We start from the raw sequence: 144,179 nt of genomic DNA, 5'->3' as shown, positions 1-144,179 counted from the left end.
AATAAAACAGTTTGAGGCCTATCTTCAGTTTCAATGTGCTTTTATTAAGTGTAATATTGTATGGTGATCGCATCTACATCTGCACCAGCTGGGTGGTCAAGTGTGATCAGGTCATCTGGGAGAAGCTGGTTTTGTGGTGTTTCTCACTCCTTTCTACTGGTGGCTATAATGTGCAGAATGGCACATGCAGCCACTATCTCTGATGCCCGTTCTGGTGACTCTTAAGGGCCGAACACAGTTGAAACGTGCCTTTAGGAGGCCAAAGGTCGTCTCGATCTTCACTCTGGTTTTACTGAGGGCCACAATGAAGCGGTGCTGTGGCCCTGTCTGAGGGTCATGATAGGGGGTTATTGTGTAGGTTTTTCTATCTCAGTTCAAATTAACAGTGTTTGTACTGTACCAAATTTAACTTGCTGTCCTCAAAGCGCTGACACAACACAGTCAAGCACTGGAGCCAGGACATTTGGCATCCAAACTTGTGACATACGTTCATGACATGACCACAAGTCGTCTGCAGATGAAATGTTTAGTAGATCATTGTTATATCTGTTAATGTTACTATTAATTTAAAGATTCATCTCACAGAAAATATCCATCTCATATGTAAGCCTACTTGAACATTAACGCTGTGATAGGACTTCCTATTAACATAATCTGCCTCATGTTCTCCTAGAGCAGTGGAGATTGCAACATGTGAGCAGTCTATTGCTCCAGTAAGTTACTGGCAGTAACTCTAGGGAATCCTATCATAAGATTAACATAATAATAATAAAAAAGATTTAAAATTATTCTTAACATGTAGCCTACTGTATTGTATAGTACATTTTAGAAATTTGCTTTTTGAAAAAAAAAAAAAACATGTGTTCATGTGATGTTGTCCTATCAATATATCTTACCGGCACTTTTAAAAAAGCCCTCTTTTATGGACATGGTCGATAAATGTCCGGGGAACACTATGAAACTATTAATGCACTCCTGCAGAGCGAGGACCACCTTGCGAATGGTTCGACAAACCGTGTTTTCCCCTAGCTGTGCGTCACCCATCGTGCAATTATGTATAAAAAAACGCAACGCGGAACCATTTGCGGTACAGTAAGTGCATGAATTCGACGTGTTAAATTCTTTATGTGCGGCTCAAGAAGTTCGCAAAGATAAGATATTCCTTCCGCGGAAAATCTGTATCTTTCATACAAGTAACTATCAGGAAAGGCAAGGGGATTTTGTCTGGCTAAAAACTCTTTCTCTACGAAGTGCTGGTCAAACAATTTGCGCTGAGATGTCCACCGGATTTGGAAGAAAAGGAGAAGTCATTGCAACAGACACTGGGAATAAGTTACGTCACCTATGTTTCTTTGCTCTCAGCTGATTGGTCAAACTTCAGTCTGAGATCTTGAATCCAGAACATAACCTGCCCCGGAGCAGGTTAGCCGTGCAGCGTAAGATACCATGGCAACGAACACCGATTAGAGCCAAGCTACTTTCATAGTAGGCCCTACCTAAAACCCAGGGTTGGCAGAAACTGAACTGAAACATAGCTGGCTAGCCACCTAAACCGGCTTCATGGTACAGGCCCCTGGTGTGTTGTGTGGGTTTGGATGGTGTTGTCTGGATCCAGGCTCCGCCCATAGCCACAGGAATGTATTTTGAGCAGGGGTGCTGAGGTGGGGGGTGCATAAAGGCTGATATATACTTCTGCATCGGACCTACGCCGTAGGCTACGCGTCGGTTTTCAGCTATACTTCTGGGTTGTTGTCCGCGTTGTGCAATTACACATGCAGACCGCTAGTAGGCAGTGTCCACAGGCATGTTGATGGTGTAACCCACAGTATCAAGGCAAAATTTGCCAAAGAAGAAGCAGCTTGTTGTGTATGTTGTTGAAGAAGCAGCGGCAAATAGACAGCGACTTTTGTTGCAGCTGGAGTTGTTACATATCGAAGAACAGATCATTTATAATTCACAAGATTTTTATTTTATTTTTTTACCTGAGGGAGGGGTTCAAGCAGACCAATTACAGTGTTTGCGGTCCACATAGAATTGACACGTTGTTAAATTTTTGGACAGGTGCAGGTCAGGCTACGCCATATGCTACACAACATGGCTACGGCGTGAGTTCGACAGAGCAAGAGAAGCAGCGCAGACAAGAGTGATACGCAATGGTTAACAGGACGATGGCAGAAGCAAAAGCAAAAGATACTTTTTTTTAATAAAAGTGGAATTTCTTTGTTTAATAGAAGTGAATTTGTCTGTGTTTTATAGTAATAACTAAGCATTATAGTTTTAAAGTGGGGGGACAATCCAAAGACCTTTAATTTATTTGTTACAACCAAGCAGCAACCTTCCGGTCTCTCTCTTGAAACCCAACACGGAAGTAACTTAAACTGCAATTCATCAACTGGCCGCTAGTAGAGACAGGCTCCAATAGAGAGTCAATTACATACACGGGTTTCTTGTATACAAACAATACCGGATGCGCGCGCATCCAGGAGGCAGAAAACCGCTAGCTGTTATGCCGAGTTCTGTAAAAGAACATTGTAATTAACGTAGATTTCGCATTGTTTGTAATTTCTTGTTCACTCAATAATAAACTGCAATTTCAGAGTTGGATCTGTTTGTTTGTGTTTCATATTAATATAACATTATGTAAAACGTCCAACTGTTTACGAATCAAAATCCGGACATACTGTGATGTATGTATGAATTATCATGTTAGACTAAGTTAGTAATGTAATTAGGGTGACCACCATCAAACAAACCAAATGTGGGACGATTATAAGTTTGTGTGGGACAATGTGGGACACCAACACCAAAACATAACCTGAAACTGTTATATAATGTTTATCTAGTTTACTAAAAACATTTGTATTCTGCCTTTCAGCTGATAAAAATTATTTGTTCTTTAGTTCCTTTCCTTCCAGAAAACACCATTACATCACTATGTAACATAACATGTCTTTATTTTACATGTCATTTAAATTCAACATCACTAAGTCCAAAGGCAGCAGGCATCATGCGCATATATATATATATATATATATATATATATATATATATATATATATATATAATTTTTTTTTTTTTTAAACAGTTCTGACCAACTCCAACTAAAACCCAACAAAATAAACAATGAACAAAATATAAAACATGAAATTAGATCATTGACAGTCTTATATATTAAGAATATATTACATTTTTTAGAAAGGATGTGAATTAAAACAACCACAGTAGGCAACAAGTTGATAAATTCTGTTAAATTTAAATTTACCAAATTATCAGGAAACACATGGAACGAATACACCGCTCCACATTTTGATTGACAGCCGTCACAACCTACTAGTGACCGTGTTTACTCCTTTCCTTTTAACCATTGGATAGGATTTAAAAAACGGCTGCTGTATTTGTACTTCTGACGAAGCGCTGTTAAATATAGGTGAAAAACTACGCCGCAAAAAGAATAAATAAAACTTACTCTCAGCAATGGTGAGATCTTGCCGGATCCCTACGCAATACATGACGATCTTTGGATTGTGGATGACAAGAAGTGGCCAGCAATTGTATGGCCTTATATATAGCCATAATTATCTTATTCAAGCAAGTGTGTATACAAGAGAAATGATTAAAGCGTACAAATCCCTTGATGCCTACAACTACGTGCTATGTGGTCATGTGCAGCTCGTCAAATTATGAATAGAAAGAATATAACATACAACTTCCTCCTTCTGTCCCACTCTTCCATTTGCCTACATTTGGAATTACTTGCAACATGTATAATTTAAATGAGCAGATAAAACACAACAGATAGACCTGCATGTAAATAAATTACGCAACAACTCCTTGGTATTTTGACTTAGAGACAACACCACCACTATGCTACTGGCCTAAACCCTTTACTCCAGTACGAAGACCGCGGGTCTTTCTGCCTCCTGGATGCGTGCGCAAGCAGTGATGACGTCGCCGAGAAATCCATGTATAGTTCAGATGCAAAAGCCTCTAAGTGCATCTGAAATTTTCTTCTAGAATGATATTTTTTTTATCAAGCTTGTATATTTATATTCAGTAATTTCACTTAAATGGCAATGAAAATTAACTATTAATTGTCATTTAAGTGAAATTACTTAACTTAAATATACAAGCTTTTTAAAAATTACCCGCCTTTTTGGCCATATTCAATTATACGGGAGTGACGCGCGGTGACACGCTGACACGATATGGTGCACAACGCACGTCCTGATTTTGCCAAGTGGGAGTTGACCTGAGACCAATACCTTTATCATGACCCTGGGACAACAACTGCCTCAGCCAATCAACGTTTATGATGTCATCACCGTGTGCCCCCCGTCGAGTCCGCCAAATTTAAAACAAAAACAAAAAAAACACACACACACACACACTCGATCACCTCTTCCAAATTAGCGCACAATTTACAAGGTAAGACCAACGTCTTTTTACATTCTATTAATTAACATGTGCCTTCTACCACGGCTGATGATGTTAAAATTCATATTTGTTTTTAGATTATGATTTTTCCACCATCGAAGTATACGTTAATTATTAGCTTGGATTGGCGAGTTAAGTAATTGGCAGTTGCCAGCCAAAATTGATCAGCATCGCTTGACTCAAAAAAGAAGAAGATGAAAATACTGTTTAGATGTATATTTATTATAGTGTGCATAGCTACTACACCTTATGCGAGCTCATTTTCTGCTGGTGCGACAGTTTGTTAGCGCTCGCACTGGTGCCCCAGAATAGTACGTTATCATTTGCGCGTCGCACTGACCATTTAGTGCGCGATTCGCTGCGAGATCCAGGGAGAAACGTTTGAATTAGCTTATTTATTCTGTTACATGATGTTACATATATGTTGACCAAGTCATCACTGATTTATTCTGTTACATGATGTCCTCAGACCATCATATGAATATGTTGACCTCAAGTCATCACTGATTTATTATGTTACATGATGTCCTCAGACCATCATATGAATATGTTGACCTCAAGTCATCACTGATTTATTGTTACATGATGTTGTCCTCAGACCATCATATTAATATGTTGACCTCAAGTCATCACTGATTTATTGTTACATGATGTTGTCCTCAGACCATCATATTAATATGTTGACCTCAAGTCATCACTGATTTATTATGTAACATGATGTTGTCCTCAGACCATCATATGAATATGTTGACCTCAAGTCATCACTGATTTATTATGTTACATGATGTTGTCCTCAGACCATCATATGAATATGTTGACCTCAAGTCATCACTGATTTATTATTGTTACATGATGTTGTCCTCAGAACATCATATGAATATGTTGACCTCAAGTAATCACTGATTTATTATGTTACATGATGTTGTCCTCAGACCATCATATGAATATGTTGACCTCAAGTCATCACTGATTTATTATGTTACATGATGTTGTCCTCAGACCATCATATTAATATGTTGACCTCAAGTCATCACTGATTTATTGTTACATGATGTTGTCCTCAGACCATCATATGAATATGTTGACCTCAAGTCATCACTGATTTATTATGTTACATGATGTTGTCCTCAGACCATCATATGAATATGTTGACCTCAAGTCATCACTGATTTATTGTTACATGATGTTGTCCTCAGACCATCATATTAATATGTTGACCTCAAGTCATCACTGATTTATTCTGTTACATGATGTTGTCCTCAGACCATCATATTAATATGTTGACCTCAAGTCATCACTGATTTATTCTGTTACATGATGTTGTCCTCAGACCATTACCTTGGAGGTACAGAAAATGTTGGTTTCAGCTTTTCCAGTGCCAGCTGAAGCATGGCCTGCTTTTCATTTCCCAAGATGATATAGGCAATGGGTATGCCATGACCATGACTGTCCCTGACAACTAATGTAAATAAAGGAAAGCCATACTGGTTGACGCCATGTGTTGCATCCATAAAAACAATATCTCTTCCATATTCTTGAAGACTGTCTCTCATTGATGGTGTTTGTAAAACTATGACAAGATCTGTTTGTGGACTGTAAGGCTGATAAAAAATAACAGAGTCTCTGAAAGCGCCCTCAAGAAGTTGTGTTGTACTATTGGCATCATCTTTGTGTTGCTGATTTTTTCGCATCATACATGTCCGAATATTTTCAATGTCTTTTGGGGTAACAAAATATGCTCGGTTGTTGAGATCAGTATGCCCTTGTTCCTTTGACCATTCATGTGATTTTAAAAGAATTGTATCTGGCTTAACACCTAGAGATATTAAATCTTGAATATTCTTGACTAACTCTTGATTAATTTTTTCTGAGTGTCCCTCAGAAGAACTTGTTGGGTCATGTCCTGAATGAATGCTGTAAGTCCTTTCAACTATAACAAGTTTGTTGAGCCAGTCTGTCCTCTTTTTAAAGGAAACATAGGCCTTACATCCTTTGGCCCTTCGACTTTGGGGTGTGCATGTTCCAGAACGTTTGCATGTGAACAAGAAATATCCATTTTTCTGATTTTGCAGACTTGCAGAATTCACACTCCTGAATTTGGCATCTTTGGATGTGTTTATGGTAGTGAGCCTTTCTTGAATAAATTCACAAGCATCCAAATCTTTTTCTAAAACATGGACTGTTATATCTGTCTCTTTTTTGTTTCCTTTAAATCTCTCCTCTTTGTATACAGATGTCTTTATAAATTCCTCCATATTTGATATACAAACCCTAAAAAGAAAAGACAAAAATTAGGCTAAAAACATCAATGTAAAGACCTATCATGTAACAGAATAAATCAGTGATGACTTGAGGTCAACATATTAATATGATGGTCTGAGGACAACATCATGTAACAGAATAAATCAGTGATGACTTGAGGTCAACATATTCATATGATGGTCTGAGGACAACATCATGTAACATAAATCAGTGATGACTTGAGGTCAACATATTAATATGATGGTCTGAGGACAACATCATGTAACAATAAATCAGTGATGACTTGAGGTCAACATATTAATATGATGGTCTGAGGACAACATCATGTAACAATAAATCAGTGATGACTTGAGGTCAACATATTCATATGATGGTCTGAGGACAACATCATGTAACAGAATAGATCAGTGATGACTTGAGGTCAACATATTCATATGATGGTCTGAGGACAACATCATGTAACAGAATAGATCAGTGATGACTTGAGGTCAACATATTCATATGATGGTCTGAGGACAACATCATGTAACAGAATAAATCAGTGATGACTTGAGGTCAACATATTAATATGATGGTCTGAGGACAACATCATGTAACAATAAATCAGTGATGACTTGAGGTCAACATATTAATATGATGGTCTGAGGACAACATCATGTAACAGAATAGATCAGTGATGACTTGAGGTCAACATATTCATATGATGGTCTGAGGACAACATCATGTAACAATAAATCAGTGATGACTTGAGGTCAACATATTCATATGATGGTCTGAGGACAACATCATGTAAGAATAGATCAGTGATGACTTGAGGTCAACATATTCATATGATGGTCTGAGGACAACATCATGTAACATAATACATCAGTGATGACTTGAGGTCAACATATTCATATGATGGTCTGAGGACAACATAATGTAACAGAATACATCAGTGATGACTTGAGGTCAACATATTCATATGATGGTCTGAGGACAACATCATGTAACATAATGCATCAGTGATGACTTGAGGTCAACATATTCATACGATGGTCTGAGGACAACATCATGTAACATAATAAATCAGTGAGGACTTGAGGTCAACATATTCATATGATGGTCTGAGGACAACATCATGTAACAATAAATCAGTGATGACTTGAGGTCAACATATTAATATGATGGTCTGAGGACAACATCATGTAACATAATAAATCAGTGATGACTTGAGGTCAACATATATGTAACATCATGTAACAGAATAAATAAGCTAATTCAAACGTTTCTCCCTGGATCTCGCAGCGAATCGCGCACTAAATGGTCAGTGCGACGCGCAAATGATAACGTACTATTCTGGGGCACCAGTGCGAGCGCTAACAAACTGTCGCACCAGCAGAAAATGAGCTCGCATAAGGTGTAGTAGCTATGCACACTATAATAAATATACATCTAAACAGTATTTTCATCTTCTTCTTTGTTGAGTCAAGCGATGCTGATCAATTTTGGCTGGCAACTGCCAATTACTTAACTCGCCAATCCAAGCTAACTAATTATACTTCGATGGTGGAAAAATCATAATCTAAAAACAAATATGAATTTTAACATCATCAGCCGTGGTAGAAGGCACATGTTAATTAATAGAATGTAAAAAGACGTTGGTCTTACCTTGTAAATTGTGCGCTAATTTGGAAGAGGTGATCGAGTGTGTGTGTGTTTTTTTTTTTTTGTTGTTTTTTTTTAATTTGGCGGACTCGACGGGGCGGGGCACACGGTGATGACATCATAAACGTTGATTGGCTGAGGCAGTTGTTGTCCCAGGGTCATGATAAAGGTATTGGTCTCAGGTCAACTCCCACTTGGCAAAATCAGGACGTGCATACAGCCACGGTCGGCTCCGCCCACTTTGGGCTTCAAAAATGCTCTTCAGAAACCCTATGGGTGACATCACGGACACTACGTCCATATTTTTTTTTAACCGTCTATGGTTATGGATAACCTTGTATCGCATTCTCGTTCATTTTGTTAACAAAAGTTAGATGTGTAACAAGCAAGTTCGTCATTATACAATTTTTTTCATTAAAGGAACACTCCACCATTTTTTGAAATAGGGCTTATTCACCGTCTTTCCTACATTTAGATAGGTGTAATCAAAGCACAATCTCCATACACAACTACAGACTGCAGGGTGACAGCACATAAAATCAACTCATAAAATCAACTCATGTACCTATCAGCCACAATAAATATATTTCCAATCAAGAAATATATAATTGTTTTACCTTACTGCAGACCTGCATGTACAGCTCCAAATGTGGCTTTTCTCTCCTGGTTGACGCTGATGAAGTCCTGCATGAGGGAATCAATGTCCAAACTGTCTAATATATCTCTATGAACATGCATCAGAGCAAGGTGGGTCAGTCTTTTTTGCATCATGTTTGTGTGAAACCATATCATCAGAGGGTGGAAAAATATCCTGTCGCAAAAGCAACTGAGATGGGGAGACTTAGGGCCCTATTTTAACGATCTAAGCGCATGGTCTGAAGCGCACGGCGCAAGACTTAGGGCTTGTCTGAATCCACTTTTGCTAGCTTAACGACGGGGAAAAATGGTCGGCACATGGTCTAAAAGGGTTGTCCCTATTCTCTTAATGAGTAACGGGTGTGTTTTGGCCATAACGTGCAATAAACCAATCAGAGTCTACTCTCCCGTTCCCTTTAAAAGCCAGTTGCGCTCGCACCATGGTGGATTCGCTATTTACATGGCGGAATTAGCAAGTGGAAAGACTGATCGCTTCTCTAGCAAGGAAACGGGTTAATGCGCAGACCAGCAGCCCATGGGTGCACAAATGGGCACAAATGCATTTAAAATCAAAAATGGTTAAACAATGTGGCGCAGGACGTGAAAATGATAACTGCTTCGGGCTGAAACTAGCAAAAAACACTTGCATCGCGGCTACCGCCGCATTGTGCCTGGTGCATGATATGGCTCTTAGGCAGAGATTGATGAGGTTTTCAACTTCTTTTAAAAGAGCCCTTGTTTGTGGATGTGGTTTGTGATTAGACATGGTTTTTGCGATGTCATTTACTGTCTTGGGTGAATCACTGCAGATAATTTTCATAATTTCCAGCTGAATTTCCAGTCACGCTTTGTCAAAGTGCAAGGGAAGGTGAAGGGAATATCCTCTATTTGTTCCTTGTTGGCTGCCTAAACAAGCACCATTTTCGCTGAGATCTGCTTTTTTCATCCCATCTTGATCAAGTCTCCTCTTTACATGTGACCAAGTCCACAGCTTCATAGACCTCTCGTCTCCGTGAGTGTAGCGCAACTGTTGCGCAACATTTTGTAGCATGTTATCCACCATGTTATAGACAATCTCTGCTTCAGGATCGCTTGAAAATCATATGCCGGTGTGCTGAAGCAGTTTGGATAAACAGTAGAGTGGCGGTGCATCCCAATTCAACTATTCCATCCTAAATAATATTCGAAAATAGATTTAGTACGTCCCAAATCAAAGTATGATGAAATGCGTATTCCAAAGATATCCGGATGGTCTACTTTTTCCTGACCAGAATCCAAAGTGCAAATCGATGCACACTCTAACGGCTAATATTGCCCACAACCCATTGCGAATTGGATGAGGATTTGATTTGAGCTACAAACATGAATAAAAAGTGTTAATTCTCATCCTTCCCTAAGGTCATTTTGACCTGAAACTCAAAATTGAATGTTCATCTGAGTGATTTAAGACCTTAGGACTTTAGTCGCACTTGAACCACGAATATATAAAAAAATTTTTTTTTAAAAACTGGATTCGAGGAGTTTATGTGCTTGTAATAAAAAATATATACAAATCCTTCCCTCGTGGATCAATTTGACCCCCATATAATGAATGGAGTGCGAGGAATGCTTCAGTATACATAGAAAAACCTAATAGGATCCAGCGGAACAGCTCATTTGCTCCATATAGAGCTATAAGGCCATCTAGTGGCAAGAGTCATGAAATATCATGATATATACATATATATTATATTTATATATATATATATATATATATATATATATATATATATATATATATATTATGTTTTTTGTTCCACAAGAGGTAAGCAGAGACACCCAAATTGACCCAATGTGAGATATTTTGAGCTGAGTTGAGCTGGTTAGGCATGTTTTGGAGAGTTATTTTTGAATTTAAGTTATTTACTGATAAAATATAGCAATTTAAAGGTAAAAAAAAAAAAAAAAAAAAAAACCTTTCATTAGAAAAAATATTATGAAAATGAAATGATGTAAGCTTCCTGCACAAACTAAAGTATAATTTTAGGGCTAATTGGGTCATTTTGACGCGTGAGGGAAGGATGATTAAAACAATACAAGCATGACGGATGTGCGAGTCCGACGGATAAGTAGAGAGACAACAAACATTTATTTGTTCTAACTTATTATATTATCTAACTTGACAAAAATATATTTAGTCAATGTTATCCACAGTATATTTAATCTGCAACAGCACTTAAAGTAATTAACTTTTAAATAGCCTACATTATTATATTTATATTGCAAACACATGGGGAGAGTTCTCCGTGTGAAAGAACCATGACTGGCAGATCAATGTGCTAGCTACTACATTTCTCTCTGCAACGATAGGAAATTAAATTAAATTGAATATGGAGGATTTTACCTGTGACAAGATGATTGACAGACCAGTTAAACAGTAACAGGATGCATGTAACTAAGCGACAGAGCTGTCCATTAAAGATGACAAAGTAGACTAGTATAAATGTCCCTTCTGCTACACACTCAAAAGTGAGAAGACCTCTGGTCTACTGACTGACTCGCTCATAAATACAGTCCCTTGCTGCCACCTACTGACGAAACAATGTTACCTGCACTGAAATCTTTGAAAAATCCCCACCACTGACACAACTTATATTTTTAATTTCTAATAAACTAGCTTCCACCATTTAAATACAATTCATTTAAAAGAAGAATAGAAGCTCTCTCTTATATAACTTTGCCTGGACTGAAAATGTGTGTTTTTTTAAAAATTATTATTACAAAAAAATATTTTTTATTATAGATCTGTTATTTTATTTAAGCATATTTAATACATTTTTAATAGCCCATGTAGTTATGCTTACCATGATCAAGTAGCCTACATATATTGTATAAGCTGTATATTGCAGACCAATTTTTCAGTCTTGCTGCACCAGTTTGTGCTGGTAATGAACAAAATTTGAAAGGCAAATGCATGGAAAATCCAGACAATATACGTGTTGTTTTCAGTTCTCTGTATCTCCCTTTCGTTCCCTTTCGAGAGGTCTCTCGTATTGCGTAAGGCTAGCTTACGCTATGGGAAAACTCCTTTTCTCAAGAATATTGAAGACAAATCTTTAAAACACAGTGCAGCTGCACAGCATACACAGATGAACGGCGAGTACGGTCAATTGGCTGTGCTGCGGCAACTGCACAAACCTATGGAGAGGCGGCTCAGACGCGCGAACCAATGAGGGCACTTTGCGCCCTCGCACGTCAGAGCCCGCCAGAATGGGCATGTCCAGAGGCTATAAAGCGCCCATCCCGAGCCAAATATCTAGATTTTTACTCCTTCAGCGAATCTCCACGTCGCTGACTTCTGGAATAAAGCCTTCTACGCCGCCGTCGAAAAGCATTCAGCTGAACAAGCACCTGCTTCGCAGACTGAGGACATTGGTTCATCACCGCCTTCAGCCCGCTGTTTTGCTGTGCCATCCGGCGCGCCATATCCTTTAACGCAATATAAATATAGTGTGTTCGCCACTGCGTCACACTCTAAAAGATACATTTCTGAGGCGTTGTTTCAAATGCCTCGCACTACGTGCGCCTCGTGCAGAAGCCCTCTCGTCGGTGGAGACCGCCACATCCTGTGTGCTTCCTGCCTGGGCCGCGACCACGCGGAAGTGGCACTCGCCAAGGGCGGCTGCCCTGAGTGCGACGTTATGGATCTCTCCACCCTGCGGGCTCGACTGGCCGTCTTCACTGAGGACGACCCCTGCTCTCTCTCTCCCTTTGCTTGAGCCGCGCAAAAAGAAGCGCCGCTCTCAAAGGATGCCAGAGCGAACGGAGACAAGCGAACACACGCCGGCTCAGTCCTCACGTGTCTCGCTCTCTCCTGAGGAAACCTCTCACCGGTCCTGTTCACGCAGGCGGACCAGAGCCCCTCTCGACAAGCGGCAGGTCTCGTCTCTTTCGGGGCTTGGGACGAGGAAGAAGATAAGGATGACAGCCTTTCACTCGCTGCATCTGACATTGACAAGTGGGTGGGCTCCGTTTCCGGCCCCACGCCGTCAACACAAATCAGCACGAAAACTTCTTCCTTTGACACGGAGATTATGCGCGTGCTGACCAGGGCCGTTGAAGACCTCGGGCTTGACTGGTCTTCGCCTGAGGAGCCCACACGCAGCAGACTGGACGAGTGGTTCCTGCAGGGGCCCTCCCTCAGCAGAGACCCGCCCCGTTCTTCCCCTAAGTACACGACGAGCTGACTAAGTCGTGGAATGCACTGCACTCAGCTCGCTTAAAGCCTTCCTTCCCCCTGACGCTCTCCTAGGACGCGAAGGAGAAAGGCTACGAGGCGATCCCTCCCCTCGAAGAGGCGGTGGCCGCTCACCTCTGCCCACCCACCACTGCCACGCTTTTCAGCCATGGTCGAGACAACAGTGAGAAAGGACGTTGCACACGTTCTTCGCACAGAAGTGTTGAAACTGTTAGAAAAGGGAGCGGTTGAGCCAGTTCCCTTTTCTCAAAGCGAGTCGGGCTTTTACAGCCGTTACTTCCTCATCCCAAAGAAGGATGGCGGTCTCAGACCCATCCTAGACCTCAGACGCTTGAACAGAGCGCTGATGATGCATCTGTTCAGGATGCTGACAACCAAGTAGATCCTCGCGCAAATTCGCCTGAAAAATCGTCTGGATTTCCAGGCTACAAATGATGAGTAAATGTACTCAGACTTACACTAGTATGAGAGGGAAGCTTCCTTTCGTAAACTTCGGAGAGACTGCCCTCAAGTGAAACCTTTCTCTCGATGTTTTGTATATTCCTGCTGACATTGTGTCTCATTACACTCTCTAGACCAGCACAAGAATGCAGAGATTCCAGTTACATCATCATTCATGAGCAGCAGAGAAAACGTCTAGGTTACTGACGTAACCTTTTTCTCAGTGAAAAACCAGACGAATTTTTCTCAGTGAATCTGAAAGATGCTTATTTTCACATCCAAATATCGCCCCATCACATGCCATTCCTGAGATTCGCCTTCGAGGGGCAGGCTTACCAGTACACGGTACTTCCTTTCGGCCTATCGCTGGCACCTTGTACATTTATGAAGTGTATGGAGGCAGCACTTACCCCCCTGAGACAGCGGGCAGTGCGAGTGTTGAACTACCTCGACGATTGGCTGGTTATAGCTCAATCGGAGGCGCAATTGACAACTCACAGATCCTGGCTCCTCAGCCATCTAGAATGCCTGGGGCTCAGGATCAACACTTCCAAGAGCAAACTGTCTCCCAGCCAGAATATTTCTTTCCTAGGTACAGTGATAAACTCTATACAAATGAAAGCGCGCACTCACTATTCAACGCCTAGCGGCATCTTTTAGAGCAGGCGCTCTCGCTCCTCTCAAAAGATTTCAGAGGATGTTAGGTCTCATGGCCTCAGCATCATCAGTACTCCAGATAGGATTACTGCACATGCATCCTCTTCAGCGCTGGCTAAAACCCCACGTACCAGCTCACGCGTGGCGATCTGGCCACTTACTAATCAGAGCGAGTCACGGCTGTATAAAAGCCCTGATTCCCTGGAAAGCGATCGACTGGCTTCAGTCCGGCGTGAGTATGGGAGTGGTTTCGAGGAGAAAAGTTACCTCGACAGACGCCTCCAACTTAGGTTGGGGAGCCCTTCACGAGGGCAGGCCTGTCTCTGGCCTTTGGTCAAGCCCAGAGAAGCGCCTACATATAAACTGTCTAGAGATGAGAGCGGTCGCTCTATCACTCAAGGCTTTTCTCCCATATCTAAAAGGCCACCATGTCCTGGTCCGAACGGACAACATGGCAGTGGTGGCTTACATAAATCGCCAGGGCGGTCTCAGGTCGAACAACCTGCACACAATGGCCAAGAGTCTCAACATATGGGCTCAGCACAACCTGCGCTCACTAAGAGCTAAGGCTAAACCCCCCGCAACCCCCCCCCCTCCCCCTCTGTGCCTATCTGGGACCTCTCCACGGTCCTGGAAGCGCTGAAGGGCGCCCCGTTCGAGCCGCTTCGGTCTGCAGACCTGAAGCACCTCTCGCTCAAAACCTCTCTTTTACTGGCGCTTGCTTCAGTTAAGAAAGTGGGCGACTTGCACGCGCTTTCAGTGAGCACGTCCTGCCTTGAGTTTGGGCCCAACGACTCCAAAGCCGTCCTCAGGCCAAGGCATGGTTATGTCCCTAAAGTGCTTTCAACCCCGTTCAGAGCACAGGTTATTTCACTAGCTGCTCTCCCCTCACCAGAGGATGAAAGGGACGCAAGCTTACTCTGTCCCGTCAGGGCTCTCAGAGTTTACCTGGAGCGTTCTGCCTCATTCAGACAGTCAGCTTTTCGTATGCTTTGGCAGCCGCACCAAAGGGCTCGCTGTCTCAAAGCAAAGATTATCGCGCTGGATAGTTGATGCTATCGCGCTGGCTTATGAGTCTAAGGGCCTTCATTGCCCCTTAGGCGTCAGAGCTCATTCCACGAGAGGCATGGCCTCGTCATGGGCTTGGTCGAGTGGAATACCCATTGAAGATATCTGTGCGGGGGCCGGCTGGGCCTCGCCATCCACATTTATCAGGTTTTATAACTTGGAAGTTCCCGATTTGCATACTCGAGTTCTTGCAGTATAAAATGTATAAGCACTAAACCCCTTAAACCTGGGCCCGATACATATCTGATCTGGTTTTTACTGAACTTACGTTCTCATATATTATATATATATATATATATATATATATATATATATATATATATATACATTATAGAGTTCGGCCCTCCTTAGGCCCATTCCCTTTTTTCCCTATTAAGCCCGTCACTGACCGGCTTGGGTTCACACTTTACTCTTATAAGCCTCAGGCTTTGCTTTGGGCTGCAGTTAGAGCGAAGTTAAGCACGCGTCGCACAGCGTTTTGAAAGGGGTTCCCATAGCGTAAGTTAGCCTTACGCAATACGAGAGACCTCTCGAAAGGGAATGTCTCAGTTACTAACGTAACCTTGGTTCCCTGAGATAAGGGAACGAGTATTGCGTAACCCGCTGTGCTTGTGCTTTATCTGGAGATTGCTTCAGTCGTTTTAAACCTAGATATTTGGCTCGGGATGGGCGCTTTATAGCCTCTGGCCACACCCATTCTGGCGGGCTCTGAGCCGCCTCGCCATAGGTTCGTGCAGTTGCCGCAGCACAGCCAATGACCGTACTCGCCATTCATCTGTGTATGCTGTGCAGCTGCACTGCATTTTAAAGATTTGGCTTCAATATTCTCGAGAAAAGGAGTTTTCCCATAGCGTAAGCTAGCCTTACGCAATACTCGTTCCCTCATCTCAGGGAACCGAGGTTACGTCAGTAACCTAGACGTTTTCTCTGCTGCTCATGAATGATGATGTAACTGGAATCTCTGCATTCTTGTGCTGGTCTAGAGAGTGTAATGAGACACAATGTCAGCAGGAATATACAAAACATCGAGAGAAAGGTTTCACTTGAGGGCAGTCTCTCCGAAGTTTACGAAAGGAAGCTTCCCTCTCATACTAGTGTAAGTCTGAGTACATTTACTCATCATTTGTAGCCTGGAAATCCAGACCTAAATCTAAAAGATTAATGGTCTGGCGTCGGTCAATGAAAATCGGCCAGCTCGAGGGCTGCACCAAGCATGCATTTGAAAATCTCACTGCACGCAACTGGATAACACTACGACCAATCACAACAATAAACCCCATATGCTACCAGCAGAGCTAACTGGTAGATTAGACTCTTCCGGTCGACAAAACAGCAAAAACACCCTTCTTGCAAAGGAACGATTCGAGCGGCGTCTTCTGTTCCTGTTTTAGATAAAAAGCCAAGTCTAACTCGTTCATTGTAGCGGCCAAAGCCGTTTCAAACAACTGGTATTCATCCATAGGCATCTTGCAATGTTTACTGATGACTTAGGAGTCACATCGCTGTCGTCATCTGTTTAGCTCGCCTCTGGCCCGCCTATATCAGATAACCCGCTGTGATTGGTGCAGCTCAGATAGAGGGGCATATTTAATGAGCTCCATTGCTCGACACCAGAGTAACTCGCTGAGCAAATTCAACTTGTGCTCTTGCGAGAACTCTGGATTACCAGGGTACATCATTTGATTTATTGCTGCTAAGAGGTATCAGAAATCAAACAAATGTCCAAACAATTTTTCCAGAGACTCTTAGTTTATTTACAATACAAAACCAATTGAAACATTGGAACATTAAAAACTTAACATTTAAAAAAAATAATTTGTAGTTAATATCTCACAATTCTGGAAAGAAACATAATTTTGAAATTTAAACTCGATATTCTGATATCCCACAATTCGGACTTTTTTTCTCCTCAGAATTGTGATATAATTCTAATTTGCAAGTTATAAAGTCAGAATTATGAAATATAAACTCACAATTCCAAGAAAAGAGAAAATTGTTACAGGTTTAAATATTATTTCATGCTGTAACTGTAGGGCTAATACACTATGCCCCCTATGAACTGCATGAACAGAATATTATGTAGGCCTACATCTATTGTTTACATAATTCAAGCTTTAATAGAAGGGTAATCACAGGTTTCATCAGTTCAGTCTGTCCGTTTAATGGCTTGCAATGGCTTGCAAGAAAAAAAAAATGTATTGTTGTGCCTTTGGATGTCAAAATCAGAAAAAAAAGGTAGTCTATAAAAATGAAGACCATCTTTTTTTTCTGATTTTGACATCCAAAGGCACAACAATACATTTTTTTTTTTCTCTTATTCCATGGATTTCTCTCATTTTCTTCCACTTGTTACCACCTTTTTCTGACACTGTGCTGTCTGCTCCCAAATGGTCTATAAGGCAGCCTGAGTTATTTTTCTCCTGTGAATTATGAAATAGGCAATAGACACAATAATAACAATTACAGTTGAAAGAGTAACAAATATGGAAATTATCATCGTCCGGTCCGGTCCTTGGTTTGCTTGATTAGATTTGTTTTCTTTTCCTTCTGTTGATTATGGAACCAAAGTTCAGAGAGAGAAAAAAATTACTGCACAGATATAAAGACAACATATCTGTCTGTAATTTATATAAAGCAGCATTCGGACTGGAACATCACCAGTTAACTTTTTTAATTAAAAACTATATGGTTTGGGTTTACAGACAGGTCTTAGATTAAGCCAAGATTAGGCCTTTGTTCAGTTAGGGCATTTAAGTGGCTTTTATAAATGTACCTTAGAAAAAACATTACTGGTGTGAATCTTGAGACAAAACAATGGCTTTGATATATTTTAAGATATGTAAGTGCAAGTTGCTTTCAATTAAAACAGCTCAAACATGCATTTTAGTCTGAGTCTAGACTTAAAGGTGCTCTAATCGATGTCACACGTTTTTTAGGCCGAAAATGTTTTTGTCACATACAGCAAACATCTCCTCACTATCTGCTAGCTGCCTGTCCCCTGAACACACTGTAAAAAAACGCGGTCTCTGTAGACACCACAGGCTCCACAAATGGCAAGAAAAACTAACTGGGCCAGCCTGGACCACGAAACATAAACAGTGTTCCAGCCAATAACCGACAAGAATGATTTGGGGGTGGGGGGGTTAGTGCACGTGCACATGAAGGGGGGTGTGGGGAGTGGAGGAGAGAGAAGCATGAAGAGGGAAGTTAGCTAGAGGAGAGATGTCCTAGACAACGACAACGACTAACATTAGAATTATATTCTCTTGAATTTTTATATGGCCGACACACGACCAAAGAGACGACGTTCCGATGAACAAATAGCACAGGAGAGGGAAAAGGAGAAGGAACAAGCGAAGTCCCGAATTTACATCGGAAAAGCCTGTTTCAGGAAGCACGGAAGGGGGGGGGAGGGTCCAGTTAGCCTCCATTTTGTTTGACAATACTTTGAACGTCAACAAGAAGTGACGTCACCTAACATCGCTTAGAGCACCTTTAACCCTTGTCTGTGAAATCGGGAGTATTAATCAAGCAGTTTCACTCACCCTTGATGATCAGCTGTACAGTCTTCTGTTCATCTGAGGGTGTGATGAAGCAGGTGTATTCTCCTGCATCAGTGTGAGTGAGATCTATGAGTTTGATGGAGAAGTTTCCTCTCTCATACTCCCATGGAAAAGTTTCAACTCTAGTCTTGTACCGATGGTTCTGTTCTGCCACATAATCTTCACCCTTGACTATATCATACACAATCTCACTGTCATTGTGTCTCCAGTGTACATCAGTGTCTTGAAATTTAAGATCATGTTTAGTGGAAGAACACGGCAGGAGAACAGAACCGCCAATAACACCCTCTCTATGTACCGTTTCCTGCAGAGACACTGAAATGACAGACACATTAACTGTAAACACAGTCTGACATTTATACATGTAGCATGAATTTGTCATTCAAATTCAAAGTTTAGATGCTCACCTTTGTTAATCAACACTGCAAACACACAGATGAAGCGGCAACTGAAGAGGAACAGAAAAAACAAGTTCCTTTTATCTCTTTACTCTCAACCAACATCATGACATTGTCAACAAGCTTGTTTGTGATGATCAGAGTAGAACTGATCACGCCGGATAGAAAAGATCTCTAACTTGCTGTGATGTAAACACTCTCGCAAGACTCACGTAGGCGAAGTGTCTGTTTACCTAGGGTGACCATATTGTAGTCTTCAGAAAAGAGGACGGGGTGGGGGGGGACAGACATCCTCCTGTTCTCTTGTATACTTTCCTTATGTGAGCTTCTAGGTCACTAGCACCTTTATTTAACACTGGCATGTACGTGTCATGCATTCTGCTTCACAAGGATCCCGACCGAGACGAAAACACAGGAATTTCCTCTGTAAATCGTCTGTGAATTTACATTTGGGCTTTTTTTTTTACGCTGTTCATGAGCCATGTGCCACTGTTGACAAGCAAGCCGTGGCGCTGAGGGTAACGATTAAGATGCAGTTTGACCAATGTTTGCGTTACGTACATGACCGACTGACCAATGGTGGCGTGCGAGAAGGCGGGACCTAAAGCAATGCTAAAACGCACATCAACCCGATCACTTGTTTAGCGTTCATGTAAACACTACACTCAGATTCATCAATCAGAATGAATTCAGTTCGATTGAAACAAAAGGTGTGCATGTAAACATGCCGACTATAGAAAGCAAAAGCCGGATCCCGGACATTTTGGGCGATCTAGAAATCCCGGCCGGACGCATTTTTTTTAGGTCCAAAAGAGGACATGGTCGCCCAGCTGCACAAACTAAAAGCATGATGGGAAGTGATTTGCTGCTGATAAAACTTAACACACATCGGCTTAGAGTAATATTGAGGTTTGTTTGTCAAACATGTTAGTCTTTTAACTCTAATTTGCCTGCTCGTCTCCATTCAAGGTAAAGTGTTTGGAATTTCAAATGAGCCGAATGCTAAAGTTTGAGACTTTCTAATGCCTTTCTAAGACAAACATTGTTGTATTTCACATTCAGTGTGGACAAATTGCTTGTCACAGAAATTACACTCTTATTTAAAAGTAACAAAATCCTGCATGCACATCACTAAATCATGACATAATTATTACATAATGATATATTATTATTTTTGTATGTAGAAAGTTAAAGTGCGATCATTGGGGTAACATGCCCCCCATAATTATTATAATTTGTGGAGTTATTATTTATGAACATCTTCATTAGTACCAGAATGAATAGTCTCTCTCTAAAATTAAAAATAGTTATAAATAAACATTAAATGGGATTAAGATTAACTGGATTTAATTTGCAAATTGTCACTAAATTGATAATTTTGATACTAAATTGATAATTTATTGATAGTTATAAATTAACAACTGTTTTCATTTATTTCCCTTAATAATATACTGGATGTTGCATAATAATTACCCTGTAGATGCTAAACTCTAAATATGATTTGGCAGTAACTTAGGTGTTCTTGTTCCGAAGGGGGAATCTTCACCCAACTTACTCTGGTAAAAAAAAAAGTTTATATCTTGAATGCACTGTAAAACAAGGCCGATCAGATAAACGTAACGGCATGCACCAAAACACAATAAGGAAATGCAACATGCTAATGCTAAAGGCACGCAATGTTACCGCGGCAGATCTAAAGTGAAATGTGTGGGAGGTAACGTTACAACTCGTTTTGTGAAAACAGAATTTCATTAAAGATCATAAACATACCTGATGATCAAGGTGCACCGATAAAACTCATATATGCTATACATTATATTTCTGAAATACTACTTTGTCAGAAAACAAAAAGTATCGGGCCTCTGAACCCTTTCCTGGTTTCCGGGTTCTCTGTGTCGGAAGTTGTCATAGAAATATGCGGCGTAAATCTATAGTGTTGGAAATATTTTTATAATATATGACTGCAGCAAATATTATTTGTATCTATTTTTTTTTTTTACTCCAACAGCAAAAAAATTATTAAAAAAATCGCGATTAAGTTTTCGCTACGTACAAAAAGAGGAAAAAAAATATAGAGAGATGTATAGGCAGATTTTCAAATGCACCATCACTCTCTCAGCCGCTGTATTCGAAACCAGTGCTAGCGAGTGCTAGTTAGCAGGTTCCTGTTAGTCCCTGCTGGTAGATGCTGGAACTACACCACTCGATTGCAAAAAGCATGTTTTGCCATAGACACCCTTTCAGAAGTAGGCTATACGTGTTTTCTGATTAAATAAAAGTATTTTAGAGCTCCTTGTTTGAAACACCCTCACAGGAGTTTTAACTATGTTTTTGTAATTTCATGCCAAGTTAAAATGTAACGCGAACTATAATTTTATAAAAAAAAGCAACAAAAAAATGAGCAACTTGCTTTAATTTTCTTTTTGCCAACTTTATTTAATTGCGAAAAACATTTCTTTTTAAAGATGTAGACCAATTATTATTTATTTTTTTAAGTTAATAGTTTTTTCCCTTTATTTGGATAACTTCGTCTAGGGAAGCATGTAGTTTAAAGTAAAAGATAAAAGGGTCACACAAACACACAGCTGCTGGATCTCCAAGCAAGTTTTTTTTTGCAAGCACCAATGTCACGATTACATCAAACATAGGCCTATGTTCAATATTGCTGAGGAAACTTCCCTGCATTGTCGGTGTTACATTTTCAGTTTCAAATATTATAGTTTCTGTGAGCGGGACATTCATAAATATTCTTGAGTTTTCTTTTGAGTTGGGTTCACTCAACATTGCATCAGCTGTCGCTATGGGGAAACTCCATTTTCCGATAAATACTGAAGAATTAACAAATCATGCCAGTATGAGTAGCCTACACTGGCCAATGATGTTCAAGCGTGCAAAATAGAGGCGGGCTCAACTGCTATAAGGCGAACATCATTTCCTCAGAATCTTTCTCCTTCAAGACATCTGCTGTCTTCACTAAAGGCTTCACCACTCAACTCTTCAGGTCAGCGTTCAGTTCAATGCCCCGCCAGGCAACCCTCTAGATCAGTGCTTAATTTGTAAATAAATAATTGCCGGATCGAAAAAAAAAAAAAAAAAGGCATTGTGACCTACCCTGGTCCTACCAGACTCTTGTACATTTCATTTGTACAGAGAGTCTGGCCACTCCCCATTGACAAGCGTTAACTTCCTTGAAGGCGGGGAGGAACTGAAAATGGAGACGTGAACGTCGGACACCTTCTTAGTGACCGCTCACGTGGTGTTTGCATACTTTACCACAGCAGAAGTGAAATAAATGCAATATTTGCCAAGTACACAAGTAGACATTTTCATCCAATACTTATACTTTATGTATCGCTTCATATAAGAACAAGAATAAAAATTTTAATAAAAAGAGGTCTACGTTTTTTAATCAGTTTTATTTTGATAAACATGACACAATATAACATTGCGACTACATGAAAATGTTTACTGTTATTATATAAACTGATTTGTGAGCATTAGTGGAAGACACAACAATCACACGGGCTCAACCCTGCAATCACGTGAAACACACAATCACGTGTGTTTCGTGTTTATTCTCACATCTATTGTTGTCATGCAGTGAATCCGGCCAATTGTGAAACAGTTGTGTCGTCATCTTGAGAAGCTGCGCTGGCAGAGTCCTCTCGAATGGCTCTCGCAGTATTTTGATGGCATACGTCACAGTCACATGGCGTCTCCGCTGTATCAAGTCAGACAAAATTTCTAACCGGCATACACTGCTTCAAGTGAGCCATCGATCGGTCTGCGCAGAGCTGTATGAAGTCGAACAAGCCTTAAAACTATTGGATCTGCCCAGAGCCACTCTGGATCTGCCATAAACAATTGCTAATGTTTGGCGTTTAACGTTTGGTCGTGACGTATGACCTCAACATCATCGTTCTCAGCCACTCCCTCTGTTCGCTGATTGGACAGGTAAAAATTGGGCGGAAAAAACCTGTGAATATACCGCAAACCCAGATGACATACTGAAGGAAAATGAAAATTGAGCGGAAGTACGTAGGAGGGCGGAGCCAGGCTAATTGTGACCGACACTGACCATAAGTTTTCCCGGAACATAAAATGATATCATAAACTGATGGCACGAGCCTCATTCACAGGTTTCTGCACTGCCCTAACTACAACCTAGAGTGTTAATGCAAGCAGCCATATCACCCTGTAGCCCAAGACTGGTTGCCCACTGAAGCTAAACAGGGTTGAGCCTGGTTAGTACCTGGATGGGAGACCTCCTGAGAAAACCAGGCCACTGCTGGAAGAGGTGTTAGTGAGGCCAGCAGGGGGCGCTCACCCTGTGGTCTGTGTGGGTCCTAATGCCCCAGTATAGTGATGGGGAGACTATATTGTCAAAGAGCACTGTCATTAAACCGAGGTCCTGACTCTCTGTGGTCATTAAAAATCCCAAGATGTCCTTCAAAAAAGAGTAGGGGTGATAACTCCGGCATCCTGGCCAAATTTGCCCATTGGCCTCTGTCCAACATGGCCTCCTAATCATCCCCATATACTGATTGGCTTCATCACTGTCTCCTCTCCACCAATAAGTTGGTACATTTCCATGAACCTGGGCTTGCTCTGTATAAAACAATTTATATATGATTTTATGTTTGTTAATATTAAAAATGCACATAATTTACCAAATCAGGTTCATTAATTAATTCCCTATTACAAATCAATTGACTGGCAGCAGAATTTAGTAGAGAAATGAATGTTGCTACTCTTTTTATAGTTCTTATTCGATCTACGTCATCAATGTTCGCGGCGGCCATGTTGTTGACATAGAACCCACGGCACTGTCAGTCTGTCAATTGACAAGCGAGGCAGGGTCGGTATTATCCATGGTATTATCGCTGTATTTTTTTTTTTTTTTAAACAGCGCGATGGTGTGTTGTGTAATACATGGCTGTTCTAACAACAGCAAGAAGAAGTTAGTTTTTATGCGATACCGACTGTCAGAAAACGTGAAGGGAAGGAGACAGAGGAGTTGAGCCAGCGCAGGAGAGACTTGTGGCTTGATTTAATATTGACTCATTTGGATAAATATTAGGTAGGCTACACAAGATAGGCATTAATTTTTCTCAAGAAAAAAAAAACAACTCACCTAATGCTGTAAACATACAGAGAGAGATTATAATGCGTTTTTTTTATTATAATAACTTTAATGATATAAGTAAAAATATAAATATGTAATATAGTACACATATTTAGCAAAATACTCTCTATAGCTATTTTTTTCTAGCCAACTAACGTGATATAGCCTATATATTATGGTCATCAAATGGCTTTCCTGAGGTAAATGTTATGTGACATAATTGTTCTCCAGCTGTTTTATTGACCCCTTTGTTTGTTTGATTGATTGGTCGATATTATGTATGAGGAATATACATTTAGGTAAGTTGTACTGTATCTTTCAACATTGTTCATTCGTGTTTATTTACTAGCTAACGTTAGAGATGATCGGTTCACGTGCCGCTATCTGTCGCGTCACATTTACAAGCACCAAAACGGTATTTATTGTTTGAATTTCGTAATAAAAGTGACAGAACCTGAGAGCTGAGATTTTTTATATCATAAGTAACTGCTCTGTCTAGTCTGTCGGTCTCCGTGTCCTCTTTGCTTCGCGATTTTTCTGTGCGTGAGAGCGAGTGAAAAGTGTCAATTGCGTGTGCTTCACGGTGAATGCGTGAGAGTTGGCAGCTCTGAATAAATATCCGGATAAGTTATGGCTGGCAATAAGGACGAATCTTTACTTAAGGCTATTGGGTCTATTTGATATGGGTCCACACCAATCAAGCTTATCTTCTCTTGATACCGACGAGATGAAGCTGCTCCCCTCAACTCAAATCTGCGTGCGGCTAGGGGCAGGACAGATGTCATGTCAACAATATGGCCGCGGTTAGCTACTTCCGGTGTTTGCGAATAAGGCCTATTAGTAGCAGTGTTTGGCTGTTTCTCAATATGCGTTCTTAGGCCCGATCAGAAAGAACGCACTTTCTGGAGTGAGAGGCGCCTTTTTTAAATTGTATTCTATGGACCACTTGCACTGAGCTTCGTGACACACCTCCGTTTGGAAATAGTACGTCTCACTTATTTCCGGTTATGTTTACTTTCAATGTACTGTGAGAGTTGAACAAACGCCACCTAAAATGAGTGTCCGCAATAACATTTAAAAATGTGAACATTTTTAAGGTATATTCTGATGTTCACTGTGTGCGTAATTTTCCAAACTTATCAGAACATGAGGTTTCAATCCAACCAATCAATTCTGAGCAGAAAAGCGGCCGAAGTCATTTGCGTTTTTTTTCATTGTCCAATCGAATGAATGGAGAGGCGGGCCTTCCTGTTGTGGTGACGGAAGTTTACAGTTGCTTGGATCGTCCGGAGACTACAATGATGGAGAAGAAACTTGTGGTGGCTGTCACGGGTTACTGGAGCTGTATGACTTCACGAACCGCGACTACCACAATGTTATCAAAAGCATAACAAAGTTAACAAATATGACCAAAGATGACCAGCAAACCAAAGATCCTAGAAACATAAAAAAAGAAAAAAAAGAGCACTGCTCTTTTCTAAATTAAAGAAAGTCAACCAAAAAAAGCAAGTGCGGTGCACCTCACATTTTCAAACCTGAAAAAACGCGTTCTGTGTGATCGATATACATATATACAATTATATGGAAATAATCTATATATTATAAATAATAATAATATGAAATAAATGTATAGGTTATGACACTTGTTTGTGATGTTATGTTGTATTTATTGTGCATTAGCCGCTACTTATAATATGCTTGGATTGTCAAGATCACAGCGCGTCTCAATTCTCACAAGGATGCGTTCTGTGTCCTCGTGTCCTTCCGAGTTCCTTCTTTCAAGGTCGCCTGGCAAGACCGGTCTCAATCAGAACACAAGTACATTCTTTGCCTTCTCGGAAAACAGCAGAAACAGAAACAGCCTTCATAACTCCTGCATCCTGGTGCAGAGTGTTGCCATGGTAACACCACGCCTTAAGTAAATGTAAAACATTAAACACTGACATCATGTGACACGCCTTTGCAAACTAAATGAGATTAATAGCTTAAGAATAGCTGTGGTTGAGTCTCTTATTAGTCTGAATAACCAAGCTCTCCATAAAACAAACAAACAAACAAACAAAAACAAGCCCCACAATTTAACAAAATGACACATATAATAAAAAATATATATACATAGGCTATACTTCATATACTTCATAATTAATGGTATCTGTCTTTGTCAGTCAAAATGTTTGTGATTATCGGCACCTCGTTGTTACCAATTGTTCAGTCATTATAAATAACATGATATATTTTAAATAACTCCATTCGTCTGTCTGCCTGTCCATCTATAATACTGATGATCCTTTGTGATAAAAAAGCATTGTAATAGTTTAGAAAGGGCCCAATTATCCTCCTGATGATATATTGTTTCTTTACGTTGTGTTTGCTTTTGTTAAATATTTTTTTATTTATAGGCCTACATGATTTTATGTTTGCTAATATTAAAACTGCACATCATTTACCAAATCTGATTCATTAATTCCCTAAAACACATCAGTCGATTGGCAGCAGAATTTGCTAAATAAATGGTCGTTGCTCTTTTCAGTGTTTATAACTCCAGCATCCTGGTGCAAGGGTTCCCACAGTAACACACCTTAGTAAATATAAAACATTAAACAAATTGAATGGCAAATTTATGAATAGGCTGTGGTTGTTTTTTTGTTTTTACCCTTTTGTTTCTCTTTCTCTGCAGATTGAGGACGTCACTGGAAGATCTGCATCCCTGAAGTACTTGATAAACCAGACTGTGTATTAAGACACACTGACAGCAGGAATGTGTGTGAGATCAGAAAATAACACAGTTTAAATCTGTGTCTCTATATTACTGTGGCGAGATGCATGGAGTAATACCTGCTAATCTACAGTATGTGGAGAGTTTTAGACACTTGTGAAAAATTATGTAAAGTGAACAACAATGCCATAATATATTTCTCTTTTAAAATCAAATCTATATTGATCACATTAAAACAGCTTTGTCATAGTTTTAATTTTGTGTGTATGTTTATGTATAAAAACTAACATGTACAGTACTGTATTTACATGAACTGGGTATGACAGAAGCCAAGAACCTTATTTAATAAATACATCTGTAACAGGTTGATCTTCAGTGTTCACTAGGATATTTGAAGTGTTAAATGTCTTAATAAAATGTCTTGAAAGTGTTTAGTGCCTTAAATGTCCCTTTAGTATGATGATTATTCTAGCCTGTAATTTTTTCAATAATGAGCATTCTGAACACTTCCCTAAACTTTACCACCTTGCATATCAAACACAGTATTTTTGTCTCCTTAAGAAAGATCTGTTTATTTGAGAAACAAAGCTGAGTATGAAAATAAGACTTGTTTTGAATATAATTTAATATAAGTCATCAGCAAACAATAACTGAAATCAAGCTCTCTATATATCAAGGTTAACAAGGAGAGGAAACAAGAAACAGGTGAGATGCATTAATCAAACAATGAATAGTAACACATGCAAACAAAGAAAACAGAAAAGGAAAAGTTAAATCTATTATGTTTTCTTTATGTGTTATTTCATAACTATGTTCAAATTAGAAATGCATTCCATTTACCAAGTCTGACTCATTACTATGACATTATGTCTTCATTTAGTTTGTCTTGTTCAGTTCATTTGCCCTCATTGTGTATCTTGATTAGTTAACCATTCGCACCTGTTTCTGTTCTCCCTGATTACCTTCTCCCTCATTAGTTCCCTTATAAAGTTGTTCTGTTCACTGTCTGTGATTGTATGTGTTACTCTGTGAGAACTCTTTGTCTTCCTGGAATAAATAACACTTATTTGGACACTTATTCATTTTTTTTCTTTGTATATAGAGATGAAACATGTTGCTCAAGGTTGAGATCTGCTATACAAGTTGTTATAGACACTCCACAGAATGAGTAAATGGTGTCTTCAACTGCACGACTGTCAGACCTTTTTATTATTTACAAATTGTAAAATCAGTTGTAAAACTTTGGTTCCTCCCAGACAGCAACATAGTGTCGGCCCAGATCCGGCCCCCATCTGGAACACGTGGATTCCACACAGCTCTGGATTCTGGGCTGGATCAACATCTTTGTTGGTCCCGAAACAACATTCCAGTCAAACCAGAACCCCACACCTCACACAAACCATAAACTAGCCCTCAAATCAGTGGACAATTATTGGTTGATAAACATTAACCCAAGCCTAAACCTAACCCTAAAATGTGATTGGTTGATAAGGATGTTTTTCCACGACCAACAAGGATGTTGATTCAGAAAACTTCCTCCTTGGTGAAATTACGTTCACCTCTATGTACATATTCTTCTGGGAAAGTTGTAAATGTGCTCCTAGCCACCTTGAATATCAAATGTACTGTATTTTTTGTCATGTTTTCAAGAAGATTCAAGGTGACTTCAACTAAGAATCCAAACTGTTTAAGCTGTTATGACTTTTCTGAGAATATATTATTTATACAAAGTCATTCTTCTTTGTTTTCAGCATACATATAACAGAATACAGTGCAGGTTATGCTCAGAACTAAAGATATAGAAATACAGTGTAAGGAGGAGTAGTTTAGTGTTTTTCTCACTGTTGTGTGGCGCCCTCTACTGGATAAACACCTGAACTAAATCTTTGAAATACTGTATACAGTGATTTGGATACTTAAGCCACGCTTTAAAATGTCATTATAGAACAAAATATTAAAGCAGATGACATTTATTTTAACAACATATAGCACAAGTACACTGTGTTAATGTAGATTTACTTAAGTGCACTTGTCAAGTGCACAGCATCATTCAGTCTAACTTATACAAATGCATAAAGCACACTGCAAATACAAAGATCCCTAAACAGCCCAAACAAGACAGAACTTTCCTGCTAAGTTTATGCTGTGGTCACTTTCCATTTGACTACTTTAATGTAAAAGCTAGCATTAGCACTAGAGGTGGAATCAGATTTTATTGTTGGGATAGTCGACCTCTTCTTTCTTCCCTCGTTCTCGGTTGCTCTGACTCTGCCGGATCTTTCGTGTGGACTCGATCCCTGAGCTCTCAAACAGCCGTGCCATGAAGGCCAGGCCCTCTGTTCAAAAGTTCGAAAGGATCTCAAAGTGGTTGTTGTGTAGCTGTCAAGGGAGGGACAGAAATCACTCAGATTTCATCAAAAAGATCTCCATTTTTGTTTGTCTTACTGGTTTGGAATGACATTAGTGTGAGTAAATGATGATAGAATTAGTATTTTTGGGTGAACTAACCTTTTCAACTTTTAAACATATGTTTTATATGAAATATAATGTTTAAATATATGTAACCTGTACGGTTGGTAGCATTTTTTACTTGAGTCTTGGCATCAGAGCTGACCAGCCCTATATACTGTACGCACATACTCAAGGGCCCTGCAAATTACTCAAGGCCCCGCCTCCCCCTCGTGTCAAAGCCTGTCTAAAGTTTACAACATATGGCAGAACTCCTGCTGGTTACAAAAAGAGAGAAAAACAGCACTATGAGAGTGAATTGCGGGAACAGCATTCAGGTAGACTAGTTCTCTCCTCTCCAAGTTTGATGTCAGCAAAGAACAGTAAAGTTAAGTTGATGTGCATCTCTCTCTAGTCTTGTCTGTCTAACCCAGCTGGGCAGTGCATCTTTTGATCTGTCTGTGTTTTGTTTGCTAACGCCGGCCACTTCCAGGGCTGTGTTCTGTGACTTTGTGCCTGACTAATCGCTCGTGCACGCAATGAAACGCGCAATTTCCGTCAAAACATCTGTGGGGACCAGTACAATATGGGCGTGATGGCACTCCTCATTAGAGGCGCACATACTTTTAAAACAAGACAATGAGTATTAAGTCTCCAAGTCAGTTTACTTTGCAATAAAGCAAGATGGAAAGCAATGCATTGACCATTGATTTATATATTGCATTTAAAATGTTGATTGGCTGGACATCCCTCAGTAAATAACAACCATCAAATATCAAGTATTGCTTTTATCATTTAAAACACAGTGACGTGCTATGGCAAGCCATTCTAGCTTTCATTTATTCACAGGATGCATTTTTGATATCAATTGGCCTAATTAAATTTGTACTATTTAAAATGTAAATTCTTGATATTAAGAATGTACTTTTTCTAGTAACAATATATCAGGAATTACATTTTCATTAGTAGTTAAAGGGGGGAGGATTGTAGTGGGAGCACTGGGGTGTCAGCCTGTCAGGTGTGACTGTGTGGCAATGGCAAATGGTTTACATTGCTCATGGGTCAGGTAGGAGGGCCCCTTAACAGAATTTTGCTTAGGGCCAGCCCAGGCCCAGGGAAGTCAGGATCAGCTCTGCTTGGCATTCAAAATGGCCAAAATTTAGAGTCAGAGTTCAAAGTGAAAGTCAGAGTTCAGTCTGACTACCTATAAGTGCTGTGGCTTCAGGCACGGCGCCAGGATTTTTTCTCTACTGGTGCTAGTGGGGAGCTGGACCGATACGTGGGGGTGCTAAGAAAGCAATTGATTTTCATTACTTAAGTTACTCTATAATATAGAGGTTCTCGTTTTTTCAATAAAAGCAGCTATGATACACAGCACTTTAACTGGATTTGGCCAAAGAATAGGCAACAAAATAACTAAGCCTAAAATTAAAAACGTTAAATAAAAAAATAAAAAACGTTATCCAATCACTGCTTAACTGCTTAAAAAATATTGACTAATATAGCCTACTGTTATATTAACTGTGCGTATACATAATATAGATTTTAATAGCTTGATGCTCTTTAAATATTTTGTTACATTATTAAAAGTTTCGGTGCATAGGACAGACCTATCCGCGATCGCTCTCCATGGTTCTGACCAAAGAAGAGCGCTTTGGAATCTCCATTATACGCATTATACGCATCATACCTGGGCTGCATTTTCCGATAACATTGTCTCTTAGCGCGCTACGAAGACTCTTAAAGTATAGCTTAACTAAAGGTATACTACCACTAAAGGTATATCATTGCTAGGCGTCTTCAGGGCTATCATCCACTCGCGAGGCAGAGGCGCTGAAAGGCAGAGGCGCTGGCGCCCTCCTAGCAACGGCGCTGTTTTTGGTAAAACATGATTTTGACCACTTTATTAAGTTTTGTTTTATAGAAAACTCTTTTTAAAAGATTTTCGTTTTGTATAAATTGTATCTTAATTTTGATCAATGTTTTATCAATCAATTGCCCGTATTTAATGAATAAAAATAAAATATATAGCAGACAATGTAATAAGGCGCCGGCACAATCACATGCATTGCACGTGAACTGGAGGGCGCCGAAACTCAGCTTGTGCCTCACAGATTTGAGAAATATAGGCTATATATTACAGAAAGTTTGAAATGTCTACTTTTAAACGAAAATATTCAAACCCAAATAAATAGGCTACTCTCTGATTATGTAATCCAAATGAAATGTGCATTTCTCTCTGGCATTCATGGCGAGTCCGCATCGTCAACTTCATCTTTGCAGCGACACAGAAAGTACCTGTTTATTAATAAACAATTAAATGTCTCCTTGCTAATTTAGACACATTCATAATCATTACTTTAACCGGTTCTTTGTGGCAAGTTTTATGCGTGCGGCTTATTATCCTGTAGGCTAGCCTATTTAATTAAATTAATATAAAGCAGCGATTTGTCCACGAATGGCTTAAATGAACAACTACTAGTCGACTAGAAAAAAAAATTAGTCGGAGGTAGCCCTTATTCCACATATTTTCGAACCAACAGGCCATTTTGTGTTGGGGGAGCGACCGTGAGAGGAGCGGAATTTTCAGAAATGCGCTCTCCGCTCACGAGCTCTGATCGGAACAAACCCGAACCTCACTGTCTGCTGAACTTGCGCAGAAACATCAAAATAGACATAGCCAGCTTTTTAAAATTGTTGTTAAAACTAAACATTTAGACTATTTTAGTACAAATTATGAGCTTATTGACGATTTTTTATAATTCTTGACAAAATTAGGAAGCGGGTCGGGTAACCTACAATATTTTATTTTTATTTTTTTTGTGGTCCGAGTTGCGGGCGGGTTAGTTGAAAACGTCGGTCGGGTGCGGGTTGTTTATACATTGACCCGCGCATCACTGGTGTCTAATGATTCGGATCACAACGTCAAAAATAGAAATAATAATATACAACGCCACAGCAAGAAAAACAAACACCCTGTACCTGTTAAAAATGAACTGGGCAAAAAACAGCTATCTGTTATGCCGAGTCCTGTAAAAGAACATTGTAATTAACGTAATTTCGCATTGTTTGTAATTTCTTGTTGTTGACTCAATAATAAACTGCAATTTCAGAGTTGGATCTGTTTGTTTGTGTTTCATATTAATATTAGGGGAGACCGGGGACAGTTGCAACACTTTTTGCATTTCTCTCAGTTACTCGGAGACTATTTGGACTAGACCAACCAAATTTGTATATATTAAACTTGCATCTGTCTGCTAATTACCCATACCATTTAAAGATGATTATATATGACATATCGTTCACAGTATTTATTTGAATGGAAGAAGTCAGATGTTGCAACTGACCCCGACCCAGGGGACAGTTGCAACACAACCCAGGGACGGTTGCAACATGTTAAAAATACCTTAAATTTCTTAACTTTAGCTTTTTGTCTCAATGAGCATAGAATTCTGAAAATATTAACTGTTTTAGGCCTACTATAATATTATAGTATTATTTATTTAAATAATATTATTGTAGACTATAATTTATTTATTTAGTCATATTTATCAAATAACAGTTATTGAGTTTTGTTTGTTTATGTGTAGAACATAGGCCTACACAGATTCAGTGTGCAGGAATTACAGATGCTATTCAATCTCTCCATATTTCAGTGTCAGACAGGAATAATTGAACAATTTGCAATGCAACAAAGTTTTATTAAACATGCAATTTATAACTTGTTGCAACCGTCCCCAACCCTATCAGCCATGACAGAACATCATGTGCCTGCTAGACACACTGACTTTGACACATGCTAACCATGTCACTTAGAAGTCAACAAAACAATAATTCAAACTAAGTAGGTTTTGATTAATTCATACAAAATTTCAGGACAGTATGACAAAAATATATCTCATGAAAAAATTTACTTTCATACCTCCAAAACAAGTTTTGTTCAATAAATGCAGCAGCAGATGTTGAATATGTCTACTGTCTTTTTGGTGGGGGGAGGGTCTAACTGTGCATGTTCAGTATGAGTGTCATTACTCTAGCTTGTTTCTGATTGGAGAAAAATGACATGTTGCAACCATCCCCTGTTACAACTGTCCCCGGTCTCCCCTACATTATGTAAAACGTCCAACTGTTTACGAATCAAAATCCGGACATACTGTGATGCATGTATGAATTATCATGTTAGACTAAGTTAGTAATGTAATAGCCTCTATAGAGCCCGAATTTGCTTTTATATAAGTTAACCTTGTTTACGTTACTTTACGACCTGCAACATATCATGACTGCACACATATAACGTTACTTTACTGTAAATCAAAGATTTGACGATGGATTATGTGGGAAGCCTTAGTACCTCTGACCGTGGCGATTATATTAAAAAAACTTACTCTCAGCAATGGTGAGATCTTGCCGGATCCCTATACAATAATACCTGACGATCTTTGGATTGTGGATGACAAGAAGTGGCCAGCAATTGTATGGCCTGATATATATAATTATCTAATTCAGACACCAAGTGTGTATACAAGAGAAATGCTATGTGGTCATGTGGTCATGCGCAGCTCGTCAAATACTTTGATGCTGCACCGGATTTTTGCGTGTTGAGGTCAGATGTACGTACTCCAGTACGAACTAAGAGCGCGGGTCTTTTGCCCCCTGGTTGCGTGGGCTTAACTGGGGCTACACAGATTTTTGACGGGGCTTTAGCGCCCCCTAGCCCCGGTGTAGCGCCGTGCTTGTGTGGCTTTGTCATGTGAAGGACAACAAACACGAGGATTTTGCAGCTTCTTTTCTATGAGTTTTTACTAAGCATTTCACATTCTTTGTACATTTTTAATATATTCACAGTGTATGTTGTGCATAATTATGTTGGACATTTCAGAGTTGTTTTGCCTGTAGCTGAAGTTGGTACAGTTGTTCAAGTAGAAGTTTATTGCATCTCCTAAAAGATAATAGACATTAAATCTGTGCATTCAATCTTTTGCTCTTCTAAGCAGAAGTGTAAGCAGTGTGGTTTAGCACAAATAAAGTGTAAAGCTAAGCTCAGTACGTAAACCATCAGTTCCTCTGAGTTGGTCACTTGACAGTAAATGACTCATATGGTGTCATGTTGTTCTTGACAGGTGGTTTACCCTTGAGCAGAGTTCACATTTGCTTTAGACATATCGGCATTTTTGAACCTCAAACGGAAAAAGAAATGCAGAGCAGTCAGTGAGTCTGGATTTAACAGTTTGATAGAATAATTGTTGTTGTTTCTTCATATAGACAATAAATATTCTTAAATTAAAAATGTTACAGGTTAAACCACCTGGCTTTGCGATTCACTGCTGCAAGAGCTCTCCAAGATATGACCATTTATTTTGTAATAATGAACGGCTGACCATGGTAATTCCGCTTGTTACACGGCCACTTATCACATAAATAAATATATGGACATTAGAAATTAGTTATGTGTGATAAAAGCAAACATATAGGCCTATAAAATAATAAAGAGCAAAAATTGCCTTTGAGTTCTCTCTCGCTTTCAGAAAGCATTTAACTCCAATCAAAATAATCACATTTATGGTGATTAAAATTACAAATCAAAAACTTTTCAGGATAAAAATATCCATTAAAATTCCATGGGAAACAATATTAAAACATTTAAATGATTGCTTTTGAAATCAGATGTTTTCCACCTTTTTTCTGTGAAAAAGTTCATGGTGGAGTGGCGTATCATGATTGACCTGCAGAGGGCAGCAGAGCTAGCAATGATACACTAAAACAAGACTTCTCCAGACTGTCCCTGCGTCTGAATATGACATATCTCTAATAGGAGATCCGGCAAGATGGCAGCATGAAAAGTTGAGCTCTCTCTGCCAAAGTTTTAATAGTAAAGCAATTAATGCGTTCAGCAAGGTTTTGTACCAATCTAAGATATATTTGACCCGATACGTGTCTAAGTTTGCACAAAGAAGAGCCAGTGAATCTGGAAAAGCAGATTCAAGAACCACATTTTCCCACTACACCAGACATGGCAATTGCTGCAAAGAATATTGCACCTGAAAGAACCATGTACCAGATCATCAAGAACTTCAGAGAGAGAGTTTCAACTGCAGTGCAGAGCTGCTCAATATCAGCAGCGGTGTGTGTGAGATCTGCACACACAGTGAGGCCAAGACTTTAGGACAACAGGCCTGTTCTCAAGAAGGACAGCAAAGACACACTTCTCTCCAAGAAAATCATCAAGGACAGATTGAAATTCTGCAGGAAGTTCAAGGATTGGACAGCAGAAGTTATTTTCTATGATGAAGTCCCCTTTAGACCCCTTCAGTCGATTGTCTGGAGAAGAAAAAGTGAACGCTTCCATGAGTTTTGTGTCATGCCAACAGTGACGTGTCCTAAATGAATCCATGCTTTTTTCTTCTTTTTATCCGAGGGAGAGGGCTCTCTCTCAGAAACTTCTCCCTACGATCCAGGAGCAATTTGGTGATGATTCATGCATTTTCCAGCATGATGGAGCACAATGTCACAAGGTAAGAGTGATAATGAAGTGGCTCGGAGATTATTACATTGAAATTTTGGATCCGTGGCCAGGAAACTCTTAATCCCATAGAGAACCTGTGGTCAATCCTTAAAAAGCGAGTGGACAAGCAGAAGCCCACAGATTGATCAACTCTGAGCACTAATAAGGCCTGAATGGATCTTCATTAGTCAGGATTTGTCCCAGAAGCTGATATCCAGCATGCCAGAGTGAATTACAGAGGTTATGAAGAAGAAGGGTCAACACTGTAAATAGCTTTCAAAACTTCCAATATACCCTCGAAACATGAAAAAATGATCTACAAATACTGAAGCAGCAAACTTTGCAAAACACAAAATGTATGTCACTGACAATACTTTCTGAATCTATGGCTGTAGACCTCAAGTCAGACTTAAATCTGATCTTTATACAAACACTCAATGAAGATCAGAGGTGAATATCTAACAACAGATTTGACAGATGCAGTTTATCTTCTGGACATTCAAACCAATATAAACTTTTGTATGTGTGAAACTTTCATGCATTCAAACACTTGTCAAGTTCTCTGACAATAATAGATATACAGTAGACAAAGCAGAGATACTGCAATTCTGCTGTTTCCATTAGAGTTTAAGACGACTGTGAGAACTGAGACACATAAATGTATGAAGGTCCTGGCACTCGGTTTAAGGTTAAACCTCCACTCTAGACAAAGGTGAGAGACTCTGTTTGTCATTGGTTTTCAAGTGACCAGTGGAACATATTTCTGGTTTTGCTTTAACACTTAACAGTTGAGTTTACCACACTGTGTAGCCTGTGTAGTTACACTGTGTGGATTTATATTGATATGCATGAAAACATCCTAAAAAAACAGCTATTAATAAGATCAACAGCATCATCAGGGTTTATTCATGTCACAGGGTCGGATGATAAGACCTGCTTTCACTACAAGATCGCATGTAACAGTAATGAATGTAATGCTAAACTAAATGCCTATGCTAAATGTAACAGTAAAAAAAATGAAATATAAAAGAATAAATAGTCATGAATGTGTCACTGTACTTTTATCCCTGATGACTATAGAAGAGTATTTAAAGTTCTTGTCACTTGACATTAAATTGTTTTTTTACTTTTTTGATAATATTTATTTCACAAAACCTTAGGTAATCAGATCATTGGTCTAGCAGGTTTGCAGACATCTCACCCATAGAACATGAATAATAATAGAGGTGTGACTCATGCCAGGCTTTAAAAAAAATTAACCCACTTTAGACTTTTTTTCCTGCTAATTTATTGGTAGGTGCAAACACATGCAAATCCTGAATGAAAAAGATAAAAGAATTACACATCGATATGACAGATAACATATATCGATAACAGATGGACTGTTTACAAATCGCATTTTCAATAGTTTTTGTAGCCAAGATTAATGTGCCCATACAATATATTACACCATAAAATAATCTATTCTTGACTTAAGCACATGATATTTTAAGAACATTTTATATAGTCAAAGACATATGCTGTTTGCTTGCTGAATATTTTACACTTTGGTGAACTGAAGTCTAGTCCAGGGAGACTCAGAGTGGGGCCTTCATCTCAGTAGGTATAAGCTTGGTTACTTGAAGACCCCGCTGGATGCAGCCTGTGGAAGTGAAATGGGGGGGTTGGGGTCGGGGGGAAGTGGGATGGATGGATGGATGGATGAGTTGGAAGGAGAGGGGTGGGTGGGGTTGAGAAACTGAGACAAACGGTGCGGTGAAGGTGGGTTCAGTGTAAATATACAGACGGGGAACGAGCTGATTAGTTGAGGCATGGCCTTGCTCCCGAACCTCAGTTAAGGCGAGACACTACAGGTGAATAGGGTAAAATTTTTAACTTACAGATATCACCATCAAACTTTACCAGTTGATTACTCACATGAATAGGAGAAAAAAATGCATTGCAAGTTTTCTGTAATTTTATTGTTAAATATGCTAATGAGGCTATATCTAATTAAATATGCGCTAATTTGCATATATTTTGAAGTGACGAATCTGACCATTGAAAAAAACAAGGTTCAAAATTATTTTTGCATTTTGTTGATATATTCAATGTAAAGACATGTTCAGAGGGGATTATGAATATCCCCTTTTGTTACCCTGTAAATCAGAAAATACTGGCAATAGCCTTAAAAAATTGATTTCCGCCCTATTTTTAGGCATAAAATGTCATATAAATCAGGCCAAGAATGATATATCAACAAATCCCTCTGAACAAATCTTCACAATATAGTTAGGAATACAACTGTAAAGTTTGGTGTATGTAGGTGCTACAGAAGTGGAAAATCGTCACTAGGAGTGCAAGAAAAAACTCATTTTGAGAAAACGGCCTTTAAAGATTTTTATGGCAAAATTCCACTAATTTCTATTGAAAGCCATGAATTACAGACAAAATATGCTTTAGGTCCAAGTAAAATCCATGTATCACACTGTTTAACATCCAAAACTCATTATTGCTTCATCCATCACTGATCATAACATCCAAAACAACACATCAACAGTCCATCACACAGGTGGAATGGAAAAACTAAATACCGGTATATCACAGTCCCTCAGGCAGATCATATGTAGCTGTCAGTGGAGCTGCATACCCTCTAGAACTTCCCAGCGAGCAAAAAGTCGTCCAGAAGACGTCTAAAAGACATCATTCTTAGACATCCAGAAGACGTCCTCACAGGAGCCAGAATGAAAGTTTTTTTTACGTCTTTTCTGGACATTGTATAGACGTCAATTAAAGACGTGCTACAGACGTCATTCTTAGACATCCAGAAGACGTCCTCACAGGAGCCAGAATGAAAGTTTTTTTTACGTCTTTTCTGGACATTGTATAGACGTCAATTAAAGACGTGCTAAAGACGTCATTCTTAGACATCCAGAAGACGTCCTCACAGGAGCCAGAATGAAAGTTTTTTTTTTACGTCTTTTCTGGACATTGTATAGACGTCAATTACAGACGTGCTACAGACGTCATTCTTAGACATCCAGAAGACGTCCTCACAGGAGCCAGAATGAAAGGTTTTTTACGTCTTTTCTGGACATTGTATAGACGTCAATTACAGACGTGCTACAGAAGTCATTCTTAGACATCCAGAAGACGTCCTCACAGGAGCCAGAATGAAAGGTTTTTTTACGTCTCTTCTGGACATTGTATAGACGTCAATTAAAGACGTGCTACAGACGTCATTCTTAGACATCCAGAAGACGTCCTCACAGGAGCCAGAATGAAAGGTTTTTTTACGTCTCTTCTGGACATTGTATAGACGTCAATTAAAGACGTGCTACAGACGTCATTCTTAGACATCCAGAAGACGTCCTCACAGGAGCCAGAATGAAAGTTTTTTTTACGTCTTTTCTGGACATTGTATAGACGTCAATTAAAGACGTGCTAAAGACGTCATTCTTAGACATCCAGAAGACGTCCTCAAAGACGTCATTCTTAGACATCCAGAAGACGTCCTCACAGGAGCCAGAATGAAAGTTTTTTTTACGTCTTTTCTGGACATTGTATAGATGTCAAGTAAAGACGTGCTACAGACGTAATTGTTAGACATCTAAAGGCAGCAAGAATAAAAGTTGTATTAGACGTGTTTTCTGTAGTAGAAATGTCAAAGACTGTTAAAGACCCATACTGACATGGAAATCCCATATGTGCATTTTGCAAGGATCCAACTTTAAAAAATATTTACTTACAAATATTTACAAAACAGTGGCAGTGAGTGAGCTAGTTCTCACTGAGAAAACCCCAGTTACTCATTGTTAATGGTTGTCGTGTCATGAAACTGCAGACACACAGACCATAGACCTAAATAAGATTTTAAAGAATATTGATAATATTGAATATTCAATTGAATAACTGTGTAGTGTATATAATTGCATTTGTATATCTTAACAATATAACTGTAATAAACTGCTTACCATTTTCCTGTAAACCAAACTAATCACTCCAAGAAATCAACTATTTAAATCTCAAAATATATTTTTATTACTATTTTGTTCTGCTGGACCAAAACTTAACAGCCGGAAGAATAAAGTATACATTAACACAATCAAACTTAAAAACCAGAACAGTTAAGTTGTAAATTAACACATTTTCCCTTTAAATAATCTATAAAATGTTGTTAAAACAATATAGGCTATAACATAACAATTAACAAAATATGGCTGCTATAAGGTTCACAAGCTTCATTTATAGCAGCAAGCAGTTTCAGATGATCGGCTGCAGACTTTATTTGGGCCTCTGTTGCAGCTGGGTCCCATTTCATGACAGCAGCTACAATCAAAGCAAAAAAATCAACATGTAAAATAAATAAATACAAATGCCACTGTTGTGGTTTAGCTTATAGCAGAGATACATAGTTGAAAATTTGAGTACTCGAATCAATTAAATGAAATAAATCACAAATCAAGTAAAATTACATCAAGCCTGATATAAGGCATTCCACACACACACACACACACACACACACACACACACACACACACACATAGGGGCCATTTACAACTTCATGCGATTTTGGTGATCGGATAGCTATACGATCTTGAAAAGACCAGGTGTAAATGCCCTCCGAAACACATTCGTGACGCATTTGAATCTGATTGCTCAAACCACTTCAGGAGGAGGTCTGGGCCGCATTCCAGAAGATACTGGACAAGTGTAAATGCATCTGGTTGTTCAAACCACATATCATATGTAAATTTTACTCCTCCCAAAAACGCTCTAAAATAAAGGTGTGAGAGCGTGTTATAGGCTATATGTCATGTTATAGCCAGTTATGACGACGCTACTGCCGCATCGCCGCTGACCATCTAACGTTATTCATCAAGCCAACCTGCAAACTAGCGGAAATCAAAGTGAAAGTAAGCCCCCGATGCTTAACACAGTTATCATCTTTAAAAGTAAAGAAACGAAATGATATTACCAAGGCTGTTGCGCTCTCTCCTATTGCGGTCTTTGATTTAGAAATTTTAAAGGAGAACTCCGGTCAATTTTAACATTGAGGCCACAGTAGTCGATTGTCGAGTTCACGCGCGTGATCATAGGTACTAAACCAATGCCCGTGAACTCGACAATCGATTACTGTGGACTTCGACCGAAAACAGGATGTAAATACAGGTATGAGCGCTGGCTGAATTAACATCATTTTTATTCATATCTTTCACATCTACTGCAGTCAGATTCACCCGCGTTCACCCCGAAGGAATCACTCACATTAGCTGTGCACTTGTAATGACACATCAAGGATGTTAAGAGGCTAAAAGCAGGTTTAAAGGTCCCGTTCTTCGTGATCCCATGTTTCAAACTTTAGTTAGTGTGTAATGTTGTTGTTAGAGTATAAATAATATCTGTAAAATTATAAAGCTCAAAGTTCAATGACAAGCGAGATATTTTATTTAACAGAAGTTGACTACAACGAACGGCTCGATTGGACTACACCCCTCTACTTCCTTCTTTAATGACATCACTAGAACCGTGTTTTTACCGTGGAACACAGGCGTTTTGATGGCGAAATGTCAACAGACGGTTGATGTTTATCTATAATCGGATACCGCAAAAGTTTAATTCGAAGTTGTTAGTTTGCTCTGTCCATTTCACCACGGACTGTTTTTCTAACCTGGGATAATATCAAGCACAGGCTTCTCTCAGCGTTTCATACTGACGAAGAGGACAATTTCAACTATATTCCAGCAAGCGGTAAGTAGTGATTTACTATGGAAGTAGCGATCAACTTCACATCGTTTCACTTAGTAGGATGAAAATAATCTTACTTAAACTGTGATTAATATACAGAAAGCGATCAAAGAACAATCCCTTTCCAATCGCCCAAGCTGTCAATCACACAGCGCGAGTTTATCTGGACACTTGACAAAACTCGTTATGAAATCAATGACGCTGTTACACTGCACAACGAAGCGCTTACTGTATTTATATACCTCATGTTTGCATTGGTGAAATCATTAGTGAGAGTGCAGAAAGTGATAAGATCTTTTTTCACGCGATCAACAGACTGTCATCTGCTCAATATGCTCATCACTGCAACCTTTTATGTGATGGGAATAGATCTAAATACTTAAAAAACTTCTCACGATTCGTTAATCCCGATAGCTGTAATAGTAAAAACGTATAATAGCTGTAATAGTAAAAGTTTTCCAGATAGTTCCACATGTAATGCCAGATATTTCATATGCAAACATTTCAGCCAATCACAGCAGAGGGCGTTTACACTGAAGTCTCACAGCAGACACGCCCCTTCAAACAGAGCGTTCAAACCAGGGAATGAAATCAGGCTAGGAAATATGCCTTTTATTTCTAAATTATAACAATTTTTGATCTAAAAAACATACTAACATTATAAGGGCACCCCAGGAAACATGATAAAATAATAAAAATAATCCATGGAATGGGACCTTTAAAACTTGCCCCATTGAAGTCAACAGGGTGCAAATTTTAAAAAGAGGATAACATGGTGTAGGCAACACCGATTTTTGTCGTTGTTCTCTGTATTGACAGCACTCCAAATGTACAAAAAAATGAGCTCAATGTTAAAATTGACCGGAGTTCTCCTTTAACGGATGATCAATAAAATGCAGCTCATATCTGTTGCTTTCGGTGACGTGAACGCCATTAAATTTGCATAGTGAGGGAATCGAAGATCGGATTTATATCCGTTTTGCAAAAGGTGTAAGGTGTAAATGGAATTGTTGTGATAAAACAGATAGCTATCCGATCTGAGAAAACGCATCAAGTGGCCAGGTTTAAACAGCCCCATATACACACACACACACACACACACACACACACATATTAGGGGTGTAAGTTAACGGTTCACAAAATTCATGGTTCGGTTAAATACGATACACTTGTGTCACGGTAAGGTACGTTTTTGAGACAGGAAAAATAAAGAAATGCCAGAGAAATTTCTTTGATTTAATATTTGTAACTTTTTTTTTTTTTTATTAAACCTAACATCATAAAGTATGATTTTTTTTTTACTTTGAGGAATGATGAAGCTATAATTGACTCTTAGAAGCATGTAAAACAGCTCCTTGAAAAAAATGAAATGTAATATTGTAGTTATAAACAAAGGTTTATTTTAGTTCAGATTAACATTTGAGGGCAGAAATTTTATTTATGTCAAAATAAAACCAACGTAATGTAACTTGAAAGCATTATAGCCTACTATTCCTGCCATACTTCCATGGTTACAGTTAGTGTTACTACAGTAAATCCATGGTGAATGTTGCTGATCTGTGGACACTGGATTGTTCATTCATGGCACAATGTTTCCACATCAGCGCTGTTTGATCCATTAATAACAGAGAAATATGAATGCTTCTCACTAGATCTCGCAGCGATGTTATTACTTCAGTGGGGATCTCTTAGCGCCGTGTAGTAACAGTGTCGCTTGATCAAGATCGGCTCGCGCTGCACTGGTCCAAACTGATAAACGGCCCGTGAAGCACATAATAACAGCACCTGCTTTCTGGTCAGTTAGCCTACAGTACCTGCTTTTTTTGTGGAAACCAAATCTTTTGATTTTGAGAGAGCCATGTGTTAAAAGTCAGATGGCACTTAAGCTACTTTATGATTTGCCCTATGTCTGAACAAAAGAAATAAAAGTTAACTATCTATACCATATTGAATTGCATAGCATCATATTTTTGCAATGCGTTGAATCGAAATCGAATCGCACCGGATCGTAATAATAGTGAATCGTATTGCATTGCATCGGTAGCTGGCAGCTGCTTATATGTATCATTAATGTATTGTATCGTTGGCTATGCATCAAGATGCGTATCGTATCGGCCTCAGTTATGGAGATGCACATCCCTATTACCTACATAGGAAAAGTAACTACATTTACATACTGTGAATCGTTTTTTTATTTATCGAGAATCGTTTTTGCATCGAAAATCGCAATTGTATCGAATTATGACATTTTCTTAATCTTACACCCCTAATATAAACACATACATATAGTACTTTGGAGACCAATTGTGTTGAAATAACATTGAGACAAAGGAGGTAGAGGACGAATACTCACTTATCTTGGTAGCTGTTCTGATGAATGACGGATCCTGACCACAGAAAGATAAAAGAGAGAGGTAAAAGGGGGGAATTAATTAGCATGGGTCACATTTCATTCGTTTTGTCTGGTATCTAAAACTTATGTCTGATAGAAAAATGTGCATCACCAAAAGAAGGAACATGTAAGATTAACACAGTGGATCTGTCCAAACGGTAATCGTTTTAATAACGTTGTCATCTGTACAAAGAAAAAACTCTTCCGTTTTTAGTACATTGTTGTTGTGTAAAAGTTCCTTAAGTTTGTGTGTTCTTGACGTCTTTTCTTTTAACCCTGCAGGTAGTTACATTAACGCATCTATTAATAGAAGTTTTACCTATGGAACTTCGGTATGATTAAATTTGTGTAATATAGCAAACCCAAACAAATGTTAAATGGAACTCTTCCACCATATCTAGCTTTAACCTGTATTTACATCCTGTTTTCGGTTGAAGTCCACAGTAGTCGATTGCCGAGTTCACGCGCGTGATCATAGGTAACTAAACCTATGCGCGTGAACTCGACAATCGACTACTGTGGACTTCAACCGAAAACAGGATGTAAATACAGGTATTTGCGCTGGCTTAAATAACATCATTTTTATTCATATCTTTCACATCTACTGCAGTCAGATTCACCGTGTTCACTCTGAAGGAATCACTCACATGACCTGTGCACTTGTAATGACACATCAAGGATGTTAAGAGGCTAAAAGCAGGTTTAAATATTGCCCCATTGAAGTCAACAGGGTGCAAATTTTAAAAAGAGGATAACACGGTGTAGGCAACACAGATTTTTGTCGTTGTTCTCTGTACTGACAGCACTCCAAATGTACAAAAAAATGAGCTCAATGTTAAAATTGACCGGAGTTCTCTTTAACCTACCAGTCTATTGACTGTCTAGTACAGCTTACTAATACTCTAATGAGAGTTAGTTGACATGTAGTTGAAAAGTTACTTATAGTTAGTAGAATGTCTAAAGTGGACTATCGAAATAAAGTGTAACCAGATACTGCAGTGGATACTTACTAGTGATGGACTTGTTTTTATCTGTTGGTGCCTATTCTGCTCCGTAAGTCCAATGCTTGATCTAAAAATAAAAATTTTGTTAAAAAGAGTGTTAATAGGATTATTGATCGGGTAACATAGGACCATTTTTTAATGTTCCATAAGTGTTATATAAATCTGGAGAACCCTTACTAAAAATTAACAATGTTTTGCGACACTAACCAAATGGTAATAAATTATTGTAATACGTAAAATAGGAAAGAGGCCGCACTATGCATAAACTTTTATTTGCAAAAACACGTTTTGGCGCGTGCCTTCATCAGTTTGCACGCGCCGAAATGCATTTTTGCAAATAAAAGGTTATGCATAGTGTGGCCCTCTTTCCTATTTTACGTATTACAATTATCCAGGCCAGCACTCTAAAAGTTTATTAATATATGCAGTGAAGCCTGCTCCTATACTCACTTAATAAATTATTGTAATCAATCCACCATAAAAACATGGTTTCTACACTATAATAAAAAAACATGGTTAATTTAGCAAATGTCCTTAAAAGAACAGCTCATCCAAAAAAAAAAAAATCTCATTATGTAGCTTACTCACCCTCATGTTGAAATTGTATGAGTTTCTTATGTAGAACCATAATTAAGATATCTTGGAAAATGCCTTTTATTTTTGTCATACAATGAATACAGTTGTTTTATTCCCAAAATTCCTGTGTTTCACAAAAGTAAGTTATACAGGTTTGAAAATACTTTCATTTTGAAAGACATTTATTTTTGGGTCAGCTAGGCCTGTAAACTCAAGAAGATAAAGCTTGTCTGGAGGGTTTGAACCAGTGCATTTGAGCAGAGTTTACATGTTCTGCCTCTATTTCACGTGTATTTTATGACAATACTCACCGCATCTGAACATCGTGTGGCTGGATAATATTTATTCCCAAAATGCCTGGATCATGAAGGAAACACACACATACACATCAATATTATTATTTGTTTTACTTACTAACGGAGACATTTGCAAAAGCTTGCAAAATTGACTCAACAGCTCCAAAACATATTACGACTGTTAATTTAACTGATCGGTTAGCCATCCCGCGATCAACAATAGATTCAAAAGCCTAGTTTGCAGATTCTTAGAGTAAGACTGTGACAGTTCCTTTCTGTCTAAAGACAGAATCATAGACAAGTTACACATGCTAGCAGCACATAACATTAATTCATTGGAATACCGTATGCACTAATAATATTGATCTACTGTAATCGCGTTTAGATTCTCAATTTAATACACTATATCTTGACGTAGCAGAATTTGTATAAAATAAAGTTATTTACCTTCCGTAGATTGCAATATGTCCGTTGTTAAAATTCTTTGTCCATATTCCTGGTTTGTTCTTCATTTACATCCAGCAACTCGCTCAAAATAAACATTTAGCAGTCCGATGTAAAATAATCCATGTTTTAAACGATGTAAAACCCACAGAATAGGCTAATATTGAAGATCCCGCGCAGCAGCAAAGCAAACACCGACTCGCTCAACTGACGTTTATTCAAACTTGACTCGTAAAGGCGCGCATAGTTGTCATTGGCTAGATTGCTGGATGACAGTCAGAATAAACAGAGAATAACCAATCATGCTCAAAACAGCGAGGAGAGACAGCCAATAGTGTGGCAACATTGTAATTACTGGAAAATATGAATATATATATATATATATATATATATATATATATATATATATATATATATATATATATATATATATATATATATAATGTGCTGCTTATTTGGTTGTAGGATTTGTAGGCTGGCTGTTATATTTAATCAATTGGTTAAATTGTTTTTTTCATTGCAGTGCATGATTAAAAATTAAACATTAAAAATTAAAGATTAAAAATACTGTAAGAACTTACAGTAACTGACCATATACAATATTTATTTACCACTGTTCTGATAAAGCGCAATTTAATAGAGCAAACAGTATATTAAACAGAGCAAACACTGCATATTCATATACAATTCTGTATGTAGATCTATATGAAAATCTAATGAATTGGTATCATGGTGGTGACAGTTACATTCATGTGACCAATAATGACCCTTTTACACTTTCACAAATTCTTGACCTTTCCTTTAGAAACACTCTTATGCCTAATAATGTCAACATCCTTTATCACCCTGTGAGGCACTGGTACACAACCTGTTGGTTTAGAGTTAATCCTCTGTCCAACGCAACACTTTGGTAACATTGGCAGAATTATATACAAGTTACAACATAATACCCCGGGTTTCACACTTCACAGGCAAGACTTAAGCCTGTAGTCCCAAACTAAAATGCATGTTTGAGCTGTATTACCTGAAAGCAACTTGCACTGACATATCTTATGGCAGTGCCATTGTTTTGTCTCAAGATGCACGCCAGTAATGTTTTTTTTTTTTTTTTTTGTTCTAAAGCACATTTTTAGAAGCTATAATGAAATACCCAAATTGAACTAAGGACAAATCCTGGCTTTATCTAAACCCTGTCTGTGAAACCGGGTCTGGGTTAGAAATTAAGGATTAAGGTTAACCCTAACCCTAACCTTAAGACTTGTCTACAGACGTTTATTTAACAGCATGGTGTTAACTGCAGTGGTTAGGCCTTTAGCATTAATAAAGGACAAAAATCTTCTCACTGTGACAGTCTGTTTAGTAAAGATTGTTTGTATGGATTGTCCCTAAACTAGAGCTATTGATGCACTCAAGACATACCTGTATCATAAAGATCGTATTTACAAATTGAACATACATGAACGCCGCCACAATGATGAAAATATGAGTAGGAAGCTTGGGATTTTCTTTAAGCCCGATCTTGAAGAGTTATGAGTGTGTCAGTGAGAAACATGTAATACCACAATACTTTGGTATTTAGCAGTTACATTGCCAGGCTTTTCTATTTACAATGAAGTAAGCTAATGCCTGCACAAAATATGACAGTATTATAGTATAACAATATAACATGTAATGATAAATTTTACAGTGGCTTCATAAATTAATTTAAAACATAAAAAAAAACAAATAGTAAAACCTCATGAATACAAACTTCCCAGGAGGACTTAAAAGCATCATGTGTGCATCATGAACCCTGTTGGTGTCTGACCAGCAAGATCAATTTAACAGTTAATAGTCCGTAAATTTACAGTCAGTTAATTAATTTACAGATATTGTTTGTCATTTTGTTCTGAACTAGTTCTGGCTGTCAGTCATTGACTGTTTCTGGATGTCAACGGACGTCCAGATTATAGTCAGCATGAACGTCTTTTCTGAACTAGTTCTGGCTGTCAGTGGACGTTTAGATTATGGCCGGATTGGACATCTTTATTCACGTCATTTATGGACTGTTTCTGGATGTCAACGGACGTCCAGATTATAGTCAGCATGAACGTCTTTTCTGGACTAGTTCTGGCTGTCTGTGGACGTTTAGATTATGGCCGGATTGGACATCTTTATTCACGTCATTTATGGACTGTTTCTGGATGTCAAAGGACGTCCAGATTATAGTCAGCATGAACGTCTTTTCTGGACTAGTTCTGGCTGTCTGTGGACGTTTAGATTATGGCCGGATTGGACATCTTTATTCACGTCATCTATGGACTGTTTCTGGATGTCAAAGGACGTCCAGATTATAGTCAGCATGAACGTCTTTTCTGGACTAGTTCTGGCTGTCTGTGGACGTTTAGATTATGGCCGGATTGGACATCTTTATACACGTCATTTATGGACTGTTTCTGGATGTCAACGGACGTCCAGATTATAGTCAGCATGAACGTCTTTTCTGAACTATTTCTGGCTGTCTGTGGACGTTTAGATTATGGCCGGATTGGACATCTTTATACACGTCATTTATGGACTGTTTCTGGATGTCAACGGACGTCCAGATTATAGTCAGCATGAACGTCTTTTCTGAACTATTTCTGGCTGTCTGTGGACGTTTAGATTATGGCCGGATTGGACATCTTTATACACGTCATTTATGGACTGTTTCTGGATGTCAACGGACGTCCAGATTATAGTCAGCATGAACGTCTTTTCTGAACTATTTCTGGCTGTCTGTGGACGTTTAGATTATGGCCGGATTGGACATCTTTATTCACGTCATTTATGGACTGTTTCTGGATGTCAACGGACGTCCAGATTATAGTCAGCATGAACGTCTTTTCTGAACTATTTCTGGCTGTCTGTGGACGTTTAGATTATGGCCGGATTGGACATCTTTATACACGTCATTTATGGACTGTTTCTGGATGTCAACGGACGTCCAGATTATAGTCAGTATGAACGTCTTCTCTGAACTATTTCTGGCTGTCTGTGGACGTTTAGATTATGGCCGGATTGGACATCTTTATTCACGTCATTTATGGACTGTTTCTGGATGTCAACGGACGTCCAGATTATAGTCAGCATGAACGTCTTTTCTGAACTAGTTCTGGCTGTCTGTGGACGTTTAGATTATGGCCGGATTGGACATCTTTATTCACGTCATTTATGGACTGTTTCTGGATGTCAACGGACGTCCAGATTATAGTCAGCATGAACGTCTTTTCTGAACTAGTTCTGGCTGTCTGTGGACGTTTAGATTATGGCCGGATTGGACATCTTTATTCACGTCATTTATGAACTGTTTCTGGATGTCAACGGACGTCCAGATTATAGTCAGCATGAACGTCTTTTCTGAACTAGTTCTGGCTGTCAGTGGACGTTTAGATTATGGCCGGATTGGACATCTTTATTCACGTCATTTATGGACTGTTTCTGGATGTCAACGGACGTCCAGATTATAGTCAGTATGAACGTCTTTTCTGAACTATTTCTGGCTGTCAGTGGACGTTTAGATTATGGCCGGATTGGACATCTTTATTCACGTCATTTATGGACTGTTTCTGGATGTCAACGGACGTCCAGATTATAGTCAGCATGAACGTCTTCTCTGAACTATTTCTGGCTGTCAGTGGACGTTTAGATTATGGCCGGATTGGACATAATTTCTCAGTGTCATTAATAGACTAATTCTGGCTGTCAATGGACGTTCAGTTCATGGCCTGGACGGGCGGACTTGATTTCAACCTGTTTTGTACGTCCACAGACGTCGCTTGCTCAGTGGGTTCCAGCTTCTTTTCTGGTGCTAACTTTGGGAAGTTTTATTCTTTTGGCTATTTGTCCAAGGTTTAAATCACTTAGTGATGATGATACTTTTTCCCAGTGAAGGAGGAAGTGCATCTCTGTCTGACCCAGTTGGTGGTCACCAGGGATGTAGTGGAGGCTAAACGCACGTAAACGCCGTTTACGCACCTCCCAAAATTCGGAAATAGCGTTTGCCCACCTCCAAAGTGCGTTTATCCACCTCTACATTGCGTTTATCCACCTCTAAATTGCACGTTATTTGAGCGGACTTTGCTTTTCCAGTGCGTGATCGCCGATCAGTACATGATTCGAGCATTTGGGCCGTTAACGACAGAGCAGAACGTGCAGCGCAAACACGGAGCAGAACATTGAGCAGAGAGCGCAGCGCGCCGACACACACACACACACGCGCGCGCGGAACAAAGAGAACGGCGCACACACGTAGCAGAAAACACACGCTCGTGAAGTTACTAAACAAGCTGCGCGAGAATGAAACTTGATCGCAGCCGCAACAGGAAATCATTAAAACGATGCAAAAATTTTTTTTATTCATTACAGGCAGCTGGTTTAATGTAGGGAGCATGTCGAAACCCAACTGAACAAGATATTCAGAGGGAATCAAGCCTGCACCAGGTTAAAGGGATAGTTCACCCAAAAATGAAAATTCTGTCATCATTTACTCTCCCTCAAGTTGTTCCAAACCTGTATGAATTTCTTTCTTCTGCTGAACACAAAAGAAGATATTTTGAAGAAAGTCGGTAACCAAACAACTGATGGACTCCATTGACTTCCATAGTAGGAAAAAAAAAAATACTATGGATGTCAATGGGGACCAGCAACTGTTTAATTACCAACCTTCTTTAAAATATCTTCTTTTGTGTTTAGCAGAAGAAAGGAAATCATACAGGTTTGGAACAACTTGAGGAAGAGTCAATGATGACAGAATTTTCATTTTTGGGTGAACTATCCCTTTAAAGACTTTTCCCTCTACAGGGAAACACTGATCCACATTTTTCTGAAAGACCAAACAACTAATCAATTAATTGAGGAAATATTCAACAGATTAATCGACTATGAAAATAATCCCAAGTCCCTAATCATTATGTACAAGTGCATTGCATTGGAAGCCCTGGATATAAGCCTCCCTCTCGATCTCTCTTAAATATTTTTGTTTTCTCTGTTTTTTCATTTAGTAAACTTTATAGATTTCAACCATATTATTCCTTTTTGAGTCTCTTTAACAATAACTTAGATTAATGTATGAATTGAAAAAGTGATTGTGTGACCTATGATGAGGAAACAACCAGTGATACCCTTGGTAGTACCATCAAATGATAGCCTATAGCGATGTCATCAGGACACACATACACCGGTAGGCAGTGGCCCACCTTACCGGGTGACCACGTCGTGGTCCACCAGAATTTATAGTTTACCCACCTCTTTTTTTACCACTACACCACTGGTGGTCACTGAGCCTGTATTTAGTCAGGATCTGTCTCTTCTTCTCTGACAGTGTGAAGATACTCTGTCAAATAACAATTTAGTCTACTTTGTTTGCTTTCTCCTATGTTCTAAATATTGATATTTTGAATGATTCATAATTAGTTTTGTCCTGTTGAGTTGTTTTGAACCAGTGCTGAAGGGAGCCTGTTTGGTTAGCTTCACCATCAGCTGACTGAGGGGACTGTTTTCAGGATTTGGCTCGTGGGTTTTGAGTGCTTTGAAATGTAATGTGTCTTTTTGACTTACATTTAGATGTGTTCAAAATGTTACAGCTTGTTCGTAACGCATCGACACCGACACACTATGTCAGGGTTCTCATTGCGCGGCTCGCGAGCCTCGTGCGGCCCGCCAATAAGCTTTAATTTGTGGCTCGCATGGCTGTAAAAAAATACGGCGATATCATGCAGCCAGTCACTACAGATATTTCTTAAAAACCTTAAAAATAAGTAGGGCTATAACATAAGCCATTACAAACTCAAAGTGTCAGCTATATAACAAATAATTTCGATCGGATTAAAAGAGGTGGTTTATCGAGAGAACATGTAGCCTAACGTTAAATACTTGATCGATTGAGAACCGAAACTGAAAGGACGACGTATGGCTCTCTTACTGACTTTGTCCTATCAGTGCGGCTCTCATGAAAAAAATTGTGAAGACCCATGCACTATGTGATGGCATTTCATAATCTTTTGTCTTTGTTGGTAATCCCTTGTGTCTTCTAGCTAATGACAACTGTTTTCGGCTTCTCTGAGAGAATTTTACACGCATATCTTTCGACATTTTGAACTACCGCGGAAACATCAGAGCGCGTCACGTGATGATTCTGGACGAATCACGTTGTCAGAAATTGGCATCAGCCAATGAGATTGCGCATTTCGAGTTAAATCGCCTGTTTTACTTGCATGATTGGTTGCTGATAGACGGGAAATGACCATATTTGGATCCGACAGCATTGTACAGAAAAGAGAGAGCTTTCCAACGGTGTATTTTATGTTGGGGTAGAGACAGCGATCGCGGAGCAGCGGGATGATTTAGAACGCCAACTTTTGATGAATTTAGGCGAAATCTGCACACTCAAACAGACAAAGTGTAGTAAAATAAAGACCTAAATGTGTATTTTGGGCTTTTTTTCAGCACAAGTCTGAAAGAATACATGTTATTGAAGACAAATAACCCAAAATCTCAAAATTGACCAGTGAAAAAAAAACGATGTTTTTGCCTGCCGTGTCTCGCCTTAACTTGTTAACTATATTTAAATTAAAATCAGTATTTAAAACTTAAAGACGTTTAGCAATAAATATATATTAAATAACTTACGTTACAGCTGGTTTGGGTCTTGAAGCTGATATATAACTTGAGTCTGCAGATCAGTGTGAGTGTGTTTGTTCAACTTTTCTGATTTTCCAGCAGCAAAAACTAAGAATGAAACAGTAAATTCAGATTCAATATTTACTAACGGTTATATTATTATTTCTTTAGATTAGATTAGATTCAACTTTATTGTCATTGCTTATGTTACAGTACAAGGCAACAAAATACAGTTAGCGTCTAACCAGCAGTGCATTTAGCAGTATTTACAGTTGATAATAAATATGAATGGGTAATACATATTAATAATTTGAACAACAGAAGCTAACTTTGACATTATTAACATATGTACAAAAATATATGATTTAGAGAACAGCATTATTGTTTTTTTTTTTTTTTTTTTGCACTACTGTGTATTTAACCCTCAGACGGTCCTCAGTCATTTCTGACCGAAAAATTTTCTGTTTTGAATTTTAAAAAATCACAGCTTCATCAGAATGTTATGAAACTTGGTGACTTTTATGGTATTAGGTATGTGAATACAATTGAGATCATGATCCGAGCATGCTAAGTGGTCGTATAAAAAATAGTCACACTATTGGTCTTCGGTCAAAAATGACCCCCATAGGAAATGAATGGGAAATTGACTAAAACAATATATATTTTTTAAATATTATTTGACATAAAGTGTTATAATTGAATGAATTGCATTTTTTTGGTACAAATTCTGAATAAAAAAAAAAAGGTATAAAATCTGCTTCTTAGCAACACAAGCTTCTCTTTCTAACACAATGTTTAGGTTTGACTGTAATCATAATGCAAAAACTAACACTTTAAATCACAATTTCTAAAAATAAATATATCTAAAACTTGATAAGAAATAGTTTTTGAGATTGTTTAAATATATATTCAAATCCACAAAAAAAAAAAAAAAAAAAAAAAAAAGTAAATGTGTCCATAAACATCTGGGGAATTCACATCATCTTTTTAATAGACCATAAATATAGCATAAATATTAATAAATTCAATAAAATGCTCTCAAAATACAAAATTAAAAAGAAAAAATATTATAGAACAAAAATAAATTGCACTGGTTTTACTGGGATGGAGGAAGTTTCATTTTTAGGTGTCCGGTCACTTCTGACCGGGAAGGCCCAGGGTGTGACTCTGAAACGAAGACCTTCTGAGGGTTAACTGTGTACTGATACTGTGTATCATTTTTAAAACAATAAGAGTAATATCTCACCGATCAGCACAATGAGCAGAAGCCCGTTCATCAGAGCAGATATGATGGTAATAATGTGCCATTGTGTCTGATTCTGATCAATAAACTCCAGCGCTGTATGATTGTGACACTCAATTGTAGGATTATAACACTCAGTTAGTTGAGTTGATTCTGTAAAGAAAGTGTCCAGTCTCTTACAGTAAACAACTTTTGTGCAATGTGCAATGGCTAAAGATTTAAAGCACTGAGAATTATGATAATATAATTTTTTTATAATATAAAATTTATAATATAAAGTTTTTCATATCTAAAAATGTATAATGGCAAGCATGAATGTAAGCAGTGATCATTAGTCAGTCTTGATCACTGAAAAAGTAATGAACTCACCGGTGAAGTGCAGTCTGGTGCTCTTGCTGAGTTTTGGAGGCATGCCTGTTTTCATACAGTAATAAACTCCTAATTCATCAGCAGTCACATTATTAATAACCAGACGATGTTTAAATATCACAGAAAGTTTCTTTCTGAATGTTGTATTATGGTAAAAAGGTGATTTTGGAGTTGAGAATGATAGTAGAATAACTGTTGGAGGATCTGGTGTTTTCAGTAAAATCCAATAAACCTCATTTTCATCAAGATCACAGTTTATGGTCACATTTGATCCCAAATCAGTGAGTTGATCTGAGACTGCAGCTCGACAACAGATTAATACATCTATACGATAAAAAAAAAAAAAAAAAAAAAAAAAGAAACAGATTATCCACATAAAACCCTGACGCATAACTTATTTTTTTTTATTTCATTTGAAAAATTTACAAAGCCTGTATATATAGCCATATCATATAATAAACTCACAGAGCTGAAGCTGAATGATCTTCATGTTGTTCTTGATGAAAACACCTCAATATGATTCTGTTTCCCTCCACACAACATTTAAGATGAATCTACTGCAGCTCTGAAGAAAAGACAGGAAGACAAAAAACCTTCCACATCAAGCAGAGGAAGTCTAAGTCAACTCACTCTGACCACACTTTTTTCAACATCTAACGCCCTTATTGCCATCACCACTTTATTAATAAACTTAAAGGGATAGTTCACCCAAAACTGAAAGTTCTGTCATCATTTACTCACCCTAAAGTTGTTCTAAACCTGTATAAATGTCTTTCTTCTGTTGAACACAAAAGAAGACATTTTAAAGAATGTTGTAATCAAACAGTTGATGGACCCCATTTACTTCCATAGTAGAAAAACAACAACAACAACAACAACAACAACGATATAAGTCAATGGGGTCCATCAACTGTTTGGTTAATGACATTCTTCACAATATCACAATAATACAGGAGAAAGAAACTTGGAACAACTTGAGGGTGAGTAAATGATGACACAATTTTCATTGGGTGAACTATACCTTTAAGCATGTTTTTATATTTGATCACGTTACAGTTTTTCTCAGTTGCTTTGGTAAATTTCTCAGAACACAATTGAAATTCTCAAAATTATTGTCCAACCTCCACATCATAGTCACTTATGCACAGCATAAAAGCAATTTAACATTATTTTTAACAAATTGCCAATGATTTGGAACATGCCTTCAAATGATGTACAATAATTTCTCATACAGTGCTGCGTACAGTTGTAATGTCAGGCTCCCGTCATTTGGGTTGGTCTTGTTCTTAGTTTGGTGACAGGATCCTGACACTCATGTGGTGTGTTGTGTGGGTTTGGATAGTGTTGTCTGGATCCAGGCTCCGCCCATAGCCATGGGAACGTATTTTGAGCAGGGGTGCTGAGGTGGGGGGTGCATAAAGGCTGAGATGTACTTCTGCATCGGACCTACGCCGTAGCCTACGCGTCGGTTTTCATCTATACTTCTGGGTTGTTGTCCACGTCGATGTGCAATTACACATGCTGACCACTAGTAGGCAGTGTCCACGGGCATGTTGATGGTGTAACCCACAGTATCAAGGCAGCTGCAACGCATTCTCATCCTAGGGCGTCATATACTGACGCTTTTGACATTTCGTCTACATCGAACGCACATGGCACCCTTTAGCGTCAATATGACACGCACAGAGCTTTGTTCGGTTATGGGTAGGTTTAGGTCTGGGGTAGGGTTAGGGTTAGACTGCTAGGAGGCGCCTTCTGGCCCATATCTATCTGCGTCTCATATTGATGCTAAAGGGTTCCATGTGCGTTTGATGTAGACAAAATGTCAAAAGCATCAGTATAGAGCTGGTAAGTCCCGCCCCTTCCGCTAATCCCCCTGGACCTCTAGGTTGAAAAATCGTCAATGCAAGTGAATGGGGGAAAATAATTATTTTCTGGTCCCGTTTGAATTTTGCCATGAATGTGAACATATGTTGTCTGTGAATTTTTTTATATAACTTTTCGTGTAAAGAATGCTACAATTTAGCGTGTAGAAGTTTGATACGGGTAGACTTTGTGTGTGAGCACTTTGTGGACTACAACTCCTCGCTGCTTTCGACGCGTTTGAAACATCACCACCACTAGCACACGGACACTAGCTCACGGATCCCGCTAAACATGGCTGTGTCTTTGGTGCACTTCACCTCCTTTCAGGGAGAGGACAAAATCGTTGAGGTTGGCGAAAACCACGGGTAAGTCAACTTTATGGGGTGACGTCACATAGGCGACATGTAGTCTTTCTCGTTAAGTCTTTTCCACAACTGCTAGCCGAAGAATCATACCATATACTGTCAAACTCGTAACATGAAAAGTTATGTAAAAAATTCACAGACAACATATGTTCAATTCATGGCACAATTCAAACGGGATCAGAAAATAATTATTTTCTCCCATTTAGTCAGGGGGCCAAAACTGATATTAAAACTTTGTCGGACACTTTTTGGTACAAGTATACAACCTATCCAGTATTAATATTTATCCCCTCAACATGTGTTCTAGCCAGGTTGTCAGCTTAGAAAATGTTTTTTTGTCCATTTTAACACTATATTCTTAAAAGTAGTAAAAGCGGATTTTTTTCCCCAAAGTGCTTCCATTTTCTTCCATGTTACCTATTGTAATTTTGGGCAAATGTGCAATATAATCCAACTTATGTGCAAGCATGATCATTAAAAAATAATAATCAATAAATACCACAAGAGTATCACACCACAATTTAAGAATAATATTGAATCAACATTAAACATTTGTTTTGTTCCAAGAAAGATCTAACATTAAAGATCAAAATAAGTGCTACAGGTCCAAAGCATCATTGACAAATATATTTTATTGTAAAATATGCTGTGTTATTGGTAACACCGGTGTTGTCAAAAGGTTATTAATTAAACAATCACATAAACACAGGTAATCAGAGCACAATCTCCAAACACAACTGCAGGCTGCAGGTTGACAGCACATAAAATCAACTCATGGACCTATCAGCCACAATAAATATACCTATTTCCAATCAAGAAATATATAATTGTCTTACCTTACTGCAGACCTGCATGTACAGCTCCAAATGTGGCATTTCTCTCCTCGTTGATGCTGATGAAGTCCTGCATGAGGGCAATCAGGGAATCAGTGTCCAAACTGTCTAATATATCTCTATGAACATGCATCAGAGCAAGGTGGGTCAGTCTTTTTTGCGTCATGTTTGTGTGAAACCATGTCATCAGAGGGTGGAAAAATATCCTGTCCGAAAAAGCAACTGAGATGGGGAGACTTAGGACCCTATTTTAACGCTCTAAGCCAGGGGTGGGCAAACTTTTTGGCTCAAGGGCCACACTTTTAAAATTTGACAGAGGGCCGGCCCAGTAGCAGATTATGAAACATGATCTCATGAAAGTGTGTATCTATACCACAAATTTTATTTCTCGTGCCATTTATACACCAAAAATGTTTTTGCGTGCATATGCTATACGCACTGTAAACCCCTTGGTTAGGATTAGGGGTGCGGAGTGCGTGCCTATTACACGCCATAAAGTGCGTATCATATGCACGCGAAAACTGCGTATCATAAGCACTACAAATACAATTCGTGGTATTCGCACTTTCACGAGATTGGGCTGAGCAAACACATTTACGTTGTGGCAACGTCTGCGCGAAATTCAACAACTGAGAGACGACATTCTGACAATACATTTTTTATGCTAGATATCCCCCATTTAGCATGTTATGTTTTGAGGTTAATTTTTAATTAGTCATATGTTAGATAATTATAGCCTATACTTTTTAAATATTGTTTATCCTTATTATTATTTAATGGGCCTAACAGTAAATTATAAACAAAACACCTGCAAGTGTACACTTAGAGTAAAAATGACAGAAGGGTTCATTCAAATTTATTAAAACTGCATACGGCAATCAATTTGCTCTTCCAAAAGTCATACATTTGTGAACCCCCCCCCCCCCCCCCCCCCCCGAAATAAACGAATATACAAATTTATTTTAAGAATAATACAATAAAACATAAAAAGCAAAGGCAGATCAGAACATTTAATGAACAAAACCGGGTTCTGTAATGTTAAATGGCAGACAGGGGAGCGTAGTCGAAAGCCGGGGCGATAAAGGTCGGTAAACGGAATCGGGCAGGATACATCCACAAATCCAGAGGAGCAAAGAAACTAAATAGCAGACAAATCAAAGGAAAAACTAAACAGGTGTGCAAGCGGTTACCAAACATTTTTTTTTTCTCTGTGAGTTTCCAAAAAAGTAAAAAACATTAATGTGCAACAAGTCTATGCGCTTAAAGGAGAACTCCGGTCAATTTTAACATTGAGCTCATTTTTTTGTACATTTGTAGTGCTGTCAATACAGAGAACAACGACAAAAATCGGTGTTGCCTAAAAATTTCTACAAATCCTTCCCTCGTGGATCAATTTGACCCCCATATAATGAATGGAGTGTGAGGAATGCTTCAGTATACATAGAAAAACCTAACAGGACCCAGCGGAACAGCTCATTTGCTCCATATAGAGCTATAAGGCCATCTAGTGGCAAGAGTCATGAAATATCATGATATACAGTACTGTGCAAAAGTCTTAGGCATGTTAATACTAAAAAGAGTCAGATTTGTTTAGAACAAATTGTTATAGGTTTAAATATTATGTCATGCTGTAACTGTAGGGCTAATACACTATGTCCCCTATTAACTGCATGAACTGAATATTATGTACATCTATTGTTTACATAATTCAAGCTTTAATAGAAGGGTAATCACAGGTTTCATCAGTTCAGTCTGTCCGTTTAATGGCTTGCAAGCGTCTGCATTTAGCTTCAAAGAGCATCTTCAATGACGGTATTCTATAAAAATGAAGACCATCTTTTTTTTTCTGATTCTGACATCCAAAGGCACAACAATATAAATTTTTCTCTTATTCCATGGATTTCTCTCGGTTTCCTCCACTTGTTACCACCTTTTTCTGACACATTTTTCTGACACTGTGATGTCTGCTCCCAAATGGTCTACGATTCCTGGACAAATCACGGGACACATTATCCGTGTATTTTCCGGAATCTCTGTGTGAAAGGGGCTCATGACATTGTCAACAGGCTTGTTTGTGATGATCACAGTAGAACTGATCACGCCGGTTAGAAAAGCTCTCTGACTTGCTGTGATGTAAACACTCTCGCAAGACTCACGTAGGTGAAGATTCTGTTTACCAGCTGCCCAAACTAAATGCATGATTGGAAGTGATTTGCTGAGCCGAATGCTAAAGTTTGAGACTTTCTAATGCCTTTCTAAGAAAAAATTGTTGTATTTCACATTCAGTGTGGACAAATTGCTTGTCACAGAAATTACACTCCTATCTTATAGTAACAAAATCCAGCATGCACATCACTAAATGTTGACATAATTATTACATTGTAATTGTTATTATTATTTTTTATGTAGAAAGTTAAAGTGAGATCATTGGGGTAACATGTCCCCCATAATTATTATTTGTGGAGTTATTATTTATGAACATCTTCATTAATATCAGAATGAATAGTCTCTCTCTAAAATTAAAAATATTTATAAATAAACATTAAATGGGATTCAGATTAATTTGCAAGTTGTCACTAAATTGATCATTTTGATACTAAATTGATCATTTATTGATCGTTATAAATTAACAACTGTTTTCATTTATTTCCCTTAATAATATACTGGATGTTGCATATTACCCTGTAGATGCTAAACTCTAAATATGTTTTAGCAGTAGGTGTTCTTGTTCTGATGGGGGAATCTTTACCCAACTTACTCTGGTAAAGTAAGTTGAATCGCTTTTTTGAGGGCCTAATCATGCTCGAAAACTCATGAAACTGGGTGGGGCCCAGAAAACCCACACACATTAGGTGGGGCCCAGAACATGCAAACCCAATTTCAGCCTTTTGGTGATATATGCATCATCAGATTAGCCTAGAAATCTAGACGCACCCTAGCGGCAGCAAAATGTATTTCGCAGCCTAGAGTACAGTCTAGCAACTCTCAATACACCTTCTAGCAGCAAAAACCCAGATTGGGTCAGGCCAATCACGTCGTGTATAGAGCAGGCGGGGCGGGCTTAACATATGACGACAGAGAGTTGCGACGGCTGCCACTTGAAAACAAAGAATGGCGGCTGCAGCTGTCGAACAACGGTCTTTCGAATCGGCTTTGGCCGCGACTTTGGAGGACTTGGAGTTAAGTTTTTCTTTGAGAAAAGAGCGAAGAACGGCACTTAAGTCATTCTTAAAAAAAGGAAGATGTGTTCGTCGTTTTGCCAGCCAGATATGGCAAAAGTTGAATCTATCAACTAAGCTCCGCTGTTGGGAAAACGCTCTGGTTGGTTGAAGCGCTGTCCTATTGCGTGCAGAGTGAATTTGAAAGACAGCCGTTTATCCCGCCCCTCGGAGTGAGCCGTGTCTGTGGTGAGTTTCCAGACCTAACATCTTGATGTAGGTCTGGCTTGCCAGGCTATCATCAGATAAGTTCTATATTAAAGTTGCTTGCAGTTCCGATGTTACTAGGCAACCACAAACAGCCTGCAATAACTCAGGCATACAATGTCCAATCTGCCCCAAACTTCACATGTTTGATAAGAGTCCTGTCCTGAACACATGACCATGCTCATATTCAGTTATAGTAATAGCACCACCTGCTGGTAGCAGGAAGTGTGGCAAATACAAATGACTTTAACAAAGTCCTTCTATATTTACATATTGCCCACTCACGAAACTTTGCATACGCGTCAGAAATGTTATGTTTTGCTATGAAACAGGAAGTTGTTGTAACTCGGACATAACTCGGTCCGATCTGCCCCAAACTTCACATTTTATTTAAGTATTGGCCTGAAGACAACAGGAAATGACACATTTTACACTGTGATTAACTTCTTATAGAGATTTAACCAGATCAACATCATATATGGTCAGTCTAATCTTAAGGCCTTAGCGGTGGTAAATTGGGAAGATCTTGAGTTCCCTTACGAGAACGTTCTCTCGTACTGCGTTGAAAACGCTGTGGGAAAACTCCTTTTCTCGAGAATATTGAAGCCTTTATTTTAAAACGCATTGCTGCAGCACATGCGAGAGCTAGAAGCTCGCGTGAGCGTGCTGATTGGCTTGTGCAAAGCAACTGCACGAACTAATGGCGGATCAGCAGAGGAGCGCGGACCAATCGGGGCGCTTGGCACTCTGCCAGAGTCAAGCGCGCGAAACCGCACGTGACAGAAGAGTATAAATACACAGAGAATCCGCCATTTGACAGATTTTATCTCCTTCAGCTTTCGACTCACCTCGTCGCTGATTCTCTCCAGAGTGAAGCCGCTCGTCGTCGAACAGCCTTCCAGCGGAACTGCTTCGCATCCCGGCGTCTGCCAAGCTGAGCGTTTCCCTGTGGCATCCGACGAGTATCCTTTTTCTAACTCAAAAAGAGCATTCTAAGAGAGCAAATCGCTGTTTTCACAGCGCGCGGCGTTGTTTCAAATGCCGCTCACTGTGTGTGACTCATGCGGGCTCTCCCTGCACGCCTCTGACACACACTCTCGGTGTGTTGCCTGCCTCGGCCCTGAGCACGCCGAGGCAGCGCTCACTAAAGGCGGCTGCCTCCACTGTGACGGAATGCCTGTTGCCACGCTCCGTGCCAGATCTTCCGCCGCCTCGCTGAGTGTTCCCGCCCACCTTCCATCTTCGGCGCCCCGTGAGCCCCGTAGGAAGAAGCGGCGCGACCAGAGGCCTCCTGAACGCGCTCATCTGGACGAATGCACGCCGGGTCTCTCCCCGCACGCTTCGCCCGCGCCTTCATCTCCAGTCCTGTTCTCCCAGAGCGACCAACGCCCCTCTTCTGAATCGGCAGGTCTCGTCTCTTTCGGTCTGTCAGCAGAAGAACTGGACGACGCTGTTTCTATGGCGGCATCTGAAAGTGAGGAATGGTCGGGCTCCGCGGACCCCGCCCCCCTCTCTCAGCTGGATCCCACTGACACTCGAGCGAGCATTGACGCCGAACTCTTCCGTGTCATGTCTCGCGCTGTCGAAGAACTGGGACTCGACTGGCTTTCCCCAGCTGAGCCTACCAAAAGCCGCCTCGACGAATGGTACCTGCCGGGGCGCCAACAGGCCCCTCGTCAACGTGCTGCCCCCTTTATGCCCGAGGCCCATGATGAGCTCACTAAAAGCTGGCGTGCGCCCTTTTCAGCGCGAACGCGCTCTTCAGCTTCCTCAACGCTCTCCTCTGTCGACGGCGCTGAAGAGAAGGAGTATGTTTCTCTCCCTCCATTAGAGGAAGCGGTCGCTGCACACTTATGCCCCCCCACTGCTGGGAGTTGGAGGGCTAAAACCGTGCACCCCTCTAAGCCGTGCAGGACCACTTCGGCTCTCGCCAGCCGCGCTTATGCTGCCGCCGGTCAAGCCGCCTCTGCACTCCACGCTATGGCGACCCTGCAGGTGTTTCAAGCTAAGCTCCTCCGCACTATGGACGAGTCTGGCCCGGACCCAGACACCTTCAAAGACCTCAGGAGTGCTACAGATTTGGCGCTGAGGGCCACAAAGACCACCGCGCAAGCACTGGGCCGCAATATGTCTAGCCTGGTTGTCTTAGAGCGCCACCTGTGGCTTACTTTAACGGAGATCAGGGACGCTGACAAAACTGCCTTCCTCGACTCTCCAGTCTCTCCATCCGGTCTCTTCGGCCCTTCTGTAAATGGCTTCGCTGATCGCTTCACGGAGGCTCAGAAAGCTTCAAGTGCTATGAGGCACTTCCTGCCCAAACGCTCTAGCTCGGTCCAACGGCGCCCCAAGAGCACGCCGCGACCGGAAAAGCCCGCGTCTCAGGTTCTCCAGCCCCGCCCCGCGGCTGACACCACTCGACGCCTGAAGCCTGCAAAACGATTCCCGTTTCCCAGGCGCCAGGGCCCTCGACCGAAGCTGACGCTCGACCATGAGCCCAAGAAGCCGTCCTAACCGGCAGAAAAAGGGGTCTATGTCCCGCCGCGGCCGGACCAGCCCCGAAGATCGCTCGAGTGCTTCTCACAGCCCCCTCTTCAGTTCAGGCGGCTGGAGCAGCTGTATATGCAGACAATGGGCCCGTCACGTGTTACGCACCCCTGCACCCAAACGCTGTTTTTAACGGCGACCCACATAGAGCACAAAACGAGCAAAATTTCTCCCCTGACTTCATATCAGTTCGAGCCCCCGTCTCTGGGCGTTCCAGATATGATGATGCCTCTGGCTCTTCGGGCTCTAGCCTGGCAGGCTATCCCAGGAGTTTCAGAATGGGTGATAAACATCATAAAGCACGGCTACTCGCTTCAGTTTGCACGCAGACCCCCGCGCTTTCGCGCTGTGGTTCAAACCTCGGTCAGCAGCACACTGTGTCATGTCCTCCGCACCGAAGTACTAAGTCTGCTAGCAAAAGGGGCTATCGAGAGGGTTCCCCCTTCTCTAAGCGAGTCAGGCTTTTACAGCCGTTACTTTCTCGTTCCGAAGAAAGACTGCGGCCTGAGGCCCATTTTAGATCTCAGACATCTGAACAAGGCTCTCATGTCAAGGCCGTTCAGGATGCTCACGACCAGACATATACTGGCGCAAATTCGCCCAGGCGACTGGTTTTTCTCAGTAGATCTGAAAGACGCTTACTTTCACATTCAAGTGAATCCCCACCACAGGCCATTCTTGAGATTCGCCTTCGAGGGGCAGACATACCAGTACACGGTTCTACCGTTTGGACTGGCTCTGGCACCTCGTACATTCACGAAGTGCATGGATGCAGCTCTCTCCCCCCTGAGACAGCGGGGAATGCGCATTCTAAACTACCTCGACGACTGGCTCATTCTGACTCAGTCAGAGGCGGAGTCACATACTCACAAAGCCTGGCTCCTCAGCCATCTAGAATGTCTAGGGCTCAGGGTGAACTTTTCAAAGAGTATTCTGTCACCCAGCCAACGTATCATGTTCCTGGGGACAGTATTCGACTCCGTTCTTATGAGAGCATGGCCCTCCCCGGCCCGTGCTCTATCGATTCAGCGGCTCGCCGCATCGTTCACGGAGGGCTCTCATGCACCCCTCAGAACGTTTCAGAGGATCCTTGGCCTTATGGCCTCAGCATCATCAGTACTCCAACTAGGCCTACTGCGCATGCGTCCTCTTCAGCTATGGCTTGCACCTCGGGTGCCACCCCACGCCTGGCACTCAGGCCGATGGATTATCAAGGTGGATCAGCGCTGTGTTCAAGCCCTGGCCCCTTGGACGAACGCCAGCTGGTTTCAGCAGGGCGTGAGTATGGGGGTGGTCTCCAAGAGGAAGGTGATTTCAACAGACGCTTCCAACTTAGGTTGGGGAGCCCTGTACGAGGGCAGGCCTGCCTCCGGCCTCTGGTCGAGCTCGGAGAAACGCCTACACATCAACTGCCTCGAAATGAGGGCAGTTTTTCTGGCCCTGAAAACCTTCCTCCCATACCTGGCTGGACACCACGTATTGGTCCGGACGGACAACATGTCAGTGGTATCTTACATAAATCGCCAGGGCGGCCTCAGGTCCCGCAACCTGCTTGCCATAGCCACACAGCTACTGTTATGGGCTCACACCAATCTGCGCTCGCTCAGGGCAGCTCACGTGCCGGGCACGTTGAACACAGGAGCAGACATGCTCTCTCGGGGCAGGGTTCCCCCAGAGGAATGGTCTCTCCACCCTCAGACGATTCTCCTACTTTGGGAGGTCTTCGGGAAGGCAGAAGTAGATCTCTTCGCCTCAGAAGACAATCGTCACTGCCCAATCTTCTTTTCAAAGAGCAGGGATGCGTTGGCCCACGACTGGCCCAGCCTTCCCCTCTATGCTTTTCCTCCGGTCTCGATGCTCCCTCAGGTCATCGAACGGATCAGAGACACGAAATGCGCAGTGCTCCTGATAGCTCCTCTATGGCGAACCCAGTCTTGGTTCCCGGAGCTGATACGGCTGTCTGTGACAGACCCTTGGCCAATCCCAGTGAGGCGCGACCTCCTGGCTCAGGCCAGCAGGACTATATGGCATCCCCGTCCCGATTTGTGGGCCCTACACGCTTGGCCACTCAACGGGTACCCCAGGACCTCCCAGAGGGCGTCCTGAACACGATCAGGGAAGCTAGAGCTCCGTCTACCAGACGCCTCTACCACCATAAATGGTCAGTGTTTTCCAGCTGGTGTTTAGCTCGAAACCTCGACCCTCACACTTGTGAAATTCCAAGAGTGCTATCCTTTCTCCAGGAGATGCTGGATGCGGGTCGCTCCCCCTCCACTCTCAAGGTATACGTAGCAGCCATTGCTGCACAGCATGTATTGGAAGCCGGAGCCTCCTTAGGAAAATGCGACCTTATAGTTCGCTTCCTTAAGGGCGCCAGAAGGCTTAACCCGCCTCGGCCGCCATCTGTCCCAGCATGGGACCTTTCTTTGGTTCTGCGGGCTCTTAAGGGACCTCCCTTTGAACCACTTCGGTCAGCCGACCTAAAACCTCTCTCCCTGAAAACCGCCCTGCTGTTGGCACTGGCGTCAGTCAAGAGAGTAAGTGACTTACAGGCGCTTTCTACTAGCGCTTCCTGTCTGGAATTCGGCCCCAATGACTCTAAGGTCATCCTTAGGCCAAGACATGGATATATTCCTAAGGTGCTCTCAACTCCGTTCAGAGCCCAGGTTATTTCTCTGTCAGCTCTTCCCACCTCAGAAGAGTTCAGTGATGTTCTCACACTCTGCCCTGTCAGAGCTTTGAGGATTTATTTAGAGCGTTCAGCCTCTTTCAGACAGTCTGAACAGCTTTTTGTTTGCTTCGGGGGCCGAACCAAAGGTCTTCCTGTCACGAATCTCACGCTGTCCAGGTGGATAGTGGATGCCATTGCTCTGGGCCTACACCTCACTGGGCCTTACATGTCCCATAGGTGTTAGAGCTCACTCCACGAGAGGCGTCGCCTCTTCGTGGGCCTGGTCAAGTGGTGTTCCTATCGAAGACATTTGTGCGGCGGCCGGATGGTCCGTCCCGTCCACATTTGTGAGATTTTACAACCTGGAAGTTCCTGCTCTGCAGGCACGAGTTCTCTCTATCTAAGCTCTGGCTCTGCGGACCCAGGCTAGTTTTGACATTCCTTCTGTCACATTTGTGCGATGACCGGCTAGTCTGTTTTGTCCACATTTGTGAAACGTTACAACCCAAAAGTCCCTGCTCCGCAGGTACGAATTCTCTCTAGCTAGGCCCTGGCTCTATGGATCCAGACTAGTTATGAAAATGCCTATGTAGGATGTTATGCGGCGGCCGGCTGGTCTGTTCCGTCCGCATCTTAAACCTCTATGGTACCTGCCTTATGGGCATGAGTAGTCTCTATCTAACGTATGCGGCGGCCGGCTGGTCCGTTCCGTCCGCATCTTAAACCTCTATGGTACCTGCCTTATTAGGCATGAGTAGTCTCTATCTAACGCTGGCTCTGTGGACCCAGACTAGTTTTTGACTCAGACACTGGTTGTCATCTCGAGTTGTGGGATTCTTAAGACTGGCCCTTGGCCCAGCTTTATCTGTTTGGATATCTAAGGGCCCGAAGATTCGGTCTCTTTATCCTAGGCTATTCTGTACTTCCTGGAGCTCTCGGTGAGTCAGATTGGCCAAAGACGACAAGCACAGCGTTTTAAATAGTGTTCCCACAGCGTTTTCAACGCAGTACGAGAGAACGTTCTCGTAAGGGAACGTACTTGGTTACTTACGTAACCTCGGTTCCCTTAGAGATAAGGGAACGAGTACTGCGTTGCCTTGCCGTGCTATTGTCTCTTATGGCAGGTGTCTTTTCGCTTCAGTCGATTTAAACCTGTCAAATGGCGGATTCTCTGTGTATTTATACTCTTCTGTCAAGTGCGGTTTTTAAAATAAAGGCTTCAATATTCTCGAGAAAAGGAGTTTTCCCACAGCGTTTTCAACGCAGTACTCGTTCCCTTATCTCTAAGGGAACCGAGGTTACGTAAGTAACCAAGTACGTTTTCACTGAAGGGTGTATCCGTGGCGACCTGACAAATTCTGATGTTTCACCATGAAAGAGGAAGCTGTTGTGTAACTCAGGCTTAGGGTGTCCGATCTGCCCCAAACTTCACATGTTTGATAAGAGTCCTGTCCTGAATCCATCTACATGACAGTATTCAGTTATAGTAATAGCGCCACCTGCTGGTTGCAGGAAGTGTGGCAAATACAAATGACTTTGACATAGACCTCCTATATTTACATACTGCCCACCGTGCTCTGTTTTCCTAAAGCCGCCGGGTGGCGGTTCAATGCCCCAGCATTCAGTTCAATGCCCCGCCAGGCAACCCTCTAGATCAGTGCTTAATTTGTAAATAAATAATTGCCGTATTGAAAAAAAAAATTAAAAGGTATTGTGACCGACACTGACCAACACTTTAGTTTTCCTGGAACATAAAAAGACATCATAAATTGACGGCACGAGCCTCATTCACAGGTTTCTGCACTGTCCTAACTACAGCCTACCTAGAGTGTTATTGCCAGCAGTCATATCACCCTGTAGCGCAGTGGTTCTCAATTCCAGTCCTCGTGACCCACTGCTCTGCACATTTTGTATGTCTCTCTTATCTGACACACTCATTTCAGTTCATGGAGTCTCTCCTAATGAGCTGATGATCTGGTTCAGGTGTGTTAAATAAGGGGGACATACAAAATGTGCAGAGCAGTGGGTCACGAGGACTGGAATTGAGAACCACTGCTGTAGCCCAAGACTGGTTGCCCACTGAAGCTAAGCAGGGCTGAGCCTGGTTAGTACCTGGATGGGAGACCTCCTGAGAAAACCAAGTTGCTGCTAGAAGAGGTGTTAGTGAGGCCAGCAGGGGGTGCTCACCCTGTTGTCTGTGTGGGTCCAAGATGGGGTGTGGTGGGCGTTCTGGCGCAATATGGCTGCCGTCACATCATCCAGGTGGTGCTGCACATTGGTGGTGATTGAGGAGATTCCCTGTAAAAGCGCTTTGAGTGCAGAGAAAAGCGCTATATAAATGAATTATTGTTATTATTATTATTCTGCCACTCTACGTTGAGACCAAAAATCATTCAGTCGATCAGTGATATTCTCTCACGGACCACGTCGTTTCCTTTTCCACTGCACCGAGTCCTTTAGACATTCTGTTTACTATAAATAATATTGCACCTACATGTCAACTAACTCTCATATGAAATAATTTTGCAACAAAAATTATTATTATTTTTTTTTCACGAGACTGGCCAGCAAATGAGGCTCATTCTTTTATTATTAATTAGCAAAAATAAACACACCACTGAAATAAGTGGGTAAATGGGAATTAGTCTGAAAACCTGAATCCTTAAATGTTTGTGATTATCGGCACCTCATTGTTACCAATTGTTCAGTCATTATAAATAACATGATATATTTTAAATAACTCCATTCGTCTGTCTGCCTGTCCATCCATCCATCCATAATACTGATTATCCTTTGTGATGAAAAAAGCATTGTAATAGTTTAGAAAGGGCCCAATCATCCTCCTGATGATATGTTTCTTTATGTTGTGTTTGCTTTTGTTAAATATTTTTATTTATTTATAGGCCTACATGATTTTATGTTTGCTAATATTAAAACTGCACATCATTTCAAGTCTGATTCATTAATTCCCTAAAACACATCAGTCGATAGGCAGCAGAATTTGCTAAATAAATGGTTGTTGCTCTTTTCAGTGTTTATAACTCCAGCATTGTGGTGTAAGGGTTTCCACAGTAACACCACACCTTAGTGAATGTAAAACATTAAACAAATTGAATGGCAAATTTATGAAAATGCTGTGGTTGTTTTTTTGTTTTTATCCTTTTGTTTCTCTTTCTCTGCAGGTCAGATCGAGGACGTCACTGGAAGATCTGCATCCCTGAAGTACTTGATAAACCAGACTGTGTAATGAGACACACTGACAGCAGGAATGTGTGTGAGATCAGAAAATAACACAGTTTAAATCTGTGTCTCTATAAGAACTGTGGCGAAATGCATGGAGAAATACCTGCTAAACTACAGTGTGTGGAGAGTTTTAGACACTTGTGAAAAATGATGTAAAGTGAACAACAATGCCATAATATATTTCTCTTTTAAAATCAAATCTATATTGATCACATTAAAACAGCTTTGTCATAGTTTTAATTTTGTGTGTATGTTTATGTATAAATACTAGCATGTACAGCACTGTATATTTACATGAACTGGGTATGACAGAAGCCAAGAACATTATTTAATAAATACATCTGTAACAGATTGATCTTCAATGTTCACTGGGATATTTAAATGTCTTAATAAAATGTCTTGAAAGTGTTTAGTGACTTAAATGTCCCTTTAGTATGATGATTATTCCAGCCTGTCATTTTTTCAATAATGAGCATTCTGAAGACTTCCCTAAACTTTACCACCTTGCATATCAAACACAGTATTTTTTTCTCCTTAAGAAAGATCTGTTTATTTGAGAAACAAAGCTGAGTATGAAAATAAGACTTGTTTTGAATATAATTTAATATAAGTCATCAGCAAAGAATAACTGAAAACAAGCTCTCTATATATCAAGGTTTACATGGAGAGGAAACAAGAAACAGGTGAGATGCATTAATCAAACGATGAATAGTAACACATGCAAACAAAGAAAACAGAAAAGGAAACAATGATACAAAGAAAAAACAAATATGGGTATGTATACACGACAACAATGCACAAAAAATGGTAAAGTGTTTTCCAGGGGTGATAGTAGAAAAAAATCCTGAGCCTGCACTTTTTTCCCTGGGAGATAAGCGGGCCCCTAAGCCAAGATATATGACCTGATCAACATAATTGTCAAGCGGGATCCAGGGGTGTGCTCCCCTAGGAGAACATTTTGATAAATAGTCCCTTAAATGATAGATTCTGGTGACTTTTGTGGATATAAATGGACATCATTCAGACATGAGATGAAAAAAACCCAGTACAAGCCTATATCGCAGGTTTCAGTAATTCAAATTTAAGACCTTTTTAAGACATTTTAAGACCATAAAGATTGAAATTTAAGACCTACCTATTTACGACGCATTGCCAAAAAAATATTCAAATCAAAGAATTCATTTTATTTCAATGAATTCAGTAATGGAAAAATCATTAATTTAATTTACAGATAAAGCAATCACATTAGTAACCTTCCACACCCAACAACACGTGCCAGAGAAAAGGACAGAATCAGATTTTTTTTTTTATAGAAAAATGTACTTTGCATATTTTACTGTAAAAAAAAACACATAATAAGTTGATTTTAGGTGATCATAACTAGAGATGAAATTGCAAGAACATTTCATTTCACGATTATAGTGACAAAAATGATCACGGTTATCACAGAATCCTGTTCAAAAAGTACTAATACTACACAATGAAATCAATTCACCAAGTTTTATGTCGAAAACCAGCAAATAACAAATAAAATAACGCATCAATATGCACTTTTTGTTTACATAAACAATAAAATAACACCATTAAAAACGATAGCCAGATTTTAAAAGTGTCTTGCAACATGTTATATACTAACATGTACAAGTTCAAATAAAGTTTTGACAAAAAAGTTTTTATAAAAAGATAAACCTCACATATTTCAGACTTTAAATGATTTTGAAAAGATACATTACTGACATTTACAATGCACTTTAGCTTATCTTTTATTATTAATAGTAAAATTAGGTCCGATTTTCCCGTGGCGTCTGTCGTTGCTATGCAACCATGCACTGCGCTCTCCACAACGACAAAAAAAGTTTTAGTGGCTAATGGATTTCCACCACCGAAAAACGCCCGGAAAAAAACGAGCGCGTCGCTTCAATTATGAGCGCGCTTAGCGCGCCTACATTTGAATAAACTTGAGCGCGCAAAAGACGCGATATGTGAACGGCCTGTTGGCGAGCTACCTCAAATCAGGCCACAAGCTACAGCTGCTTGATGACTAGGGTCAGAGACAATTTATATAAGAGACATGCCACTTCCTCAATCCTCAATAGAACTATATAAGGAAAACCCGTAACGACAAAGATGGCGGTTGTATGAACATGTCCCGCCCCTCCCGCTGGAAAGCCAATCATCTGCTTTTAACAGTCAAGCCGCGAAACATTTAAATCTATCGTCTGGTTCCACTGACACATGCGCACAGTTGAGGTTTTGCGACAGCGGAGACGATTTGGGGACAGCGAGTTGTTGTGTGTGCAAGATCAGTGACAGGGCGCATATTTAACTGAAAGAACCATATGGAAAGGACAAGCAGAGAGAGAGAGCCCCGGTCACGCGTGCGCACTCTCTTTCTCTCTTTCCCTCTTTCTGAAGCCAGGCGAAAGTGTAAACAAGACTTCACCGTCTCCAAATTAAGCGCTGTCTTGCTCTCTCTCCTGCACGCATATTAATCAAAATAAAACAATCATGATGGTAAAAGGTCAGAAGACCAAAGTTTCATGTTGGAGCATTCAGAGATTTTTTTTCCCCTGAATTACCGCTGGGTGTGAATTGTGCTAAAATACGTTGCCTTATCTTCTCTGAAATGCTTTCCGTACATTCAGCTGACATAAAATTACTCTCTAAATAAACGAAAAAACCTATCCAGTGATGTAATGTTTTCTGTGATGACACTAACCTTGTGGGATGTCCATGTCCTAACTGCCTCACACAACCGTATGACACGTCCAATTCGCGAACTAATGACTCCTTTGAACCGATTCATTTTAATGAATAGTTAAATTGTGATTGTAATTGTGATTGTCAAAACATTTGGTAACTAAATAGAATTTAATGAAGTTTAGTGACAACATGTTACAATGTTTACATTGTACAATGACTGGTAGTATACAGTTTTTATTATTGCTTGACAAAAATTTCAAGATTTCAATTCCATTCTTGTGATTTGATTCCGATTTTGATTCAATATTGACTCATTTGGATACATGTTTATTTTAAATTTTATTTAAAAAAAAATAAATCTCACCTAATGCTGTAAACATAGAGGGCCCAATATTATTAAAGGTTAAAAATAACAAATTAAATTAAATATAATGCAGTTTTTGTTATAATAACAATTATTTAATGGCATAAGTAGAAATATAATAAATATGTAATATAGTGCTCAGCAAAATCTCCTCTCTAGCTATTTTTTCTATTCAGTTAACATGCTATGGTCATTAAATGGCTTTCCTGAGGTAAATGTAACGTTATGTGACATAATTGTTCTCCTGCTGTTATATTGACCTCTTTCCGTGGTTGAAAAACACTAATTGGTCAATATTATGTATACTTTCTGTAAGTTGTACTGCATCTTTAAATAAAAAGTAACAGATGATCGGTTCACGTGCACTTGAACTGAGGCGCTCAGCGATCTGTCACGTCACATTTACAAGCGCCAAACGTATTTTTGTCTGAATTTCGTAATAAAATTGACGAAATCTAAGAGCTGAGAATTAGTTTAATATTAAAAGTACCTCTTTGCTCCGCAATTTTTCTGTGCGTGAGAAAATGGATGTGTGGCGTGAGAGCGTGTGAAAAGTGTCAATTGCGTGAGTCTCACGCTCAATGCGTGAGAGTTGGCAGCCCTGTTGTTATTACTGATAAAGTGCAAACCTGCTTATATTTAAATAAAGGAGAACAATATTGACATTGAATAGGCACAACACCGGCATTCTGGAGACGTAAATGAAGTTGGTGTCGTGAACCCTTGCGCATGCGTATAGTAAAGGTATAACCTGTGGGGAAAAAGGCGTTTTAAACCTTATTTTGGGGCAAAGTCATCAAACTTTTTCAGCGATTTTTATCATATTTTACATGCAGTTTTTATGTCCCAGTGACCAGTGAAAGTGCAGTTCTGACTCTCTGCCCATAGGAGCCTGGTCTTGTTAGTCCGAAATAGCTGCCCGGAGGCGTTGCCAAGATGGCGGCCGAGTGGCACGACTTGCCTAAAAGGACTTTGCTAGGGTCTAACGTGGCAGCACTTTTTTCCCGCTAGTTCCATATAATATTTTCGTTGCGCACAATGTGCAGAAACATGCTCCTGGTTGCCGGAGTTTTTGACACCAGCTTCCAAAGGGCTTTTCGTCTCTACTCACCTCCTCTCTATCCATTTATTCTTTATGCCTTTATCGACAAGTTTGGTGTCTTCCCCTGGCTTCATAAAGTTGCGCTCCATGGCTTTGGCTACGTTTCGCGCTGCCAGTGTGGGAAACACATTCGTAGTGTATGGGAAACACAAAACAAATTCGCACGTGGAGTGACTGCTGTATCAATCTGATTGGCCAAGACCAGCCCCTACCCTATTACCGATTGGCTGAAGTAGGCTTACTGGTGTGGTTTAGTGAAAGTGCCTCTCAGATCTTGGGATAATTGTCAGATCACGCGAACCGGTTTTTTTTTTTTTTTTTTTTTTTTTTTTTTTTTTTCTTCTCGCAGACACGTCTGTATCTGACACATTGTGGTCCCAGAGCGCTATCAGGCCTAGTTTTCTTTGTACAGACGACAATGTTGTGTGTGTTCACACGGATCCGCAAAAACGAAAAAAAGTTGGCCAGACTATTTTTTACATTCGGATAAAACATTTTTACACTGTTTTAATTACAATACATTTTTGCACTCTTTTGTGCTGTTATATTCTGGCTTTTTGTACTGATTTTTTTATTTTTTTTATTTATTTATTTCACAAAATGTAAGATCCTAAAATGGATCTTTGGTTATATATTGGTTATGCCCAATATATAATATAACCAAATAGAACCATTGCCTAGGTAAATGAGAATACAATTACAGGATACAAAATCAGGAAAATATCATACACATGAGAATGTCATACAGTAAAACAGTTTTAAGGGCTTTGGAGTTGCTGGATGTAAGGAGAGTGTCCAGGTAGGATTTTAGTTCCTTACGTAAAATGAAAAAGTAGGGCTTAGCACCCTGAAATTTGTATTTGTGTAAGAACATTTTCAAAAAAATATTGTTATCTTTATCAAAGCTGTGATGACCAAATAAAACATCTCAAAGTAAAACTCAATAGCAAACTCTAGTGGAGTGATGGGTATACTATACTTGTTCAAAAACTCATTGCTGCATTCGAGATGAGTTTGGATGTTGGAATATCCTAAATGAAATGTACCACTTCAGATCTCAGTGAGTGACACAAGCCAAAACAAACCAAGCTTGCAAAAATTTGAAACCTTTGTAAAAACAAGCCACTCAGTTTGTTCACAGCTGCTATCCAAGTGTAGAGTATGACACATGTGAACACACCTCTCCTAAACCTGCCATAAAGGTGCAGTGGCAAAATCGCACCAGTCCCTCTTTCGCCACAGCAACCCAAGCTGTCAGTGTGGGGTCGTCTGAAATGTATAGGAATAATTTACCTGACATTGGAAAACAAAATTAGATTAATGTATTATGTTGCAAAAGTTGCAGTTTGTGTTGGTATTTTAGTTTTTCATCTGTTGAGAAGTGATCCAAATATTCGTGGCTTGAAACAGGACGAAAATCGACCGGCTTGTGCTGCATCTCTATGGAGAGGCCATTGTAAGCCGCCATGTTGGCCCATTGTTTTGCCCTCCAGGCCACCGCACAGGTCATGTGACTGAAAACTATGAATAGTGCAATCTGTTTTATCAATACATCTGAAGCTGCAGGCGTGTTTTCTTTCACAAAAGACATTTTTGTCAACATTGGAACACAATGGAACTTTACAAGTCTTTATTTTCGTATGAAAGACATTTTTTTGCAATTGTTATATTATTGTTATTATATAAACAGTATACTCTAACAAAATGCTTTCAGAGCTTTCAGTGGATGAATAAGTTGGGTTGGGATTAAAATGATTGCTCCACCTGTCTGTTGTTTGGTTTTGGTTTCATTTCTTATGAGTATTTACAGTCTCTTTCCTGCTTGCGCTCAGTCGGTTTTATCGATACAAGCTGAAGTTGCAAGCATGTCTTTTTTCACAAGCGGCTTTTCTTCCAACACGGGAACACAGGGAAACACAAATGAGAAATCCTTCAGTAAGTGTCTCTAAGTTTCTTTTACAAGCTCATTGCAGTGTAATGCTGTTACATGCTAATTTATTTTTCTTTTCTTTTTTTTAAAGTTTGTAATAACACTGGAGAAACTGCAGCTTTCGTTGGAGGAGGTAAGAAGTAGCTCTGATATAGAAGACCTTTTGTGAACAGAAAGGACCTCTTTAATTAACAGATTTTCTAATGTTGTCTTATGATTCTCGCATCTTAGAGTAAAAGTATAACTATAGAAGTTTTAATGCTGAATTTCATTGTTTGTGTGATATGGTAGGTTGCATTCTTAGAGGTTACTTCCTCTTCTTGGCCGGGTCAAGATTGTCCATGTCGTAAACCATAGAGGAAAGGCTTCTAAATTGTGAATTGTTGGGGGCGTGATATTTAACCCTTGTGCATCAATTTAAAAAAGTTACTCATAGGTCCAAAGAGGACAAAAATGTCCATGTCAAAAAACGGTCATAAAAAGTTGAAGCTTGGGAGCACAGACTTAACTTTGGTATCATTTTAAAGAATACCCTTGGCAGATTATTGCTGAAGTTAAATCTTTTTTATAAGTAAATCCAAAAAAAAGTTATATAGGTTTAAGTTTATGAAAATTATTTATGAATATTATTTTATATAAAATATATATTTTATGAAACAAGTTGAACTCTAAAACGGCTAGAAAATCAAAGCCATAAATCTAAATAAGTTGTGTTCCAAATTTGAGGTTGATATCTCAAAAAATGAGCTTTCAGTAAGATTTTGTTTGGGCGCAGTACCAGACTTTCCCCATTGGATCCCAGCAAAACTCCTCTGGTCACACAGTGATTGGCTTTGTTATTTGCATTTGAGTTTTTCTCTATCAATACTACAAACACACACATGCGCACAAATTTTTTTTTTTTTATATAACACACATACCAACCACACTCTGACATCCATACCAACACACCCACACAATTATCATTGCATAATTTATCCAACTGGCTCTATAATAGCTCAAAATTCATGCAGTTAACATTAACAAAAAAACAAAAACTTACTCATAGGTCCAAAAGGGACAAAAATGTCCAAGTCAAAAAACTCTCATAAAAATGTTATGCTTGGGAGCAAATACTTAAGTTTGGTCTCATTTTAAAGAAGACCCTTGGCAGATTGTTGTTGAAGTGAAAAAAGTGAAAAACGTGCAACCAAAATTTTTTTATAGAAGTTTAAGTTTATGAAAAATATTTATGAACATTATAATCAATATTTTATATAAAATATATATAAGTATTTTGTGTAACTAGTGCAACATTTTTTTTTTTCAAATGAAATGGGGGTGAAATAGTAAAATTACAATAAAAATAGACACCTGTGCCAAAATTAATGCAGTTAACATTAAAAAAAAAAAAAACTTACTCATAGGTCCAAAAGGGACAAAAATGTCCAAGTCAAAAAACTCTCATAAAAATGTTATGCTTGGGAGCAAATACTTAAGTTTGGTCTCATTTTAAAGAAGACCCTTGGCAGATTGTTGTTGAAGTGAAAAAATTGAAAAAAGTGCAACCAAAAAAATGTTATAGAAGTTTAAGTTTATGAAAAATATTTATGAACATTATAATCAATATAAAGAATATATATTTTATGAAACATTTGGAACTCTAAAACTGATATAAATTCAAAGCCATAAATCTAAACAGGTTGTGTTCCAAATTTGAGGATGATATCTCAAAAAATGAGCTTTCAGTAAGATTTTGTTTGGGCGCAGTACCAGACTTTCCCCATTGGATGCCAGCAAAACTCCACTGGTGAACACAGTGATTGGATTTTCGATTTGCTGTTGAGTTTTTCTCTCTCAAATATTACAAGCACACACATGCACACAAACACATTTTTTTTTTATAACACACATACCAACCACACTTAGACATCCATACCAACAAACCCACACAATTATCGTTGCATAATTTATCCAGTTGGCTCTATAATATGCCGAAGCAGAAAACAGGAATAAAGCGAGTATTTGCTTTATAGGCCTAACCTGAAAAAATGGCACCATCTGATAAAAAAATGGTAAAAATTTCAATTTTGAAGCCTTGCCAACAGAATGAAAGCCTATTAAAAAAGATTGCATCATTTTATAGTTAAACGGCACAGGGATTAAAAAATGCAGTTTTAATGGGTTTCAATGGGGACATTTTTGTCCTTAAGGTCCTGAGAGGAAGTATTTTGTGTAACTAGTGCAAAATAGATTTTTTAAAGAAAATGATGATGAAATAGTAAAATTCCAATAAAAATACACACCCGTGCCAAATTTTATGCAGTTAGCATTAACACAGGCAAAGTGATCAAAAAAACAAAACTGAAAAAGCCAAAAATGTCCTCAAGGATGCACAAGGGTTAAATGATGATTGTTTTCAGCCATCAAATTTACGATCATTCCTGTGATAAGATTGGTGGCAAACAAATGTTTCATAAATCACATGTGAACCATATCGTAAAATTATTTCTTGATCTAATCTCTCAACGTTTCTACGCTAGATTGATAAATGAGGCAAAATGTCCTGGAGAGATGCATATTCATTCACACAAAAAAGTTGTATCTATGAGTATGCATCCCTAAGTCTTTCTATGGCCTGATCTTAGTGTTGTCGAAAGTACTGACTTCGGTACCAAGGTACACTGACATTTTTAAAACACAAATCTGTTTATCAGCGGATGTTAGGCTTTGCAAGCGCTCGGTGAAGACAACATGTTTTTGATGCATTGATCCTTGTAGCCAATCAGAGACATATACAGTATGTTGTTTAAGAATCCGCTCAACAGCGCCGCTCAAAATGATAGAGGGAAATGCTGGTATCGTCACATTTTTAAAATTTCAGTACCGAAGTCGATGGTAACAAATAATTGTGTGTTTGATTTGTCTCAGCCACTGGAAGTGCTTGTATGTCTGTACCTGTTCCTACTCTTCCTCTTAATATTGGTAAGATAATATATAATCCAAAAATATCTTGGGAATACCATGATTTTAAATGTTTCGTCTGAAATTATGTCGCATCTCTCTCTCTCTCTCTCTCTCTCTCTCTCTCTCATTATTCAGTTAAAGGAGGAGTATGTGGAGTTGTTGGTATGTTGGTTAATATTAATACCCTTTAGTAACAGATGAAATCTTATTATAGAGAAGTGAAAAAACACTTGATTGATTTATATGAACAGACATTATATTGTTGTTGTTGTTGTTGTTTACATCATCATCCAAAGTGAATTTCCCACAATGATCCTTGTTCATATGTTTGTATGCAATTTTAGCTTACGTTGCAACAGACAAAACATCGTCTTCCCTTAACTCAGTATGCAACCCTACATCCAGTGGTCAGAAGTGATTCTACAGGAAACCAATGATGGAGATTCATCAGCACATTCCACTACATATATCCCTCACCAGCTTTTTTTCATCTGGGAATTCTTAGCAAAAGAGTATATCATACTTGATTATGTTTAGCATAACTTCACTTGATGATTTAGTTTAACTGTGTATTCATAACCATTCTCTCTGTTCTGCCCTTTTTGTTGCATGTCTTTTTTTAAAATCAACATACAGGATATTCTGTTTCTACTTTGAGGATCAGTTGAGAAAATAGTATATGAATGTTGGTCTCTAAAAGCTTGCTATGATTTGAGGAGTAATGTGTGCACAAACAATGTACTTGGGTAAGATGAAAAAAAAATGTACTGGGGCCTTCAATAAAGACTATCTACTGTAACGTCCTCTCCTATATGCCATGAACATCAAACTGAAGACAAATAATATAAATATAAAACATTATTTTGGTTGTAATCCTGTAACTTCAATGACAAAGATTGTGCAGTGCAGATCATAAATACTAAGAGTAGCAAAGAACATCAAAATACTACAAAAAAATGACATGAAACACACACGCACACATACCGATCAATAGGCAAACTGATGCTTATATGATACAGATATAAGAGCTAACATTTAAACAATGTTATTTTTCTGTTAGTCAGGTAAATTGAAAGAAGTTTCTATAAAACAAGCTTGGTAGAGAGAAAAAAAAAAAAAACTGGTCATCCAGGCTGGCACATTTCAATTTCATTGAAAAGTTTATTTCAAGAAGCATTCAAATCAAGTTTATTTCAAGTACCTATACTCAGTGGTAGATGAAGTACACAAATCAAGTAGCCTGTAAAAGTGCAGATACTAGAGTAATAAAATATTACTCTAGTAAAAGTACAAATTTACTTGATTTTTAAATATTAAAATTATATAAACTTATAACTTATAAAAACTTATATAAACTTATATAACTTATAGAAAATATTAAAATTATATCATTATACACAGGTGCTGGTCATAAAATTAGAATATCATCGAAAAGTTTATTTATTTCAAGAATTCAACTTAACAGGCCTTTATTTGTTATAATTTTGATGATTATGGCTTACAGCTTATGAAACCCACAAAAATTAAAATCCCAGAAAATTAGAATATTACATAAAATCACACAGTAAATACACAGTAATACCATGGTCATTGAAACAGGTTTTGGTTCTTTTGGCAGTGTGGGCCGGTGCAAATCTGATTTTGATTTCGTGGGTTTCATAAGCTGTAAGCCATAATCGTCAAAATTATAAAACAATAAAGGCTTGAAATATCTCACTTTGCATGTAATGAGTCTATATAATATATTAGTTTCACCTGTTAAGTTGAATTCTTGAAATAAATCAACTTTTTGATGATATTCTAATTTTATGACCAGCAACTGTACATTTTTATATAAAGCTACTGCTCAAAATATCCGGAGGAGGGGGAATTGCTGGGTCTAACATCATTATTATGAATTATTATGAATTGTCAGTATATAGCCAGCACTAATTACTAAGGAAGATAGTGAATGCAGATACAAAATGAGTGTATGTAATGAGTGTGTTGACAAACAATAAAAACAGATTTCACATAGGGCTAAACGCATTAACATTTTAAAATGAACGCAATGCAAACAAACTAGTTCCCTTTCAAAAGCTTCTCTCAATGCTGTGTTGAGTTAGTGTTTGAGAACACCTTTGTGTCTGACCGGCAGTGAACACGCCAAGGAACATCACTGGAATGCATGCTCGTCAGAGGCTGTCATTAGATGTGCCACATCTTCTTTTTTACAGTCTATGAGATAAACTCGCACCATCTTTGATATCACTTTGGTCACTGTCACTATGGTTAGGGTAGAGTGGGGCACAACCTAACGCTTTTTGACTTTCTCAGTTTATGTAAACTAAACCTACTTAGGTTTCAGAGTATTTATTTTTTCCCACATTAATTTCACACATGTCTTGTACAATTATGTGGTTTTGTTTTATTAATACAGTATATATATATATATATATATATATATATATATATATATATATATATTTCTTAATATACCCAGAAAGAATGGAAGTGAAATGTGACAACATGCCCCATAAGTGGGGTGCATTGGAACAAGACCATGTGACAGCTTAAAACGCTATCTGATCTAATAAAAACATATACAAGACAAACGTACACAAGTCTCAATAAAATACAAGTATTAACCTTTTCATATTAAATAAGGGCATTTTTTAATAATAAAAAATAAAATATTTTTTTGAGTTTAACAACGAACACACCGGAAAACACAGCTACACAACATAGTTTAAAACAATAATGAATACTTTCTGAACATTGACTCTCAGTCTTTATTCACCTTTTTTTTTCTTTTTTTCTCAATAGAATTCATAAAAGTATATAATAAAATCGCATAGTTCTGATAGAGGTTCATTCTAACGCCGTGTGACAACGTACCCCATCTGCACACCTTTAAACGCGGCTAGTGTCTTCTGTCTAACATATTGGAGATTAAAATAATATCAGATTTGTCTAATTTAAAATAAACACCAAAATAGAGATGAAAAATTAACATAAGTAAGAAATTTACTTTTGCTATGGTTAAATGTTCAGTGCTGATATCATCCAAAGATTTCGGAATTTTGGCGTAATTTTTTCTATAGCGTTGATATGGCAACTAGTAAACTAAGTTTCGTCATGCTAGCATGTGTGGAAGTATTTAAAACAAGTATTACAACTAACCATGAGGCTGTTAGGGCTAGTTGTTTCAACTAACAACAAGCCTTAGTGAATGTAAAACATTAAACACTGGCATCATGTGACACACCTCTGCAAACTAAATGAGACGCATATGTATTTATCTAACAACCAGACTGATCACTCTGAGAACAGGCTTCAATTAGCATTGTGTCCATAATACAAAAAAACACAATAAAACAATGCTGTAATACATAATACAAATACTCTGCTTTTGCATGGATGAATATTATTGTCAAACTAAAGACAAATATTAACATAATAACAATGAAAATTAATAATTATAAAACAAATGTGTGGCAAATTCATGAAAATGCTGTCTGACTCTTGTTTCTCTCTTTCTCTGCTGGTCAGATTGAAGACGTCACGGGAAGCTCTGCATTCTTGACAGTGACGATAAGTGTATTGAGACACACTGGCAGCAATGTGTGTTTGTGAGATCAGAAAATGACAGTTTAAATCTGTGACTCTATAAGAACTGTGGCGAGATGCATGGAGAAATACCTGCTAAACTACAGTGGAGAGTTTTAGACACTTGTGAAAAAAGTGAGATGACTAACAAGTTTCTTGTTAAGGTCCCTGGTCAGGTCAGGGTGTAACAAATGACAAAAACAATACTTCTTAGTTATCCATTTTTATTTTATTTTCTTGTTCGTTTCCATAGCGTTATTCTTTCTGTTTTACAAAATTTATTTTAATTATTTCAAAACAAATATTTTTCTCAAAAGAAACTAAAATAGTTTGGAAGCAAACATCTTCAGGGGTGAGCTAATGCCAACACAATAAACAAACAGTAACTAACTTTTCCCACTAAAATAAGCCAACTTACCTCTACTTACTATACCCCATCTCCTTATCTGCCAATAAACAGGAGAAAAAGTGATGGCCTTTGGCCTACAAAACAAACTCACAGCTTCCCAAATAATTAAGAAGTTACAGATAGGATCTATAGGACGCTGATGTTATAGATAATAAGATCACACTGTATCAAAAGTGGCTAACAGCAGTATGTTAAACAAAAAAGAGAGCACAGAAATCACAATCTGTCGCTTTACATTTCCACCATCTAAAACACACAGCACAACAACAGTCAGTCAAGACTCAAGTGCAATTAAAGAGGCAGAGAGCTCCCTCCAGAGGAATTCTGGGGGAATTTATAATCTTGGTATCATACTTCTCTGGTATAACCAACAGCCTCCCATTACATCCAGGACATCTAAATGAGGTTTAAAAAAAAACCTCTATTAACTAAATCAAATCAATATCGATCACACTTTTGTCATATATATACACTGCTCAAAAAAATTAAAGGAACACTTTGAAAACACATCAGATCTCAATGGGGAAAAATATCATGCTGGATATCTATACTAATATGGACTGGGTAATGTGTTATGAACGAAAGGATGCTACATCGTTTGATGGAAATGAAAATGATCAACCTACAGAGGACTGAATTCAAAGACACCGCGGAAATCTAAGTGAAAAAGTGATGCAGCAGGCTTGTCAATTTTGCTGAAATTTCATTGCAGCAACTCAAAATGGTACTCAGTAGTTTGTATGGCCCCCACGTGCTTGTATGCATGCCTGACAACGTTGGGGCATGCTCCTAATGAGACGACGGATGGTGTCCTGGGGTATTTCCTCCCAGATCTGGACCAGCGCATCACTGAGCTCCTGGACAGTCTGAGGTGCAACCAGGTGATGTCAGATGGACCGAAACACAATGTCCCAGAGGTGTTCTATTGGACGTAGGTCAGGTTAGCGTGGTGGACCTTCAATGGTATCATTCCTTCATCCTCCAGGAACTGCCTGCATGCTCTCGCCACATGAGGCCGGGCATTGTTGTGCACCAGGAGGAACCCAGGACCCACTGCACCAGCATAGGGTCTGACAATGGATCCAAGGATTTCATCCCGATACCTAATGGCAGTCAGGGTGCCATTGTCTAGCCTGCAGAGGTCTGTGCGTCCCTCCATGGATATGCCTCCCCAGACCATCACTGACCCACCACCAAACCGGTCATGCTGAACGATGTTACAGGCAGCATAACATTCTCCACGGCTTCTCCAGACCCTTTCCTGTCTGTCACGTGCTCAGGGTGAACCTGCTCTCATTTGTGAAAACCACAGGGCACCAGAGGCGGACCTGCCAATTCTGGTGTTCAATGGGAAATGCCAATCGAGCTCCCTGGTGCTGGTCAGTGAGCACAGGGCCCACTAGAGGACGTCGGGCCCTCAGGCCACCCTCATGAAGTCTGTTTCTGATTGTTTGGTCAGAGACATTCACACTAGTGGCCTGCTGGAGGTCATTTTGTAGGGCTCTGGCAGTGCTCATCATGTTCCTCCTCGCACAAAGGAGCAGATACCGGTCCTGCTGATGGGTTAAGGACCTTCTACGGCCCTGTCCAGCTCTCCTAGAGTAGCTGTCTGTCTTCCTGGAATCTCCTCCATGCTCTTGAGACTGTGCTGGGAGACACAGCAAACCTTCTGGCAATGGCACGTGTAGTGGCTTTCCTATAAGCCCAGGAAAGGTGGTAAGATGTTCTTCACGCATAATAAAAACAATGCACACAGCGATATTCGTTTGAACAGTGTTTTGTCCATTTAATGCAATGTCTGCTGGCTCAGAGTTTTACAACACATCGGTTCTATGGTAAGAACCATATATTCCCGCCACCTGTCCACTGTGATTCAACCCAAAGTAGCTTAAATACCATGTGAAGGAACAGGTGCGGCTTTACCCACACCACTGAACCACATCGCCATCTAGTGGTGAAGTAATTAAATTACATTTGGCTCCAACACACCGGCCCCATAATTGTAATAATGTAAATTCACAATTAAACAACTTATACATAAGGAGCCATAAATGTCTTTGTATGTGAATTCCAATTTGCTTCAGTGCTCAGCTTCTAGTAGTAGACAGATTTTGGACACAGGCCTATCCAAATGTCCTGTTTTTGTCTTCAGTTGGACTGATCGAACGAATCCATTTTTATCAGGATAGGTTTGAATTACTCTTCCCATCAACCAGGAGCCACGAGGCGCTAAAGGATCCATGATAGCAACAATATCTCCCACGGTAAAGCTTCTTCGTGGTTTTATCCATTTCTGTCTTTCTTGTAGTAATGGTAAATATTCCCTTACCCATCTTTTCCAGAAGAGATACGATAAATATTGTACCTGTCTCCATCGTTTCTTGATGTACAAATCTCCTTCATCGAAAACTCCAGGGATCCTTAGTGGTTTAGTTTTTAGAAGGAGAATATGATTAGGCGTAAGTGCCTCCAGATCATTCACATCGTCAGAGGCTTTCGTTATAGGACGGGCGTTAAGGATTGCTTCTATCTCACACAGAAGAGTTTGAAAGCTTTCATCATCCATAGATTGCTGTTTAATGGTTGAATGCAATACCTTTTTCACAAGCCGAATAAGCCTCTCCCAAATTCCACCGAAGTGAGACCCGGCAGGAGGGTTAAATATCCACGTAAGTCCCCTTGATGACAATGCATGCTGGATCTTATTATGGTCTAACCCAGTAACAGCTTCCCTCAGCTCCCGCTCAGCTCCGACAAAATTGGTACCATTATCTGATCTCAACTGAGCGACTTGACCACGACGACACATAAACCGGCGAATGGCATTAATACAGGAGTCTGTATTTAATGTATAGGCCATCTCCAGATGGACAGCCCTGCTTGCCATGCAGGTGAAAATGACCCCGTAACGCTTAATTGTTCCTCGACCTCTCTTGATTTCAATGGGTCCAAAGTAATCAACACCAACGTTTGTAAATGGTGGTAAATCGGGCAAAAGTCTCTCCGCTGGCAAGTCAGACATTTTTTGCTCTCCGATCTTTCCTTGAAGGCGACGACATGTGACGCAGTCAGAGATTATTTTCCGACAAGCGGAATTAGCGTTAGTTATCCAGTAACGCTTACGAAGAAATTACAACATATAATTTCTTCCTGCATGGCCCAATTGCTGATGCACATGCTTCAAGATAAGTTGAGAAATAGCCTGGTCTTTAGACAATATAACTGGATGCTTTTCTTCCTCAGGCATGGCAGCCCTAGCCAGTCTCCCTCCTACTCTCAAAAGACCATTTTCCAGCACTGGATCAAGCCGAAAGATGTCACTCTTTTTCTTGACAGTAGCCCCGTTTACATGTAGCATTGTATTCCGATTATAACCAGGTGCAAGTCCAATCAGAATGAAAATGCTCCATGTCAACACCTCAATCGGAATAAAAATGCTCAAACCGATTGAAATTTCAGTCGGATTGAAGGGGGTGGAATAAACCTTTTCATGAACCGATCAAACGAAAGATTACACCATGTAAACGAGCTGATCCGATTACTTTGAGCGTACGTCTTTCTGCGCATGCCTGGTTTTGCGCCAGATAATTCTGTCAGCTAACATAATGCCTTCTGTTTGTGATCCGTTGTGGATTCAGATCACCGAATAAGGTAGGAATATTTATACCCGATGCAAAAAACTATGCACGCTAACCATTACCATAGTAAACATGGTAAATATGTACGCTTGAAGAAATCAGACAAATCATAATCCTGTTTTTATTTTATCTGTCAGTAGCCTATGTCTCGGACTATCCTTTTTTTCTCTGACTGAAAATATAACTGTATCCTTCTGGGAGAGAGTGCTAAAGCTCCTCAGGTCATATTTTTGGTGGCATATTTGTAGAAATTAACATTCTTTCTAAATGTGATGTAAATACGTCCTGTTACTAGGCTACCAAATAAACAGAAACAGACGCGAATAAGTTGTGTGTCCTCTTTCTTTTGTGAATGTTCACAAACGTCATAAAAGGTTAATCACTTTATTTCTGTGTGACTAATGTGCAATTTTGACACAAATTAATTCATTATGATTAATGTATAGCTTTTTATTGTAAACCTGTGGTAAAACATCTATTCTTGGGTTTTAAATATTTAATTAAACAACAAAAATGCTAGCAAACAGTCGCTCTTGTTTTGCGATCACGCTGTTTCTAGTGATTTCTTTCTGATCAGTTTTCTGATAAAACTTCCTTTTTTTCTTCTTTTTTTTTTTTACAATAATAATATATATTTAATTATATGCTATAATGAGTGTGATATGAGTATGAGAATGAAAAACTGATGCAAATACAAAACAAGACAATAATTAACAAAGAACAATAGCCTACACAATACAATAAAACGGCCCTTTTATGGCTCGCAATGGCCCGACAGTGGAAACGCGGCTGATGCCTACAACTAACGCAACAATTAAGTGATGCACCATCTTGACAGGATTGAAAACGTGGAAATAATGAGCTTCCAGATCCGGCAGACAAGCTGTGTGCGCATGTCAGAAAATGACTTCGATTGAAAGCGTCAGCACATGTAAACACCAGATCGGTTTAGATAATATCCCATGTAAACAGTCAACCGGAATCCGTCAATCAGAACGATCTCAATCAGAATAGCAAAAAAGTGTGCATGTAAACGGGGCTATAGGCTCCTGCCTTCAATGCAATAATCTCATCAGAAAATCTTTCTTGTTGACAATATCGAATTATAACAATTTCTGCTCTCATGAGATCATCAGCAGTCAATGCTTTGCAATCCATTTTAGCCTTCATCTTTCTTGTTGCATGAGACCTTTTTGCTTCAGTGTTTGGGACGTCCTTTGTACAAGTAGATGCTTGTAAAGCCTTCCTCTGTTTCACAAGCTGCACAAGCATTTCCTTGATCTTGAGCATCCATGCTACAGAGATTTTAAGTTTTGCCAAATCAGAAAAATAGCTGAAGAGCTGACTGGTAGGAGACTTTGAAACCTGACAGGCAAAGGCATGTACAGTGTATTCTACCTTAACTTCCCGGTCATCTATAGGTATTGACAACGGATTCATGTTGGACTTGGGCCATTCTTCTTCTTCCTTTAAAAGAAAATCAGGTCCCTTAAGCCATCTCTCACATGCTAAAAACTCTTCAGCACCAAGACCCCTAGATGCCTCATCCGCCGGATTCAGACTTGACTTTATGTGCCTCCATTGCACAACATCTGTTGAGTCTCTTATGGCAGCCACTCTATTTGCTACAAAGGTGTGGAACCGCTTAGTTTCATTTTGGATATATCTCAGTACAGTCATGCTGTCTGTCCAGAATACAGATGAATCCAAATTAATCTGCAACTCCCTTTTTAGCATTCTATCCACTCGTACAGCGAGAACAGCAGCCGTAAGTTCCAACCTCGGGATTGTCATCTGTTTTAGTGGAGCAACTCTTGATTTTCCTAAGATAAATGCCACTACAGTCCTTTTTTCACTATTCACCAACCTCAAGTATGGCTATGGGACGGTGTCATTCTCGCTGGCATCCGAGAAGTGGTGAAGCTGAGCGTGTTTGGCTGGACCAAAGTCCTTGGGCTTTATACACCGGTTTACTTTCAGTGCTGCTATACAGTGCAGGTTAGCCAGCCATCTTGTCCATCGCTGAGAGAAGGCCTGTGGAATCTTATCATCCCAGCCAACATTGCACTTGCACATTTCTTGAAGTACCTGTTTTACAGGCAGAGTAAATGGGGAAAGAAACCCCAAGGGGTCATAAATGGAACTAACCACAGACAACATGCCACGTCTTGTGTGAGGATGCTCCTTTATGGATAACCTGAAGGTAAATGTATCCTTTTCGGTGCACCAAATCAAACCAAGTACTCTTTCCATTGGAAGATCATCTTTATCCAAGTCAAGCTCTTTAATTGCCTTTGATCTCTGTTCTTCTGGAATGCTTGACACAACAACACGACTATTACTCAACCATTTTAACAGCGGAAATCCTCCCCTTGCACAAGCAGCAATGAGATTCTGAGCCAAATGGAGTGCTTCAGCTTCTGTAGGCAAAGATGTTAAGCAGTCATCCATATAAAAGTTATGAAGAATTGTGTTTAGAACACAAGGATCAAAGTGAGCTTGATGGTCATGTGCAATCCTCCTCAATGCATAATTAGCACAGCTGGGCGAGGACACTGCCCCAAAAAGATGAACTTTCATCCGATATTCCGTAGCGTTCCGTGTAATATCACCACTAGGATACCACAAAAAACGCAGAAAGTCCACATGTTTCTGGGAAACCTTTACCTGATGAAACATAGATTGTATATCAGCTGTCAAAGCAACAGGCTCCCGTCTGAATCTTGTAAGAATTCCCAGCAGAGAGTTGGTGAGATAGGGACCTTGCAGCAGCTGACTATTTAGCGAAATTCCTTTAAATACTGCACCACAATCGAACACTACTCTTAGCGTTTTCTTTTTCGGATGATACACTCCGTGGTGTGGTATGTACCAAACCTTACCATCTTCTCGTTTCAACTGGTGAGGTGGTACTACCTCTGCATATCCCTTGTCAATGACGTCAGACAGAAAAGATGTATACTCCTGCTGATATTCTCGATTTTTTTTAAACTTCCTTTGTAGACCCAGAACGCGTTGTTCTACAACACTACGGTTGTTTGGCATGACGACATCAGGAGACTTAAAAGGTAAGTCAATACAATAATTACCCTCCTCAAACTTGATTGTGGATTCCATTACTTCCATGAACTGTTGGTCATTTTTTGACATGGTAACATCATTGTCTGACAGTTTCTCATTAAAATCATGATTGTATTGAGCAATCAACAGATCCTCCAGCCTGGCAACAGAGATCCGATTAGCAGTGACTACAGGACAGCCAGTCTCTCCTTTGTCACTACTACCACCTCTAAGTGGCCCATTCACGACCCACCCCAATAGGGTCTTGACAGCATAGGGTCCCCCACCTTGGCTGTTAATGATTTCCCACGGTTCCATAAGATTTGATGCATTGAGACCAATCAACAACTCAACTTCTGCATTAATACTGGGAATTCTGATACTCTCCAGATATGGATAATCCTTTAAGTCATCTAAAGTGAGGATGTTATTTTTGCTCACGGGCATTGATGGTTGACTATACAGTTCTGGTAAATCCACAAAGGTCGGTCCATCCAAGCTTGAAATTTGAAGACCACGGACCATGAACGTGTCTACGGATTTTTCTTGGCCTAAAGTACGGAGCAGTATGGAGCTTTTTGTTCCTGTAAGATTCAGTTTTCTCATAAGATGTTCTGTACAGAAACTGGCTGAACTTCCTGGATCCAAAAACGCATAGGTGTTGATGATCTTACTGCCTGAATTCACCTTGCCTTGTACTGGGATGATAGACAGAACACACTCCCTGTTCCCGGCCCCATTTTGACCACACGCCTGCAAAGCAGCCAGAGCATTTGTTACTGGTAATGGTGATGGTTCACTTTTGGTTTCTATGTGAAGCAAGGTGGGATGCCTTTGACTGCAGACATCACAAATTAATGGGTTTCTGCAATCTTTACTTACATGTCCAATCTTCAAGCAACCAAAACAGGATCGATTTTCTTTTAAAACGCTCAGTTTTTCTCTGTGTGTCATGTTCTTTAGACGAGAACACCTATCCAATGAATGGCCGCCTTTACAGATAATACACAATTTATTGATGTTCTTTTGTTGAGCAGAACTAGTGTAGGTATGTTGTACTTCAGATGGATACAGCTGTGAAACAGTATGTACAGCTGCAACAGTTGCAAGACCTTTACTAGTAGATTTAGGCTGAGCTTTAGCATGAGATGAAAAGGATGCCTGTCCACTCTGTAGATCTCCAAATAATGGATGGGAAAGAATCTTTACCTGATGCTCAATAAACCTCACCAAATCAGAAAACATGGCCCTGTTGCCGTGACGCTCCTGTAACTCACAAGCAACAGCCCTCCACTTTTCTCGGAATTTGTAAGGCAGTTTGATCAAAATGAGTCGAAGGTTAGATGGAACATTAATTTCCTCCATTTGCTGTAAGTCTTCCATTACGTTACAACAACTTCGCAGAAAAATGGAAAAAGACTCCAAAGCATCAACATCTTCACCCTTTATTACAGGCCAGCGCATGACCTTCTCCATATATGCTGCTGTTACTTTAATTTCACTGCCAAAATGTTCTTTAAGCAGATTCTTTGCTCGATTGTATCCTTGATCAGCTCTCATATTGTAACAACTACGGACTAACTCTCTTGGCCGTCCTCTTGTATATTGTTCTAGATAGTAAAGGCATTCTTGCTTGTCCCCAGTTTTCTTTTCAATGGCTTGTTCAAAAGCTTTAACAAAGGAGCCATACTGCAATGGATCTCCATCAAACTCCAATATCCTTCGAGGTGGAAGAGAAACCAAAGCTTGCTGTTGCAACAATTGAGCGGCAATGTTAGTTTGCTGTTGTACAACATCGTACAAGGTAGAATTTTGAGTAGAAACCGGAGTAGTCATTTGTGGAGGCAACAAATATGGCGTCTGAATGTTATCTTTAGGCCTGTAGGAACTTAAATTTTGCTGCTTTGCAGATGAAGATTTACAATTCATTGAGGCTGGTGCTTGAGTTTGCATGCTTGATCTCTCCTTTGGACGTACAACCAAATTGTCATGTTGAGTACTTCCATTTCTTGGCTGTAAAGACGTCTTTGAGTTAGAGCATTTACTTGAGGAGCATGATTTTACATGTTTCGCGTAATACGCATTCATTGGATCCTCTTCTTTACTCATTCGTTCAACACTTCCTTCACTCATTTGCAGTACAGACAATTTTGCAGTGGCAATTGCTAATTGTGTTTCCATTTCTAATTGTTCCTTTTCTCTCCGCACTTTCTCCTTTTGTCTTTGGAGATCTTCCTCTTTGGCCTCAAGAACATGCATTTTTTTCAAAGCAGCAACAGATTGCAAAAGGGCTGCCTTTTCAGCTTTAGCTTTGAGACGAGCAGATGCAGTGCTTGAAGCCTTTGAAGAACCTGACGAGGAATGCGTTTTAAAGCGAGATCCTTGCTTTGAAGCATTAGATACACTGTCATCAGGATCTACATTTGTGTCTATTAAAGACATTCCATCCTCATATAAAACTCCAGCATCGGATAACCATTGTTTGACATCAGTGATAAACTCATTATTTTCTTTCAATTTGCCAGCAAGCCACTTTTGTTGCTGTTCCCACTCAGTTTTAAGCATTGGCATTTTCAGCAATGAATTATGAGTTTCAACAGCATCTTTACACAGTGTTTCATAATTCTGGAAATATTTTTGCACAACAGAAACAGTTTCTTTGGTCACTTTTCCAGAAATAAGATCATTGATCCTTTGTTTAAGTTGATTTGTTTGAGTGAACTTTGATTTACATTGCTTTTGTAAATTCTCAATAGACAATGAAACACCTTTATCAGTCATTTTCCTGACTCTTTTCTCTGTTCCAACAGCACTGTTTCTCTCAGTAACAGCATGACCATGCACTGAATTAATTTCAACAACATCGGCATCATCCGTTTCACTCGTGATTTCATCATCATTCATTTCTCTAATGACACTCATTGCACTCTTACAAGCGTTTCCTTTAAAGCACGTTCAATAAGCCATAAAGCGAAGATAATGATACTGAACAAAGCAAGATCCACTCCAACACAACATACAACAAGCTGAAAGTATTGTTGATTGTAGAAGAACGTAATCAGTCAAGCTCAAGCCGCGATTCAAACTTCTTCCTGAATCAGAATCTCATAATGCGATAAATATCGATCAAAGTAGTTCACTCACCGGCGTTTCGTAGAGCTTCTTGAGATTTCTCCAGATGTGCCAGCTTAAAACATACATACTTTGTTCAGTTCAAGACGATAAGACTCTGCAACCCATCAGGTAAGCGATCCACACTCCAGTAGTAGTCACTCACTCTGCCATGTGCGCAAGTCAACCTTTTTTCCATTCACAGAATTCCTCCGTCCATTCCAATGCACAAGAAACTCAATTCCAAACGATATCCTCTTAGTCCGAGAAGGTTCTTACTTTTGTAGTGGCTTTCCTATAAGCCCAGGAAAGGTGGTAAGATGTTCTTCACGCATAATAAAAACAATGCACACAGCGATATTCGTTTGAACAGTGTTTTGTCCATTTAATGCAATGTCTGCTGGCTCAGAGTTTTACAATACATCGGTTCTATGGTAAGAACCATATATTCCCGCCACCTGTCCACTGTGATTCAACCCAAAGTAGCTTAAATACCATGTGAAGGAACAGGTGCGGCTTTACCCACACCACTGAACCACATCGCCATCTAGTGGTGAAGTAATTAAATTACATTTGGCTCCAACAGCACGTATTGATGAGCCATCCTGAAGGAGCTGGACTGCGTGCGCAACCTCTGTAGGTTCCAGGTATCGCCTCATGCTACCAGTAGTGACACTGACCCTAGCCAAATGCAAAACTGGTGAAACAGTCCAAAAAGATGAGTAGGGAAAAAATGTCAGTGGCCTCCACCTGTAAAACCATTCCTGTTTTGGGGGTTGTCTCACTGTTGCCCATCTAGTGCACCTGCTGTTAATGTCATTAACACTAAAGCAGCTGAAACTGATTACCAACCCCCTCTGTTACTTAAAGGCACAATATGTATTTTTTTTTTTGCTTTAAAAATATAAAAAATCACTATATCTATGTTATATATTTTTTAAAGTTGTGTATTTACATTATCCCGACAGTTCCAATTAAATTCTAAATCCAGAGAAATTAATATTTTAATTCGAAGACACGGACCGTGTCTTTATTTCCGTTATGTCGCAGTCAATGGCGTCATATCCGCGTTTTCCCTGGTTTCCGCCTATGGTTTCCGCTCGTACTGCCATGGTAACCAGAGCTATGAGCAGAGCCCTCTGATTAACCAAAGCGACAGACGCAGACAACTGTGGAGTTCGCAATGTTGTTTCGTTCAAACATTATGGACCATGGCAAGCAGACTTTGGATAAAAAAGGAGAACTAAAACGAGAATCAATATCAGCGCAGTGTTTTCGAGATGCCGAGAGCTCCCATAGACAGTATACGAGAGCTCCACGTCCGAGACTTCGATCGCTCCTACATGTACTTTATTAAACAGGTGAGCACATTTACATAAAACTAACCAATGTTATATAGTTCAACAATGATAAAATGTTATAATATGATCTGTATGTTATTCTCATGTTGATGTAGCTTACTGCTAGTCTCATACAGACAGACTAACACATAAATTTCAACACAATTCAAATGCAGTTTAGTGTGCTAAATGTAATGTTAGACCAAGTGAAACAGCGCTGCGTTAGGCTACCTCACAAGTTTAATTTGTCTAATAAACTGACCTGTGGGTGGTAATTCTGCACTCGCGTGTAACGTTAGTTCGGTTGAATGAAATGTCCATATTCCTTTTATATCCGCGGGAGCTCGCGTCGCGTGTGGAGCTGATAGCTGTCTCTTAGCAATCCCGACCTGCTTCATATCACAGTCATGATAAAAGCATCGATGTATTCACTCATCCATAAACATTATTAGATCGGCCGGCTTGACGTTGACGACAAGATCCATAATTCTTAGCATGTGTTGCGTCATCAAACTACGCCTTTGTTATTGTAAGACGTTAGCAACCCCTAGTGGACAAAAAAATTCCATACTGTACGTTTAACTGACCAGATCAATATCCCAGGAGTTTAATTGACTTGATGCTATTCTCTGATTAAAAAGTGTTCCCTTTATTTTTTTGAGCAGTGTATATATATATATATATATATATATATATATATATATATATATATATACGCACATAAAAAAAATAAAAAATAAAAAAAATAAAAAATATATATATACATATATATTTTTTTTGTGTGTGTGTGTGTGTGTGTGTGTGTGCGTGTGTGTGAAAATACTAACATGTAGGCTATGCTGTAAATTTATGACAGAAGTCAAGAAGCTTAATGAATATGTCAGTGACAATTTAATTGATATTCAATGTTCACTGGGATATTTGTAGTGTTAAATGTCTTGATGAAGTGTTTAGTGCCTTATATAAAAAACATTCTATTCTTTACTCTTTTAAAAAAAAAAATTTTTTATGAAAACAGCTAAATCATATGATTTTGAAAGATGAATACAGAAAGTTCTCTTACGAGAGGTCTCTCGTACTGCGTAAGATATCTTACGCTAGGGGAAAATACTTTTTCCGCGAGATATTGAAGCCAAAAATTATCCTTAATTTTGTAATAATGCAAAACGCGTTGCGGCAGCATGCAGACATAGGCGAGACAGCTCGCGCGCCTATTGGCTGCTCTGCGGCAACTGCAGCAGCCTATCGAGCGAGGCCTGGCGTGACGCCAGACCCAATCAGGGCACTTCGCGCCCGCTGCGTCACGTCCCGCCGAAATGGGCGTGGTCTAGGCCTATAAATACCGCTCGCAGGCAGCTATTATCTGATTTTTCATCCTTCAAGCGAAGCACACGCATCGCTGGAGCCGGAGAAGAAGCCGCGCCATCTGAGAGAGAGCACCTTCAGCGGGACGAGTCACTGAAGTCGCTGGCCGCGCCGCCTTCCTGCCTTCCTGCTGCGCTTTCCGGCGCTTATATCCTTTCCTTATTACACTGTACTTTTGTGTGTGTGTGTCGCCGCCGCGACACACATTCTAAAAGAGCTAGCGTCTTTTTAAAGATGCCTTCCTGCGGCTCGTGCAGAGCCACACTCAGCGACGGGGACCGCCACGTGGTTTGCGTTTCCTGCCTGGGTGAGGAACATGCAGCTCTCGCGCTCGCTGACGGCGGCTGCCCTCACTGCGAGCCGATGGCAATGGCGACTCTGAGGACTCGCCTAGCCTTCTTCACCGAGACTGCTCCCCCGCCCGCCGCGGCATCACGCCGTAAAAAGCGTCGTGCCCAGCGGGCCCCGGAACCCTCCCTCAGCCGCCAAAGCTCGCCGGTTCGCCCGCCTGCTTCCCCGGCTTCGTCAGCCTCGCTTCCTGACGGACAGCGGCCGCCGTCTGCCGCCGCTTCCGTTGACTTCGTGGATGAGGAAGCCCTGCTGGGAGAGGATGATTCCTGCTCTATCCTGGCGTCAGGCAGTGAGGATTGGGCGGGCTCTGAGGACCCCGCGCCCCCTGCCCGCATGTCTTCAGGCAAGAGAGCGTCCATCGAGACGGAGCTCATGCGAGTACTCGCACAGGCCGCGGCGAGCCTCGGCCTCGAGTGGTCTTCGCTTGAGCAGCCCGCTCACAACCGGCTGGATGGATTTTTCCTGCCGGGGGAGCGCGCTTCGCCTGCGTCCAGACCGGCGCCTTTTCTTCCTGAGTTACACGAAGAAGTCGCCAAGTCCTGGAACGCCCCCTATTCGGCTAGAGTGCGTCCTGCTGTTTCTTTGGCATTCTCCACTGTTGACGATGCCAAGAACAAAGGATACCTTTCGCTGCCGCCGGTCGAAGAGGCGATAGCGACCCACTTATGCCCGCCCTCTGCTGGACGGCGTGCTAAGTCGGCCCTACCCTCTAAAGCTTGCCGCACGACGTCAAGCCTGCTCCGCCGCGCTTTCTCCGCCGCCGGGCAAGCTGCGTCAGCGCTGCACACCATGGCAACGCTTCAGATCTTCCAGGCCGATCTCCTCCGTAAGCTGGATGAGGAAGGGCCTGACGCGATCTGCGTGCCGGACTTAAGGAGTGCCACGGACCTCGCTCTCCGTGCTACTAAGTCTGCAGCGCAAGCCATTGGACGGAATATGGCCTCTCTCATCGTGACTGAGAGACATCTTTGGCTGACGCTCTCGGAAATGGCCGAGTCTGAGCGCACCGCGTTCCTCGACGCCCCGCTTTCCGCCACAGGCCTCTTTGGATCCTCCGTCAAGGATTTCGCGGAGAGATTCGCAGAGGTACAGAAAGCGTCACAGGCTATGAAGCACTTCCTCCCGAAGCGCTCCAGCTCTGCAGCGGGCCGTGCGAAACCGTCTGCTCAGAGCTCACAGCCACCGTCCACTGCCTCCACTTCACAGCGCCGCCAGGCCCGAAGCGCGAGACCGCGCTCCCGCTCATCCAGTCGCCGCCCCGCTGTACGTGGCCCGCGACCTAGGTGAAGCCCGAGCCCCCGAAGTCGTCCTAGCACAGCTAGGAAAACGACGGTGTTTAAGTCCCGCTGCGGCCAGACTCACACCAAAGCTATTCGCTCGTCCAGTTCCAGCAAATGTGACTGTTCCAGTGTTTTCTGCAGCCAACAAGTCGGTTCTGTCACCCGCTTGCCTGCACAAAAATGCCGTTTTCACGGCTACCCAGATAATTCCCCAAAAGAGTGTATTTTCTGGTGTCCCGGCCACGGCCGATGGTGTTTCATGTGTAGTAAGAATGCCCACTACCCAGTGCCCATCCCTACACACAAACACAGCCTGTCACACAGGGCTCGCGCACATAAAACCGACTCAGATCGGTTGCGCTTCAAACATGGTGAAAGTGCCCACTACACAGTGCCCACTAACACCGCGTTATGCATGTCTCACGGTTTCTGTAAAAACGAAACCAATGTGCACTCGCTTCACGCAAGCGAACGATGTTTTCGGTGTGATAAATGTGCCCGCTGCCCCGCGCCCACATCCACACATAGACATGACAGTTCCCACGGGAACCGCCCAGCCCTCCCCCTCGCGGCTGACCACCGCAGAGGAGTCGAGCGCGGGCAATCTGCCCGCTGTTATCAGCGCGCCCCATGCCTCAAATGTCACGAGCGCGATGCTTGTGTTGCAGCACGCCGAAGCCTCTCCATCACTGACCGAGCGGAGCGCGCTTCGTATTCGACCCCTAGCTACCCATGCAGACGCATGGGCAAAGCTGCCCGGGGTTTCGAAGTGGGTGCTGAACATTATAAAAAGAGGCTATTCGCTGCAGTTTCGCCGACGCCCTCGCCGCTATGTGGCGCGCGTCGAGACCACGGTAAAAACAGAAGTAGCACATTTACTTCGAGCCGAAGTGACGAAACTATTGAGCAAAGGGGCCATAGAGCCTCTCTCTCAAGTTCAGAGCGAAGGGGGGCTATACAGCAGATACTTCCTGGTACCGAAAAAAGACGGGGGTCTCAGACCCATACTAGATCTAAGGCACCTGAACAAAGTGCTTGTGAAGCGACAGTTCAGGATGCTCACGACCAGACAAATCCTTGTGCAGATTCGCCAAGGAGATTGGTTTGTGTCAATAGATCTGAAAGACGCGTATTTTCAAATACAGATAGCGTCACGTCACAGGCGATATTTGAGATTCGCCTTCGAGGGCCAGGCATATCAGTACACAGTCCTGCCATTCGGTTTGTCCCTGGCACCCCGTACATTTACGAAGTGCATGGACGCGGTGCTCGCACCCCTCAGAATGAGAGGCATACGAGTGCTGAACTATTTGGACGATTGGCTGATTCTAGCGCAATCTCGCGCAGTGCTCATAGAACACACGACCATTTTACTCGATCACCTCGAGGATTTGGGTCTCAGTGTCAATTGGGCGAAGAGCTCTCTGTTACCCAGTCAGAAGATATCTTTCCTGGGCACAGAATTGGACTCGCTGTCCATGATAGCGCGACTATCACCACAGCGCGCGGTAGACATTCAACGCACAGCGAACGCGTTTCGCTGCGGCGCGTCTGTCCCGCTCAAGAAATTTCAGAAGATGCTAGGTCTCATGGCCTCAGCATCGTCAGTGCTCCAGCTGGGCCTGCTCCGCATGCGCCCGCTGCAGTTTTGGCTGAAAGCGCGAGTCCCACGCAGAGCGTGGGCATCCGGTTCGCTTCGCCTCAGGGTCAATCAGAAGTGCGTCACAGCTCTGAAACCTTGGAGAGCGAACGACTGGTACCAATTAGGTGTAAGCCTGGGGACTTCCTCGAGGGTGAAAGTGGTGTCCACGGACGCGTCCACCTCGGGATGGGGAGCGCTGCTCGAGGGCAGACCGTTCTTCGGCCAGTGGTCGGAACGGGAGAAGCTCCTGCACATAAACTGCCTCGAAATGCTGGCAGTAGACAACGCGCTGACGCGTTTTTTGTCCCCAGATAAAAGGACGCCACGTCTTGGTCCGTTCGGACAACATGTCTGTGGTGTCCTACATAAATCGCCAGGGCGGCCTCAGGTCCAAGAACCTGTACAGGCTGGCAGAACGCCTCCTGGTATGGGCTCAGTGCAACCTGCGCTCGCTCAGAGCAGCGCACGTGCCAGGGCTCTTGAACATAGGACCGGACAGACTGTCCAGGAACAATGTTCCGGCAGGCGAGTGGTCTCTACACCCACAGACAGTTCAACTGCTGTGGAAGAAATTCGGCAGAGCGGAAGTAGACCTGTTTGCGTCTCAAGAAAACGCTCACTGTCAGGAATTTTTCTCAAAGAGCAGGAGCGCACTGGCCCATGCGTGGCCCCGCCGCCCGCTCTATGCTTTTCCCCCCGTCTCTCTCCTGCCTCAGGCGATAGAACGGATCAGGGAAGAAGGATGCTCAGTACTGCTGGTGGCACCGTTCTGGAAAAACCAACCTTGGTTCCCAGTCGTGATGCAGTTAGCAAGTACTGCCCCGTGGCCAGTACCAGTGAGGAGAGACCTCCTCTCACAGGCCCACGGTTCGATCTGGCATCCTCACCCGGAACTGTGGTCCCTTCATGTCTGGGCCATCAACGGGTACATGTTGGACTCCCTGAAGGAGTATTAAACACGATCACGCAGGCTAGAGCTCCGTCTACGAGACGACTCTACTCCTCGAAATGGTCAGTGTTTTCGGGCTGGTGCACAGCCCGTGGTGTGTCACCCACACACTGTGGTGTGGCGGAGGTGCTTTCCTTTCTACAAGAGCTGTTGGATGGGGGCAGGGCCCCCTCCACGCTCAAAGTTTATGTGGCGGCTATAGCAGCGTTCTCAGAAACAACGCTTGGTCAGTCAATAGGAAGGAACGATTTAGTCATCCGCTTCCTTAGAGGGGCTAAGAGACTGAATCCTCCCAGACCTCCCTCAGTCCCCGTATGGGACCTTTCTACGGTTCTGGAAGCCATGAAAGGTGCGCCATTTGAGCCTTTACAGTCAATCGATTTGAAACACCTGTCTTTCAAGACGGTGTTTTTGCTGGCTCTCGCTTCGGTGAAGCGCATAGGGGATCTGCACACGCTCTCTGTGAGCGCGGCGTGCATGGAGTTTGGGCCTAATGACTCGAAAGTTATACTCAAACCTAAGCACGGTTATGTTCCGAAATCCCTCAACACACCGTTTAGGGCGCAGGTTATCTCCCTGTCAGCCCTACTGGTCCCTGATGAGGAAAGAGACGCGAGCCTCCTCTGCCCAGTCAGGGCATTACGAGCTTATGTGTCTCGCTCGTCTGTTTTCAGACAGACGGAGCAGCTTTTTGTTTCGTTTAGCGGACGTTCTAAGGGACTAGCCGCGTCGAAACAGAGCCTATCCAGATGGATAGTTGATGCTATAGCGCTGGCATACGCCTCCAAGGGCGTGCAGTGCCCGTTGGGTGTCAGAGCGCACTCCACGAGAGGCATGGCCTCTTCGTGGGCCTGGTCAAGTGGGATTGCCTTGCAAGATATTTGTATGGCGGCAGGCTGGGCCTCCCCGTCTACATTTATAAGGTTTTATAACCTAGAGGTTCCCGCCCTGCAGGCCAGGCTGCTGTCGGTCTAAGTTTACCAGTATTGTCTGACCTGATGCTATCAGCTCAGAATGCTGCGTCTACTGAGCACAGCTCAATGTTCGACAGTAAAAAAGTAGCAGCACGAGATGTGCCTGGGCAGACTGTGTAAGACCCACATTCCCCCATCAGTTCAGGCCGTACCCCGCCCTGTCTGTATGATGAAACTCGCGTCTCAGCGACGCTACCATATGTGGAAGAGTGCGGCTTCGCCCCTCCCTCTTCCTGGACTCCCTGTGAGTTCCCTGAGTGATTATGCACTATATGTACCCCGGGCTTTCGCCCTTGGGTCTTTGGTGTCAGATCTCAGCATGCACGGCGTTTTGCATTGGGTCCCCTAGCGTAAGATATCTTACGCAGTACGAGAGACCTCTCGTAAGAGAACGTACTCGGTTACTAACGTAACCTCGGTTCTCTCTAGAAGAGGGAACGAGTACTGCGTATCTTGCCGTGCATGCACACGCTCTGGTTGCTTCGATGATGAAAAACCAGATAATAGCTGCCTGCGAGCGGTATTTATAGGCCTAGACCACGCCCATTTCGGCGGGACGTGACGCAGCGGGCGCGAAGTGCCCTGATTGGGTCTGGCGTCACGCCAGGCCTCGCTCGATAGGCTGCTGCAGTTGCCGCAGAGCAGCCAATAGGCGCACGAGCTGTCTCGCCTATGTCTGCATGCTGCCGCAACGCGTTTTGCATTATTACAAAATTAAGGATAATTTTTGGCTTCAATATCTCGCGGAAAAAGGATTTTCCCCTAGCGTAAGATATCTTACGCAGTACTCGTTCCCTCTTCTAGAGAGAACCGAGGTTACGTTAGTAACCGAGTACGTTTTCTGTAATGGGTAGTTTTACAAATACATCAATGCCCCTCAAATCAGACATTTTCCACTGTTTTCTGTATGATTGTGACAAACTCTTATCTATCAGGAATGACCAGCAGAGTAGCTCTGATACACTGAATGATTGTAACGTTCCCTGTTTTGTTCACTGTGTTTTTGTTCATGGACTTTTAGTTTGTATTTTGCCCTGTTTTGTTCTTGTTTCCTGTTCTTGGTGCCATGTTTGTAGTTCTTTGAAGTTTTTTTGTTGTTTTAGTCTTGATTGTCCCCATGTTTGTTTTGTGAAACCCTTAACCCCTCTGTGTATAGTGTTTCTTGTGTTCATTGTTGGTTGTTGTCCTTATATGCATCTTTTTATTGTTTATCAATTGTTTTGTTGATTTTTTTGTATGTTTCTTTCTATTAGTTTTGTCAATAAACATTGACAAAACACCTGCTCTCTCTGTTTATTCAGAACTGCTGTAAAATATTACCTGGAGGTTAATGACCACTGACCTGTAGAATTATTAAAAAAGACATACAGTATTCTCAATGAATGTCCAAACGAAACCAGGCAAACAAAATTGGTTGAGAGATTCTGATTAACATTTATCTTAAAAAGAAATGACAAATCACACTGTTCTTTGTGTAAATTACATATCGCTGCACTGGAGTCTAACAATGTGAGTTTGCATGATTGAGTTTTAATAATTACTAAATATTTCCTAATCTTAAGGTGCATTTAATGCATTAAGAGGGAATCCAGTCCATGAATTGGTGTTGCTAAAAAAATGAATTATAAAATGTGAAACCATATAATTTACTTATTTTGTGGTTTAAAGAGTGTGTTGTTAATAAATGTTAATATCATAGTTTATTTGTTCATTGTTAGTACATGTTTATATTAAAGTGTATTTGTTAATTTTATAATAAAAACCCATAATCTTTATAAATGGATGAATTTGTGTTACACTGCCAGTTTCTTGACCACATCTGTATGTTTCTGACTGAACAACTCCATCCCATAAGTGTTCTTTCTTCATTTGGTATTTACGTTGTTAATGTATATTCTTTATGGATAATTTCTTAAGATTAAAACAGAGTTACTGAATGTAGACTCAGACACAGATTTAACAGTCAAGACGATGTTTATTGACAGCAACTGTGCAGGACTCATTGTCTACAACATGGAACATCCGTGAATGTCACTCACAAACATTAGGCAACCAGTAGTGGGACGCCCGCTAGCGACCTCACCGCCCGCCACTGGCGACATGCAGCGATAGTCGCTTAGTGATAGTGTGAACGCAGCTCAAGGCTTACATTATAAAATTGTTATCAAGACATTAGGTTTGTGGGCAACATAACATAACTTAAACATAATATACAGCATAATATAATTTACAATAAATATATTTAATATTGTCCAACAAAACATGAAGTACACTTGTTCAGAATAAAGGCAGTAACATTGACAGACTCATTGGTCCTTTACCTTTAAAATAAATAGCTCCCGTTTCAGTGTTTGAAGATCTCATTCAAGAACAAACAGTGTTTAAGGCAATAATGTAACAGCTCAAAGCAGAAAGCACCAGAAAGACCCAGTGACAGCTGTAAAATACTTTAACTAAATACTAAAAAACTAACAAAACTTTTAGGACTGACGTGTCATTTAAATCACTGTTTTTTGTATTGAGTCCTGACAGGGGAGAATGAGAGAGCTTGTTGTTTTTTTCTTCTAAGGTAAAATACAATTAAACAGCTTATAGTCAGTATACTTATTGTTAGTACAATTAATGGAATAAAAAACAGTTTAAATGAAGTCTCCACACTGTCCAATCCAGTTTCATCTTCTGAGTTTTCATTTTCAGTGGATTTACTTTCTTTTCCTGCTGTTGATTCTGCAACAAACAAAATACATAACTGTGATAAAGGCAAGAGATTCATCTATAACTAGTTTTTTTAGCATACAATCTTTACAAGTTGGGGCGTCGGTGAAAAACATGGTGGAATACCACAATACTTAAGTATTTAGCAGTGATATTGTCAGGCTTTTCTATTTACAGCGGAGTAAGCTAATCGCCTGCACATAATATGATATCATTATAATATAACAATATAATATACAAAGTGTCTTCATAAATTAATTAAAAACATAAAAAAGCAAAGCACACCTGATGCACAATCCTTTTTATTCATTATTTACAACTAGAGTTTAACTAGAGTACACTGCCATCTTAGTCCGACGAAAGTGACTTGCACACACCTGCCGTCCTAAACACGACTTCTCACCTTCCCATGAGGACTTGACCGAACCATTAAAGAAAATCCTGAGCTTCCCACTTGTATTTACGACATAGTGGTGGCGATCAACTCGTAAATACGATCTTTACGAGACGACTTGAACGCACCAATATACAGGCTCATCTACAAATTTATGTATCAGAATGGTAATGCGTTTGACTACATTATCAAACAGCTAATAATGTGTTGCTAATGATACACAAACCCATTCACTACCTCAGAGTCAGGCAACTGTCTTCTAACAATCAGTATCCTTAGAAACGCTTTGAACAACTGAGAACGTCAGTGGTATAGTTCATCGTAATATACATATTTCACCTGCTAATAACTCGAAATGTACACGAATTTTCATATCAATAGAAAAATATAGCGGGGTAACCTGGCTTCTCTCGAGACTCCCCTGATTCACAGCAGTTAATGATATGCTAAAGCCCGCCAGCACGTTGATGTGTAGTTTTGAGAGGGTCTTTGGTTCGCTGTCGTTTTAATGAGCTATACTCAGCATCAATTGGGTTGACTTTAAAAACGCCACATAGAAATATATACAACATTAAAAGCTTGATTTTCACCACAGGGGGACTTTAAACTTTGTTGGCTAGAGACCTAAGTTTGGTTTGATATGTGAAGCACAATGTTCTCTCACTATTCCTGATTTCTAACACACACTCACAGCGTTCGACATAGTCTTGCGTCCGTTTCAGATTAAAACTCCAGGTGTGAACAGGAATGTGTTGCCCTCGTTTACTTGTGATCCAATGACCAAAAGACAACTTGATACCAGGGGCCATTTCACCAGCTGTGCGTAAGTTACAACTTAGCCTAGTTTGGACGTAAATGGACACTAAGTTACGACTTGCGCGCTTCTAAATATTTTTGCGTTGCACCATTAAACTTAGTTGAAGCGTAACTCTACGTATAAACTAAATATTTACGGCAGCCTTCGATCAGGAGTAACGGTTGGAATAAAATATCAGACAGACTGAACTGCTATAATAAGCTCTTCTTTTACCTGACTTCAATTCTTTAGACATATATAATAATGCTAATATTTACACTCGCTTACATTTTAAGAGAGAGAACATTATGTGAAAAGATTACCTTTATTAGCGGCTCTTTAAAACGAACCCGTCCTAAACAGCGCGCCGCTGTGTGCATCGCTCCATGTTGTACATGACAAATATCAGTCAATCAATGAACGTAATTTCTTATGCTATTTGTATCAATATTTATTTATTGATCCTTATTAATTTCATTTCAAATACAGTTTCTTAATGTTATTTACATATAAAAACACTTATGTTATTTATGATCAAGTATCGTATTTAATAGAAACTTATTTTTAGCGTTAGTAACGTGAGGCAAAAGAAGTTAGAATGAAGGATAAACTGGAATTCACAGCATTTCAACAACTTCTGCTCACGTATTTGAAGGCTGCTATTGGGTCATCGAGGGTAAACGTCATATTATGTGACTACACATTTCTTTATGGAGAGCTTACGACCTACTAGCTATGTTCTGCCTTACGAACAATTAAAGTACAGAGTTAGTTACAAAGCTACTAAGCCTCCAGTGTGGACTTTATGTTCCAATTTAAGAAATAACTTACGAATGGCTGGTACAATCCTACCCAGGGGCCGGTTGCACCAGCTGTGCGTAAGTTATAACTTAGCCTAGTTTAGACGTAAATGGACACTAAGTTACGACTTACGCACTTCTAAATATTTTTGCGTTGCACCATTAAACTTAGTTGAAGCGTAACTCTACGTATAAACTAAATATTTACGGCAGCCTCCGACCAGGAGTAACGGCTGGAATCAAATATCAGACAGACTGAACTGCATCAATAAGCTCTTCTTTTACCTGACAGACTTCAATTCTTTAGACATATGATTATGCTGACATTTACACTCGCTTACATTTTAAGAGAGAGAACATTATGTGAAAAGATTACTTTGTTAGCGGCTATCTTTAACACGAACCGTGTTAAACTTTAACTTTAACTGTGTGCATCGGTCCATGTTGTCCATGTCAAATATCAGTCATAATCAATAAACGTAATTTCTTATGTTTTTTGTATCAATATTTATTTATTGATCCTTATTAATTTAATTTCAAATACAGTTTCTGAATGTCATTCGCAAAAACACTTATGCTATTCATGATCAAGTATCGTATTTAATGGAAACTTATTTTTAGCGTTAGTAACGTGAGGCAAACTAATGAAGGATAAACTGAAATTCACAGCATTTCAACACAACATCTGCTCACGTGTTTGAAGGCTGCTATTGGATCATCAGGGCTAAACGTCATATTATGCGACTACGCATTACTTTACGGAGAGCTTACGACCTACTAGCTACGTTCTGCCTTACGAACAAATGGTGCAACGGAATAAAGTTCAGAGTTAGTTACAAACTAGCTAGTAGTTACTAAGCCTCTAGTGTGGACTTTACGTTCCAATTTAAGAAAGAACTTACGAACGGCTGGTGCAACCCTACCCAGGTGTACACGGCCTAATTCATAATTAATCACCTTTTTTACTCTGAATACAGCCTAAAAGACCATTTATTTTGTCTTAGACACACGATAATGTTGTGATTGGTCATTCTTTATAGTTCATCATGGTTAGTTGATATTGAGGCTAATCTCATTCAGTAATTATAGACTCTGATTAGTTAAGTTTGTTTCCATATTAGTTCAGAGTAGTATCTGAAGTGTTCATGTAGAATTACTCATTTGTCCTGCATTACTTTCTTGCACTGTTTCCTATTAATGACAGACCATTATTTTAAAGTGCTACCAACTTCATACATGAATCAAGCATTTTTACACACCATGGATGATCAGCTGTACAGTCTGAAGTTCATCTGAGTGTGAGATGAGGCAGATGTAATTTCCTCCATCAGTGTGAGTGAGATTGTTGAGTTTGATGGAGAAGTTTCCTCTCAGATACTCATGTGGGTATGTTTCGGCTCTGTTCTTGTAACGAGGGTGATGTCGCTCTGGTGAATCTTCACCCTTGATTATATCATACACAATCTCGCTGCCATTGTGTCTCCAAAACACATCAAAATCTTGAGGTTTCAGATCATGTTCAGTGGAAGAACACGGCAGGAGAACAGAACCACCAATAACAGCCTCTACTGTTTCCTGCAGAGACACTGAAACAACACAAACTGTTAAACACTCAGTCTGTGGCTTGAATTTATCTTTCTGATGTGTAGTTCAGATGCTCACCTTTGTTTATCAGCACCGCAAACACACAGATGAAGCCGCAACTGCAGAAACAGAAAAAACAAGTTCCTTTAACTTCTTTAATCTCAACCAGTACAGCATTATATTAGCAACAGGCTTGTTTAAGATGAACCAATCCCCAGTGATCACAGTGAGGAACACGTCGCTTAGAAATGCTGTCCGACTTGCTCTGATGTCATGCTAACATGTGCTAAACACTAACAGCCAGTCAGGCGGATGGGCAAACTAAAAGCATGATGACTTGTTTTTTGGGGCGAGGGCAGGAGATCCTGTCAATCCACATGAGATCGACCAATAGCAAACCCCAATGATCCTATCCATTAGCGATTAACAAAATCAAGTCCCGTCATACTTTTTTTCTTGTTTGAGAAGTGTTCACTCAGAAAAGTCTATCGAAACTTGTTTCATTTGGGACATGAAAAGGTCCCAAATTAGAGGGAACACATAATTTAATATTATTTTTAGGTTTAAATTACTAAGGAGAACATACAAATTGTAAAAACGTTAAACTGACTGCAATTACTTTGTTTTACTAAAAGTAACAAGACAAAACTAAGCAGATGCAATATATTACACAAGTCATGTCGTTCATTCTAATCAGAGTTTTTGTACTAACACAATAACTGACCATGAACACAATAAACAGTGAGCTAGTCCACTACATTTTGTGAATTGCTTGATTTTCATTTCTGTGATTTGACCGGGAGCCGCACCAACACTAAAATCTCATTGGACACAAGTACAGCCCTTCATGTATTTTAAACATAAATCATGAACAAGGAGAGACTGTTTGTGTAACTTTATAACTAGATATTAGCCTATATAGTATAATTTAGATGAATCTCTCTCTAACTGAGATCCAGGTTAAAGTTGGCATGATACGGAAGTTGCGATAGTGTTTTCTTCCCTATTGTTATGCATATTAGAGTGAAACAGCTTCTCAAACAAGAAAAAAAACGTAGGGAGGGACTTGATTTTGTTTTGGCTTGGTTGACCCGCCCTCACGTCATTAAACACGTCATCAGAAAAGAGATGTGGATGCAAGAGAGAGGAAGTTATTTTGATAAAAAATTATGAAACACATGAATTAAATAAATAAATAAATAATGATGTGCATGGATAAATCAAATAAATGTATATATATATATATATATATACACACACATATATCTGTAATATTCCATAAAAAAAAAAAAAGAATTGTCAATTTTGATTTCATGGTGACTTCATGTGGATTGAGGTCACTGTTCAACTAAACAGTCCAAATGCATCAATTTACAACTAAATTAGTTTCCATGAATTTCCCTTAATATTTTGTATTGGATGTTGCACCTTCATCCTGTAACGTTAAATGTTGAACTCGTCTTTTTATATGATTTAGCAGTAAATATTCTTAAGAGAGCATCTTTACCCATATTACCATACTGGTGAGAACTTGAATAAATCCACTGTAAGATTAGGCATTATCAAATGACTTTCAAATAAAGCTGCACCTGAACACAAAAGATTGAAATTCAAAAATGCTAACTGCTAATGAATGCGGCAAAATAATAGTTGCAGACATTTTCCTGCAGATAAACCCGTAACGTTAAATCATTAAATAATCAATCCATGTTTAATATATTAATGTCTTACAAAGGGTTTTCCTGTTGATTCTATCTTAAATAAAGCAAATGAGGAACAAAACAAACCAGGCCAAATGTAAACACGAGCGCATACAACAGGCCTTATTTTACGAATTGTGGCATTTCCGGGACACGATGCATTTTGTAAATACAGATTTTTTCAGAGTTTATACAGAACATACCCGATGATGACCATGGAGCCCCGGTATAATTCATGTAGGCTATACATTCATATTTCTGAAATACTACTCTTTTCGCCAACAGATCAAGGAAATCAAGACCCCGATCGATCTCTTCATGCAACAAAAAGTCAATTAGAAGCACTCTCTTCCTGATGGCTGAGCGTACTGCGCAGACTCAAACTGAGCTTGATTACGTAGATGTGACGTAAGCAACTACCTGTCTGACAGTTTTAAGTATTCTAGTAGCTGTGCCAAGAGAAATCTGAATCATTCCCTTCCGAAACTTGCAGAGACGGAGAGTGTGAGTAGGAGCTGTCCATGAGCTAGGAGCAGGAGCAACTTTTGCTAAGTATTCTGATTAATTATTTTCCTCCACGTCCCCCGATTGCCTGCGAGCTTCTCCTCCTGTCCATACGGTAATTTCTAGTGATGGTGAAATTAAGCTTTGTAAAGCACCGGGGCTTTCCACCTCGACTGTAATTGCAAAATGGTTCATTACTCGAAGCTTTTCAACCCTACAGTCTATGTTTTCAACACGTTGCAAACGGTTGCAAACTACGACATCTTGTGGTCAAAAGGTGGAAAAGCTGTCTTTCTGTCCCAGAAGACCCATCCATTTTTTTGATTGTTTCATGTAATAAAACACGTTGTGCTCTGTAAACCGCAAAGCAATAAAATAATCCACATAATTCATGTGTTAGTGTTGATGTAGTTCTTACATAATTTAAACATATGAAAAAATAAAATAAAAATAAATGGGACAAATTAACGTGTACAGAAAACAATTCTTATGAATCTGCTTTGATCAACAAATGCAGCCTTATTCATATATATATATATATATATATATATATATATATATATATATATTGTTGTGTAATATGCAATTATTCTATTCTAATTATGACTTTTGGTACATGAAGTACTTATGGGTCATAGTAAGCCACAATTGTAACTGTATTAGAAAGTGGTTTTATAAAGAAAGGTACCACAAGTTGTTGTTAAACAATTTATTAAGAAAGTGTTATATACTGTAAAACACTTGTAAAAATAATCCTTGTAACCATATATTGAGAGAATGGTTTATAAGGAAAAACACTGCAATTGTTGTTGTAAAGTCATTTATTGAGAAAATGATTCATTAAGAAAGACACCGCAACTTGTTTTATAAAGATTTTTATTAAGAAACTGGTTTATTAGGAAAACCATTGCAACTGTTGTTGTAAAATCATTTATTGAGAAAATGGTTTATAGAGGAAAACATACCACACTAAATGTTGTAAGCATTTATTAAGCATATGGCAGAGTAGAGAGAAATTGAAAATGTATTGGAAAGAGCTGTGCCAAAGAAAGAAGAAAAATGCAAGCATTACCCGTTTGATGAGGAGCATGAGGCACAGGAGAAAGGCAGAGGATCCAGAGCCAGCAAGCAAAGGAGAACAAAGGAAAGAGCTTTATATATGAAGTTTGTAAAGGGGTTTCCAGAACTGAGGACAGTTCAAGACTTCGGATTGGACAGATTGTCTGTAAAGGACTGAATCTGTGCGGAGGACGTGTGGACTATAAAAAGTATTGTTAGGAATGTCAAAGTCAGACGCTGATTCACCAAGGACGTCTCCGGTGTTAGATGCCTTGCCATTGCGCCTCATGAAAATGAAAGCTTGTAAATTAATTGGTTTTGATTTACTTTTATTTTTATTTTATATATTAGTACCTTTTATGTAAATTAGTTAACCTGTATTTAATTAAAAAAAATATATATAATTGAAAGTAAGAAGCTCGCCTGCCATAAGTCTCAGAAAAATGAATCAATTTTTTTTTTTTTTGCTTGTTTCGGAGCTCGGTGCTGAACGTCACATCACTAATAATTTCCAAGGGGGTAATCCATCAGCCGGAAACCGAAGCTTCCCCGGTCGCCGCCATTGATTAGCAGACCATCACCTGCTGTTAGCATGCCATTAGTCTCGCGTAGCCAGACCTTCAGACTAACGGCTGAAGGTCTGGAATTCATAGCAGCTTTCTTTGGCCAAGGCCCGCCCATAAGGCCGTTTGACCGACATGTCAAACAACCAATTACAGTTCGTTTCGTTCAGCGTCACGTTTCGGGGCGTGGAAATGTCACCCCCAACAACAGGTTGCAACAAGTCAGTCAGCATAGAAAATCAAAGAAGGAGAAGAAAACAAGCGTCAGCGTCTGTTGTTTCATGTTTGCCCGCAAACGCGGCTGATATCCCCTTCTCAGTTAGGTACTTCACTTGATCTTCCATAATAGATAGGAGGGGACACACAACTAGTAAAATTGGATCTGCTGGGAATCCTTCTAAATGCTGACAAAGGGTCGGCCAGACTTGGAAAATAATACTCTTCCCAAATCTCGTCGGCAAACAGGCTAAAATATCTCTTTTTGTCACCACTAAGTGCCTCAAACAAAACTCCTGGACATCTCTTAAAGAGTCTATGCCGTGAACCTCGCATACTTTTGAGAATCCTACGTTTAGCTGATCTTGATAAATGCTCATTGTCACTCATGTAAACACAACAGTTTTTCTTCCGCAATCACACGTCTACGCTTTGTTTCCCGGCGGACCAAAAATAAACGCGACACTCGCGCCCCCCGGAAATCCGATAAAATTCAACCAATCAGATGACGACTTCGACATTCCTGAAGTGTTTCCAGTTAAGTGTACCATATGCATCAGACGTTTAGCCAACGTTCCGTGGGCGTGACGTCTGAGGCTGAGACTAGCATGCCATTGACTCCCATTCATTTTTGCGTCACTTTGACAGTGAATAACTTTACATCTGAGGTGTTTAAAGACTCCATTGGTCCATTATTTATTTCTAAAGAAACACAAAAATGTATAAAAGGCTCCATTACCTTGTATCTTACGTTATGGCCCCGTAGAAGCCGCTTTTGTAAAAATAGGCTAACGATTGCGTCATAACCACACGACTCTCTGTCGCACAGTAGAGAGATTACCGTATAGACAGGAGGAGAAGCTCGCGGGCAATCGGGGGACGTGGAGGCAAATGACAAAGTAATTAAGCAGAATACTTAATTAAAAAAGTTGCTCCTGCTCCTAGCTCATGGACACCTCCTACTCACGCTCTCCGTCTTTGCAAGTTTCGGAAGGGAATGATTCAGATTTCTCTTGGCACAGCTACTAGAAGACAGACGGGTTGCTCACGTCACATCTACGTCGTCAAGCTCAGTTTGAGTCTGCGCAGTACGCTCAGCCATCAGGAAGTGAGAGCTTCTAATTGACTTCACTTGTCTCCGTTGAATCCAATGGGGTTGCTGTGTCCATTTCTCCTCCTGTCTATACGGTAATCTCTCTACTGTGCGACAGAGAGTCGTGTGGTTATGACGCAATTGTTACCCTATTTTCACAAAAACTTCTTCTCCGGGGCCATAACGTAAGATACAAGGTAATTGAGCCTTTTATACATTGTTTCTTTAGAAATAAACAATGGACAAATAGTGTCTTTAAACACCTCAGATGTAAAGTTATTCGCTGTCAAAGTGACGCCAAAATGAATGGGAGTCAATGGAATGCTAACTGCAGGTGGTGGCTTTTTAGCCAATGGATGCCCCCTTTGAAGGTACGCTTTCCGGATGCTGGATTACCCCCTTGCTTGCAATCCGTACATCATCTGCCATGTTTTGTTATCATGTGACGTATGACATTATATGAGCAGCAGGTTTTACTCATCTATCTGTAAATATCTATTGATGAAACTTATTGTGGTCTTGTTGAAGAAACAGCTGCCTATTTATTTTGTGATTGTAGTATAACCAATACATTATGGGTTGGTTTAAGTTCTTATATTTTTAACCTACAGTTTTATCCTTAAAGATATACATTTTTATTAAGAAATCCCCAAATCATCATCTCTTGAATATGTTGTTAATTTCTTCATTTTATATGCAAAAATGTTCACCCACAAGAAAAAGTCACTTAAATCTCCATTGTTTTCCTCTTTTTCTTGTTGAATTTTCTTTATGTATTACGATGAATAATTCAAAGATATTTTGTCACTGTGCTTTCTTCCTCTGTGTATATAATCTTATACTATGATGTACACAAACCTATGATATTTATGTTTTCTGTTTTTTTATTAATTTTTTTGTCATTATTGTTGAAAGATACAACAAAGGTATCTTTTCCTGATCTTTATGTAACTATAAGTTCTGCAATAACAAAATGATATGAGTGACAGGTGCACTAACATCAGTAACTCGACAGCCCTACATAGAATGGTTTTCCTCAGCGTTTGTAATGTCTGCACAAAGGAGACGGGCAGCTGCTCGAAGATCTCGCCTTTGTGGAGAAAACTGTTGATTTTATTCTGTGAAAATGTAAACATCACTCAAAAATTAAGATTACCCCAAAATTAATTGCATTGCTAGCCCACCCCAACACTTATGCACAATAATAATAATAAATGCTGACCAATAGTAATACTTGATATTACTTTCTTTTTGGGGAAAGAAGAAACTTTCCCACCTTCACCTTTCTCTGCTGTCCATCATGTCCCTCATTGTTGCAGTCAGACTGGAATCTGATCACGGATGGGAAAGGGACATCTAGGCTTGCCTGAGTGCACCGTCTCCCTCATCACCTCATGCCTGTACAGAACCCTGTGAGACTCGATCTTAACATCAAACACTCCTGTGAGAGAAGCATTGTAGAGCGAGCCTTTAACATGTTAAAACAAGCTGGTTGTCACATGTTGTTATCATGCCGGAGGTTGTTACATGTTGTTATCATGCCGGAGGTTGTTACATGTTGTTATCATGCTGGAGGTTGTTACATGTTGCGCTGTTTATCACAATCTGAGGCAATAAGGCCCGGTGGAGTGATGGAGGGTCTCATCCAGGATTCAGCTCAGTGCTCCTCATCCTCAGTGCTCACACCAGTCTGTAGACATTTCAGATCCTACAAATATGCACAAACATTATAGAAAAGCATTCATTTTAACAGCACAATGTCATTTGATTTCTGTATATGAAGTAACAAAATGATCTTACTTTATATTTTTATTTCAGGTTCCCCCCCCCCCCCCTTTTTACCACAAATGCCGCTGTCATCGGGTCCTGCTGATATCAAGAATCAGAAAAGAGCTGTAATAGCTCTGTTTGAAATTACAATATTTCTTAACTTAAGATTTACATAGATTTTGTTATTCATTTCTGTAGTGTACTCAAAGCCTTTGATGGCAGCATTCAGCTTCATGAGACACTCTCCTGGCTAACGTCTTTACACTTTCAACAATTCAACAGATTACAGTAGTTCAACACATGCGATTTTAACACAAGGAACCGTGTTTACTCACGTTTGAAAACACCCGTCGCTGATCAACGCGATGTTCGATTATGACGTATCTCGCGTGGCCTTCTGGGATAGAAAAGTATCGATCGATGGGTGCTTCAGAATCTGGGTCATCCGGTAACTTCTCGCCTACTCTTTATGAATACTGATGTTTTGGACATACTGCTCCTTTCACTAGCCTATTCACCTTATTCCGCCCCGCCCACTTTTACTTCTGTCCAGTACTTCCGTTGTAAACCACCTTCCGGTTTAGCGGACCCTCATTCAATTTCGAGGAGAACTGCAGAGAAGTCTCACTGATAAAATGTCACATAAGATAAGCTAATTTGTGCCAAATGTGCTATGTACGTGTGTACCAACAGAACAGCAATGCACTGTTTCTCGGGGTAATTTTTAAACGACTTTTAGGTGTTTATATGACCCGTCTGCCTGTCTGATCGCAGCCCGGCCGATGTGTAGTGTTTAGCCTACATTAGCCACAAACATCTAATGTTGTAATGGTCTCACTACAGGACACATACACATGCTATACCTTGTTTGAAAGCTATGGTCCTCTAGAATTCAGTCGCTGGATTTATTTTACAGCCATTACTTGTGTTAGAGATTAAACCATAAGAAATTGCAGCTAGCAGTTAGCTAAGCTAACGTTACCCTCTTGTTCATCTAGTTGAGGCTCTACTTTCTTTCTACACCAGTTCGTGGCTATTTTTTTCTCATCTGTTGGCTATACACTGCAAATGTATCTGGTGATTAAGCAAACAAACTGTGGTGTAATAATGTTTCAAACTTTACTTGTTTGTGCACATCTTCATAACTAAGTAATAGCTATTAGAAAGACAGAGCTATTAAATAATTTGATTGTGGCATTGTTTCAAAACCCACATGGAAAGAACCTATATGTGGATATATGCACATATATGAAACCTATATGCAGCATATATGTGCATTCATGCTGTATATATGCAGCATATATGCACATATATGCTGCATATATACAGCATATATGCATATATATGATCATATATATGCTGCATATATGCGTATATGCCACATATAGGCAAAATTGAGGCGCATATATGTGCATATACAGGCCATATAGGTCTCCTTCTATATCCACATATAAGCCCTATATGTACATACAAGATATGTCTCCTATGACCAGATCCTGCTCATGGCAGGATCTGGTCATTTTGTAGCTCATATCTCACTTTGGCAACTGTCATGCATGATGCCTAGCTCAGATAGGCACATCTATCAATTCGAAGCTCACAGAGCTGAGAAGATCAAAAAGATATATATATATATATTTTTCTGTTCAGTTTTTTGTTCTTGTACTATTTGATTGTTCTTAAGTAAATAAATAATGTAAATTTCTACATTTTGGGCTTTTATTTATGTTGCCTACACTGTAAAAAAAAAGTGTAATTTTACAGGTAATGGTCTGTATTTTTTTACAGAATTTCACCGTTTTGTCATTACAGTGAATGCCTGTTATTTTACAGATATTTGCTGTAATTTAAAGGTCCACTATTAAATTTACAGGTGATTGCTTGTATTTTGGTTTTACATAAATTTTACATTTTTAAAAGGAACTTGTCTGTATTTTTACAAAGTAATATTTTACAGATTTTTTCTGTGAAATTAGAAAACAAAGAAAAGAAGGTATAACTGCAGAAATCTGCATCTATTCAATATGTTGTCCTTACAGATTATTAAGCATGTGGGGGTTTAAAGTGAGTTTTTTTAAGGTTAAATAATATGTACATAGCCTACATAGGCTAGGCCTGTATTGAATTATTTTTTATTGCATAGGCTATAGTCTTTTAATCTTGTCTTGAAAACAGATGCTCATTTTGATCATTATTTCATTGTCTTATTCTCCCATAATTTAATTTTATTAATATTTTCCAAATCTCCGTTGCTGCACATTCAGGGCTTTGTGTGTTGTGTGTGTGTGTGCGCGCGCGATGACGCATATTCAAATTCGCCGCCATTACGTTTCCGCTGTTTAGTCCCGCCCACAACGGTTAGCTGTCTGATCATCAGTCGACTTTGGATCTGTATCAAGGGCAAGCGGGAGATTTGAATTCAGTCTACTCTCGTGAAGTGGATTGTGATATTAACAGTGGTTCAAAGCAATCGTATTCGTTGAGAGCAGCCGTGAGCAAGAGCCCTGTTGTCAGCCAGTCCGTTTGGATCACTGATCTATATGCTAGAGTTTGGATTCTTCGGAAATAACGCCCTTTTCAGTGAGCCTGGTTCGTCACAGCGGACATCATGCCAACCGATCACCGGCTGAGGTAAGAGTCTTCATGTGAACGATATTTTATATTACATTTGTGTTAAGTTTACGTTACAGTTTTCAAGCTAACGTTAGCATGTTAAATGATGTTCAGTTAACTGGCGAGAGCTGGAGGTAAAACACTGAAAATGTAGCATGCGTCTTTACATTTTCCATCTGTTTTAAGAAAGATTAGTTGAACCCACACCTCAAAAGACCTAAAACGAGCTTTTGTAGACTTGTTATACATATCAAAGTCCGTTTAATTGTGTATAAGATCTTTGTTAATACGCGATAGTATCTGTCAGTAAATCAATCTCTTAAATGGCGGGACATTTTGAAACATTTAGTGGACAATTTACATTTTGAAACATTTAGGGACATTTAGTGTCTGAAAGCTGAAAACTCTTCTCTTAAAAAATAGTAACCACGTTTTTGGCGGATTTTTATTAAAATTTTTAATAACCACAGTTATACTACAAATAGGCCTAACGTTACCAAGGTTTTTTTTTTTTTTTTGTTAAACCATAGTTGATTTTCGTAAGGGTTAACATGGCTGTCAAGACCGTTAAGAAAACGAATTCAGTAAATACTGTACTTGATGATACAGGAAAGCACATGAGACTAGAATATGAACACCACATGATAAATTACATATTCTGGCTGCATCTGCTTGCCAACATGTAGCTATATAATGCATATATGTGCATATATTAGGCTTAAAGTAAGTTGAGGTTTTGCATTGTCCCAGTTGAACATATTCTGACGTGTAAATGTAATACTGAGTTGTGTATATATATATATATATATATATATATATATATATATATATATATTATTATTATTATTATTATTATTTTTTTTTTTTGTGATTTCAGGTCAAGTGGAAAGCAGAATGATCATGGCAAACAAGGTATGGGAAGAAGTCATTTAAAATATTGTAATGGCCGAGTCTTCTGATTCCATATGATTGCACTAAAAGTGGCAGAAAATTTTATTTGTTTTATACTGTATTTTCCCATGTGAATATTCATTTGATCCTTGTGAGGCCACTGCACAAGGTTTGGTTTTGCTACAGTAAGACCACAATTGTGTTACCGTATTTTCCGGACTATAAGTCGCACTTTTTTTCATAGTTTGGCTGGTCCTGCGACTTATAGTCAGGTGCGACTTATATATCAAAATTAATTCAGACTGAGATGAACCAAGAGAAAACATTACCGTCTAAAGCCGCGAGAGGGCGCTCTAGGTGGCGGAGTTGTTCAGAAGCGACACCAAGGATGAAGAAAATGATGTGGAATGAGATTGCGGGAGCTTGGTGAACTTGTTTACTGGTAACTTGCTTGTTAGACTCGCTGGCTTATGTTAATTTAGCCTATTCAGCCTCCCAGGTATGTTCTTTATGCTATTGTGTAGCTGAATAACTGTTAATGTGTTGCGTTAACAGACCGTCAGCCTGTTGTTCTGTGTGCTACTGTGTAGTTGAATAACTTGCCTTTCCTGATTAAATGTCTGTTCTTGGTCTTGGATTTTGTGAAATAAATTTCTAAATAAATGCGACTTATAGTCCAGTGCGACTTATATATGTTTTTTTCCACTTCATGACGCATTTTTTGACTGATGCGACTTATACTCCGGAGCGACTTATAGTCCGAAAAATACGGTAGATTCCACCCATCTATATATATATATAATATATATATTTTTTTTTTGTATTGTAACTAGGCTCTGTCATTTAGAAACATGGGTTTTCCTATCACTTAATGACACATATCTCTACCTTTCATTCCAGCCAGAGGATCTGACGGTTGCTGCTCGCATATCTCGGCCTACCTGATGGAAAATTCTTGCTGGATGAATGACCTTCACCTTCAACTCATCCTTGCCAAGACAGAACTGCTTATGGTTTCACTTTCACCCAAACCATGCGATCCTGCTGATTTGCCTTATACAACATCAGAAAGATCCGGCCCTTCCTATCGGAGCCACACAACTCCTTGTCTAAGCTCTTGTTCTATCCAGACTGGACTATTGTAATGCTCTCCTGGCAGCTCTTCCAGTGTCAGTCAAACCTCTGCAACTGATCCAGATGCTGCAGCAAGACCTAAACTCACTGCTTCAGATCTATGTGTCTCCAGAAGCTTGTGTTCTGCAAGTGAACGGCACCTTGTGGTGCCATCATCCCAAAGAAGACACAAAATCACTTTCACTGACCTTTCCCTGGACTGTTCCCTGCTGGTGGAATGACCTGCCCAACTCAACACATTTTCAAGAAACTGCTAAAGATCCATCTTTTCATAAACACTTGACCCAATAATACTAAATCTTTGTTTTAAAAAAAACAAAACAATAATAATTGCTATGTGTACTGTGCTACACTAACTGGGACTTGTCACTGCACTTGTTGCTTCTATTGTTCTCTTAATTTTGAAGTCACTTTGGATAAAATGTAATTGTAAATGTGTAAAATAAGTTATATTAGAGTATAAAGGTATACGGCAATTGCCTTTTAATGTGGATATTTTTACGTTCTAAATTATATACTAAGCTTGTATTTCCTATCATTCACGTATCTTGATGTTATGTGTTTGTTTAATGAGTAATACTGTAAATGTCCAGGTATTCTGAACTTATACATGTAGTTAATTTAACATAAATTGACTGTACATTTGCCATTATTAAGTACTTAATTAGAGATTGGTCAAAGTTTTAAAATTGAAATGCAAAAATTAAAACTGTAAATATACAAACTTTGTATTTGAATTTATGTACTTATTGCATTTTTATACATAACTTCACAGTTATTATACACAGAAAAACTATATTAAAAGATAATTACTGTAGATAGACAGCATTATTATAAAATAACTTTATAAAACCCTAAATTTACAGTTTAACCTGAAAGTTAAATGTTTTTTTTATATATATAATATGACGTCATTTATCCGTTTTTCCACGGTTTAATAAGCCATTATCAACAGTAATATACTGTAATTTAATTTTGACTGTAAAGTAAATTCTGTATTTTTACGTTTTTTGCCTGTAATTTGTGAAATGGTTATTTGCCGTAATTTAATGGAATCTGTCTGGAAACTTTTTTTTTTTTTTTTTACAGTGTAGTAGCTATGGATTTTAACAATTTTAGTAATATATAGGTAAACATATAGGTGCATATATAGGTGAACATATAGGTGCATATATAGGTGAACATATAAGTGCATATAGGTGAACATATAGGTGCATATATAGGTGAACATATAAGTACATATAGGTGAACATATAGGTGCATATATAGGTGAACATATAAGTACATATAGGTGAACATATAGGTGCATATATAGGTGAACATATAAGTACATATAGGTGAACATATAGGTGCATATATAGGTGAACATATAAGTGCATATAGGTGAACATATAGGTGCATATATAGGTGAACATATAAGTACATATAGGTGAACATATAGGTGCTGCATATATAGGTGAACATATAGGTGCATATATAGGTGAACATATAAGTACATATAGGTGCATATATGTACATATAATATAGGAAAACGGCCAATTTTATATATGTCACATATATTAAAAACCTATATCAAAACCTATATTAAAACATATATGTTTATATAGGTTCTTTCCGTGTGGGAAGCTTAAAGTGAAATGTACTTTAGTACGTTGCAGCAGTTGTTAATAACCATAGGCCAACGCATTTGGCTATAATATTATAGTCTATCTACTTATATCAATATCATACTGAGAACAGTAAAGCATAAATGTAAAAAATGTAGCTACAGCGCTCTCTTATTTCACACTGTCTGCTGCATCATTAGTCTGTTACATTTAAATTTTGAGTGTTTCTGACTATACTAATTACTTTTATCTTTCTCCAGCTGGCAGCCACGGACTGCACAGTTAACACTGGCCATCTCTAATTTCTTTAAATTGGAAGGCAATTAAATTAAACTAAGACAGATAACAGATTGGACCAGGGCAAACAAAGCGCTAAGTAGCTAAACCAGGAAGTGAGATTACGCGGATGGCGCCACCCAGTGCTACTTCCGGAATAAGGTGAATATAGTAGGTAAGTAGGGATATTCGAACGCACTAAAAGTATACGCACGTCCGAATCTAGCGAGAATTAGTACGTCACCCAGGTAATTCTTGCCTACTCTTTTATGGTTACTAAGGATTCTGACATACTTATTCACTCGCCTACTGTTTTTCCCTACTATATTGTAGGGAAGAATGCGGTTTCGGACCCAGCCCCCGTCTCCCACAATGAGAGTTGTTGCTGACAATACACTGATCCCAGGCTAATTCTTACTTGTGTGCTGAAAACTGCAAATGTTTGGCCTTGTCACAGATAATGATAGGAAATTAATTAAGAGAATAAAGTGAACAGAGCTTAAACAAATTCTCAAAATGTCCTGACATGGTGTTTGGTGGCTCCTTGATGGTTTATGTGGTGGACAAATAACAATTGCAGCCTCTTGAGGGCAGCAGAGGAAACATATTACATTTATTGTGTCTGAACGTGATGTGAAGAGCTGTGTTAAGTTTTACACATCAAGCAGAACTGAATGAAACACATCAGATAAAGGCATCAGGTCAAACCTCTTGAAGGACAGTCAAACTAATGCCTGTGTGTAGGCTATTTCAGAAAGAGTGTGATGATTATAGGCATCAAAAGCTTTTGTCCACATACTAACAAAATATACAGAACAATATGCTACAAACAAAACAAAATGCTAATACATACAATACAGAAGAATATTTCAATAAGAAGAGAAATGCAAACCTGGAGACCATGACGAAAGAGAACAATAACATCAACACTGAATAACATTTACATAACAACAAAAATCATTGTGTACTTTTGTGCCTTTTCTGTCTCATTGTTATTATTTTATCCTTTTTTTTTTTTTTTTTTTTGTGTAATATGTATGGCAATGTAAAGCTTTTACCATTACAATAAAGCCACTTGAATCTTGAATCTATTAACATTTTAATAATGTAAAGAATAAATGTAATGTACGTGTGCCAATGAATTTAAAAAAAGGTTCAATTAAAACAAGCAGCTTGTAACTGAACCTACATGGTGTTTGATGGCTCCTGGAGGCTCCAGATGGATCTCAGCACCAGAAATCTGTAGAGAACATGAGAGATGGGCTGATACTGTAAGTTTATTAACAAAGTTTGAAAGACAAATTCATTTCAAGACTGTGAGCTTTTGCTTTCTCTCTCTTTAGTTAGATGAATAAACAAAACATACTACTTGTACTTTAGTTTCTCCTCCCATCAGCCTCAGTCTCTTCCTCCTCCCATCAGTCTCTTCCTCCTCCCATCAGTCTCTTCCTCCTCCCATCAGTCTCTTCCTCCTCCCATCAGTTTCTTCCTCCTCCCATCAGACTCTTTCTCCTCCCATCAGACTCCTCCTCCTCCCATCAGTCTCTTCCTCCTCCCATCAGTCTCTTTCTCCTCCCATCAGTCTTTTCCTCCTCCCATCAGTCTCTTTCTCCTCCCATCAGTCTCTTTCTCCTCCCATCAGACTCTTCCTCCTCCCATCAGTCTCTTCCTCCTCCCATCAGCCTCTTCGTCAGTCTCTTCCTCCTCCCATCAGTCTCTTTCTCCTCCCATCAGTCTTTTCCTCCTCCCATCAGTCTCTTCCTCCTCCCATCAGTCTCTTTCTCCTCCCATCAGACTCTTCCTCCTCCCATCAGTCTCTTCCTCCTCCCATCAGTCTCTTCCTCCTCCCATCAGTCTCTCTCTCCTCCCATCAGTCTCTTCCTCCTCCCATCAGTCTCTTCCTCCTCCCATCAGTCTCTCTCTCCTCCCATCAGTCTCTTCCTCCTCCCATCAGTCTCTTCCTCCTCCCATCAGTCTCTTCCTCCTCCCATCAGTTCATCAGAGAATATCAGCCTCAGTCTCTCAGAGCTTGTTCAGTCTATCAGGATGAAAACAGGAGAGAGGAACTGTGAGGAAGATCTTTCTGGACTGAGATCAGATTTGAAAAAGAAACAGGTAATATCTGGTTGTAGAAGATTATTATGTTAATTCATTTTTGAAAACCATTTTTAAAAGTCAGGCTGTATTTCCTTGTTAAATTCAATTCTCTCTCTTTCTTTTTCTTCTGTAGGTCAGAATGAGGATGTTGCTGGAAGCTCTGCGTTCTTGTCCTGCTGTTACAGAGATAATAAACTAAAGTCAAGACACGAGTGTGTATTAAAGACTCAGTGACAGCAGGAATATATGAGACATCATTCAGAGAAATGTTTCAGGATCCAGAACACAGTGTTTTCTCAGAGGAGTTTAAGAAAGAAGCTTCACTCAGATACTCATGTAAGTCTGAGAACATTTACTCATTTACTGCTGTTCATTTCACTAATACTGGATCAAACGTCACATCAGACAGAAGGACGAGTACAGTATCCTGCTGAAAAGACCAGCTTATTTTTATTATTATACATCAAACTTGATTATTTTTCGGAGTGACATTTGATGTAATTTAATAAATGTTTATTGCATTATTTTAGTGTTGTGTGTTACCCTGATGGTGTTTTGTATTAGTGTTTGACCCTGTGCACCGTCTATATTACATATATTACTGTACACCAAGTATTAACCATGTTTTATTAATAGGCCATTTCTATTTTGCCACATGTATTATTATGGTGGTTATTGGTACATTTTAAAGTAAAGGCACATTTTTAAAGTTAAAGTAGGTATTATTAACATTGTATAACTTAATGAAATATAAGGTTGGCATCCTGTTAAACTGGAAAATTGTCGCTGTATTTTCTTATGGAAAATTTCTGTTAACCACAGCTGCCATTTTTTATTGGAAATTTAAAGAGATTTTTTTTACAGTCTAGTCTAACCAATGAAAATGATAAATAACATGCTTTTAAAATAAAATAAACGATAAAGATAAAATAAAAAGCTTTTGTCATACCTTTTATTGATTAATTAAAGTGTGAATATGACAGACAGATGATTAGAGATTCAATGACTAAGATCAGAAACATTATGATATTAATAATGGTGGAAATTTAGCAGAAGATCAGGAGTCTTGATTATAGCCAACCGAAGTAAATTTAAGATGAACGGATATCTGTGTATGTCTGATCATTCACGTGATTCTGTTGATGTCACTTACGTCTGATGTCATCTTACGTCTGATGTCATGCGCAGAACACTTGGCGTACGGAAGCTGAAGAGTTACGATAGTTTCTGTTGAAAAAGTAGTACTTCACCCTAATTTAAAAAAGTATTTTTATGCAATAAAGTCAAATAAAACAGATTTTGATAATATTGGTCCACCATGATAATCAGGTATGTTTGCTGAATGCAGAATGAAACGCTGTTTGCACACACATGTACTTCTCAGCAGTGAAGGCCTGATGTAGCTTGTTGCTCGTCTTCGTGTTTTGGTTGTGAAATGCTTTATTTAAACTAGAATTAAAAAGGAAATATTTTAAGTGTTGTTAAAACATTAAACATGAATTGGTTAATTAATGATTATAAAGTTTGTATGCATAGTTTATCTGCTGTAACTATTATTTTGATTAAGAGCAGTTAGCATTAGCACATCTTTTTTGTTTTGGTACATATGCGGGTAGTTTTATTTGATAGTAGTTTTATTTGTAGTGAATTCAAGGTTTTATCAATAGGGTCAGAAGGGTAAAGTTGCCCCCTTAAAAACATTTACTGCCAGTTTGTAACATATTTAGAGATTAATTTAGTGACATCAGTAATAAAACTAAGTATGGGAGGGACACACTATCCTATCTTACCATCTTACCTTTATTATGTGTGTTATGTGTGAATCAAACTCATGACTTTAGTGTTTGTACTGTACTATTCAAGTTGAACTAAAGGAAGTTAAATAAACGTGTTTTTTTCTGTTTCTGCAGTTGCGGCTTCATCTGTGTGTTTGCGGTGCTGATAAACAAAGGTAAGCACTTAAAAAAACTACATTTGAAAGATAAATTAATGCTACTGACTGTTACAGTACATTTACAATTAAAGTTTGTGTTGTTTCAGTGTGTCTGCAGGAAACAGTAGAGGCTGTTATTGGTGGTTCTGTTCTCCTGCCGTGTTCTTCCACTGAACATGATCATAAACTTCAAGATGTGTTTTGGAGACACAATGGCAGCAAGATTGTGTATGATATAATTCCCAGCAGTAATTCAGTAGAGAAACAGGATCCAGAGTATAAAAACAGAATTGAAACTTTTCCAGAGGAATATGATAGAGGAAACTTCTCCATCAAACTCAACAATCTTCAATACGCTGATGGAGGAAAATACACCTGCTACATCACACACTCATCTGAACATCCTACTGTCAAGCTGATCATTAAGGGTGTGTGAAACTATTGCATGAAGTTTTTTATTTAATTAAAGGGGACATATCACGCAAATCTGTTTTTAAGTGCTATATTTGGGTCCCCTGTGCATCTACCAACCCAGAAAACATAAAAAGTGACAACCCAGAAACTTTGTTTTGGTCAGCCTTTCTCTGCAAGCATGTCAAAAAAATAAGCCGATCAGATTCCTTCCCTTTCTGATGTAGGAAGAGGATATTATTATAATATTCCCGCCCCTTAATCTGGACGTTTGGTTTTCAACAGTGTAACCGGTTCTAACACAATGGCAAAAGTTGACAAAAAAAAAAAAAAAAGATTTTTTTTTTTTCTTACAGCTGTCTTATAAATACCTCAGGGAACTGTGTCAACTTGTGTAAAAGTTAAAAATAACGTATGCAAGTCGATGAGATAAATCAATGTAACACACACTACATCCACTAACCATTCAGAAACATCCAGGCAGTCTAAAAGTTGAACCTCATTCTGAGTCTCTCGATAAGGCTGCACTCCAGTACTGGTTATTTCTGAGATTTTTGATGAGTGAGATTATTCACGTGTTATACTCGACGCATCCGCACGAGCGCAAAGGTGCGCGCGGCAAAAATGACGGTCGTGCGCGTTGGTTTATTCACGTGTTATTGCCAGAGTATCCGAAGCTCGGATCGATCATCTTCTGAGCGGAGGCAGGGAGCCGCAGCTCATTTGCATTTAAAGGGACACACACACACACACACACACCCAAAAAGCGGCAACTTTGACAAGCTTTAATAAATGATCTGGGGGTATTTTGAGCTGAAATTTCACAGACACATTCTGGGGAACCAAAGATTTATACTGCAGCTTGTGAAAATGGCCATAATGTGTCACTTTTAAAGTTGTTTGCTTTGAAATCTATATAAGGCAAGAAGTTGATCCCATATTTGAAGTCCGCTAGTGATGTTTCAAATGCTGTATATAAATTATAGACTGGTCTGTTATCTTTATCACAGTGAGGTAAAGATTCCTGTTAAACTTTTTTGTTGCAGAATCGGCAGCAGGAAAAGAAACCATATCGACTGAACAAGAAAACCAAGGAGAAACAGAACCAGACAGTGTGGAAACATCATCGCCTTGGCTCTGGGTTGGCATTGCATCTCTAATTATAGTTATAGTTATAGTCATTGTCATTGTTTACTTGAGAAAAAATCCTCAAGCAGTCGTAGGGCAGACAGACATGGCATGGGTTCAGACGCTTATGAGGTTGAACATGAATCCATAATAACTGATAATAATGATAAAGCATTTGGTACATGACCACGGCCGCATTAAGGCTTATCTGGGCTGAAGCCCAGGGGCCTCCCAAGTTCAGGTTCATGATGAGCTGAAAAGGTCATATTGTTTTGTAACTTGCCAGATTTTGTCGCTGTATATCGCTAGTCTCTATACTGTGAAGTCGCTTGTGGGCGTTGGTAGTAGTGCTGTCGCTCTAATGTTATTGGTAGACTGCTCGTCTGGCCACATCTATACAAAACATAGAGCATCTCTATGAGCACTCTATGACCATCACAAGTGATACAACTATATTATTTTAATTTGACTAGGAATTAGGCTCAAAAGAACCAGTATGCTGTTGAGAGAGTGTTTTTATATTACCACACAGCAGTGTTGGATTAAATAATTTAGGCTACTAGATTAACGATTGATCAATCTACAAATTAAACTCACTCATACTGTCATAAATTACTAAAACGTCATCCGAATTTGACAAATAATACATTTTCTTGTCCCTAATAGTGAACATAATGCAGGGGAAACTGCAAAATGAACTGCAGGAGTGCTAAACTTGCATCATAAAACTATAACACTCGAACTATAAATGTATGAATTAAACTCACTGAGACTGTCGACAGTTTCTTTTCCATGCATCATTTTATTATATCCATGTTTGTGGTTAGTTACAGTCAAATCATATAAAACAGTGAAATCGCCCTCGAACTCTTCTGTCTTGCCTGCACTGCACTCGAGACGGTGACGGGAGCTGAGATCCACTGAAAGGCTTCTTTCCTATTGGTTGTCGCTTGCAAAAATCGCTTCTCATTTGCATAAAGTTGAAATTTAGTTGCTGTGTGTGGTTGTTAAATAAAGTGTCTTGTGTTTATGCTCAAGTGGGCTCAGTGATATGTTAATAACAATATTATGGTGTTTTCTGCCTCAAAGAGGGAAAACTCACTGTTGTAGGTCTCGAAAGAAACAAATGCATTTTGTGATGTAGATTACCTAGATATTACACTTTTTAAAAATGAGACTCTATAAATCGAGGTGATGGGGGGCCTACAAAACCTCTCAGCCCCGGGGCCTAACCTTAGGTTAAGGCGGCTCTGTACATGACACAACGGTAAAGCTTGGTGTACCGGTAGCAATTGCATGAGCTTTAGCGCTAAAAACAGTGGAGGAGGTGGTGTTTCCCTTTTGCTGCCACAACTTTTGTGCTGTTATATTCTTGCCTTATGCACTGAATTCTTATTAACAGAATGAGATCTTGAAAAGTTACATTTCTGGTTAAAAGACAAGTGAGTCTGTTAATATGTTGCTGCCTTAACAATTATGTAAACTTTCATCTTGAAAATATTGTTTTATTTGCAGGAACTGTGAAGTGTTTAACATATTCTCATGTTTAAACAGAGGAAACAAGGAGCATAGTTTCATTGTATTTGCATGATCTTATTATGATCAAGACCCGATAAATTATTTTGATGAAATAATGCGTCTGTCAAAGTTGTTTGGATATTTATAATCTTATACTTTTTACTAAAACCTAATGTTTTGCATTTACATTTATTCATTTGGCTGATGCTTTTATCAAAAGTGAGAAAGCAGAAATGTGGTTTCTGGTTTAAACAAACAAAAACAAAAAAAACAGCACATCAGTGGTATATGAGTTTAATTTAGCTAACACATTTAGACCAAAGTCAGGGTGCTTCTCAATACTCAAATTGATGTTTCCTCGTTCCTACGTCCTCCAACCTGTGACCCGGAAACCGATCGTACTCTGCCATCTTGAAGGAAATCTCTGTTCTCTTATTGCACCGTGAGGGATGAGGAGCGAGGAAGATTCCTGAGGAATCATGAGTGAAGATACACAGGTGTTCCTGAGAAATCATGAGCGAGGAAATTCTACATTCAATTTTATGCATTCATGAGGCCATTATCATAGTTAAACTTTCCTTCCCTCACATCCTAAGTGAGTGGAGCTGAGACGTGAGGGTTCACAAATAACGAAAGAGAATCACCCACAGTATCTGAACGCCAGTGTCTCCTCATCACAACTAACCCCTTCCTGACGCTTGGTGTGTTTTGGGCAGTGCACTGGGACTCTTTGAGGGACTAGTGAGGGTTTGAATGTTCTCTAAGGGCCCAGCTGTATCTCAGCACCAGAACATTACAATAAACACATGGGATTGGGCTTTTCTCATGTGTGTGTATGACAAACATCCTGATGCTCAGAGTTTCCACATCAACACTCTCCTTTTTACACAAACGAACCGCTCCAGAGTTCGTTTCAAAGTGTACCGAGACCTCCTGGAAGAGGTGGTCTCGGTACGCTTTGAAACGAACACTGGAGCGGTTCGTTTGTGTAAAAAGGAGAGTGTTGATGTGGAAACGCTTGTTTGGTCCGCTTTTGGTGCGCACCTGAGTGTGATTGCCGCATTCACACCTGCCCAAACGAACCGCACCAATGGGGAAAAGAAACTCTAGTGCAATTCAACCGAACTAAATGAGGCAGGTGTGAAAGCACCCTATACCTCAGGTTCCTCAAATCAGGGCCAAAAATACAAGTGATGTGACGTTGGGCACAGAGGATTCGAAGCTTGTATCAAAAAAAAAAAACATCACACACTGAAGCAGTGTATCAAAGCTTGATTCGTTTTGCCATAACCACGTGATCTGTGACGTCCGAAGCTTCGTTTCCACACACAGTCACGTGACTGCTTCATATTCAGATTCAAAAATAGCGCAAACCCCTTGAGCAGTTTTCGAGTGTCATGCCCTTCGGTAGTAGGCCTAGTAGAAATAGACTTAGCCCTTACACTTTTGAACAAGTCCTGTTCCTTAATAAAAAACTTTAATTGATTAAATTACCCACAAAATAAAATGTCAGCTACCCGGTTCACAAGCACTTCACCATTCCACAACAATTTTTATTTATTTTGGTTATATATGCCTACATGAGTCTTGCCTATGAACTCGTAAGATTAGGATTGAGGCTAAAGTTTATGTGAATAAGGCTGCATTTGTAGATCAAAGCAGATTCATAAGAATTGTTTCTGTACAAGTGAATTAGTCCCATTTATTATTTTATTTTTTTCATAAATTAATTCAAGTCAAGTCAAGTCAAGTATATTTGTATAGCGCTTTTCACAATACAGATTGTATCAAAGCAGCTTCACAGTATTAAATTAAAATAATACAACAAGGTTTGTTTCTAGTGGAATGTATTCATACAGTTGTTTGTTCATACATTGTATAAGAACTACATCAACACTAAAACATGGATTATGAGGATGAATTGTATTGCTTTGTGGTTTACAGTGCACAAAGTGATTTATTAAAATGAAAAAAAAAAAAAAATGAAAAAAGTCTTCTGGGACAGAAAGGCAGCTTTTCCACCTTTTGACCACAATATGTTGTTAGTGTGCAACTTGTTGAAAAGCTTCGAGTAATGAACCATTTTACAATACAGTCGAGGGGGAAAGCCCCAGTGCTTCACAAAGCTTAATTTCATCATCACTAGTTAACACATCCATCCTACCTCATACTTGTTCTCTTATCCTTTTTATGTTAGGCATCTCACTGGCTAAAGTGCCCCTAGTGACAGGATTAAATATTGCATGTATAGATAGCTAATGGGACAAATGTAACTGTAAAACTGTTACAATATTATTATTGCTTGCAATTAAAGACTTACTTTTATTCATAAAAAAAGCCCACATATCAGTTAACTAAGGGGTGCCCAATCCTGCTCCTGCCGATCGACTGTCCTGCACAGTTCATCTCCAACCCTAATCAAACACACCTGAAGCAACCAGTTAAGGTCATCAGGATCACTTGAAAATTTAAATTTTTACTGTGAGCTCTTTTAAAAAACCTTTATGCCAGCTTTTTATCTGAAAACTGTGCCCAACATTATTTATTAAACATAGCATAAGCAGTCGTCCTGCTGATTTTCTCTTTGATACACTAAACGTTTTTTTTTTTTGCTCTTCTGGGGGCCATTTCTGGGCCCCTGGGGGTGGAAGGGCGGTATAATCTACATAGATTTTAGATTTTGCACTATTACTATTACACAAGGATAATGCACCATTCAGTAAAAAAAAAAAAAAAAAAAACAGTGCCACAATTTCCCTTTAACCGCCTCTGATTGCTTCTTATATGCCAGACACCAGTAATGTCTATGCTTCCATTTTAAATGGAGTAGTAGACGCTAGAATGATCAACATGGATCATCTTCAATTATGCTTCAAGTGTTTATAGCCCACTGCAGCCTTTTGTTATTCACATACCTTCCCTTTATTTCACTGAAAACTGGCATACGTGCAGGTATGTGCAACTTTTGTTCCATTGTTGTCCCAAATATCATTAACCAGATCTAAATTTGTATGTCCTAAGTAAAATAATCATGGTAATTAATTACATGTAGTTGTTGAACTAAACTTAGTTCTAAATTATGAACTAAACTATGAAATAAGAAATTAAAATTTCTCAAATAAAATGTTCTATTTACTGTACCAAACACCACTTTCAATACATTCACCATACTTTATTACACAACACTTTATTGGAGGACACAACATAAAGTTGATAAAGTAGCATAAAGACAAATGAGATTCAAGATAAATAAAAATGTGTCTTCAAAAATACATTAACATCATATGAATCCATTCGCAGCTGCTGAAGCCACACAAATGAGAATAATTTTGAGTGAGAATCATTTTGAGATCATTTTGCCAGAGAATCATATTGAGTCACCTACAGAAAACAGATTTTATATTGTGTTGTAAAATGATTCATTATCACAAACTAAACAGTTGTGGTTGCTGTACATGTTTCTGTTCATGTTCTTCTTCTTCTTCCTCATCTAAATGGTGTACCCTACAGTAAAACAGATGAAAAGAAGATGTGATCACTGTTGTGGTGTAGCTTTTTCTCAACCAGAGGAAGAAGTCTCAACATCCCATTGTCAGGTGTTCTCCAGTCCTGGTCTAAAAGTAAAACAAAAAACACAAACATTTCAAATGAAGCTGTTTAATGGACAGTCGGGTCAGCTTATGTTCTGCGTTATTTAAAGCAGTGATGAGCACTCTGGCCCTCATAAAACAAAAAACACCTAACCAGCTAGTGAGTCAGATCTCACTATAGTTAAAATAGCTCATAAACAGGACAGATCCTGTTTCTATTTAAATCTAGTGATCACTATCACTTACAAAACATGATAACATTTATCAACAAGGACATCTTATCTCGTCTGTGTGGGAATCAAACTTTGACGTTCATCTGTGTGTTTGCAGTGCTGATAAACAAAGGTGAACATCTGAACAACTCATTTAATAGTCAAATTCAGGCCAGATGAAGTAATGTCAGTCTTGTGTTTGGACAGTTTGTGTTGTTTCAGTGTGTCTGCAGGAAACAGTAGAGGCTGTTATTGGTGGTTCTGTTCTCCTGCCGTGTTCTTCCACTGAACATGATCTTAAACTTCAAGACACTGATGTACACTGGAGACACAATAATGACATGATTGTGTATAGTATAATTAAGGATAATTATTTAGTGTCAGGACCCAGAGTACAAGAACAGAACTGAAACTTTCCCTGATGAGTTTCTGAGAGTTTCTTCTCACACACACTAAACAACCTGATGCAGGAAAATACACTTGTTTCTTCACAAACCCTTACTCTAAACAGGAGACTTTAAGCTGATCAATAGTGTGCAAAACTGGTTGATTAATATATGATTTTAATTTTTAAAAGTTTTATCAAATCTAAATACAATAAGTGTTTGACCAACTAGTGATCCACCAGTCTGAATGCTGTTGTATGTAAATGATAGGAACATTATAGGAAACAGGAAACAAATCCACTAAAAACTAAGCAGAAGATACAGGAGAAGCAGACAGTGTAAATATAATGACCTTTAATATTTGTGTTGCATCAGCTGTGTTATCCACAGTGCTTATGTTTTTTTTTTTCATCATATTCCTCTTGAGAAAAAAAATAGATGACTCATTCTGTTCTGTCTCAGTGCTATGACAAACATGTTCCTTATTGAGTTTTTGAAGATCTTACGGTATTTTGTTAATAAAAACAATGTGTTGCAAATGTAGTGCCAAAACAACTGCACAACAGTATACAAATCAGTTATAATATATATATATATATATATATATATATATATATATATATATATATATATATATATATATATATATATATAAGAATATGATAATTGTGTCCATAGCTGATGTTTCTAAGAGTGATACAAGATACACATCTTGCTTTTGGAAACATTGGATCCGAAGCCTGTATGTTTTAATGATGCCTCATCTGCATCATTCTTAAATGTTTTGTATTGTTTTATATTTATATATATATCTGTACTGTGTTGTCTATGGACCTCTGTGTCTTGAATAAAGTTTATTGAAAGTTGATTGAATATATATATATATATATATATATATATATATATATATATAATATATATATATATATATATATATATATATATAAACAATGTGGTGAATTGTTTATATATATATAAAAAATGTATTAAATGTATTGTGTATAATTTCATGTTAGTACTGCACATCATTTACCAAACATGTTCGTTAATTCCTGATATCACGTCAATTAAAACAATGTATTTGTACACAGTGTGCAAAAGATAAAACAGATAAAAACTGATACACATCTAACACTAATACTGGAAGATCATTTTATATTTCTTAAGATTAAAACTGCACATCATTTAGAAAAAGTTGATTCACCGATTCATGATTCAAATTAATGTTTTGACATTTGTAATGCCTCACATCAGTGATCCCAGGCTAGGCTCTTCCTTGTGTACTGAATATTGCAGATTTTTGGCATATATAACTTTTCATGCACAATGATAACTGCTTAATCAGAAGAGGAACAGAGTGAAACAAAGCAAAAGATCATAATGTCCAGAGACATGGTGTTGGGGACCTAGCTGGAGACATAGAGTCAGCAAATGTTGTGTGTGATATAATTCCCAGCAGACAGTTATTTACAAGAGGAAACAGGATTCAGACTATGAGAACTGAAAGTTCTCAGGTGAACTGAAAGTTTCCAGGTGATTTTCTGAGTTGAAACTTCTCCATCAAACGCAGCAATCTTCATTACGCTGACGTAGGAAAATACACCTAAAATCACAAACTCAATCACAAATGATGTGTGAAATTGGGTAGTTTGTGATTTATGGCTTTAATTTAAAAAAGTTGTGTTGTAAAGTTACAGACATTGTTTAAATCTTCAGTATTCTCAGGTATATTCACAGCTTTGTGTTTCATTATATGAAGACAATCTCTTTTTCATCTTTTGAAGTATTTGGATATTTATTTTGGGGTTTATAATGGATATTTTACTAAAACCAAATGTTTTCTCATAACCAGAAAAAAGAAAAGAAAAATCCAATTACTGTAGGTACACTTCCCTTACATGATTTCTACCAGAAAAAAAAGAAAGAAAAACACACACCACAAGGATTCTCTGAAAAGAATGTTTGAACTCCAAATAAAAGTCTTCTCATCATAACCAACCTACACTTTGTAGACACTGAATATACAGTCTATTTAAAGCTTTACTATGAAGTTGTTCACCTGGTTTAGTTTGTAGAGAAGTATCACTATCAGCCTATTGGAGGCAGAAGAGTAAACTGCAGTATATTCTCTACAGAATATGATGTCTTGCTTTGGCCATGTAGACATCAACCTTAACCTTTATTTTGTAGTTTTAAAAAAAAAAAAATTATATATGGAAAATTAACCAGTTTCAATGGTCAAAACAAATAAACATGCAAGAATTACAAAGTTTTATAGCCTAGAAATCTAGACGCACCCTAGCGGCAGCAACATTTATTTTGCTGTAGGGTAGTCTAGCAACTTGACTTTCGAGCTGGAAAAACCAAACTCTAGTCAGGCCAATCACATCGTGTATAGAGTCGGTGGGCGGGCTTAACATAATGACAACAGAGTTGTGACGGTTCCGTGTGAATTCCCTGCTACTTGAAAACAAAGAATGCACTGTAAAAACAAACTTTTTGGTATAGTAATATACAGTATATTAAATTAAACATCATAATTTTTACTTTATAAAATTAAAATTCAATGAGAACTAGAATTTAAGTAAAATTTTAAATATCTACACATTTAATTCATGTAATGGAAAGAGTAAATCTTATTATATATTTGCTTGTAATATTTAAACATTTTATAGTCACTTCACATAAACATAGTAATTTTAAGTAAATTTTAATCGAAAAGTATAGCGCGTTTGAATCCGCACATGCGTGTTTGGACAAGACAGTCTAACCGCCACTTTGGGTCAGACGGATTGGCGAGCTGCTGCGTGGCTGCTTTTTGTCGTGTTTGAGGTAAGTTTGTCTTTCTGTTTTACATTTAATAAAACATGGGTCTGTGTGGATTTTGATTGATGATTCTTGTTTACTTGACTCAATAAACATTAATGCTCATCTTATAACATGACCTCATATTAGTGTAACGCGTCTGGGTTATCCACAGTACATTAACGTTATAACCCTTACATTTCACTTCCTACATTAGTTAACGTATATTTAATCGGAAAAGTTTTCAATAGTTTTATAGATTCACAAAGCACTGTTTTTCGTGTAAAAATTTCAAACTGATTGGATACCGTTGTAACTGCTAGTAGCTTGCTAACATTAGGCCTTAAAATTAACGTTAACCGCTTTCCTGCTGAAGTAGGCCTACGTTAAGTTAACGTTATAAGTTACTGTTGACCATTGACTGTTGTATGGAAAAGTTTGAATTTTCTTACTGAATATTGCCCAGGAAGGTCTACACATAAAGCTACCACAGAAACCAAAAATTTTCGGGCCAGAAGCATGTGTCCAAATTTCAATCTTAACCGTTCTATTTAATCAGAAACGATCTGAAAACAGGGCTTTAAGTGTAAAATACCTAACTTGTCCTTTAAACTCTACCCAAAAGTTCAAAGATTGAAGATGAAGTTGTATTAAATGCTATGGTATGATAGAACTGTTTAAACTTTCATTTGTTGATGTTTTAATACATTCAAGTTGTAATGGTATTCTTTAAAGTTCACTATTTCAGAGTGCTGTTTTGAATGTTGAATGTTTTGCATCATTTTTTTTAAATACATTTTTATGTTTAAAACAAGGGTTACAGTATAATTTTGAAGTTTTACTGAATGCACCTGTGTCAAGAGATGACTGTGAATGTCCATTTTTGTATGAAGAATTTTTTGATGACTGAAAAATAAATAAACTGTTTAATTGTATTTTAATTGTGTGATTTGTGAAAAATATAGAGAAAATGTTAATTTATTTATGTTCATGATTATTTATAAAAAAGAAATTAGCAATGTTTACATAATTGTATATTAGTATTATAATTTCATAAAACTAAGTAAATGAAAACAAAAAAACTTAAATAAAATCTACTTATTTACTTCATTAAATGGTAAGATTTACTTCATAATTTCATAAAAGCAAGCTTCCTAATTATAAAACAATAAATAAACTTTACTTAATTACTTTAAATAAATATAGCTTCTAAATGAAATATAAATAGGTAATTTTTACTTAATTTCTTCATGAGCATTACGTTCAGTACTAAGTAGAATTTACTTGATAATGACACGTAAGTTGTACTTGATATTATGGCAGTAAAATTTACTTAAAAAATACTTGTGCAAATTGTTACGAGGATTTTATTAAGTAAATCTTACAAGTAGTTTTTTTCAGTTTGGCTGCTGCTGGCGAATAGCGGTCTTTCGAATCGGCTTTGGCTGCGACTCTGGAGGACTTGGAGTTAAGCTTTTCTTTGAGAAAAGAACAAAGAACGGCACTTAAGTCATTCTTAAAAAAAGGAAGATGTGTTTGTAGTTTTGCCGACCAGATACGGCAAAAGTTTCATTTATCAACTGAAAACGCTCTGGTTGGTTGTAGCGCTATCCTATTGCATGCAGAGCGAATTTGAAAGACAGCCGTTTATCCCGCCCCTCGGATTGAGCCGTGCCAATGGTGAGTTGCCAGACCTAACATCTTGATGTAGGTCTGGATTGCCAGGCTAAAAGTTTTACTGAACTTTGAAAAGACATTAAAGCCAAACCTGTACAGGTAGGTGTGTTTTGAGGCAGTGCTGGGCCTTTTTGAGGGCCCAATAAGTGCTTTAAGGTGGAGTAAGTTATTTTTCAAAAATGCTTAAATGCTGTTGCTATAATGCAAAAATGCTATTGGACATTATTGATATATACCTAAACAAACACCCCTCTCTTCAAGGTTCCATCTCCTATCCTAACCACCCCGCTCCGAGTCGGCCTCAAACACCAATCGCCCGCATGTGAGTGCACTAACAATGACACTAAACATAGCATTCTCTAGCAGTCATCAGCGCGACTATAACTAGCTGGCCTTCAGAAGCGCAACAAAACAGTGTTTCACCAAATATAAAGTGCAGATGATGAACAAATGACAAGTATACATGTTAACATACAGTACACAATAGTAATTACAAACAAGAGTTTGTTGTTAGTTGCCAACAGCACACCAGCTCTAGACAAACAATGACACTCAATCTCACGGATTGCTCTGAGACTTTGGTAAGATCCAAGCGCTAGGGATGGCTGATACGAAATTGACGTTCCTTTTCGAGATCCCGAAGCGCAGATGTTTCGAAACACTGATCCGAAGCGTGATTCAAAACACATATGTCATGTGACTACGGCTAAATGAAGCTTCGGAGTGTTTCACAAGTGTTTCATCAGGTGTGGTCCGCCGAATCAGCGTTTGATTGACAGGGTCGGGAACAGAATCACATATCTGTATAAAAGTGAAGTCAACGCATATTGACCTCGTGGGTTTTTGTGAGACGAGGTTGATTTTGAGATAGCGGATTTTTGGTGATATAGTGACATTTATAGTGCGATTTATTTAGTTATATTTAGGCTTACATTTAAATTTACACATTGACTGATAGGCTAGAGACAGACAGAGTATACATATAGTGACACATTAATAGATGCATAGATAGGAATATATATATAGACAGATAGATTAATAGATAGATACATATAGATAGATTAATAGATAGATACATATATAGATACATAGATAGATTAAGAGATAGATAGATAAATAAAAATGGATGCTCCACAGAAGAGATGCCATACATCTGTGGTGTGGGAGCATTTCCAATTGGAAACCCCAAATAAAGTGAGATGTGTGTATTGTGATCGGCAGCTAGCCTACTGCAACAACACATCATCCATGATGCACCATTTGAGGAGCACTCATCCTGCCATTTTGCAGGGTGCAGAGGATGGCATTCCCCCTGTACCAGGCCTGCCACTGACACTGCTGGGCCATCTAAGCAAGGTATGCATTGTTTGAAATATAGTTACTTGTATGTCCTTGCTAAAAAATATCTTTGCATGCCAGCAACAAGTGTCCCTTGTGAGAGGATTTTTTCAAAGGCTGGACTCTATGAAATGATTTTTGCCTTCAACTTCAATCTGATTAGATAGAACTCAAAGAAACAAGAAACTGCCAGAGTTGAATCTCCACATTCCCTGTATTAGTATATGGTCTTTAAATCACTACAGGAGTACTATAGTCAGAAATTACTATACCTATGTATTAAAAAACAGTAACACTGATGATACCAGACCAAGGAACTAGAGAAACACAGGCCTTAAATACATGAGGAACGTAATCAATGTCAAACGGAACAAGTGTGGGAACTAATTAATAACCAGGGAAACTAACTAGGGAACACAGTCAGGCAAACAAGGAAACCAAAACCCCATGATAATAAAACAGAACACACATTTCAAATGTATAACAGAATGAGACACTAAAAAAGAAACATTGTTTGCTAAAGGACAAATGAGTCGGTCAGTGTGTTGCTGTCTTGACAATTCTGTACCACAAGTGTTTTTTTCTTCATGATGTGTTTGCTATATCTATTTTGTTTTCTTTATGTTATTTCATGATTATGTTCGAATTAGAACTGCATATCATTTACCAAATCTTACTCATTACACAGTCAATTAATTCTCTTTGTATATAGAGATGAAACATGGTGCTAAAAGTTGAGATCTGCTACACAAGTTGTTATAGATACACACTCCACAAAATGAGTAAATGGTGTCTTCAACTGCACGACAGTCAGACCTTTTTATTATTTATAAATTGTAAAATCACACAGGAAAATCCGGTAGGAACAAATGTACGGCATAACAAATGTATGCATTCCGCCCCACCTGGAATGCCTTGTACATTGTTTTTTTTTTATTTATTTATTTATTTATTTTTTTTTTTTTTTATGGATCAACATCTTTGTTGGTCCTGAAACAACATTCCAGTCAAACCAGAACCCCAGACCTCGCACAAACCATAAACTAGCCCTCAAATCAGTGGACAATTATTGGTTGATAAAGATGGTGTTCAAGCCCCTAACGTTAATCCCAGAGGTGGGTAGTAACGAAGTACATTTACTTCGTTACATTTACTTGAGTACTTTTTTAGAAAAATTTTACTTTTAAGAGTAGATTTGAATGTGGGTACTTTTTACTTTTACTCGAGTACATTTCTAATGAAAAAACTGTACTTTTACTTCGTTACATTGGGCGACGTTCCTCTCGTTACTTTATTTTAATGCAATAACATTGTTAAATGCGTAGTTTATTCCAAGCGCGCTGTATCTTTTTTCTGGACTTGAGCGATGCTCAATTCACAAATGAATGACTCTTTTGAGTCGATTCTGTTCAAAGACTTCATCAAACAAGTTGGCAGATCTGTCTAAATCGGTTCGCGAATCAGTTTGAATGATCTGTTCAGTTCCCTGCACGCACTGAATCGTCTGAAGCGATTTCAATTCACACTGGACTCGGAGTCGTAACAGGAAGATTTAAGCACATCAAGAGCGTTACTGTACGTTCACACCGCCGCCGACTTGAGCTGCAAAGAAGCTCTGGCCGCCCAGTCAAGGACGCTTGTCAAAAAGTACGGGGAAGCTTGATGACGCTTTGGCCGCTCTGACGTAGCAGCATTCTGTGTTCGATCAGAGAATGTCTAATAGAGAGCCTAAGTCCCTCCCCTTCCGGTCGACCACCATGGGACCTTATTTCGGAAAAATATTGTATGGTAGTCAATGGCGAGAGACAACAAATATTTTGATCTCGTTTGAATTGTGCCCTGATATACACATATGATGTTTGTCAATTTAAAAGATACATTTTAAAGTCAAGAAAGTCGCAGCTTGATGTAAAACTGCTGAGGTATAAGACTGTGAAAATACGTAATTACAAAGACTACAAACCCAGAAGGCGCACGTGCGACGTCATACCTTTTCTCTCAATGAATGAAGCTAACTTTATTGAAGCTAACGTCTGTCATTTTTTCTATAGTCTTACATTATAATCGTAACGTTACGCCGTCATGCCTGAGTGTTTTGAGCCAGAATACACACATACGAGCAACAGATCTTGTGACGTACATAGTGCGAGACGAGAGATGTAGTTCATTGAGCGATTTTCACATAAAACTAAACGTTACTCTTCTGTTTTATGACAAACTGCGACTTTCTTGACTTTCATAATTACCTTTTAAATTGACAAACATCATATGTGTAGTTCAGGGCACAGTTCAGACGGAATAAAAAGATAAGTTATCTCTCGCCATTGACTTCCATACATATTTTTTCCGAAATAAGGTCCCATGAGCCGGAAGCGGAGGGGCGGGACTTAGGCTCTCTATATGGCGAGAAGTTTCACTCTCAGTACACTTCCGGCTTCTGAACTGGTTGCAGTTCCTCTCTGATTCCATATGAGGGCGCTCACAGGACGAGTGCAGAATGAATGGAGGTCTATGCGCTATACCAATAAAAATCCACTTTTCTCAGGATATAATTTTTTGTCTAGTAATTTGAATGTTGTATTCGAAAGGAAATGCAAATAAATTACACATTGCTGGGTGTTAGATTTTTTAGAGTCACTTATTTGCTTTAAAAAGTCTTTTAAAGTGTCAATGACGTCATTCACATGTACGACCAGAGATACGGCTTTACGGCAATCCTTCAGTCACTTTGGTGCTTTCGCGCTCTGCACTTTCTTTTCTCTCGAGGCATCGACAACACAGCTGACACAGGTAAATACACGTGCTAGAAGAGTTTTTGTTTTGTTTGTTTCTGGTCCCGCTTCGGATGACACGATGCCATCAAGCGGTATCTCTGGTCGTAATCAGTCCTTCACTGACCAATCAGCGTTCATTAGCAGAATGCTAGCGTGTTATGGACAACAACAACTCAACCTGTAAGAAATCGAAAGGACATAAGTACTCAACTTTCGACCTATAACCGTTGAACTTGCAAAATCTACAATCAGATCTGAGATTTCTCAACGGCAATCGGGTGAAAGAGACACATTTAGCCGTCTAGCCCCATTGACTCCCATGCATTTTGCACTCATGGGCGATCGCCCCCAGTGGAACTCTGGTGGTACTACAACCAAAATTCGGTACAATAGGACTTAATAGGGAGTGGCCAGGCTCTCCGTAGACGGGCTCTGGTTCGATCATGGGAGAAGAGAAGTGTCACACCCAAGCGGCAACCTAAATTTTTTTATAACTCATCCGTTTAGTTGATTAATATTTAAAGTTCTGCATAATTAAGGGTGTGTCCACTTTTGAGTGACAGGTGGATTCCCGCTGATATCAATGCTAGCCGTTTGTCTGCTGTTAGCCGCGTCACTTCACCTCAGCAACTGTTACCTGCTGAACTTGCCATCTCTGCAGTGTTTGTGCTTTTTGCGGGATTATTTCATACAATTTAATACACCCATTAGCCCACGGCTTTGGATTCCGTCGAGTATCGTTCGAGAGAACAACCAGCGCTGTATTTCAGTTGTTTTCCTCTGTGAACATGCACTAATGGATGTCTGACAATTTCGTTACTTTTTGGAGTTTTCAGATTTAAAAAAAGGTCTATAGATATAAAGGCTCGTTCGTTCTGCTCTCACGGAACAGATTATAATATGCTTATGTAACGTTACCGTCAGATGAAATCCTGCAGGTGTCGGTGCTTTCTCCGTCCATGCAATAACGTTAAATCCTTGAATGAGCGCGGATTTCTAGCGCATTTACTTGAACTTCATAGGTAATATATCTATGGTTTAACCCATTTGAGAGGCGGACAAAATCAGAATTTAAAATGGACTGAATAAGCTCTCTACGAACTTGACGAGCGATGCCGCGCTGGCGGACCATAGACTATAAAAAAAGAGTAACTGACATGTATGCACATAAATCACTGTCACACACACTCTCTCAGAGTAATAGTTACTGCATAATAGGGATGTCCCGATCAGGTTTTTTTGCCCTCGAGTCCGAGTCCGAGTCATTTGATTTTGAGTATCTGCCGATACCGAGTCCCGATCCGATACTTAATACATAAAAAAAGAATAAAGAAGAGCGAAAAAACAGATCCAGGATGTTCCTTATTTTTTATTTAATTCACCTTATTTTAACATTCAACAACTCTGTTAACAAACAGAGCACTTCTGTGAGGTAGCTTGAACAATCAAGTAATACATAAATTCTTCACTTTTGGACTTTAGTGCAACAGTAAATATAAAAAAAGTCTAATATATAAACAAATAGCACCTCAACTTAAAATACCCGGCAGGCATGTAAACAAATAAAAAATAAAAGTGCTACAGTGTTTGCAAAGCCAGTAATGTGCTTTTAGGGACTGCACTCCTATAACTCTTACGCCGGTTTCACACTGCACTGTTAGCAGAGCGTGCAGTGCGTATTTTTTTTCGCCGCCCATGTTACCAGATTAAACCAGGCTTTAGAGCATTCACACCGCGCGCAGAGGCGGCGCGGCAGTGCGTAGTAGAGCAGAGCAGCAGTGCCGCGATCGTTTCGGCGCCGAGTCTATTTTTGCTGCGCCGCTTTTGCTGAATTAAAGTGACAATACATTGATCATGGCCAAAATACACCGCAGTTTTATCCAAAAAGATATCTATTGTGTTTTAAACAGTCCAACAGCAATTTAAAAAGAAAACAAATGTCCAAAAACAAACTTGTTGCCATAACAATAAAATCAAAGATGAAACAAAAGTTATATAAATGAAATTATGAATAAAATAAGTTTCTTGACAAGTCTTTTCTCTTAAATGTATTTGAAAACGAAAAAAAGCAATGCCAACTTATCCATTATGGAGTACTCTGTCTGTAGCCTACACAACCCGCGGTTCAGCCGCGCGTGACAAACGCTGCTAGTGTGAAAGCAAAACGCACGTGTCCTGCTCCTGCTCACCATACGCACTGCTCCTGCGCTGCTTACTAACGCCGGTTTCACACTGCACGCGATAGCAGAGCGTAAGCAGCGCAGGAGCAGTGCATATGGTGAGCAGGAGCAGGACACGAGCGTTTTGCTTTCACACTGGCAGCGTTTGTCACGCGCGGCTGAACCGCAGCGTGTGTATAGACTATAATCAGGGTAAGTTGGCATTGCTTTATTTCGTTTTCAAATACATTTAAGAGAAAAGACTTGTCAAGAAGCTTATTTTATTAATCATTTCATTTATATAACTTTTGATTCGTCTTTGTTTTTATTGTTCGGGCAACAAGTTTGTTTTTGGACATTTGTTTTCTTTTTAAATTGCTGTTGGTCATTTGAGTGACTGTTTAAAACACAATAGATATCATCAATGCGCTTTTGGGGTAAAACTGCGGTGTATTTTGGTTTCACACCGCAAGCGTCAGCGGCGCGTGAGCAGCGCGTATTTTTTTCGGCGTCCATGTTAATCAATGAGTGCATTCACACCGCACGCAGAAGCGGCGCGGCAGCGCGTAGCAGGAGCAGAGCAGGAACAGCAGTGCGGCGATAGTTTCGGCGCCCAGTCTATTTTTAACGCGCCGCTTACGCTGAATTAAAGTGACACGCATTGATCAAGGCCAAAATACACCGCAGTTTTACCCCAAAAGCGCATTGATGATATCTATTGTGTTTTAAACAGTCACTCAAATGACCAACAGCAATTTAAAAAGAAAACAAATGTCCAAAAACAAACTTGTTGCCCGAACAATAAAAACAAAGACGAATCAAAAGTTATATAAATGAAATGATTAATAAAATAAGCTTCTTGACAAGTCTTTTCTCTTAAATGTATTTGTAAACGAAATAAAGCAATGCCAACTTACCCTGATTATAGAGTACTCTGTCTATACACACGCTGCGGTTCAGCCGCGCGTGACAAACGCTGCCAGTGTGAAAGCAAAACGCTCGTGTCCTGCTCCTGCTCACCATATGCACTGCTCCTGCGCTGCTTACGCTCTGCTAATGCATGCAGTGTGAAACCGGCGTGAAACCGGCGTGAGCTAACTCGATCACCGCGTCGCTCTAGCTCCACTCACGCCCCGCCTCTTTGCCCATTTTCTGTTATCCGGGAGTGACGCAAGGTGACGCGAGGCCAAGATGGCGACGGCCGACTCCGCCCACTTTAGGCTTCAAAAATGCTCTTCAGAAACCTACGGGTGACGTCACGGACACTACGTCCATATTTTTTTACAGTCTATGGTCACACCATGAAATGTAAACAGAAAAAACAAGCAATGCATTCGGCAATTTAGGATATCGCACAAGATTTGTCAACACAGAAAACATTTCATCCCTGGAGAGTTTTTTTTCGACACCATCGTATCAATTGATTTTGATTAATATGCACGATGGAGAGAGAGAGCAAGAGTCTTGCATTTAAGACAGCGCTCGGGTGAGTGCGCGCGCGCGGCCGGGGCTCTCTCTCTCTCTGCTCGTTCTTATGCCCTGTCAAGCTGACAGGACTTAAAAACACATGCAAATGATACACTTTCACTGATGGTTAAACTCTGCAATTAATATTTTTTTCTCGGAACTAATGTTTTGGTAGGAACGAAAGTTTACATCGTATGTTTCTCCGGAATCAGCCAGCGCGAAGGACGTCTATATTCCGATTGGTTGCTGGCGTTTGTCGCTGCTTGCCGCTGCTTGCCACTGAACCGCGTCATAGCTCATTACCATAAAGTTGAGCTACTTTCAACTTTCTGATTGACGCTCAAAACGGCCAAAACGCGACGCCGATGGATTTGACGCTCCTTGCAGCTGAGAGAAGCCAGCTTCCATTGAAAATGAATGACTTCCGGTAACTTTGGAAGCTCAAG

General features: G+C 39.4%; 1 protein-coding gene and 3 long non-coding RNA genes across 4 annotated transcripts; 3 read left to right on the top strand and 1 right to left on the bottom strand.

Annotated features, from left to right (window-relative positions):
• The first annotated feature begins 24,850 nt into the window (after positions 1 to 24,850).
• On the top strand, positions 24,851 to 118,379 carry LOC307169413. Its single transcript, XR_013823126.1, has 3 exons — positions 24,851 to 24,883; positions 117,208 to 117,242; positions 118,122 to 118,379. It is a non-coding gene; the product is annotated as an uncharacterized lncRNA (long non-coding RNA).
• Positions 75,521 to 79,613, top strand: LOC307170302. Its single transcript, XR_013823340.1, has 5 exons — positions 75,521 to 75,875; positions 75,962 to 76,003; positions 78,781 to 78,834; positions 78,952 to 78,978; positions 79,161 to 79,613. It is a non-coding gene; the product is annotated as an uncharacterized lncRNA (long non-coding RNA).
• LOC307169383 (uncharacterized protein) lies at positions 102,482 to 109,257 on the bottom strand. Its single transcript, XM_079889999.1, has 4 exons — positions 108,716 to 109,257; positions 106,891 to 106,931; positions 106,488 to 106,814; positions 102,482 to 103,250 (listed from the first exon to the last, which is right to left on the bottom strand). Exons 1-4 carry the CDS (start codon positions 108,760 to 108,762, stop codon positions 103,027 to 103,029), a joined length of 639 nt encoding a protein of 212 aa, XP_079746125.1. The 5' UTR covers positions 108,763 to 109,257; the 3' UTR covers positions 102,482 to 103,026.
• A 3,893-nt stretch (positions 118,380 to 122,272) lies between the features above and the next one.
• LOC307169401 lies at positions 122,273 to 128,678 on the top strand. Its single transcript, XR_013823112.1, has 5 exons — positions 122,273 to 122,353; positions 122,469 to 122,671; positions 124,246 to 124,286; positions 124,376 to 124,696; positions 125,726 to 128,678. It is a non-coding gene; the product is annotated as an uncharacterized lncRNA (long non-coding RNA).
• Positions 128,679 to 144,179: the final 15,501 nt, after the last annotated feature.

This window comes from Squalius cephalus (assembly GCF_949319135.1).
Source record: "Squalius cephalus genome assembly, chromosome: 13".
NCBI classification, from domain to species: Eukaryota; Metazoa; Chordata; class Actinopteri; order Cypriniformes; family Leuciscidae; genus Squalius; species Squalius cephalus.
This window is presented reverse-complemented; position numbering and strand designations above follow the sequence as displayed.

Excerpts from the sequence above, each read along its gene's own strand:
- LOC307169383 (XM_079889999.1), bottom strand. The coding sequence starts at position 108,762 with ATGTATAGCCTACATGAATTATACCGGGGCTCCATGGTCATCATCGG. Across the intron at positions 106,815-106,890 it reads TGCGGTGCTGATAAACAAAG|TGTCTCTGCAGGAAACAGTA; the intron begins GTGAGCATCTGA and ends GTGTTGTTTCAG. Across the intron at positions 103,251-106,487 it reads TGTACAGCTGATCATCCATG|AATCAACAGCAGGAAAAGAA; the intron begins GTGTGTAAAAAT and ends TGTTTGTTGCAG.